This window comes from Leptodactylus fuscus, chromosome 6 (assembly GCF_031893055.1).
Source record: "Leptodactylus fuscus isolate aLepFus1 chromosome 6, aLepFus1.hap2, whole genome shotgun sequence".
Taxonomy (NCBI): domain Eukaryota; kingdom Metazoa; phylum Chordata; class Amphibia; order Anura; family Leptodactylidae; genus Leptodactylus; species Leptodactylus fuscus.
In genome coordinates, this window is record NC_134270.1 from 127,016,584 (window position 1) to 127,160,762 (window position 144,179).

The following is a 144,179-nucleotide window of genomic DNA, read 5'->3' on the forward strand; positions in this document are numbered from 1 at the left end:
TGATTTGGCGATTTTTTGGGGGGGTTTGTCTTCACATTGCTAGATGGTATATTTTCTTTATTTTTCTAGCGATGTAGACATATAAGGGCTTCTTGTTTGTGGGATGAAATGTATTTTGTAATTACATCATTTTTGGGTGCCTACAACTTATTGAATACATTTTATTCCCTCTTTCTTGAGGGTTTAAAAAAATAATAATAATTCTGGCATTGCGTTTTTATCTTTAACATTTTTTTGCCATGCAGTGTACAGTATAAATAACATGTGACCTTTATTCTGCGGGTCAGTACGATTATGGCGATACCTCATGTATTACAAAAGTGTCTGACCTCTGCATAAGCAATGACACCCCTACCACCTCTTGTGTCACCCCCTCTACCTCATAGATTGTAAGCTCTTGCGAGCAGGGCCCTCAGTCTCATTGTGTGAAACGACATTCTTCGTAACGCATCTTTCTGTCTGTATTTGAACCCTACAAATTGTACAGCGCTGCGGAATATGTTGGCGCTATAGAAATAAAATTTATTATTAGTATTATTTATATGGGTTTTTTTATGTGATACTAATTCTGAAGAACAAAAACCCCTTTGGGGATATAAATTTGCAATATTCTAAGAGGCATAACAATGCCTGTCTCTATTACAGCGGATGCCGGGTCTGTATTTGCATTGTGAAGGCTAGACTGGTCTCACCATCTATGAGTGTGCACGCAGGGCCAGCGGCATCTCGCCGCTGGCTTTGCATATGTGAATACAGACCCGGCATCCGCTGTAATAGAGAGGCGGATGCCGGGGACGGTTAGACGCCGACACAGATACCTGCAACATCGCTATGTTCCTGCCCTGCATGAAGCCAGCAGCTGCAGGAGCGATGCTGTTATTCCACGAAAAAAAAAAAAATTCTGCGTCTAACCGTCCCCGACATCCGCCTCTCTATTACAGCGGATGCCGGGTCTGTATTGGCTACCCCTTCCCCTCCAGGCTCGCTCCCGTGCACTTAGCCCCTCCTCCCTCAGAGCAGCAGATACATCACTTGACTTATGACCAGATAAGTCAGGGGATGTGTCAAAAAAAAAAAATGAATAAAGTAAGATAGTGGACAAACAAAGCAGTTTTGCTGAAGCAGTGTATTTAGGAAAAGTCTTACATCCACATTAACAAGCAGTATAGATAGGATCCTTGTGACGGGACAACCCCTTTAATGCTTGCAGTACTGTAGACTGCAAGACACAAGCATATAGTGTCTTGCAGTCTAGTTTCCTGAGGTCCAGGCAGAGGTGTGTGTGGGGGGGGGGGGGGGGTGAGGGGGGCTCAAGACAGCCTGGGGTCACTGGCCAGACCCCAGGCTGCAGATTATAGATAACACCACCCCACCCCCCACCTCGCTGCGAGGGATGCGGCAACATGGCGGAACCCCTTGGATCATGTCTGACCACGACATCCGAGGGGTTAAAACCTCCGGTTGCTCAGCTGCGACGGCAGGTTATGGAGTAGGTCGCTGTCCGCTCAGGTAGTGGCCGGCCACGGGTTTACTACATAACGCCTAAGCCCGCCCAGGAAGCCTTGCCATTGGCTTATACTAACCGGAAGATTGGCAGTACAGTACAATGAGCGCCGCCAACCACCTATCACGTGACACATCCGCCCAGCGCTCTCTGTGGCTGCTGCTATATCCCGGCATCCTTTGCGGCCTGCTCTCTCTTTCCGGGAACCAAGATGTCTAAGAGAGGTAAGGGTCTCGAGTTCCTCACTGGAATCCGCCTCCATCTTCTAAAAAAGCGTTATGTCTGAGCCCTGGACGTGGCCTGTCGCCATCTGCACATGATTCCCCTTTATGTGCTGTGGATATGACAGTGGGTTGAGGTTGCGGCCCCGGTTTTCGGACATTATAGGGCTGTGGTAGTGGAGCAGAGTACGGAGGCCTACAAAGCCATGGCTGCGGTGTCGGGGATGTAAGTTGTACGTGTACCTCGTGTGATGTGACTGTGCTGGGTGTAAGTCAAGGGCTGAGTGCTAGTCAGTGCCATAGTATAATCTCTTGTATTACTGGAGACTCCTCATTTTGTTGTGCTATACTGTATATATGTAAGTGCCCATCTGATGCCAGCCTGCAGGTAGAGCCCCCTTATACCTTATAATGTGCCCACCCCTCTGGTTAGGCATTGTGGCTACAACCTACAGGGGATCTGCTTTTCATCCATATTGCATATGCTGTGACTGGCTTATTCCCTGACATGGCACATGCTGCTGCTAAACACTGCCAGGTTACACCAGACGTGCCCCCAATTTCAACACTGATCGCGCTCCCCTATCTCATTTTATTCTGTGTATGAAAACTGGGGCAGGAGTAATCCCTGCATGTGCTCCCTGCGCTGCCTTGGGCATAAAGGGGACAGAGTGGAGCATGATTAAGTTTTGCTTCTTTCCGAAACATCGCACATAGAACCCCTGTCTACAGTTGTAAACGTCTGGATGTTGGGGGGTCTGGTAACCTCTGTCCGTACTGCTGCTCCATTCGGTGTCTGAGACTGACACTGGGCAGGGTACAGTACTCATTTATCTATTTCAGTCCTTTAGAAATTGAATAGGACAGTAGTATACATGCATGGCACACCATTTAAATAGGGGCAGACCCCCCCCCCCCCTCTTTTTGTGCTATGGCACTGCATTCAGATCGGGGTCCCAGATATGTATCACCTGTATGCTGGATGGATAAATAGCAATTTCTAAATATTCTGCTGGATTTAGTACTGTGTATTGAGTGCGTTATAAGATGGATGTACTAAATGCTTTTTTTTTAATCTTCTAGGACGCGGAGGTTCTTCTGGTGCGAAGTTTCGCATCTCCCTCGGTCTCCCCGTGGGTGCAGTCATCAACTGTGCTGATAACACAGGTAAAATGTCAGGAATATGTTGTCATATTGTCTTCCAAGCACTGGGACTCTTTAAAATGTTCATGTTTACAAGCTGTACCCTCTCCTAAAAGCACTTGTTTTGTCTTTACCGTGGCATAGTGAGTTGTCGTGGAAGAGGAGATGAACACATTATTTTTGGGTGAAGGGGCAGCCACATGTGCTGTACTACTTCAATCAGTAATGTGACATTCCTAGCTGTCAGTGATGGAAAAGCAAAGCCACCAGTGATGGTACAGAAAAATCATGGCTGGTGGGCTTGTCCATTGCCTATAGGCTTAACTGTAGTGTTCTTCTTTAGGGATATGCTCTTGTCTAACTTTGATTATTCTAATATATTTGTCTATATTTACTTTATATAGGTGCCAAGAACCTGTATATCATCTCCGTCAAGGGAATCAAAGGTCGCCTGAACAGACTGCCAGCTGCTGGTGTTGGTGACATGGTGATGGCCACAGTTAAAAAAGGAAAGCCTGAATTAAGAAAAAAGGGTGAGTTGCGTGTGTCAATCTTCGCTGGCGCAAACCAGTAACCTACATTGTAAATTTTCTTGGTATGTACATTGCTCACTTAGAGAGGCAGACAGAAATGATCCTTTCCTTCTGTACAGTCTGTATAAAGCAAGGCTGTGAAGTCTTAGTTGGTAAACAGATACTTGCTCTAACTTCAAAATAAAATACATTTTTAATATAATTATTTTATCATTACATGCATAGTTTTTCATATTTGAAATATTAAATGGGGAAATGTGAGTTGGTTGTTTGGCGCACTGACTCCACAGCCGTGGTATAAAGCAATGCGTTTCTATCTACGTTGGAGTCCTGTTGTGAAAATCTGATTGTTTCTCGTTACAGTGCATCCTGCGGTGGTAATACGACAACGAAAATCGTATCGGAGAAAAGACGGGGTGTTCTTATACTTTGAAGATAATGCGGGGGTGATAGTGAACAATAAGGGGGAAATGAAAGGTAAGTTGGGAGGCTCATCTTTTGCTATATTCGCACGATTAATGCGTCAACAATCGACATGACCACTACCATCTTGGGTGCTGTGGACATGGTGGCAGTCAAGTGATTTAACCGCATTACTACCTTTCCAGCTGTGTTCTTCAGGGCTAAAAATGGACCGATTTGACCCATTTGTTTGAAAATGGGTAGCATAATATAATTTCAGAAAGTCACAATCCATATACTAAGGCATTAGAACTGCATTTCGCTTCACGTGAATACACCCATAGACAACTGTTTGTAGGTGCATGTACTCTGTTCAGTATCACACGTTACATACTAGATAGATTAGTATTTGTCACAATAAGCTACCTTTAGCCATGCATAGCAAGCAGTCCTGAGGTCCAGTGAATTGTGTGGCTCCAGATAATCCAGCTAATTAGAAATATTCTTGAAGGGATTTAGAACAATTTCATTGGTTACCAGTTGGGTAAAAAAATTAGATACTCTTCTGTCCCCAGCTATCTGTTGTCAATTCCTGGTCCCATTTTCATGGCTTGGGGAGGCTTGCAGCACCAGAAGACCATGAGGCTCAGATGTCTCAGTGGTCTCGGCAGTCACTGGTGTTAAATCGGTGACGTATGTGAGGCCTCTGATTGGCTTCAGTGGTGACATGATCCTTACCGCTTCCTGTACTGCGAGCCACGGAAAGGGGACAGAGAGCGCACAAAAAGATACCAGTGGCGTTTGAGTATTCCTTAATGCAAAATGGAGACGTTTGCTCATATTTGCATGCCACAATATATTGGATTGATAGAGACCTGGTCAATTTGTATGAAGACAAGATATCTAGTGTATGCAAAATATGAGCAGATTACTTTTTTTCTTTTTTTCCCATGTTCGATAATGTGATTCTTATTTCTTTGACTTTTGCTAGTTATCACCACATAATCTGACAATTTTGCATCCTAGTTTGCATTGTGCTGCTCCTATTATGTGTAAATGAACACTAGAATGTTCTGCGAAGTTATTAATGATTAGATCCATGGCAGCAGCAGTCGGTCTTTCTGCTGGTAGGTTAAAGATATCTTTATAAGATGTTATGGTAGGAATTGCTTGAGAAACTGTACTACAACAAAATTTACCCTCTATCCTGTGGATTGGAGATGAGGGTCTAAACGATTGGTGCTCCTACTACTGGGACCCCATTTCCCATTAGCCTGTTTGGCTAGAAGGAGAATCAGAGTACAGCAATAGTCCATCTATCTACCTGCAACACAACCCTTTGTGATGTGTTTTTAGAGCAGTGAATTCAGCAGCAGTCCCATAGAAATTTGTGAAGCAGCATTATGCAGTGATGGGCTGCAGCTCCTCTAAAGTGGGACACTTACCCCTCAGACACACAGGATAAGGGTCATGTCTTGTTCATGGTACAAACCCTTTAGGCAACATAAGAAAATGCATCACTGGTTTCTCACCCCTTACCCCTCAGCTGACACAATACCATTATTTCTTCATACATGAATACACAGTGTGACCAGCCTTTGTCTTAGCTCTCTCTTTGTTGGGCCATTTTTCTCATGACAAATTTTTAACAGTTAAGACTATGTAAACTTAAATGGTGGAAATATGATCAAGCACCTCTTCTTAAAGCACTTGTTGTGTCCTCTCAGTGGCATAGTGAGTTGTCGTGGAAGAGGAGATGAATACATTACTTTTGGGTGAAGGGGCAGCCACATGTGCTGTACTACTTCAATCGGTAATGTTACAAGATTTTCCTTGTACAAACCAATGATCTAAATTCTACAAATGTCCTGTAATCATGTTGTAATGTACTACATATTATTTTCTGGCTACTGTTTTTGTTTAATACAGGCACAGTTTGGTCCAGATTTAGCCATGCATTCATGGAAACATGTAAATACACAACTATTTAGTGTTCAGGTTCCTTATGCTGTGTTTGTGGTTTTCCTCTTTCAGGTTCAGCTATCACAGGCCCTGTTGCAAAGGAGTGTGCTGACCTGTGGCCCAGGATCGCCTCCAACGCAGGAAGCATTGCGTGAACATATGCCCTCTTTGTACAATAAAATAAACTACCAAAATCTGGTTGTATTAACTGGTGTTTTTATTTGTCATGGGGGGGGGGGGGGAGAGAATGTGATTGAGATTATAGAAACTGAGAAATAGATGTTCATCTACCTTTGCCTGAAGGATCTAAACTAAAATTACAAGCTGCAGTTACAGAAAAGCTATCAATTACGAGTCCTTTTACATATGGTATGTTAGCAAGCAGTACCTGGGAGCAGAAATTTATTTACATGAGTATCATTACTGCCTTTACATGCAGCAGATCATTGCTAATGTACAAAGATAAATGATTCATTCCTATATTTCTATAAAATTTGCAGTTGTCTGCAGTAAACACATGGTTATGTACTGTTGATACTATACCATCTAAGTTCCATAAGATTCTCACCTGTCAAGTGTTAAATTGTCTGGACATCCTTTAGGCTGGGTCCATACAGTTCGCTTTTGGCAAAATGTGGCATTTTACAGAAAAATGCAGTGTAAGGCCCCACAGGCATGAACGCAAGAGAAAGTTCAGAGTTTTCCTCTGCGGACTTTCTCTTAACATTATATCTACAGGAAAGCCGCCGGCGTTTCCGTAGATATAATTGACATGCTGCATGTCCGCGCTGCAATTTCTTCTGCAAAGTGGGCATAGGATTTGCATGAAGCCCATCCCCTTTGCTTGCACTGTAAAACGCTGCGATTTTTCCCGCAGTGTCTCCGCTGCGGGCAAATTGCAGTGTTTATGTCCTGTGGGGCCCCGGCCTAAATCTGACCCTGTATTACAGATTCTACTCAGAAGTAGAAATCAAATTTATACATGTTTTCAGTTATAAAAAATCTGTACGCCACCATATAAAACTGGGGTCAGAGCAGTGATGCATTATTCCCCCCAACTCTGAGGTCGTATATACTTGTCATGTCAATGAGACATTGGGCTGGTAAGTTTTCAGGCTTTACTTGCCATTTTGCAGCCAGTATAGTACAATAAGCTGATCTATTTCTAGCAAACAAAAATGGAAAATGACCACATTAGATAACCTAATCTTAACAGGCTTATTTGCACTATGAGGGATCAAACACTAGCAACATATCCTGATGTTTGGAAGGTATTGGTTTTCTCAATTTTTGCTGTTGACTATAGTGTTGAGCGAACCGTATATGTCGAATACCTCGCCAGCCTAGGAATGCGTGTAATCGGCTGAACGCCAAGGGGTTAAACACATTGAATCTTCGAAGCGTTTAACCCCTTGGTGTTCGGCCAATTGCACGCATTCCTATGCCGGCGAGGTATTCGACGAATACTATTCGCGTAACACTGTTTAGTTTTTTTTTTTTTTTTTTTCTTTCTCTTTTCCATTACTACCAGTTCTTGTAACTAATGGGATTGTATAGCTCAGGGGTAGGGAATGTACGGCTCTCCAGCTGTTGCAAAACTACAACTCCCAGCATGCATACTTGCTCTGCTGTTCTTAGAACTCCCATGGGAGTTGTAGTTTCACAGCAGCTGGAGAGCCGAAGGTTCCCTACCCCTGGTATAGCTCCTTTTTTATTGATCTTCCCTCAGTATAGATTGTTAGAGATCAATGGGGGGGGGGGGGGTCTCTGGTCACTGCTTATCAGTTGTTTGAAGTGGCCATGGCGTTTCTTGCAATGAGTGCTTCACTATCTTAGGGTGCATTCAGACTACGTAACGCCGGGCGTGTATGAGAGCCGTACACGCCGGCATTACGGCAGACTGCCGAACACTTCCCATTCACTTCAATGGGAGCGCTCGTAACAGCGGCGTTTACGAGCGCTCCCATTGAAGTGAATGGGAAGTGTTCGGCAGTCTGCCGTAATGCCGGCGTGTACGGCTCTCATACACGCCCGGCGTTACGTAGTGTGAATTCACCCTTAGGGGTGCATTCACACTACGGATACGCTGACTGATTCTGAACGTTAAAACATGTTCAGAATCAGCGCGTATAGAGCAGATCCCATTCATTTCAATGGGAGCCGGCATACGAGCGCTCTCCAATGAAATGAATGGTCTGCTTTTTACTCTACGAGCGCTCCCATTGAAGTGAATGGGAAGCGCTCACGTGTACGGCTCGCTGTGTGAAGGGGCCCAGCGCTTGGCTTAGTCCGAGCCGTACACGCAAGCGCTTCCCATTCATTTGAGTGGGAACGCTCGTAGAGTAAAAAGCAGCCCATTCATTTCAATGGGGAGCGCTCGTATGCCGTCTCCCATTGAAATGAATGGGATCTGCTTTATACACCGCTGATTCTGAACGTGTTTTAACGTTCAAAATCAGTCACCGTATCCGTAGTGTGAATGCACCCTAAGGGAGCCTTCACATGGAGTAAACGCGTGTGTATTTTTGCAAAACACACGTGTAAAAATAAGACTCCTATAGACTTCAATGATATTTTTTACACGTGTAAAAATACGCCTGTAAAATGGCATTGCTCGTGTTTACTCCGTGTGAATGCTCCCTTAGGCTAGGTTCACATCTGTGCCTGGTGTCCAAGAGAAAAACTGGTACAAAAAGGATTCCAAACAGTTACACAGCGGATCCCCTAATCTGTCTTTTTAGATGGTTAGGCCTTGTTTTCATCTGCACATGGGTTTCCATTCAGGGGGTCTGCTTTGGGACACCCCAAATAGAAACCTGATCCGCATATGAAAGCGGTTACCTTAGGAAACCCGCGGACCTTGTAGACTATAATGGGGTCTGTGATTTCCATATAGAAAATGCAGAGAGAAAAGCGTTGCTTGCATCTTTGCATGCGGAGAGGGGAACGGAATGACCCAAATGCAGACTTGAACCTGGCTTGAATCAAGAGGTGTCTGTCAGGTTTTTTTTTTTTGAACAGTTTGTGTCTGGTTATGACCTTTTATTATTTTTTTTTTTCCCGTGCCTAATTCTGAGCATGTACAGAGGAAAAAACGGATTGCAACATCAGTTTGTAATCTGCTTTCCATAGACCTCATTGGGTTTTTTGGGGTTTTTTTGAATAGAAAAAAAGTCCTGCAAGTCCAACTTTTCTCTCCATATAAAAGAGCAGATACCAAGTGGAAATGCTCCAAATGCAGACCTGTAGAAGGTTTTTACAACCCATAGAAATCAATGGGTTTTAAATTGTACTGTTTGAAATCAGCTTTTGAGTATTTTGAGACTTTTAAAACCTGATTTTGTGTGGAGAGGCGAAGGCGGATGTGAACCTAGCCTTACTGTGCATGCTATCTGTTCCATAGCAGCCACACAATGTAATTACTGCCTTGTCTTATTAATGTTTATGGGGTGAGGCTGTAATTAAATTGTACAGCTGCTTTAAAACACTGTGTGCAATGCAAGCATGGAACAGCTCGCAGTGACCATATGAGAGTGACTGCCCCTTGTCTCCAAAATTGGTGCCAGACCCCTACTGTTCTCTTGGTTCTGTTAAGAAACGTGACCAATGTCCCAATGGTCAGCCTAGCTTTATAGCAGAGTGGTCAGAAACAAGCCTCTTCTCACTAAAAGGGCCCGTGCACACAGAGTAAACGTGCGCTCATTTTTGCATAATACACGTGTAAAGAATACATGTGTAAAAATCAAACTCCCGTTGACTTCAATGACATTTTGTACCAATTTTTACCAAAGAGATACGTACAAAGGGATTCCCAGCAACGTGCCACTTGCAGGTAGTGGTTTAAAACGTGACTTTTATTTGGATAGGTTACATGAGCGCTGACAAACACAATCAAACATGTATGGAGAGACCTGAAAATGTCTGTCTACTGAAAGGTTCACATTGACCTGTAAGAGGTTGAGAGAATCTACAGAGAAAAATTACAGGAAATCGCCAAACAAGCCCTGTGGTATCCTACCCAAGAGACCATGTATGATGCCATGAGGTGTGTCTCAGTGAATAGACTTAGGCCCACTAAATCTTGCATCTTCAGTTTCATATTTATCATCTTCTGTTTTGTAGACTCTTTTATTAATTTGGATTATTTTTCTTTTCTAGAATCTTATGATAAAGAATAGTGAAAGTAGTCCCTGTATTTTGTAATCCAGGACTGCTGCTACTGGATTGGTAACCATACCCACATGTGGAGAATGCCTCTCCCTCTTATCGCAAATACTGGTGCGCGGTTCTACCAAACCCTATACTAAATGATTCATTTGTTTATATATTCTGTGTATGTTACATTGGCCTGTTGTGACACAAATCTATGTTCTGTGGGTATCTACACTCACCGGCCACTTTATTAGGTACACCATGCTAGTAACGGGTTGGACCCCCTTTTGCCTTCAGAACTGCCTCAATTCTTCGTGGCATAGATTCAACAAGGTGCTGGAAGCATTCCTCAGAGATTTTGGTCCATATTGACATGATGGCATCACACAGTTGCCGCAGATTTGTCGGCTGCACATCCATGATGCGAATCTCCCGTTCCACCACATCCCAAAGATGCTCTATTGGATTGAGATCTGGTGACTGTGGAGGCCATTGGAGTACAGTGAACGCATTGTCATGTTCAAGAAACCAGTCTGAGATGATTCCAGCTTTATGACATGGCGCATTATCCTGCTGAAAGTAGCCATCAGATGTTGTGTACATTGTGGTCATAAAGGGATGGACATGGTCAGCAACAATACTCAGGTAGGCTTTGGCGTTGCAACGATGCTCAATTGGTACCAAGGGGCCCAAAGAGTGCCAAGAAAATATTCCCCACACCATGACACCACCACCACCAGCCTGAACCGTTGATACAAGGCAGGATGGACCCATGCTTTCATGTTGTTGACGCCAAATTCTGACCCTACCATCCGAATGTCGCAGCAGAAATCGAGACTCATCAGACCAGGCAACGTTTTTCCAATCTTCAATTGTCCAATTTCGATGAGCTTGTGCAAATTGTAGCCTCAGTTTCCTGTTCTTAGCTGAAAGGAGTGGCACCCGGTGTGGTCTTCTGCTGCTGTAGCCCATCTGCCTCAAAGTTTGACGTACTGTGCGTTCAGAGATGCTCTTCTGGCTACCTTGCTTGTAACGGGTGGCTATTTGAGTCACTGTTGCCTTTCTATCAGCTCGAACCAGTCTGGCCATTCTCCTCTGACCTCTGGCATCAACCCGCATTTCTGCCCACAGAACTGCCGCTCACTGGATGTTTTTTCTTTTTCGGACCATTCTCTGTAAACCCTAGAGATGGTTGTGTGTGAAAATCCCAGTAGATCAGCAGTTTCTGAAATACTCAGACCAGCCCTTCTGACACCAACAACCATGCCACGTTCAAAGGCACTCAAATCACCTTTCTTCCCCATACTGATGCTTGGTTTGAACTGCAGGAGATTGTCTTGACCATGTCTACATGCCTAAATGCACTGAGTTGCCGCCATGTGATTGGCTGATTAGAAATTAAGTGTTAACGAGCAGTTGGACAGGTGTACCTAATAAAGTGGCCGGTGAGTGTATATGGTGTGTTCACACGTTTCTTGTGACCTACGCAAGTGGCAGCAAGAAAAATTACATTCATGTTAAAGTACCTACATGGTTTTGTGAGATTTTGGCATATTTCCCATAAATTTGCAAAAGTCACAAAAATACATAATAAGGCCATAAATTAATAAATGTGTGCCCCAATAATTTGCCTGGCACCATGTGTGAATATATCTAAGAGTATTCTTTCTGACCCATATTATATTATAGTGTCGTCACTCCTAGGAACGCTCATGATTAGTATAAGGGGGGGGGGGGGGGTTGCATGTACAGGCACAGTACTGCATATATGATCGCAACACCAAGGGTTTGGATGCATCAAACTAGCAATTGCTCAGAGTTCCCAGGAGACTTTGACCTGATCCCTCAGATTGGTTCAGTGCCATCAGAGTATTGATATAGTTGAACTATATGAATATACTGGGGCACATCATGGTTTTACTGGTTGCCTTGGAGCCCTCACCATAATTATCATTGGCGGAGTGTGGTCAGTAGTCACATGATGAAATGGATTTTTGTTGTATTGTTAATATATAAACATTGCCTTTTCTATGGAGTTTACCAATATCATTGCATTGTGCATTTTACACAAAAACGCAAGAATAGTAATGGTCCTGCCCTGTAAGATGTACAGCAGGTGCTTGTGGAGAAGGGATCTAGTCACACCCATGTTAGGGTGTCCTGCGGTGCCACTATTATTTATTATTATTTTTCTTACATATATAGTGCCATCATATTCCGCAGCGCTTTACAGACATTGTCCATCACTGTCCCATATAGGGCTCACAATCTGCATTCCCTTTCAGTATGTTTTTGCTGCCACTATAAATCCCATTTTGCAGCTGTAGCCACATTATACAGAACACTGTACTGTGCATGTGTTTCTATAGAGAAAATGTGCAGAACAGATCTGTAAAGCAACCAATCAGATTGCTGCTTCCATTTAATATCATTCATCAGAACTGAGACCTGCAATCTGATTGGCTATTACAATCTCTCCCTAGATTGTTCATACGCACATCATTGTGATGTCATGCTCCGAGCTTTACCCACTACAGAGAACATGGCTTTCCTACCAGCCAGAGTAATTAACTGGAGCTAATTCCCTACCCGAGAAAATCAATGGAGGAAGGATCAGGAGAAAGGGTTTATATTGGATGGCAATGCTGTGGCCAGTCTAACATGTAGTAACAGGCTGCCCCGCCTGTGGGGGGCTATCCCTACATACAATGCACAGCGTGACCCCCATGCCCAGTCTTATTTCAGGAACCCCTCAGTCCAGGCATTGCTTAAAAAGACTGGACAGGTAAATACTGTGGTTAATAATGGAGCCCATCACCCTGCTACTATCACAGGTGCCAGGGACTGGGTCATTGCAGTAAACATAGGTACACTACATACACTATTGGTAGAGGCTTTTCTCGGGAGAGTTGGCAAATATGATGTAAACATGAAAGGGGCACAGCGATGATAGGAGAAGAGTGGCTCCTTCATTGTGTTGATCACTGAGGGCCCTAACTTTCAGACCTTCAATTATTAAATGATGATACCTGTCTGAAGGAGATGCCACCGATGTTGTGAGGAGACCATATGGTCTGGCATTGTTATCCATATCACTTGAATGGGACTGACCTTCAGAACAAGGTTTGGCCATTGTGCAGTATAAAACAATAAAAAGGACCCCTCGCTCACAGGCAACTACCAGTGTAGCAGAAACAGCAGCTACTATGGGGCCAAACAACTAAGGGGGGGCCATTTCCAACAAGACCTAGACCTATGCATTAACATTTGATGGCTTATGCTAAGGATAGACCAACACTGTATTTCTGGAGAAGCCCTTTATTCTTCGAGATATATTTTCATTGCCACATCTGTTACATTATTTACATAAGGCCTTCTGTCTACACCGAATTTATTGTAGATTTATGTACAAGCTGCTATATGACGTAACATTTGTAACATTCATAGCACTGGCCGTTCTAGGTTTATAAGATTCTGTGCAGCCTGAGCCCAATTTTCCGGCCTAGGTCTGTAAATAAATTCCCCCCATTTTTCCACTTGAATATCTACTTCATGCAATCTAATGCAAAATGCATGCATACCTCAACCAAAATGTGAAAATCCAGCCTAACGGTATGTTCACATAAAATGGTCATGTTATGGGGTTTTTTTGTGACTCCTGCAGAATTGTAGCAAAATGCCGCAGTTTGCTGATGCTTCCTGGCCATAAGCCCAAAACCCTGCCCACCCTGTGGGCAAGCACTACTATCTATAAAATCGTGTGGCTACTGTCTATACTGGATGGACGGAGTTTGCTGCAACATGAGTGCGTATTTTAGCGTATTTTAAAGTTCTGAACTTTTATTTTCCAGCAGTATTCATGTGATTAATACATTTTATAATATACTATATGAACAATAGAGAAGCAAGGGGAAGAATAAAAAAAATGCAGGATTTCACAGAAAGGAGCCAGAATGTGTTAAAGCGGTTGTCCCATCCTAAGGATCCTATCTGTACTGGTAGCTTATGTAAATTAAAGCCTTTTCCTAAATATATTGCTTTTGCAGTGCTGCTTTGTTTTCCGGCTATTTGAAATTACATAGTCCAGTCATATTAATGTGACCACCACCTACTTTTGACTTCAACGTTAAATAACCAATCACAGAAGACGTGTCATCAGCCATCTGGATACACTCATCATTGTGGAAGGTACGATGGATCAACACAAGTATGCATCTATCCTTGCAGACCATGTTCACCTCTACATGTGAATTGTTTTTCTTCTGACTGATGGAATTTACCAGCAGGAAATTGAGATGTGTCATAAAGCTCGCAGTCTACGTTCGTGGTTTGAGGAGCATTATGATGAGTTTATCATACTCCCATGGCCAGCAAATTCTCCGGACTTGAACTCAATCTGTGGGACCACCTCGATCGAGTTGTTCGCCCCAGGGATGCTCAACCGCGTAACCTAGCGTAGCTGGCCATAGCACTGGAGTCGGCATGGCTCAGCATCCCCTCTCTTCCTGCACGTCTCACAGCAGTCCACTCTGTGAAAGGTGGTTATTCTGGATTTTGACAGGTGGTAATATTAATGTTACTGGACTGTGTATTCCTCCCATTGTTTGCACAGCGTTTCCATAACCATGGACCTGTGTGATAGGACAAGTGACATCACTCACTGTTCAGCTAATTGGAGATTGCTTATAAAGCCCTGTCTGTTATCTTTCTTTGTAAACACACAGATAACACGTATTCCATTCTGTACAAACATCTGCATATTATCTGATCTTCATTTACATTAGATTTCTAGTAATCATAAGTACGGTATTGTGATACTTCATAGTGTCCTATTCAGCAATCTTGGGGGGGAAGGGCGGTGGATACAGGAAGTGAGAAGAAGAGACACCAGGCAAAGCTGCTGAAACAAGGAGATGGGAAAACCCCTTTAATAAAGTATATTACAATATGTATTATTACACAAATACTGATGGAAAATCAAAAGTTGTTCTAAATTTTAGAGACGCCTTAAGTATCTTAAAAATGTAGAATTGGAATATTAAAAGGCTTTTTGTACATTATATCAATTACATTATATACTGTTAGGGCATACAAGTAGGGGTAGAGTTCAATGTTTGGGAACCCCTATGTAGTAGCCATAGCAGAGAGTTGCTAACAAAGTGCAGCTTTGTCTACCAATGACCATGACCAATTGTTGTTAATGGTAAAAATGGTCACCGACTTGTGGCTTTTCAACTACAATCTCCAGTATACCATGACAGCTGCAGGTTGGGAGCTGCATGTTGAAGACCACTAATACACTGTATGCATTGTCAAGTTAAAGGTCACTATCTAATGATGCTTATATAACAGGTTCACGGTGGGACCTCTGCAAATGGTTGGATTGCGGATATTGACAACATCTGGGGAACAGAACAAAGATACTTGTACCAGAGGAACTGGAGTGGAGCAGGTGAGACTTACACACCATGGAGTTCATTTAGGAGGAAGCTCTGAATGGGGAGCACAAAGTTGGGTTAAGGTTTTTCAGAGATGGAGACATTTTGGAACGTGAGATCATGATGAGTAGGAAATTCACATGGGATCTCCTGCTCTTGGGCAGCAAATGAATATATGTCGAGGATAATTTACTTTATGGGTTTCTGAAAATAACCATATACATAAGATTGACCTACTACAAGACCACTTTGACAGCTGTGTTTCTTCAGGCACGTTGACATCTAATATGATATTCTTTCCTCTGACGTCTACCATTGACAGACAGGAAAGACGCTATTATATGTGTTGACAACATCTCAAGTTCCACAGGTCTAGGAGGAAGATGTCAGTTTCCTAAAACCTAGCTAATAAAGTTTACCCACACCGTGGCTGATGCAGCTCTATAAACATCGGTTTTACTGCAGGGGTAGGGAGGTTTACTGTTTTAACTCTGGACTACTTGGTACTGAGTTATGACCGTGCCATGGGGAAACAGTATCAAGGCCACTGGTAGGGTAAAAAGATGCTGGAGGGGATGTATTAATTCTGGCACGTTATAGTTACATAATTACATAGTAGATGAGGTTGGATAAAGACATCGGTCCATCAAGTCCAACCTATAACCCTACAATCCCTACAGTGTTGATTCAGGGGAAGGCAAAAAACCCCATGAGGCTCATGCCAATAACCCCAATTCAGGGGAAAAAAATTCCTTCCCGACTCCAATCTGGCAGTCAGTATAAAAAACCTGGATCAACGTGTCCTTAAAATCTAGAGTCCATAATCTGTAATATTTTTATTTTCAAGAAAGGCATCCAGGCCCTCTATGAACTTGTTCAGTGAATCCGCCATCACCACTTCCTGGGGCAGAGAGTTCCAGAGCCTCGTTGTTCTTACTGTGAAGAATCCCCTTCTATGTTTCTGGTGAAACTTTCTCTCCTCCAGACGTAGAGAATGTCCCCTTGTCACTGTCACTGGTCTAAGTGTAGAGGGTGTCCTCTTGTCACTGTCACTGGCCTAGAAGTAAAAAGATCCTTAGAAAGTTCTTTGTATTGTCCCTTCATGTATTTGTACATTGTTATTAGATCTCTCCGTAGACGTCTTTTCTCTAAACTGAATAACCCCAAGTTTGTTAATCTATCGTTGTACTCCAGTCCACCCATTCCCCTAATCATTTTGGTTGCCCATCTTTGCACTTTTTCAAGTTCCCTTATGTCTTTCTTGTATATCGGGGCCCAAACATGCGCACAATATTCTAAGTGTGGCCTTACCAGTGATTTGTATAGAGGCATAACTATGTCCTTGTCATGAGAATCTAGACTTCTTTTGATGCATCCCATAATTTTATTTGCCTTGGCAGCAGCTGCCTGACACTGGTCACTAAAGGTAAGCTTGTTGTCCACCAAAATCCCTAAGTCTTTTTCATTGGCTGTCTTAGCCAGTAATTTACTATTAAGTACATAGTCATACATTATATTACGTCGACCAAAGTGCATTACCTTACATTTGTCAACATTAAACTTCATTTGCCAAGTCTCCGCCCATGCTTCCAGTTTCCTTCTGTGCTGGCCATAAGCCCCTCCTGCTGTAGATATTTTTGTTTTTAACTCCCCATCTTTCTTTTTCTGTCTATTTTTTGTGGCCCAAAGTGTACTTCATAATGATACCATTTACTATTTTATAGCATGTAATGGGAAAATGCCACCAAGGTGAAGCATATTAAACCAGCAAATCAGTTAGGTAGGTGAGGCCTACTGGAATGTAACGCCTTATTCCCCATGAATCATTTTACAATATACAAATGAGCTATCTGGAGCACTTGGGGTGGCTCCATTGCTCCAAACTGCTATGGTCTAATATGAACTCCTTTCCTCCTCCCTCCTTTGAGTGATAGTACCAGGTAGCTATCCGGAAATCCCGCCTGGCCCTGTGTTTTCATGTCCGCGCTGGAGTATTAGGGCAGTGTGGGGCATAGCAGATTGGGGCACAGTAGCCGCCTTCAGTATTCCAGACTACTCATTCACATGTAGTGAAATAAATCAGTATCCCAGCAACAATTTTGTTGGGGAAAAGGTCTTACATTCAGGTGAGTCTGACCTACTTGTGTTACTGGTCTAATATGCTTCACCCTGGTGACAGACTCTGTTTAATACATTTAGAAAAATTTAAATAAGATATATATATATTTTAGTTGCCATATTTTGACACCCAAGTCATTTCTGTGTACAGAGATATGTAAGGCATATTTTTGTGGCAATGTGCTATGGGACATTATACTTAGTGGAGGGACCACTATGGGACATTACACTATGTGGAGGTGCCGGTGTGAGACATTATTCTGTCATAGTGAACATTTGTGTGACTGTGGGGGGTCCCATCAGGGACGGATCCAGGGCCGGGCGAGCCTAACAAAATGGTCCCGGTCAGCTCGGCATAGTCGGGCAAGTGCCGGGGCCCACAGAGCCCCTGGGGGCCCCCCGGCACTTGCCTGTCACGATTTCAGCTCATCGGCGTCCGTCCGCCGATGAGCTGAATCGCGATTAAAGCAGGAGCTGTGAGCTCAGCTCCTGCTTTAAAGCTCTGGCCTGGCTTGTGTGTGTATGCGCGATGACGTCATCACATCACGCTTACACACGCAAGCCGGGCCGCAGCTAAGCAGGAGCTGAGGTCGCAGCTCCTGCATCGCGTATGTGACTGGAGTGAGAGAGAGGAGCGTCGGGGGAACGATGGAAGGTGAGTGATAGAAGGTGAGTGTAAGTGTTTGTTTTGTATTAAATATTAAGGTGGAACATAATGAAGGGGGCCCATGAAACTGGGGGGCAAATGAAGGGGAGGGGAGGAACGGCATGACACTGGGGAAGATGAAGGGGGTGGGGAGAGAATGGCATGAAACTGGGGACAGAGGTGGAGGGGGCCCAAAGAAACTGGGGGGCAAATGAAGGGGAGGGGGAGACCGGCATGACACTGGGGAAGATGAAGGGGGTGGGGAGAGAACGGCATGACACTGGGGACAGAGATGGAGGGGGCCCAAAGAAACTGGGGGGCAAATGAAGGGGAGGGGGGAACAGCATGACACTGGGGCAGAGACGGGGGAGTCAGATTTGCTGCAGCGCGCAGAGCGCGCCGCACATTTTACCCCTCTTTCTACTCTTTGAAAATTGGGAGGTATGGCGTTAGTGACGCCACACTCCTGCATGACGTCACTCGCTTCATCTGCGACGCACAGTGTCTCGACTCCCCCCGCCTCCTTTACTGAGGCTCTGTCGCCCAAGGGCACATAAAAACCTGGAGCCGGTCCTGGGTCAGCATGTCCCTACGGACGCCGATGAGCTGAATACATAGGCATTTAAAGCAGGAGCTGTCACAGCTCAGCTCCTGTTTTAACGCTGAGCTCCGGCATTTGTAGTCGCAATGTGATGACGTCACATCGCGCCTACAATATGTGTATGAGGGATAGAGCTGCGGGGGAACGAGGAAAGGTGAGTGTGTGTGAGAACAGTATGACGCTGGGGCAGATGGAGGGGGAGAGAACAGTATGACACTGGGGCAGATGAAGGGGGGAGAACAGCATGACACTGGAGCAGATGGAGGGGGGGAGAACAGCATGACACTGGGGCAGATGGAGGGGGGGAGAACAGCATGACACTGGGGCAGATGGAGGGGGGGAGAACAGCATGACACTGGGGCAGATAGAGGGGGAGAGAACAGTATGACACTGGGGCAGATGAAGGGGGGAGAACAGCATGACACTGGGGCAGATGGAGGGGGGGAGAACAGCATGACACTGGGGCAGATGGAGGGGGGGAGAACAGCATGACACTGGGGCAGATAGAGGGGGGGAGAACAGCATGACACTGGGGCAGATGGAGGGGGGGAGAATGGCATGACACTGGGGCAGAGACGGGGGGGGACATGAAACTGTGGGCAGATAAAGTTGGAGAATGGCATGAAACTGGGGACAGAGATAGAGGGGGGGGACATGAAACTAGGGGTAGATGAAGGGTGTATATGAAAATGGGGAGAGATGGAGGCGGGACATATAATTTACGGGTGACTGTAGGAGGATTATACTGTGTGGAATCACATGAAAAATGAATGAGAATGGGCGGAGTCAACATAAAAGTGGGTGGGGCCTAATTTGCTGCAGCGCGCTGCGCGTAGGGCCCCGCCAAAGTCAATTGCCCAGGGCCCCGCAAACCCTGGATCCGCCACTGGGTCCCATGGTACCCTTCATCCACCTCTGCACCTGCTGAAGCAAAGTTTTTTTTTATCTGTGGCCACCAACCAATGCAATCATGTGACATAAGCTTGACAGGTTCTCATGTGTGGGCACCACAGGTGAACATGGTTGCTTCTGCAGGTGTATCCACACCCGAAGTGCACCAAACAGCTAATCTGAATAAGGTTCAGAAATTGATTTTCTCTTTAGCAAGATCACACTTTGACACATAAAATGTATGTTCGTTATGTCATTAACTACCCCTACAAGAGTGTGTAAGTGGTTTAGAAGCAATTTTGTTGGTGTAGTCTTTAATAATGCTGGTGCAGCGTAGAAGGGCCATGCACCAAAATTGAAATCTACGCTAGCCAGGAATATAGTTTTACAGTATAAACCACTCCACTTTTGTGGAGTTCTAGCAAATTTGATCCCTGCTCTACTCTTCCCACTCTTTTCAAAAGTGGTGAGCGTTTTATGCTCTCTGTGGCGAAACCGTTTTTTTTTTACTGGACACAAAGTTCTGCATGTCCGACTCTGTGTCCGGTTAAAAAAAACGGTTTCACCGCGGAGAGCATAAAATGCTCACCGGCGCTCACGGCCGGACACTTTTCAAACCCATTCAAATAAATGGGTTTGAAACATGACTGCAGGTTTCCGTCTCCTGCCCAGTTTCGTGCAGGAAAGGGAAAACTGCATAGTGGAGACCCCGGGCACAGATGTGAACAAGCCCTGATTTAGCAGCTAAATACTGGATTCTTGTAAATAAAGACTTGGGGTATCACCGCAGACCCAGTGAGAATTGAAGAGGCAAGCAGTGCATTTTTTTAAAATCTCCTTATCTACTTTCTCTCAGGACACTGCCAGACATTGACCTCTGGTCACAGCAGCTTTCTATCTAGTGTCCAACCTCTGATTGGCTACAATGGGCGATTTGGATATCGACGGAATACTCCTTCCCTCCGCAAGAAGTCATCTTGTTTTGGTGAAATAAGCCCATTCTCCTTTCATTAATGTGCTTGGTGGTTGCCAACATTGTTGATAAATATTGATGAGTAATTAAAGGGTTATTGAAGCTGAATATTTACCTTTTATATATTTGTTCACTTGTGTAGTGAAAGGCTTGTTTCCTGGAACTGACTGCAGTAATACAAATATATTTACTTAGAAATTTGAGACAACCCTGTACAATAATGTTTACTTAGTTATAAGGTAGTGTAACCTGGTCATTCTAAAAAAAAAGTCCAACATGTATTACATGGTCAACCATTTATTGTGAACTTCCCGTAAAGCCAGGGTCCCACGGGCCGGAAACACCGCAATTTGCCCATTTGTGTAGTGGCCCTGTAAGAATTGCCCAGGTTTGCACTCGTGAATTTTGTATGTTGTTTGTGTGTGTGTCTCTGCCTGCAACTTTGTCTGCGTGTTGTTGGCGTCGATGATCCACCTATATTCAGAAAATTGCTGCGATCGATGGTTTGCCTGCTCTGGCATTTTGGCAGCTGTCAAGCTGGCCTGCCGCTAAACTCATTCTTCGCGCTGTGCCCGTGATTGGTCCAGCATCTCAGCAACTCGCTGGGAATCCATATAATGAGCGTGTTGTTGGTGTCGATGATCCGCCAGCTCCAGCGTTTCGGCAGCTGTTAAGCTGGCCTGCCACTGAACTTATCCTCTTGCTGTGACCGTGATTGTTCCGGCATCTCCGCAGCTTGCTGGGACACCATATGATGAGCATGTTGTTGGTGTCGATGATCCCCCATCAGCTCCGCTTGAGGAGAGCTCTGTGACTTCTGGCTACCTTCATAGCTGTCATTGTTTTAGAATTTTGCAACAAATTAGATTCATTTTTTCCTGGCATGTTTAAAAGTAGCAATTTGGATTAAAGGTGTTTTCCCATCCAGTGTGTCAGCCTGGAGCAGATCAGATAATATGCAAATGTATGTATAGAATTCACTGAGGGTTAGCGTGTGTTTACACAGAGAGATAACAGACCTTGCTTTATCAGAAACTGAGATAAGCTGCTGCCTAGAGCTGTTTAATATAGTATGTGTACATAAATTCATAACAGTCATGAAGCCATGTCATTTATCGGGATAAAAAGTAGCCTATGTATTAGTCGAGGTTACAAACTATCTATGTGCCAAATTTCATTCAAATCTGTTCAGCCGTTTTTGCATGATTGACTAATAAACACACAAACATCCAAACTTTCACATTTATGGGATATTTAGCATAGCATTATCATGTCATTTATTCTAGACAGTGAATGCCATAGACAAAATAAAAAGAACGCGATAACATGCTATAAAAAATCATATGCATTTCAAGATGGTACCACACAGCTTTTTTTGTTGCATATTTTGTTGCGTTTTTTTTTAGCCAAAGCCAGGAGTGGATTGAGCAGGAGGTAGAAGTATAAGAACTTTCTACATATTTCTCATTCCTTTTGTATCCATTCTTGGCCTTGGCTCAAAAAAAATGCAACAAAATCTGCAACAAAAAAAGCTGCATGGGGCCGCAGCCTTAAACTTCAAACAGTCCTGTCAAAAATAAGTTGTCATGAATCCCCATTGATGTAAAAAAAATCCTGTTTTGGAATATGGTAAGACAAAATAATAAGTGGTTATATTGTTAAATTGTGCACTTTAGATGCTGCAGTCGCATTTAACAGCAGCATCTAATGTGTTAACAGCTGCTGTCGGTATCAGCATCGATCGCAGCTGCCAGCAGTGGGTGTTGACTGTATTATACAGCCAGTATCCGCTGTGTATGGAGTAGTTTCATCTATTGCGGCCCTATCCATACATCCACATGTGATCAATGACGTACATGTACATCACTGGTCGTCCTCCCCATACATCCACATGTGACCAATGACGTACATGTACATCACTGGTCGTCCCCCCCATACATCCACATGTGACCAATGACGTACACGTACATCACTGGTCGTCCTCCCCATACATCCACATGTGACCAATGACGTACACGTACATCACTGGTCGTCCTCTCCATACATCCACATGTGACCAATGACGTACACGTACATCACTGGTCGTCCTCTCCATACATCCACATGTGACCAATGACGTACACGTACATCACTGGTCGTCCTCTCCATACATCCACATGTGACCAATGACGTACACGTACATCACTGGTCGTCCTCTCCATACATCCACATGTGACCAATGACGTACACGTACATCACTGGTCGTCCTCTCCATACATCCACATGTGACCAATGACGTACACGTACATCACTGGTCGTCCTCTCCATACATCCACATGTGACCAATGACGTACACGTACATCACTGGTCGTCCTCTCCATACATCCACATGTGACCAATGACGTACACGTACATCACTGGTCGTCCTCTCCATACATCCACATGTGACCAATGACGTACACGTACATCACTGGTCGTCCTCTCCATACATCCACATGTGACCAATGACGTACACGTACATCACTGGTCGTCCTCTCCATACATCCACATGTGACCAATGACGTACACGTACATCACTGGTCGTCCTCTCCATACATCCACATGTGACCAATGACGTACACGTACATCACTGGTCGTCCTCTCCATACATCCACATGTGACCAATGATGTACATGTACGTCATTGGTCGTTAAGGGATTTAAAAAATCCAACTCATCTCACAAAAGCATAAAAAAGTATTTTGAAGAAGTAAATACAAAAGAAATGGCTATATCCTTAAAGAGTTTATTTAAATAAATGAAAACTGTCACAAACTGTATTTTTGGGAATTTACAATTATACATGACTTTGTACCCTACTCCAGCTCTGATAATTGTGGGCTCCTTTCCTCCGTATAAGCAATCTAAGCATTGGAGACTGGTGTCTAACACTTACGCAGGATACAAGGTGGTGGTCCTATGATTTATCCACATGACTGCTTCTTGGGGCTCCCTCTGCTTTGGCATAGGCACTGACAAGACATCACCAGCTCTTACACAAATGGTAGGGCAAAGGATAGCTAAACCTCTGCTGACTCTCTATGGATGTTACCTTGGCATTCATCACAAACCTAAACATTGTACCCCCCACATTAAGGGGTTTCTCAGGAAAGCAAGTTACCATACAGATCATTGGGTATCTGACCACTCAGACACCCTCTTATCAGGAGAATGCAGGAGTTAATGGAGCAGTTGTTGGGCAGCTTGCACACTGTTCTATTCATTTCAGCGGAAGCACCAGAGATAGCCTAAGTCCTGTATGTGATCCAACTATCTGCAGCGCTCCCATTGAAATGAATGAAGTGGTGTGTGAGCTGGGCAACCACAGCTCCATTCAGAATAGGGGATGAATGTTGCCCATTCTTGTAATCAGTTGGGGTGTGAGCAGTGGTGAACCTAGACTCTCTGTCTGCCTGAGTTGGCGATCAAAAGACGCGCCCCCCCCCCCCCCTTGTATTGAGTCCGGTGGGAGGAGGGGGTGTTGTTCATCTTTTGATCGTCCGCCTCAGGCAGCGCGGGGGGGGGGGGGGGGGGGGGTTTGGAGGTGCTAGCGGTAACATTACAATAATTACAATGCAGTAATATTTTGTGCTGTAATACTCACAGGAGACATCTTCCCACTTTTCCCATCTCTTCCCTTTGGACCGCCATGACCACTTCTTCCAGTTGTGACTTGACTATGTAAAGTTTCATGGGAAGAATATGCAAATCTGTCTTCCATGATGTAATTAGGAAGACAGTGCCTCAGTATGTGCACACCAATAGAGGGCGCTAGCTGAGGATGTGCAAGTCTGTCTTCCATGATGTAATTAGGAAGACAGAACCTCAGCCATGCACCCCTATAGGGGGCAGTCGATTGGGACTTACTTTCAAAGAGTGGAACATTTTTCAAATATTTTCCCAGAAAGCATTGGCAGAAATAAACTGGACTAACAGGGGGTATAGCTCAGTGGTAGAGCATTCGACTGCAGATCGAGAGGTCCCTGGTTCAAATCCGGGTGTTCCCTTCATGCTATGCTTTTACCTCATATTGCTCAATAATACATCTATAAAACACGAAAAACATCTATGACAATTACTGATCCAAGCAGGAATATGTTTCAAATAATAATGTCACTAATGTACAGTTCTTTCAGGGACTCTGTCTGTCATTCCACTTAAAATATACGGAGAGAAAATTCCCACAAGCAGTACTTTTCTCTCTTCCCAATTTTGTGCAGAAACCCAGCGGACCCCATTATGAGGTCCGTAGGTTTCCACAGGTAACTGATAGGGTGGACCTAAAGAATGGAAACCCGAATGCTAGTATGACCCAAGTATCAGCCTAAGTTCACATTTCCAAGTTGAAGGCTTGTTTTTTCGAAGTTTTTTTTAAACTGGTATAGCAAAATCAACTTTTACTGGTGGGGGTATAGCTCAGTGGTAGAGCATTCGACTGCAGATCGAGAGGTCCCTGGTTCAAATCCGGGTGCCCCCTTTGTGATGTTTTTGTTTCTTACAACTAAAATAGTTATTTGAATGTCATGTGATACTGTTTCCTCCACTCTGGCAGTCTACTGCTTCTCTGGGCCATCAGCCCAGGGAATTTTTTTTCCTTAGAAACTATTTGTCCAGTTCCCATAGGATATAAAAAAAGTTTCCTTGAGAAAAAAAAGACACTTGCTTGGAGGGGGTATAGCTCAGTGGTAGAGCATTCGACTGCAGATCAAGAGGTCTCTGGTTCAAATCCGGGTGCCCCCTTGATGCTGTGCATTCACTTCATATTGCTCAATAATCCTATTAAAATTATAAATGTGAAAGTTTGCATGTTTGTGGGTTTGGATGTTTGGATGTTTGTTCCTCAATCACACTTGAACGGCTGAATGGATTTCCTAGAAATTTCACACACACCTATATATTGGCCAGGAAGGGGTAATAGGCTATTTTAGTGTCTCACTCACCCCAAAACGCCACCGCAACCCTCCAAAGTTGTCGCCTGGTGCACTGTCGGTCAGAGCAGGTAGTTAGACGCCACTCCTATTGGTGCATGGCGGTGTGTGGGCAGGATAGGGAGCCAGCACAGCGGCCCATAGGTTGGCGCCGGATTGTGGGCATGACCAATGTGCGGGGACTCCTCGTTGAACATGGCGGCTGCCCGCATGCTTCCCAACACCACTGACATGCCGGCCGGCCACACATTGTCTCAAGCCGGCGTAGCATGCAGGTAGGGGATAGAGGGGGGGGGGGGGAGGGGGGGGGCAGGGTGGCCTTCACACCAGAGGACAGAAGGCAAGTAGGGGGGAGGGGGGCCAGATTGCACATGTGGAAAGGGGGGGGGAGGGTAACCGAGGTCACGGGTGGGTGGTGCTGGGGGGAAGGGGTAGATGTAGGAGGTGACTGTAACTCTAAAGGAGGAAAGGGGGCCGGGGACGCCGGTGGGGGGTAAGGGGAGAGCCAGGGGCGTGGGTGGAGGGAAAGGGGAGGGCCGGAGGTGCAGCAGCAGGACCGTGGGGGCCCGGACCACGACGTTGTGGGAGGTGACCGCGCTGGCCGCAAGGACAGGGCCGTAGGGGGCCACGGGCCGTGCTGCAGGTGGATCGCTCAAGGGTGAGGGGACAGCGGACGAAGTCACGGGTTATAGCTAGTACATCTATATAACATGAAAAACATCTATGACAATTACTGATCCAAGCAGGAATATGTTTCAAATAATAATGTCACTAGTGTACAGTTCTTTCCTCAGAGAGTTCAGGGGCTCCGTCTGTCATTCCACTTAAAATATACGGAGAGAAAATTCCCACAAGCAGTACTTTTCTCTCTTCCCAATTTTGTGCAGAAACCCAGCGGACCCCATTATGAGGTCCGTAGGTTTCCACAGGTAACTGCTTTTTAAGCAGATAGGGGTGGACCTAAAGAATGGAAACCCGAATGCTAGTATGACCCAAGTATCAGCCTAAGTTCACATTTCCAAGTTGAAGGCTTGTTTTTTCAAAGTTTTTTTCAAACTGGTATGGCAAAATCAATTATTACTCATAGGGGGTATAGCTCAGTGGTAGAGCATTCGACTGCAGATCGAGAGGTCCCTGGTTCAAATCCGGGTGCCCCCTTCATGATGTTTTTGTTTCTTACAACTAAAATAGTAATTTCAATGGCATGTAATACTGTTTCCTCCGCTCTGGCAGTCTATACTGCTTCTCCAAGCATAGCCGCTGCTTGTCAAACAATTCAGCCATCAGCCCAGGGAATTTCCTTTTCCTTAGAAACTATTTGTCCAGTTCCCATAGGATATAAAAGAAAGTTTCCTTGAGAAAAAAAATATTTGTATGGAGGTGGTATAGCTCAGTGGTAGAGCATTCGACTGCAGATCGAGAGGTCCCTGGTTCAAATCCGGGTGCCCCCTTGATGCTATGCTTTTACCTCATATTGGTCAATAATACATCTATAAAACATGAAAAACATCTATGACAATTACTGATCCAAGCAGGAATATGTTTCAAATAATAATGTCACTAGTGTACAGTTCTTTCCTCACAGAGTTCAGGGACTCCGTCTGTCATTCCACTTAAAATATACGGAGAGAAATTCCCACAAGCAGTACTTTTCTCTCTTCCCAATTTTGTGCAGAAACCCAGCGGACCCCATTATGAGGTCCATAGGTTTCCACAGGTAACTGCTTTTTAAGCAGATAGGGTGGACCTAAAGAATGGAAAAGCGAATGCTAGTATGACCCAAGTATCAGCCTAAGTTCACATTTCTAAATTGGCGGCTTGTTTTTTCAAAGTTGTTTTCAAACTGGTATGGCAAAATCAACTTTTACTCAAAGGGGGTATAGCTCAGTGGTAGAGCATTCGACTGCAGATCGAGAGGTCCCTGGTTCAAATCCGGGTGCCCCCTCAAGACACCTGCTTTTCTTGTATGACTGAATGGCACATTTGGAAAAAAAATCATAACAATTGGTTACCCACTTTGAGGATATATCATGCAAGAATATCTGCAAATGGTTGTTAAAGGGGCTCTATCATTGGCAAAGTCATTTTTAGGTAATCACCTCCTCGCAAAGCCTTTAGAAAGGCTATTCCACACCTACCTTGTGTATGTAAATTGCCTTGGTAGTCATTGAATAAGTCCGTTTTTATTCATATGCTAATTAGCTTCTTGGTACACAGGAAGTTGTCAGCCAGCTCTCCTCTCTATGCTGTGTGCTGTGTGTAAGAGCAAGGAGGAGGAGTCAGCAGCAGCACAGAAGACAGTGCACAAAGAGACTTCCTTGGTGCACGGAGCAGCTAATTAGCATATGGATAAAAACGGACTTATTCAAAACCTACTGAGGCAACGTACATACAAAAGGTAGGTGTAGAATAGCCTTTCTAAAGGCTATGCAAAGATGTGATTAGTTAACCCCATCCCGCCGATGGCATTTTTTGATTTTTGTTTTTCGTTTTTGACTCCCCTCCTTCTAAACCCCTTAGCTTTTTTATTTCTCTGCTCCCAGAGCATTTGCGGGACAAATTTTTGTTGATGATGCCGCCATTAATTATTCTGTATAATGTTCTGGGAAGCTGGAAAAAAATTCAGAATGGGGTGAATTTGAAGGAAAAGTGCATTTCTGCGACTTTCTTATGGGCTTCGGTTTTACGGCTTTCACTGTGCAGCCAAAATGACATGTCCCCTGTATTCTGTGTTTCGTTACGATTCCGGGGATACCAAATTTATATGGTTTTATTTACATTTTAACCCCTTAAAAAAAAATCCAAAACTGTGTTAAAATATTTTTTTTCTAAAAGTCGCCATATTCTGACATCCGTAACTTTTTTTATACGTCTGTGTACGGGGATGCATAGGGCGTCTTTTTTTGCGGGGCCGAGTGTACTTTTTAGTTCTACCATTTTAGGGAATTGCTTTTGCTTTGATCATTTTTTATTAAAATTTTTATTAGAATCAAAACAGTGAAAAAACGGCGGTTTGGCACTTTTGACTATTTTTCCGGCTACGGCATTTACCGTACAGGAGAAATATTTTTATAGATTTGTAGAGCGGGCGATTTTAGACACAGGGATACCTAACATGTATGTGTTTCACAGTATTTAACTACTTTTATATTTGTTCTAGGGAAAGGGGGGTGATTTGAATTTTTAATACTTTTTAATAATTTTTATATAAATTTTTATTTTTTGCATTTATTAGACCCCCTAGGGGTCTGTTCACGAATGCAATGCGTTACAATGCTAATGTATTGTAATGCATTGCAAAAAATCTGCATTTCTTTTGCAGGCTGCATAGACCAGCCTGCAAAAGAAAGAGAAAGCAGACCGGCCAGGAGCCTTTACAAGGCTGTCATGGAAACGTGATGTTGGCCCTGGAGCATGCTCCAGGCGCCGGTGATCATTGGCAAATTGGCGCCACCTATGCACCTCCGGAGCCTTTGACCGCGGCGCCGGAGGAGTTAATGTCTCCGATCGGTGCGGGGACTGATCGGAGACATTAGCGCCAGTTGTCTACTGCGTAAAGCAGTAGACACCCGGCGGCTATGGTGGCCGCCCGGCTCCTGGGCGGCCCCCATACTTACACACCCGGCATGCGCCGTAATAGTACAGTGATCCTATGGGGCGGCTGAAGGGCCTGTAATGTCATCAAAGGTCCTCAAAGAACACTATATGGACAATATTGGACTATGAAGTACAGGCAGGAGCAACTCCATTCTGTGTTACATACAGAGACTGCCTGTCTCTGCCATAATGAACACAACTGAATTAGCAAGCCTGATAACTGGGAGAACAGAAGACGAGTTCAGAAATGAAAGCAGCTCCTCTCCTCTATCTGAGAGCAGGAAGCTAGGTCACGTGGTGCAGACACAGGAATAGCTAGATACACAGGCTGGCTCCCTGCACTTAGCCCCTCCTCCCTCCCCCCTGAGAGCAGCAGATACATCACTTGACTCAGGAGCAGCTAGGTCAGGGCTGTGGCCACAAAGAATTGAATAAAGTAAGATAGTGGACAAACAAAGCAGTTTTGCTGAAGCAGTGTATTTAGGAAAAGTCTTACATCCACATTAACAAGCAGTATAGATAGGATCCTTGTGATGGGACAATCCCTTCAATTTCAAAGATTGGAACCTTTTTCAAATGATTCTCAAAAAGTATTGGCAGACTCCAAGAAGACCCATGGGGGTATAGCTCAGTGGTAGAGCATTCGACTGCAGATCGAGAGGTCCCTGGTTCAAACCCGGGTGCCCCCTTAAAGTAATTTTTGTTTCCTTCTTCTAAAATAGTTTATGTGAGATTCCCCAGTTATTTGACTGGCGTGTAATAACGTTTCCCCCACTCCGGCAGTCTCCTGCTTCTCCAAGTGTAAGAGCTGTTTGTCAAAGAATTCAGCCATCAGCTCAGGGGAAATTTTTTTTTTTTCTTTAGAAACTAGTTGTCCAGTTCCCATGGGATTTACAAAAAGTTTCCTTTGGAAAAAAAATGTTCATGTGTGGAGGGGGTATAGCTCAGTGGTAGAGCATTCGACTGCAGATCGAGAGGTCCCTGGTTCAAATCCGGGTGCCCCCTTAGTAGCCTTTTTTTATTTTTTGCTCATAGCAAAATAAGTGTATGAATAAGCATTACTATATTTTCTCATAACTAGCATAGTGGTGACTAAAAATAAGAAATACTTATACTCACCTCTCCTGGGCTTCTGACGATTCCCGGCATCCTCTCCGTGGCTCTTGCAACCTGTGACTGAGGACACTGGAGCATATTATACTGTGTGGGGGGACACTGTAGAGCATATTACACTGTGTGGGAGCCACTGTGAAGAATATACTGTGTTTCTCTGAAAATAAGACAGGGTCTTATAATATTTTTTGAAAGATAGGTTAGGGTTTATTTTCAGAGGATGTCTTATTTTTTTCTATAAACAACAATCCACTCATCAGAGCTCCTTATACCCCAAACAATTTAGATTTGGCAAGTGATGATGGTGGATGGGCTCTCACACATAGATCTGTGTTATTCCAGTCTGAGGCACATTGCCATTGCAGCAGAGTTCCACTGCAGTCAAGTGTAGCAGTTGGCTCCCTCTGGTGACCAAAGGCAGCCACAATATAGTGATGCCAGTGGGACTACCCAATCTATGTGTGAGAAAGCAGCAGTCAACCCTTATTGTTGTGGAGAACTCCCTCACTAGTACCATCTTGTGCAGATAGCTCCCTGAAAGTCAATGTGTGATTTTCTTGGGGATGCAATTCTTTTTGGGGTGTCTGCTTTAATTGAAGAAGGGTCTGCTGTATTCTATTTACTTTTTTACATGTATGGCAGACTGGACACTTTTTTCTTAATGACCTGAAGCTAATGCTTATTTTTGAAGTAGGGCTTATTTTTGGAGTAGGGCTTATATTTCAGGCATATTCCAAAACTGAAAAATTATGCTAGGGCTTATTTTCTGAGATACACGGTAGTACTTTATGGGGACCTTCAAAAAGTTGATCAGCAGGGGCCCTTGGATGTTGGATGTTGCTAATCGATTGTTTCCCACACCTCCCAGTTTTGCTTCCATGCCAAGCGCTGCGCTACTCACTCACCATATTCTTCATAACTGCAGTTTTGGGTACTAAAGCTGTGTCCCTTTCAAGTATCTGAGATACTGCTGCAGCAGACAGCCATCATTAGCAAGATTTCACTGTAGGAAGGGTGTAGGGGGCCCTGAAACAAAAGACTTTAGTTACGCCACTGGTAACATAGTTTATGTGAGATTCCTCATGAGCGCCATGTAACACTCTTTCCTAAGGTTTCAGGTATTTAAAAAATAGCTTTTTTTAAATTTTTTTTTTTTTTTTTTTTTTTTTTTTTTTAAGAAAGTATTTGGCCAGTTCCCATAGGATTCTCAGACAGTTTGGAATGAAAAAAAACACTAGCATGTAGGGGGGTATAGCTCAGTGGTAGAGCATTCGACTGCAGATCGAGAGGTCCCTGGTTCAAATCCGGGTGCCCCCTTAGCGATGCTTTTTTTTAATTTATTTATTTTTTCTTCAAATAACTAAAATTGGAATTTATAAGAAATTCCCCATTTACTGAATGAGTGGCATGTAATACTGTTTCCTCTGCACTGTCAGACTACTATTTCCCCAAGCATAGCAGTTGTTTGTCAAAGTTATCACCTATCACTCCAGGGTTTTTTTTTTGTTTTTTTTTTACAGACTATTTGTCCCGTTCCCATTGGATTAGCAAAAAGTTTCCTTATGAATAAAAAAAAGTGTTGTAGGAAGGGTGTATAGCTCAGTGGTAGAGCATTCAACTGCAGATCCAGAGGTCCCTGGTTCAAATCCGGGTGCCCCCTCATCACCAAGGTTTTTCTCATACAGCTCAATAATACCTTTACAAAACATAATAAACAGCTAGGACAATTACTTACCCAAGTGGGAATACTTGCAAGTGGTGATACATTCTGGTATTGCCTGTACCGGGTGCACCGCAGGGCCGATAGCTCTAGACACCTGGTCTACTCTCTCCTCTCTACTGTTCCTTTAATAGGTGCATCATCACAGTATCCGGGGTGGAAATCTCATGTCACACCAAACACTTCACAGCTTTGAATGATTGTTAAAGGGAGTCTATCATTGAATAAATCAATTTTTAACTGATATCACATAGGAATAGCCCAGCTTCAGTCCCCTGCCTCTTCACTACATCAGCAGGCAACAAACTTATATTTGGGATCAGTGGCATAACTAGGAATGGCAGGGCCCTGCGGCGAACTTTTGACATGCCTCCCCCTCCCCGACAGACATCCCTTCCCCCCCCCCCGGCATGATTATGACCCATAGTGGCCCCTGCACACAGTATTATCCCCCATAGTGGCCCCTGCACATACAGTATTATGTCCCATAGTGGCCCCTGCACATACAGTATTATGTCCCATAGTGGCCCCTGCACACAGTATTATGCCCCATAGTGGCCCCTGCACATACAGTATTATGACCCATAGTGGCCCCTGCACATACAGTATTATGTCCCATAGTGGCCCCTGCACACAGTATTATGCCACATAGTGGCCCCTGCACATACAGTATTATGACCCATAGTGGCCCCTGCACACAGTATTATGCCACATAGTGGCCCCTGCACATACAGTATTATGACCCATAGTGGCCCCTGCACATACAGTATTATGTCCCAAAGTGGCCCCTGCACACAGTATTATGACCCATAGTGGCCCCTGCACACAGTATTATGCCACATAGTGGCCCCTGCACATACAGTATTATGACCCATAGTGGCCCCTGCACACAGTATTATGACCCATAGTGGCCCCTGCACACAGTATTATGCCACATAGTGGCCCCTGCACATACAGTATTATGACCCATAGTGGCCCCTGCACACAGTATTATGCCACATAGTGGCCCCTGCACATACAGTATTATGACCCATAGTAGACATACATGAACAATTATACTCTGGGGTATAATAATCGGAGACCCAAGGAAGGGATACAAACATAAAAAACATTAACTTACCTATCCCTGGCTACGCTGCACTCCCCGCTGATGTTGGCCATCTTCAATGACGTACACACGACCCGGGCCTGTGTCACGACGCTCATGAACGCAGGTCCCGGATGTCACACTAGTAGGCCCGAAGCCTGCCCGGAGCCCTGAGAGGTAAGTAAATAGGACCCGTTATGTAACAGCCTATTAAAAAATTTTTTTAAAAAAAAATGCAGCGCTAGCGGTTGTTGCTGGGCCCCTAATGTCCTGGGCCCTGTGGCAGCCGCTACCGCTGCTACCCCGGTAGTTATGCCACTGTTCGGGATCGGAATCCTGCACATGCGCAGTCAGCTCAGTTTCCTGACACAGCGCTGAGGCAGGGAACTGAAGTAGGGGGTGTCATGAAGAAGACACCGAGGCGGTGCTGGGAGGGCGATGATGAGCCTGTGCTCGGATCATAGAGAGAACGCCCCCTGTGCTCTCTGAGCATAATTTGCATAAAGACAAAATCGAGCATAATTTGAAAACAGCGACGAGGACCTGCAAAGTAAAGGTATGAGATGAATAGCCTTTATAAAGGTTATTCCTATGTGGTAATAAAAATAACATTTTTTATTTATGTGTCGCCAACATATTCTGCAGCACTGTACAATTAGTAGGGTTCCAAGTACAGAGAAAAAGATACATTACGTGTATATATGTGGTATCGGTTGAAAATTGATTTATTGAATGATAGACTGCCTTTGGAGATGTGCTTCACTTTTTCTTTAAAACATTACACTATGTTCATAGATGTAACTGTTAGTAAATCTGGGTCAGTCTATTCTGGAAGGATCAGCTCATCCTTTCTAAGAAGCACACAAGATAAGAGTAAAACTTAGGAAATGCTGTATCTGTACAGTCATGTACACTACCAGGCCACTTGTGTAACAGATGAGGGGGTATAGCTCAGTGGTAGAGCATTCGACTGCAGATCGAGAGGTCCCTGGTTCAAATCCGGGTGCCCCCTTCACGATGTTTTGTCCCCATTTTACATGTTAAAATCCCCAAACAGAAGTTATGCGAATTTCTAAGGATTGGGGAACCAGAGCTGAATTTATAGAACTGCTGCTTTTATGGATTTCAGTAAGTGCCTGATGCTGCAGCCATGTAGGAGGAGGGGCAGCTGCTGTATATAGGAGGCAGGGCTATCCTCCCTCTGTCCTGCCCGATATCCGCAGTCTCATACATATCTGTACCACATTCGGTAGACTGTGCAGCTGTACATAATGTAGACAGGCGCCGGATATAAGATCTGTGCTGGGCAATGGGATGTGCCGAGGTAAATGACAGCACTCCCAGAGCACCGGCTACCTGTAGCCCCACCATTGGCCACTAGGAACATACACATTCCACATATCAGCTGGAAGCTGACAATGCACATATGACGCGGCCCTTTAACTAGTCACATGACTTCTTCCGTGCGTTCCAGGGTTTCTATTTCCGCTTCCGGCTCTAGTTTATGACGTCAGAAAAATAGCCTGAAGTGAAGTGTAGTGCGGAGAGAGATCTGGTGGGGTCTTCATCATGGGAGGCGGAGACTTGGTACAGTATATATACATTGTGTTCTATATACTGCTTAGTGAGTGTAGAGGATACAATGATATACAGTAAATGACACTGGTGGGCAGTGGTATGGGGTACCTGGGGAAGGGGGGATTTCTTAAGTTGGCATATTGTGGTAATCCAGTATTGTGTCATCCAGATCTAGTACCAGTGTAACACCTTGCTTGGCACAGTACAGAGATCTCACAAGGCTTCACAGTCCTAGTCTGGGTACAGTAATACCAGTCTGTCGTCTTGTCATCTGACATCCTATTAATATTATAAATGTGAAAGTTTGGATGTTTGTGTGTTTGGATGTTAGGATGTTTGTTCCTCAATCACGCAAAACCCGCTCGACCGATTTGGCTGAAAGTTTCCACAAACATAGTTAATACACCCGATTAAACAATAGGCTACTTTTCGTCACAACAGCGCACATACGTTTGTGCCAGGACCCCCACAAAACCCAAACTCACACCACCATCTCTGCAATCTCACACACTTTGGACCATAACAAGCCACAAAATTCATATTGCCCTCTTCAGCCTCGCCCCTAACCCCACACAATCACATATACATATACTTTACCACTTTGCCCCTCCCCTTAACGATATTCCAGGAGGCTCTCTTTAACGCTCCGGAGCAGCCATGTTTGCCGACCCCCACCGCTCTGACAATCCGCGACACCGCCCACCCATGTCAATACCCCTAGGAAGTCTAATAAATGCAAAAAAAAAAGTTAACCCCTTAGCGACCCTTGACGTAACTGTACGTCATGGGTCGCATGGGGATGTATAGAGCGAGCTCACACGCTGAGCTCGCTCCATACACGGCAGATGCCGGCTGTACAATACAGCCAGGACCTGCCACTAACAGCAGCGGTCGGTGCCCGAGCCGATCGCTGCTGTTAACCCTTTACACACTGCGGTCAAACGTGACCGCAGTGTGTAAACGGCGCCGGCGGCATGGGCGCCGCCATGTTTCGCCGATCGCTGCCCTCCTGAACGTCATATGAGGGCGGTGATCGGTTGCTATGACAGCCGGAAGCCTATTGAAGGCTTCCAGGCTTGTCTCTGCACTAGATCTATTAGACGATGCCAGAGGCCTCGTCTAATAGAAGTGCTGCGATTTTGCTATTCACTGCAATACTGTAGTATTGCAGTGAATAGTATGAGCGATCAGACCCCCTAGGTTTCAAGGTACCTAAGGGGTCTGATCATAAATGTAACAGAAGAAAAAAAAAAAGTTTTTAAAAGTATTAAAAAAATAAAAAAAATATAAAAGTTCAAATCACCCCCCCTTTCCCTAGATTAGCTATAAAAGTAATTAAAGAACATTAAACATAAACATATTAGGTAGCCCCGCGCTCCAAAATGCCCGAACTATTAGAATATTAAAACATTTATCCCGTACTGCGAACGGCGTAGCGGCAAAAAAAATAAAAGCAGCCAAAAAACGTTTTTTTCAACACTTTGCCTCCTATAAAAAATTGAATAAAAAGTGATCAAACCATCAGATCTTTCCCCAAATGGTATCAATAGAAACGTCATCTTGTCCCACATAAAAAGACACCACAACCAGCTCCATACATGGAAATATGAAAAAGTTACAGGTGTTAGAACATGATGACACAATTTTTTTTTCTATTTTGCGAAGTTTATCATTTTTTTAAAAGTATCAAACTTTGTAAAACCTGATTCTTTCCCCAGAATCTGAAGAAAAGCTGGCATCCTCAAACTCTACGTAATGTGGAGAAAGTGTGGAAGGCTGAACAAAAACATGAGGCGGAACGGAAGAAAATTGAAGAACTTCAGCGGGAGCTGCGGGAGGAAAGGGCTCGAGAGGAAATGCAGAGATATGCTGAGGATACGGGAGCTGTGAAGTGAGAGGCTGTAATGAGTGAGAATGCTGTCGCCTCTGACAAATCATTCTTACCTTTAAGAACTGATGAAAATGTATTGTGAGATTAAAATGGGAAGCATCAGATGTGTCTGGCAGCCACTTACAAACATGCTTGACTCTCTGCTGAGGCATGTCTAACACCCTGTTCATCTGTATGAAAGGGAAATCCATAGTGATAGATTTATGAAGATTGGCGTTATTAATAGTGGAGGATGTACCTCATTTATGAGGAGAGGCATGCCACCTTTTAAATGGCACACACCATCCACCTAGCCATGTGCCCAGGGAAGTGGCAAAGGCAGCCCAGAAGTAAGAACGTTGTAATTTTTTTTTGTGTAAAGCTGACTTCTTATACCTTGTAAACCAGAAAATTGGCGTACAAGGCATTATAAATAGAGATGAGAGAACAGTGAAATATTCGATATTCATTTCGAATAGCCCCTCAATATTCGACTATTCGAACCCCATTATAGTCTATGGGGAAAAATACTTTGTTTCAGGGGAAGCCACACTTCGACTCAGGAGAGTCACCAAGTCCACAGGGTTCAGCACACAGTCAGCACTGCTACATCTGAGATGCAACAGGGTTCAGCACACAGTCAGCTCTGCTGCATCTCAGATGGAGAAAGGTTCAGTGCACAATCAGCACTGCTACATCTGAGATGCAACAGGGTTCAGCACACAGTCAGCTCTGCTGCATCTCACATGGAGCAGGGTTCAGCGCACAGTCAGCACTGCTACATCTGAGATGCAACAGGGTTCAGCACACAGTCAGCTCTGCTGCATCTCAGATGGAGCAGGGTTCAGCGCACAGTCAGCACTGCTACATCTGAGATGCAACAGGGTTCAGCACACAGTCAGCTCTGCTGCATCTCAGATGGAGAAGGGTTCAGTGCACAATCAGCACTGCTACATCTGAGATGCAACAGGGTTCAGCACACAGTCAGCTCTGCTGCATCTCACATGGAGCAGGGTTCAGCGCACAGTCAGCACTGCTACATCTGAGATGCAATAGGGTTCAGCACACAGTCAGCACTGCTACATCTGAGATGCAACACGGTTCAGCACACAGTCAGCTCTGCTGCGTCTCAGGTGTAGCAGAGCTCAGCGCACGGCCAGCTCTGCTACATCTGAGATCAAACCACAATGGAGACTGCTGTGGACCGATCTTAGACTCTGCCTCCTCCAGCAGAATCAGCGTTGATTGGTCGAATGCTGTACACTGGCCAATCAACGCTGGTCAATGCATTCCTATGAGAAAAAGTCAGCTCCCGCATAACGCAAGCTGACAGGGATCCCGACGAGATAGAGCCCCAAGGAGCTAGGTGAGTGACATTCCCACCTAAATAAAGGTAATCCTCCTGCCTGTAGATCTATCCCTGTCTCAGAGTCACATAGTTCACAGTCTCATATGACCCCGATCTGAAATCCACCATTCGTATATAGTGGAGGTCAACTGATTTAGCCAGCCAATTACTTTTTCCGATTTTTTTTTCGATGCCTACGTTGTCGTAGCTCCTGTCCCACCTCCCCTGCACAGTTATTGGTGCAAAAAAAGCGCCAGGGAAGGTGGGAGGGGATACCAATTTTTAGTGCGTTTGCTGTGTGGTATTCGATTGGAATCGAATATCTTGAGCAGCCTGATATTCAATTGAATATCAATTCGATCAAACGCCGTTCGCTCATCTCTAATAATACATTTTTCCCAAAGTGTCTAGCCTCATTACCATATGTTTAGAATTCTAAAAAATATTTTACTTTGGAAATATACATTAGACATTTTGTTAGTTATTAATGTAAACATATGTTAGATATTTATTTGTGGGTAAATATGTTCACAATGACTTTTTTGCTGTCACATTTTGAGGCTGAAAAAACCATGACTCCCATTGAAATGAATGGGAGAGTTGGGACACGAGTTGGGGAATGGTTTATTAGGTGGATCCAGCCTCAGAAATCCACCTGCAAAAAACTGTGTGAACTTAACTCTAAGACCTAGGGTTGTTGACAAGTCATTCATTGTATGCTACTTGTGCCTGCCATTCAAAATTTGTCAGTAAGTGGTGTAGTCCACTTGCGGTCAATACCTTTTTGGTAGAAGATGACCTAGTGCAGCATCTGAATTTACTTTTATTCTTTTCAGAAGTAGTTAACCTCTGTTCTTGATGCTTCCTCAGAAAAAAAGATGAAAAACTGGATTGGATGTACCAAGGGCCTGGTGGGATGGTGAACAGAGATGAATATCTTCTTGGACGGCCAGTGGACAAATTCATCCTTGATAAAATGGAAGATCCAGAATCTGGTCCTTCTACTGAGACTGGACTTCTGCCAGGGTCAATATTCAGTACATCTGGAGCTGCATCATCCTTGGATATTGCAAATAAAATCCGCGAGGATCCGCTCTTCATGATTAGGTAACTGTAGCCATTTTAACATTATGTGCTGTCAGACTTGTACTGTCCTGATAATCTACAGTTAGAATATGTCTGTACGTTTTATAGATACCCAGCACTGTGAGATTCTGTCCTGATAATCTACAGTCAGGAGATCACTGTACAGTATATAGATATCCAGCACTGTGTGATCCTGTCCTGATAATCTAAAGTCAGGAGATCACTGTACAGTATATACCGTATTTTTCGGACTATAAGACGCACCTAGGTTTTAGAGGAGGAAAATAGGGAAAAAAAATTTTGAAGCAAAAAATGGTAAAATATTTAATATATGGGAGTTGTAGTTTTGCAACAGCTGCAAGGCCACATTGACAGGTGATCCTGCAGCTGTACGGGGATGCATAGAGTGTTTTTTTTGCGGGGCCAGCTGTACTTTTTAGTTATACCATTTTGGGGAATATCTATTGCTTAGATCACCTTGTATTGAAAAAAAACCCGGTGGTATATGATATATATATATATATATATATATATATATATATATATATATATATTATTTATTTATTTATTTTCTAGGGACAGGAGGTGATTTAGAACTTTTATTTATATTTTTAAAGCTTTTTTTTTTTTTTTTTTTTCTACTATTTTATTCCCCCCCCCCGGGGGGCTTGAACCTGCGGTCACTTGATTGCAAGTCCCATAGACGGCAATACAACTGTATTGCCGTCTATGGGACATTCTGTCTATTAGTATTATGGCTGGTCATAGAGACCAGCCGCAATACTAATACAGCAGTGACAGGCCTGGGAGCCTCATTAGGCTCCCGGCTGTCACCCGAACAGGTCGGCTCCTGCGATATCGCCGCGCAGGAGCCGGCCTGCAACTTCACAGGTACGGGGCCGGTGGGGACCGGCCCCGGGGGAGAAGGGGCCACCGATACTGACCCGGCATCCGCTGTACTAGAGAGGCGGATGCCGGGGAGGGATAGACGCTGGCACAGGTGCCGGGCCTGAGACATCGCTGCGCTCCACTGTCCTGCATGAAGCCAGCGGCGGGGGGACGGAGGAGCGGAATAGCAGCACCGCTGCCGCTGCTGGCTTCATGCAGGGCAGAGGAGCGCAGCGATGTCTCAGGCCCCGGCGTCTATCACTTGCCGGCTTCCGTCTCTCTAGTACAGCGGATGCCAGGCGCCACATTCGGACTATAAGACGCACCCTTCTTTTCCCCCCAAATTTGGGGGGAAAAAAGTGCGTCTTATAGTCCGAAAAATACGGTAGATACCCAGCACTGTGTGATCCTGCCCTGATAATCTACAGTCAGGAGATCCCTGTACATTATATAGATACCCAGCACTGTGTGATCCTGTCCTGATAATCTACAGTCAGGAGATCACTGTACATTATATAGATACCCAGAACTGTGTGATCCTGTCCTGATAACCTACAGTCAGGAGATCACTGTACATTATATACACTCACCGGCCACTTTATTAGGTACACCATGCTAGTAACGGGTTGGACCCCCTTTTGCCTTCAGAACTGCCTCAATTCTTCGTGGCATAGATTCAACAAGGTGCTGGAAGCATTCCTCAGAGATTTTGGTCCATATTGACATGATGGCATCACACAGTTGCCGCAGATTTGTCGGCTGCACATCCATGATGCGAATCTCCCGTTCCACCACATCCCAAAGATGCTCTATTGGATTGAGATCTGGTGACTGTGGAGGCCATTGGAGTACAGTGAACTCATTGTCATGTTCAAGAAACCAGTCTGAGATGATTCCAGCTTTATGACATGGCGCATTATCCTGCTGAAAGTAGCCATCAGATGTTGGGTACATTGTGGTCATAAAGGGATGGACATGGTCAGCAACAATACTCAGGTAGGCTTTGGCGTTGCAACGATGCTCAATTGGTATCAAGGGGCCCAAAGAGTGCCAAGAAAATATTCCCCACACCATGACACCACCACCACCAGCCTGAACCGTTGATACAAGGCAGGATGGATCCATGCTTTCATGTTGTTGACGCCAAATTCTGACCCTACCATCCGAATGTCGCAGCAGAAATCGAGACTCATCAGACCAGGCAACGTTTTTCCAATCTTCAATTGTTCAATTTCGATGAGATTGTGCAAATTGTAGCCTCAGTTTTCTGTTCTTAGCTGAAAGGAGTGGCACCCGGTGTGGTCTTCTGCTGCTGTAGCCCATCTGCCTCAAAGTTCGACGTACTGTGCGTTCAGAGATGCTCTTCTGGCTACCTTGGTTGTAACGGGTGGCTATTTGAGTCACTGTTGCCTTTCTATCAGCTCGAACCAGTCTGGCCATTCTCCTCTGACCTCTGGCATCAACAACGCATTTCCGCCCACAGAACTGCCGCTCACTGGATGTTTTTTCTTTTTCGGACCATTCTCTGTAAACCCTAGAGATGGTTGTGCGTGAAAATCCCAGTAGATCAGCAGTTTCTGAAATACTCAGACCAGCCCTTCTGGCACCAACAACCATGCCACGTTCAAAGGCACTCAAATCACCTTTCTTCCCCATACTGATGCTCGGTTTGAACTGCAGGAGATTGTCTTGACCATGTCTACATGCCTAAATGCACTGAGTTGCCGCCATGTGATTGGCTGATTAGAAATTAAGTGTTAACGAGCAGTTGGACAGGTGTACCTAATAAAGTGGCCGGTGAGTGTATATAGATACCCAGCACTGTATGATCCTGTCCTGATGATCTACAGTCAGGAGATCACTGTACATTATATAGATCCCCAGCACTGTGTGATCCTGTCCTGATAATCCACAGTCAGGAGATCACTGTACATTATATAGATACCCAGCACTGTGTGATCCTGTCCTGATAATGTACAGTCAGGAGATCACTGTGCAGTTTATTAAAAACCAGCACTATGTGATTCTATATAGGTCACCCTTTGAAGTTTAATTTGGAGGTCTTTAATGTTTTTGGATGTTCATGACACTACTATTCCTTTGTTTAAACTTCAGAAAAAGAGAAGATGAGAAAAGGAGAGAAGTTCTAAAGAATCCAGTGAAAATGAAGAAGATCAGAGAACTCGTATGTGAAATATTGTACACAATAAAATAAATGCTTTGCCTGAATAACGACATGTGGCCTTCTAAAGCAGGGCTGTGGAGTTGGTCGGCCAAACCCAACTCAGACTCAGACGCACTTCCTCTTACCTGGCTCCCATTAGTCTTTCTTTCCGCTTCCCATAGTTCCTTGCAAAGTGGAGTGCTAAAGGCTTAACAAGTCTCCACACACCTATATGGTGGTCTCTCCCTAAGGAGTGACAATATCCCCCGAACCCTGTCTAAGCCTCTCACCTCTACCAGGTTATAGTCCTCTCTACATCGGGCTGATGAGATCCAACCAGATCGAAACAGCTGTCCTCGATTGAGAGACTATAACCTGGTAATAATCCCAGCGTCATTGCTAAACAAAGGCCTCTTGGAAGGTCGGGCATGAGGCTAAAGGGAGCAGCCATTATTGGGTTATTTCACTGGAATCCTGTCTTAAGACAGGCTTGCACATTCCAGTGAGCGCCCTCTATTGGTTTGCAACAATGAGGCAGCAACTGTCTTCCTAATTACATCATGGAAGGCGGATTTGCATATTCTTCCCATAGTTCCTTGCAAAGTGGAGTGCTAAAGGCTTAACAAGTCTCCACACACCTATATGGTGGTCTCTCCCTAAGGAGTGACAATATCCCCCGATCCATATCTGCAGACAGACTGTCTGAGGAAGGTCTGCAGAATAGTCCCATGGATTGCTTGTATTAAAATTAAAAAGAAGATAAAGCACATTCATTCTGTAGTGGGGCAGCGGTGGGGTTTATTTATTTAGTATAGGGAGCAGATAAAGGAGAGTATGAACCGGGTCAGATTATAAAGGATTTATATTATTTATAGTCTGTAGCCATGGAGTTCTGAAGTTCTATAGGGGAGCTGCTTACCGAAAATGGTATGACATTTTTAACCAAGGCCATCTGCAAAGTTGCTTGCTCCTTATTTTATATGCACTGTACTAAATCTTTTAGTTTTGCATGTTAATAATAGTTCTTTTTAAGTTTTTGACAGCAAAATCATTAGAGCTGCTATATTTATTTATTTGCTTCAATCAGATCATTTTTATCGAAAATGCCTTTCTCATACATTTCCACTTTTCGAACATGGAAAACTGATGGTCAGATAGCAAAGGTACCCAAAAAATGCAAAAACACAATAAAACAATCCCAAACTCTCCCTCCTGCAGCAGATGACGTTACAAATAGAATGATGGTGCGCAAAAAAATTAAGCAAGGTGGAATTGCAAATAAGGGAAGAAAAAACTAAAAGGAGGGAAGGATAATGGACATGAGGTGTCACAGCACCTAGAATGCTAATCTATTCAGTATTTAACAACCTTACAATGCCTATAGGGAACCTCCTGTCCAACAAGAGGACATCAGAAGGATGACCAGAGGGTTTGGCTATGCCCCCATTCTGCCTCATATTTATGGGTAACTTAGATATTACTTTCAAGTCAGATGATATTGTTCATCTTAGTATTCAGTTCTGTGAGGCAGCACAGTGGCTCAGTGGTTAGCACTGGGAGTATTCAGTTCTGCAATGAATGGCGGTTTGTAGGCAAGCTATTTCTAGAGCTAATTCTCTATCTGGCTGACCATAGCCCTCTGTGTTATAAATGCCTATTGAAAGAATAAGTATGTGCCCAAAGTAGATAACAAATAGCCCAGGGATGTGTTTCAATCTAATAAATATGATTTGGTCAGAATAAATGGCCTAAAGTCAACTGGCATTTTAATTGCTTTTCTGAATATTATCATATTAATTCATATTTATATAGCTCCAAAGTAGCTTGGATAAAAAGAGCAAGAAGAAGAAGAAGGAAAAAAAGAAGAGAAAGAAGGAGAGACGATCAAGCTCCAGCAGCAGCAGTGATGGAGAAAGTGACCCAGATGATAGAACAGCAAGCAGGTTGGATTAACTGTATATACTGTGGTGTATAATACATGGTATAGTCTACACCACTGAAAAATATTTTGTTCCCTCTCTCTCTTTTAAGGGCTTACAGACACCGGCAACATTCCCCATCCCCTCCACTTCATAAGAAGGCACCAGGCTATGGACTACAGGTGTTTACGCTGCACTTAAATGTTTCACTTTACTACAGCTCATAAAAGGAAAAATACAATAATTGAACATCCTATTATTTACTGACTAGAATATTGGACATTCAGAATCCTCAGAGACGCATGTGCACTTACTGACTTTTCTATGGTGGCTCCTGGCCTGGTGACATTGCTGTGGTTAATGCACTTTTTATACAGTATCACAACCTGCCTGCATCAGGCGCCACCACAATTAGCACCTTTACATAAAATGTCACACTCTGTTATTAGCGGTTTTACATAAACGGGTTCACATATGCGTGTTGTTACAGAAACACTAGAGGAAACTCATTCTGTTTTACTTTGGGATTATTTCTAGCATCCAGTACGTCAGGTGTGATGCAGGATTTCTCCCTGCCTGGACTTGTGCACAAATGTGTCTTCTGTTGTGTCTGGTTCAGACATTGAAAACTAGATATCTTTCGTAACCCAAAAGTTTAGAATGATGCACAGAGGAAACATTTCAATGACTATTTTTTATCCTGCTACATAGGCTGGTTACATAGACTTTGTTGGATAAAGAAACAAATTTTAGTATGTTCATGATTGTGATCCATTTTCTAGATCCGAGATTCGAGTAAGAATAACAAAAGGGATGTAGCAGCAGAACAGGACCGACACAGAGGTCGCTCAAGAAGTCCTCATCATGATCGAGTGCCGTGAGTATCTTATTCTTCTGTTTTGCAGAGGGTTATTTTATAATCAAGGTGTCTGCCAGACACTTCTCATTGCCAAATGCTGACAGTGCGCGGGACTCGTGTACTGAACTTTCAATTTTGCATTTCCATATTTTAGGGACAAATCTAAGAGTGATCGGAAATATAAAAGGAGTCCTTCCCCAAAGAAAGAAGAGAGATACAGAAGACAGAAAGTATCTGGGTATACAAAGTGAGTACACAATAAGTGCTTGTGGGTAAGGTGGGAGGTAATCCTACTACTCTTCTTTTTTTTTTTTTTTTTTTTTTTTTTTTTTTTTTTTTTTGCTTTGTTTGCTTGGTCTATATACATCTTATAATTATAAGTCATGTTGCATTGTGATGCCCTGAAGTGAAGACAGCCAATAGCAGCCTGAAATCAGGAATAACTGGTAACAAAAACGAGCATCAGTGGGCACCAAACAGTGCAACTTAAAGGGTTAAATGTGGATAAGTAGTGATCCTGTGCATCAAAATTAGTTAATATCAAGATGCGTTTACTCAGCAAGTCATTAAAGGGGGCATTCACATGGAGTAAAGTGGCGCTGATTCTGCCACTATAACTTGCGGCAGAATCGGCGCAGATAAAAAAAAGACTCCCATTGACTTCAATGGGTTCCGTTTTCATTGCGGAACCCATTCAAATCAGTGGGAGGATTTTTAACCCATTGAATTCCATGTGTTCTGCGCGGAAAACAGAACCCATTGAAATCATGTTTTTATCAGCGCTGATTGTGCTGCGAGTTATTGTGGCAGAATCAGCGCCACTTTACTCTGTGTGAATGCCCCCAAAGTGAGTTAATGGGAACCTTTCAGGTCAATTTGGGATTCTAAACCACCCACAGATAGGTCCTTATAGACCAGGGCTTAAGTGTCCCAAATCGCCCTGTTTTAAATGCATCTGCCTTACAAAAAATAATAAACCTTTATACTTGCCTAGAGATGATTCTCCTGGCGCAGTTCTTCAGTCAAGCAGAGGACTACTGTCGGGTCACTGCTGTTTTAAAACGCCAAAGGAAAAAAAAAAAAAAAAACTTCTTCCAAAAAGGCCTGTTAGCAATGTGACAAGGTTACTAGGACCCACAGACATAGTGGAAACACTGTGGGTTTGTGCACATCAATTCCACAGTGTACTGCAGTACTAGTCATATGACCTGGGCTATTATTATATAAATATAAGTATTTAATTATTCTATCTAACAAAAACACTAGCTAAGAAATTAGAGGCTCTTTGGGCTGGGTTCAAATGGTGCGTTTTTGCTAGAACACATTTTTCAAACACATTTTTCACAACCAAATATAAGTCTGAATTTGGCTGTGGAAAAATAGTGTGAGTTGGTGGTTTAGCCTACCGATTCATCATCCCATGTGGACGAGTAGACTCCAACATGGAGCACCATTGCTCCAGCTTGAGAATTGCTCCGTGGAGGAGCTGAAACGTTACACTTTCCATGGCTAAATAAAGGCGTGAGAATTTTCCTTTACATTTTGGAGTGCTGCTTCCTTCATACTTTTATTTCGGAGCCCTTTGGCTTAAATTTTACTGAATCTCATCTTCACACTGCATAAACTAGCACTTTATCGTATGGAACTTCTGTGCCTCATCTATTGAAAGATATAGTCTTAGGCCTAACAACTATGCCTGCTGTGATACGGTGTCTCCATGATTGCACAACCAAGGCTTAACCGCCTGAAAGTGAGGTCATGGGACAAGAGTAATGCAGCTGATCTTCGGTCTAGAAAGTTCAAATCTGTAGATAGACAGACATATACGGTAGTACTAAAATGTCAGCTTTGTGATATGCTGTAAGACTTTTTTACATACAGCAATAGAAATTCAGTATTTGTCTTCTCTGTATCTCAGGAAGCTCTCCGCTGAGGAACTAGAGAAGCGCAGGTTGGAGATGATGGAGGATGCCAAGCAGAGAGAGCGAGAAAGGGAAGGTAATGTGCGCAGATACAAACAAGAAGAGGAGAATGAAGAAAAGAAGGAGCATCACAAAAAAGACAGTAAATTCTTACAGTAAGTACATGGCTGATGCTGAAACCTCATCTCCCTTGTGTGTTCGCTGCTAACCTGACAACTTTTTTTTGACTTGCTTTCCACAGTCAGATGAAGCTGGATAGTGCAGCCTCCTCTTCACTGGAGGACAGAGTGAAGCGCAATATTCATGGCATTCAGCGGACCTCCTCTGCCCTGGAGAAGAACTTCATGAAAAGATAATTTTATGACATTATTCCATACTTTTTTTTTTTTTTTTACATAATCTTTCCTTGGTTCTTTACATGGACAATATTCTGCTCTACCATCCAGTGTCACAGTAAGGGGGCATTCACACAGAGGAAGTTGGCGCTGATTCTGGCCTGGACTCCACATCAGAATCAGCACTGTACCATTGAAATCAATGGGAAAAAAAGCCTCCCATTGATTTCAATGGGTTCCGCGCGGAAAACGGAGCCCATTGAAGTCAATGGGAGGCTTTTTATTCAGTGCTGATTCGGATGCGGAGTCTGCGCCACATTCGGCGCCAACTTCCTTGGTCTGAATGCCCCCTAACTGTTTTATTTGTATACAGAGTCCTTGAGTATATTTTACATAACATATTTTCTATTGGAATTATTCACCTTCTATCACCCCTGCCCAAGTATAACTAGACCTCAACAATTCAGTCTTTATCTATCAGTATAATCTGTGTAGACTGGTCAGAAATATTAAAAATTTTACATTTTTATACTATTAAAGGTGTGGATAGATAGGTGGGAGTTTAACTGGTGTCAGCACCACCCATTAAAACAGTGGGGGACCCCTGACTCATGATTTTTCCTATGGATGGTGTAGGGGCCAGACCTGGTTTCTACAGATCGTTTCCTGTTCATTTTAATAGAAGCCAAGATACAGTAACCTGTTTGTGTTGCTGCCAAGAACAGCTGATCATTGAGGGTTTTTTTTTTTTTTTTGGGGGGGGGGGATCATCAGTAATTTTAGCCTGGAAAATTCCTTTAAGTTGTGTTGCAGTGCTTTTCACACTTAGACCTCGTACTTCACAGATGGCAGTCATAATTTCTGGACCAAACCTTGAGCTGGGGCTCCCAGCATGTTAGACATCTGTGAAGGCAGAAATCTGTCTCCTCATGGCTCTGTCCCTTACTGTAATTGTTTTTCAGTACAGGACAGTAGCGCTGTGGGAAGGCAGGGATTCCTGGCATCACACATTACTGTGCTGCTGGGAGTCCAGGTCCTGGTCCAGAGGACGTGTCCAACATCCGATCTGTATCTCATGGATTGAAACGACCCATTTGAAGCAGGTTTGCTAGGCTCTCTGGTAAGTTAGAACACATTAGTACCATCTGTAAAAGTGGTGGTAAACCTCAAAAGTTAACCTTTTCATAACTCATAAACAGCTGTATATACTGTGGCTTTGTAAGCACAATCTAGTTACAGCCTTCAGTGAAATATAGTCAATAACTATTGGCTATTACTGTATTTTCTGAATTAGGCTGGGACTCTGTGCCAATGGTACATGGTTTAGGGCCAAGTTGGTCGTTCAAATGATGTTTTCCAGTCATTGCCGCATGTAAATTGCATCTGACCAGCCATTACTCTAACACTTCTTTGCCTTCTGCTTGCATCCTTTGTGTGTGACAATAGATCATTGTTGTCTGCAGCACTTCACATGTAAGCAGAGGCTTTTCTGCCAACAATATGCAAACTGTAACAATTGTTAGTCTCCATACAGATTGCTTCAGTTTATGCAAGGGCCTTTTAATTGCTAGAAAGTGAAAAAAAAAAAAAAAATCTAAATATTCCTCCATTCCAGTGCTGCTGGTTCAGTCCCTGGGACTTCTGGTTCTTCTTGAATCAACGTGATGATATCATGACCAGCAGTCACATGTACGAGGTCAGTGATTGGCTAAGTGGTTACATTCACTAGCAGGTTTTTTGTTTGTTTTTTCATATTTCCTTCATCTGCTACTTGACCGGCTTAAGAAAAAAAAAAGAAAGTTGGAAAATCCCTTTTAACTTTGTTCTTGTTACGTTATCAAAGTTCTCCTAATGGGTTTTATTTATTTTTTTCTCAAAAAATGTTGCATAGGTTAATTTACAGTCCTAAGGGCAAAAGGGTAAATAGTGAGAAGAGGAGATGGGCAATAACAGTCCTTTAAACTCTCAGGGACTTTTCCATACAATGCATGTAATGTCTGCATATGCTATGAGGACGTTCATCAGAAGATAAGGAGCGCATATAGCATATGAGTAACAGTTGTCAGACCAGTGTCTTTGTATGTGCATCTTCAGTGTATCTAAACATGTATATAGATGCGGATTCCCCATGACCTCCTGTAGAGGGCTCTAAAGAAATGATTATTATATATCTGCTCTGCTCATAAAGGGGTTGTCTAGTATCTGAAGTTTTTGGATACTGATGACCTATCCACAGGATAGGCCACCAGTATCAGATTGGTTGTGGTCCGACAACCGAACCTAAAACCAATAAGCCCATGCAACCAGCTTCTGGTTCATAGAGTGTAGCAGTGGTGCCTGGAACTGCAGCTCTGCTCCCTTTCACTTGAATAGAAGCAGGGCTCTTTCCAGCTGTATACTTAGTAGATGGCTTCTGTCAGCTACATCTGGTTTTGGCTTTTGCGTGTTGGACACAACCCATCCTGTGGATAGATCCTCAGTATCAAAAAACTTCAGATCCTGGACAACCCCTTTAAGCCATAGCTCAAGCTAGTTATGTGCAGCTGTCGTTCCTAGCACTGTCACCCTTTTAGGTCTGTATATAGAGTGTGATGTTCTGTGGAAAACAGTGTGCACATTAGAGTGTATGCTCATCATGGTTTTGTTTTTTTAATATCTGTTTAATGGATGCAAAATAGGGATGCCATCTGTTTACATATAGAAAAGCAAAAAGAAGCAGTTTGTCTTTTTTTCCCTCCTTTTTTGAACTATGATTTCTATGTAAACCAATGGCCATCTATTTGCATTTGGTTTTTTTTTGCTTCAGTTAAATGGCTCTGATAAAAAAAAAAAAAAATGTTAAAAAACCCCATGATGTAAATGAACCCCAAATCTGTCTTGTATTTGTATGATATCATTAGATGGATCTATATGAGAGCCCAATCCTCCTCATCCTATTCTGTTTCTATATGGGACAGACTATGTATATTTAGCTCTGATCTTCAGAGCTACCTGTTGCATTTATTTTTGTATTAAACAGTTTCATGTGTTCTATCGAAGATCTTCACTCTGACTTATTTTTTAGGACCTTTCTGTTGTGTCATGCTGATAGATGTGTGTTGTGTGTGATATAAATGGTAACAGGATGCATTATCCACTTTGTCAGGTCAGGTTTACTGCCATGATTCAATAGGAAAAAAACACACAGCAAGCAATATAATGCATGAACATGGAGCCGATTGGCTGCTGAACTTTTAGAAGTGTGTACAAGAGACCTACCCCTCTTAAAGGGATTCTACCATTAAAACTTTTTTTGTGTGTGTGTGGATAAGATGTCGGAATAGCCTTTAGAAAGGCTTTTCATCTCTTACCTTTAGACGTGGTCTCCGCTGCACCGTTCCTTAGAAATACCGGTTTTTACCGGTATGCAAATGAGTTATCTCGCAGCGATGGGGCGGACCCCAGTACTCAAACAGCGATGGGGGCGTCCCCACCGTTGCCAGAGAAATGTCTCCAAGCGCCGCCTCCTTCTTCGTCCGCAGCGTCATCTTCAATGTCTTCTTCCGGCGCAGGCTCGTAACTTCTAGGCCTTGGGCAGAGCAGACTGCGCAGGCGCACAGGTCACGGGAAAATGGCCGCTTGCACAGTATTGTTAGCGGCCATTTTCCCGTGGCCTGTATGCCTGCGCAGTCTGCTCTGCTCTGCTAGAAGTTACGAGCCTGCGCCAGAAAAAGACATTGAAGATGACTCTGCGGACGAAGAAGGAGGCGGCACTTGGAGACATTTCTCTGGTAGCGGTGGGGACGCCCCCATCGCTGTTTGAGCGCTGGGGTCCGCTCCCATCGCTGCGAGAGAACTCATTTGCATACTGGTAAAAAACGGTATTTCTAAGGAACGGCGCAGCGGAGACCACGTCTAAAGGTAAGCGACAAATAGCCTTTCTAAAGGCTATTCCGACGTCTTATCCACAAAAAAATAGGTTTTAATGGCAGAATCCCTTTAAGCACGTGGGTGCTCAAGTAACTCATTCTAAACAGGCTGCTGGCCGTCTGTCCCACTGGGAGGTGTAGTGAGCTTTGTTTAAGGACAAGATATCCCATCCTTGGAAAGTTGGGTACTTGCTGACTGGTAGTATCCTGCTTCAGAAAATAAATTTGGGAGGCTGGGTATATGTTAGTCCACAAATCTCTCTATTGATTGTGCTACGTGTTTTGTATTCATACTGGATGTCAGACTTATCAGATAAAAATGTACAACCCATAATCTAAAAAAAAAAAAAAAAGCCAGAAGATATTGCCCAAGTTTATGTGGTTGCATAACATCATTGTGTTACAGAATTCATATTTAGTATATGTATGTATGTATAAATCCATTATTAAAATAATAATTTGGGCCACCACAGTGACGCAGTGGTTAGCATTGAAGCCTTGCAGCGCTGAACTTCGAATCCTGCCAGGAACATCATCTGCAAGGAGTTTGTATGTCCTCCCCGTGTTTGCGTGGATTTCCTCCCATATGCCAAAGACTTACTGATAGGGAAAAATGTACTTTGTGAACCCTATGTGGGGTTCACAATCTATATAAAAAAATAAATAAAAATAAATTATAATATATACATACACATGCTTACTGTACTTGCACAATTTCTTACCAGTAGGACTAAATTATATAAAAGTAAAGATTGGTAGAGCTACTATGTTATACATATACATCCGATAAAAGACACTTTAACAGAATACATCCTATTAATATTATAAAGGTGAAAGTTTGTGAGTTTGGCTGTTTGTGGGTTTGTGTGTTTGGATGTTTGTTCCTCAATCACAACCAAACGGCTGAATGGATTTGGGGGAAATTTCACACACACACACACACACACACACACACACACACACACATATTTCCCAGGAAAAGGTAGTAGGCTACTTTAAATGTGGGTCACTCACCCCAAATCGCCACCGTGACCCTCCAAACAATCCTCCGGTGCGACTGTAGCAGCTGGCATTCCTCCAGCACTGGTCTGTGCACGATGCTCCTGTTGGTGCATGGCAGGCTGTGGGCGGGCTCTGGAGCCAGGGCTGCGGCACCATAGGTTGGGGGCTGAAGGTGGGCGTGCTGATTCAGCAGGGAAACACTTAGGAAGATGGCGGCAGCCCACATGGTCCCGGCGCCGCAGCTATCCCAGGCCACCTACACAGCTTGCGGACGGCTAAGGAGGAGGCTGCTGCACCCGACACACCACAGGTCAGTGCAGCGGGTACAGGGGGTTGGGGAGGGGGTGTCGTGTCCCTAAGTCGGTGTCCCCAGGGATCAACCACATTCCCCAGCTTCATGTCCCCCCCCCCCACATCGGCCCCAGTGTAGTTGGACTCACCTTGCAATGCTCCCCCGCCGCTCTCTCCGCTCGCTGCACATAGGTGTCGGGCGGTTGGCTGCGTATGGCAGCTACACTGCAATACAGGCGCCGGTATTCGGCAATCCACTGTTTAATACCGGCGCCTCTATTGCAGTCTACCTGCCTGGGCTGCAATACAAGCGCACGCCTGACAGGCCAGGGAGGCAGCGCGATGCTCCGGTTGTCATAGCAACCTGACGCCGGCCCTCGCTCTGCCTCATATACGCCACACGCAGCCAGCCGCCCGACACGTATGTGCAGTGAGCGGAGAGAGCGGTGGGGGAGCGTGGCAAGGTGAGTCCAACTACACTGGGGCCGATGTAGTGGGGGGGACATGAAGCTGGGAGATTGTGTGTTTCTGCCGCTGATCAGGTCCAGATGAAGGGGTATTATTAGCAGGATGTCTCTAGCTGTGGACTCTGCGGCTGTATTACACTAGATTCACACTAGCATATTGATCTCTGTTGTTTGGGTCCGCAGGGGGACCTGGACTACAGAGACCGGACTGCTAAAACAGTGTTTTAGCAGAGTCTGTCTGCTTAAAAATCGGTTACATGTGGACTCCATAGACTTTTCTTTTTACTTTTGCAGGACTTTACTCTCCAATTTTAGGCAGATGTGAACCTAGCCTGAGATATCTTAGATTCAACTCGGGGAAAATGTATTATTTATCATTGAAGAGTCCAGATACTTGTTTCTATTTTGGCTGGTAGTAGTAATTTCTTCCCATAGATCATTGCCAGAAAAATAAGTCTACATTACACCTCTGTGTCTCTTCAATGAGAAACCATACCCCTTAATTTTTTTTATACAGGTTCTCCCATGTACAGCAATACCACTTGCTGCCCCCACCTTTGTTGCCTCAAATCTACTGCACGGCAGATGTGCAGCTGAAAATAGCTATTTTTGTTACAGTTATGCCATTTTGTTGTGCTTAGCTTGTGCCAATAAAGACATACACCAAACAAGTTGTAAAGTGTCACATTCATACATGGTGACCTTTCTTATCCCTCTCTTAAAACACACTCCGCAGCTTTGTTGGCTCTGTCTTTACACTTGCTTTGCTGGGAAAATCTGCCTTGGTACAGTGTTGGCCAAAAGTATTGGCACCCCAATATCTGTCAGATAATACTCATTTTCTTCCAGAAAATGATTGCAATCACAAATTCTTTGGTATTATCTTCAGTTAATTTGTCTTCAATGGAAAACCACAAAAAGAATTGTCAAAAAGCCAAATTGGATATAATTCCACTGCAAACATAAAAAGGGGGTGGACAAAAGTATTGGCACAGTTTGAAAAATCATGTGATGCTTCTCTAATTTGTGTAATTAACAGCACCTGTTACTTACCTGAGGCACCTAACAGGTGGTGGCAATAACTAAATCACACTTGCAGCCAGTTGAAATGGATTAAAGTTGACTCAACCTCTGTCCTGTGTCCTTGTGTGTACCACATTGAGCATGGAGAAAAGAAAGAAGACCAAAGAACTTTCTGAGGACTTGAGAAGCAAAATTGTGAGGAAGCATGAGCAATCTCAAGGCTACAAGTCCATCTCCAAAGACCTGAATGTTCCTGTGTCTACCGTGCGCAGTGTCATCAAGAAGTTTAAAGCCCATGGCACTGTGGCTAACCTCCCTAGATGTGGACGGAAAAGAAAAATTGACGAGAGATTTCAATGCAAGATTGTGCGGATGGTGGATAAAGAACCTCGACTAACATCCAAACAAGTTCAAGCTGCCCTGCAGTCCAAGGATACAACAGTGTCAACCCGTACTATCCGTCGGCGTCTGAATGAGAAGGGACTGTATGGTAGGAGGCCCAGGAAGACCCCACTTCTTACCCAGAGACATAAAAAAGCCAGGCTGGAGTTTGCCAAAACTTACCTGAGAAAGCCAACAACGTTTTAGAAGAATGTTCTCTGGTCAGATGAGACAAAAGTAGAGCTTTTTGGGAAAAGGCATCAACATAGAGTTTACAGGAAAAAAAAGAGGCCTTCAAAGAAAAGAACACGGTCCCTACAGTCAGACATGGCGGAGGTTCCCTGATGTTTTGGGGTTGCTTTGCTGCCTCTGGCACTGGACTTCTTGACCGTGTGCATGGCATTATGAAGTCTGAAGTCTACCAACAAATTGTGCAGCATAATGTAGGGCCCAGTGTGAGAAAGCTGGGTCTCCCTCAGAGGTCATGGGTCTTCCAGCAGGACAATGACCCAAAACACACTTCAAAAAGCACTAGAAAATGGTGGTGAGAGAAAGCACTGGAGACTTGTAAAGTGGCAGCAATGAGTCCAGCCCTGAATCCCATAGAACACCTGTGGAGAGATCTCTTGATGGCAGTTTGGAGAAGGCCCCCTTCACATCTCAGGGACCTGGAGCAGTTTGCCAAAGAAGAGTGGTCTAAAATTCCAGCAGAGCCTTGTAAGAAACTCATTGATGGTTACCGGAAGCGGTTGTGCGCAGTTATTGTGTCTAAAGCTTGTGCTACCAAGTATTAGGCTGAGGGTGCCAATACTTTTGTCTGGCCCATTTTTGGAGTTTTGTGTAAAATGATCAATGATTTGACTTTTTTTTTTTCATTCTCTTTTGTGTTTTTTCATTGCAAGCAAAATAAATGAAGATATTAATACCAAAGAGTTTGTGCTTGCCATCATTTTCTGGAAGAAAACGAGTATTATCTGACAGAATTGCAGGGGGTGCCAATACTTTTGGCCAACACTGTATAATGTATTTGACTTGCTTTGAGAAATATTAGGATCCCATGTATCTGTACTGGTGCCTCATACTGGGATGGGGATGCCGCTACCCTCGTCAGTATAGGCACATCCATCTTTTATGTACACTTGACATACATTACGTCATTGCTGCTTCTTTGTTCTTGCTGTTTTCACCTACAATGTCACTTTCAGCAGCGCTTCTATAATCAAATAGTGGGATGGCATAAAGATTATCCAGGAAGTGGTGGAAACCCTCATCCACTAGGGGGCTCGCCATATTACACCCTAGTTTCTAGATCATGTTTTAAGATCATGTAAAATTGCATAATTAAGAATAATAAGTCTTATGAAGGAGAGTATCCTAATGTGGTCAATTCTGGTGTCCTCCCCTTCAAATATCCAAAATTTGTGAGTATACCCTGATGTACTCTTGTGCACCTTATACATCTCCACTACATACCTTGCTTTATTAGTCTGCAGATACTGGTGGAATTGAAGTCTCCCTGTAAAATGTACCAGGGAAATGTTCTTCTTGTTATGCTTGGACAACCTTGAAACCACTGAAACGGTCAATTCTTTAATTACAAGTTGGAACCTGGGTCTTTTGGGTTAAGCATTGTGTATCCACCATTACAATGGAAGAAGCAAAGTATTGTCTTAAAATGGGCCTAAACATGGTCATGTGGTACATTGGGGTTTAGGAGAACCTGTCCTGCTCCAGTAGGCCCTGATTGATGATTTATTCAGAAGACTCCAATTCAATAACAGGACCCAGAATTTGCTCATTTCCTCTGCATTTACAGGGATTTCTGCATCAGACTGTCGAGTTTTGGGTGAATGCATTATAAAGGGTTAATACAATGGTGCGGCTTTATTCTTCCGCTTCATTGTTCTAAGTTTTAACCTAGTTATTAAATTCTCAGTTTAGCTTTGTAAAAGGAGTTGTCCCGACACTGCTGAGCACGAGGCAAATGATCATAAGATATGTAGACAACACATGCCTGTTATTAACTATATTTAGGAGCTAAGGGATCACTTGGAGCCTTGGCATTATTAGTCTGTGGTAAGAGTTGAGTATACTGTATAGACACTTGATTCTACTAAAGTCTTTGTCCATCTACATCAGGGACCCAGAGGGGGATGTAAGCTCTGTCAACTGCTTGTGCACTTGGTATCTTCGGGCGTCAGGGTGCGTGACAATAAAACTCATTGGTGAACCAGAATATAATTAACTCTTTCTTGCTGAGCCCTAACTATAAATCAAAATTGTGATTATTTGGAAATTTTACTTTGATTACGATTCATTATTCTCTGAAGATCCCAGAGTACAGTAACAGTTCCAGTTCAGACATTTTTGGGACAAACGAAATTGCAGGTAAAAGCTCACAAATACTGTAATCGTGCACCTAAAATAACCAGTGTGCACAAAATCGTGTCAGTAATCCGCATTGACGGACATTTTCTGTTACTTCTTGGGCCTCCCTTTTCATCACTGGATGAGGACGTTGACATTTAGAACAGTATCATCTTTATCTGATGATTCTGTGTTGAAGTAAATCATTCCATATGATACTTTTATATTTGGCAGTAAATGACATTTGGGATGATTTTATCACACAGGTTGTGCTTAGACTTGTATAAAATGGACAAATTTACTGTAAAGAAAATGAAATGTGTTTGTAAGTACACAATACTTAATAATAAAACAAAATACTGTATAGACACCACAATTTATGTACCTGTGTCAGTAATTTCTCTATGCTTTTTGAGAATATTACCGGACACAAATGATACAAAGGATAGTTTGTCAGACCAGGTATAAGAATCTAGTTGTTATATTGTTATCTTAGTTTAGCCACGAGATGGAGTCTGTGCACTCACATCCCTTTCTCTAGGTACACAGAAGAATATACTACTACAGTTCAGCCACTAGAGGTCCCTACAATAGTTAAAGTTGTTTCGCTCTTCTATGAATGTGCAGGAGCATATGTGTAATACACTTCCTATACTTATTTCCCTGCCGTACCTACCAGATGTCCCTATTTTGGACAGTTCCTACTCTTGACCAAAGTCTTTCTGTCCCTCTTTGCTCCTTAAATGTCCCTCTTTTTGTATTATTAAACATAACTATATTCTTCAGAAACTATCTATCTAGTCCCTAATGGTATATTAGACCCCAACGTATATTATATGTCATAATTTGGTGCATTTTGGACCTCAAAATCTATATAGTCAGATATCGTTTGTGCTAACTAGGTCTTTCCTAGTTGTGTCCCTGTTTGGTACTTTAATCTCAGTATAACTTCAACTACACTTTCACTATAGTTAGAAATGTGAGGTTCTTAGCGCACAGTTTGGTCAATTGTGCGAGCCCATCTGCCACGTCACGGCGACCTCATTCAGATGGGTCCCTACCCTAAGACTTTACTTATATAAGACATGCTGTACTCCCGTTATAGATAAGACCCCAGAGATCACGTTCTTAGAGACTGCACTGTAATAGTGAGACTATAAGAAGGTGATCTCCCCTCCCATATATAAAGTGTTAGTGCAGGGACCCATCGTAATAAGACCACTAAGTGGTCGATGGGCTCATAAATGTAGAACAAAAATTGTGTTATATCATCATTATGGCTAAAACATCATTACGTTAAAGTGAGGCCTAGCGAGGCTCTTCCAGTGCTGGCATTTGAGAAGCTACTGCCGCTATTGATGTCAATAGTAGCGCTGGCTTAGAGGAGCCTCCACCGCTTGTGATTTCAGTAGTGGCTGCAGCTTGAAAATAATTTGCATTTACAACTAAAGCAGAGTGTTTTACTGAAATGAATAGCAATGGCGGATTTAGGAGCCAATAGTGGCAGCCTCACTATATGATAAGGTGATGTCACAGTACTGGGATCCCATAGTGAGCAGCAGAGCCTTTGCTGCTATTGTTGATATTTTTTTCTTACTTTTCCCATTTGAATGTATCGATAAAATAGTGTTCTGGCGTTACATTCAGATGGGCCAATCGCTAAAGAGCAGAGGGCCTTGGCACTAAGTTCAGATGGGCCAAAACACTGTTTTCTCCATCACCAAATTCAAATGGGTAAATCCTTATCATAGTGCATATAATAGGGCTGCAGCTCCTCAATGATTGGTCTATTTCACTTTAACATGTATAAATGTACATATAGCCAAATACATAGCGGCCCCCCTCTGCTGACAGCAGTGGCCACTCTGCTATTAGTCACAATACTTGGATAAGCCTAGCGGGATCCCTGCTAATAGCGACTCCTGTATTAGTGACAGTATCCCTGAGAAGCTGCTGACACTACTGACCTCAATAGCACCAGATGCAAAATCATTGGTTTATCTTATGGCGATATATTCAGCTATATCACTGAGACATCACTTTGTCACAGCACAGGAATAAGGGTTCAGTAGTGGTAGGAGATAAGTAAGATCCCTGTGATTTAGCGCTTTATTCAAATAGCCCTGTCACTGAGACATCACTTTGTCAAGGTACAGGCGCCGCCGATATCTCTGAGAAGCCACTGACGATTTTTATAGTAGCTGTGGCTCCTAAATGATAGGGATTTTGCGCTAAATTGAAATGGGCCAACCACAGAGAGGTCGCTACTTCTACTGATATCAGTAGGTGTAGCAGTGCGAATCATGTAAGAGCCAATGGCCGTAATTCATTTTATAACATTATTTTACATAGCAAATAGTGATTCTGCTTTTAGTCCCACTTTGTTACAGTACAGGGATAAACATAGCGGGATCACTGCTAATAGTAACATCATCTCCACTATTAGTTACGAAATTCCTGAGTTGTCACCACTATTGAACCCAATAGTAGCATCAGCTACTAAAAGTAACAAAGTCCTCTGCTTTTGTCCTATACTGAAATCGCCCTATTACCGACACATTGCTTTATCCATAGTACACCTATTACATAGCACTCAGAAGTATACATAAATATCGGAACATGAAAGACAAATATACGGTAAATAGAAAAGATTTAGTATTAATATACTTTGTTAGCCAAAAAAGCTAAAATCAGTTGTACTCCACGTGCGACATCATAGGAGGTATGTAACATATTAATCCAAAGAGAATAGCCAAAAATCACTATATATAAGAACATGGGCAATTAAATAATGAAATAAGTAACACCGGTATATAATACCAACAATCCTCTACAATAAAGTATGTGTAGTGCACAGTGCTGCAACGTATCGGAGACATTCCTCATAATCAATGTTCTCCTCCTGAGATGACGCTAGTACCAATGCAAATAGCTGCAACACCTCCAGTATCGGTTACTATATCCTTAAGAAGCCACTGGCTATGGAAATCATCATCAGAGGTTCTTTAAGGCCACTCCTGCCAATGACTCCAGCAGCAGTAGCTACTCAGTGATATGGTTATATCAGCATCAACGCATACGGCTGTGGCGCTAAATTTAGTGATGCTTGAAAACTCTCCAGCGTCGCCTCATCTTCTTCTGGCACGCCTCTCCGCCATGTCCTCTGGGATGTCTTCTTCCATCGCTGGAGTCTTCGGGATCTAAATCCCAGGCATGGTCCCTCACTCGACATAAAACCGACGGCAGGGGCACCTCCCGGATCTTTATCTTTATTATCGCTCGGCCTTCCTGTTCCGCCTTGTTGACTGGCGATACAGATCCTTGGATAAGCAGCCTATCTTCCCTCCCTACCCTGGATCCCTCTCACTACCGACAGATCCCTCTACTCCCGCCCCCCCCCCCCCTCTCTGCGCACTTCCTATCAGTTTGGGATCGTGCCTGCAGGAAGAACTCCTAAGCTAGGATCCCGGGTCCCATTAGCCCCCTCTTCCAGGACCCTATGTACCCACCAGGCATATCCACTGGTCGGTTTCTCTGTTGGTCGGATGGTGATGATGTTCGCCTGGGTAAACTTACCGGGTCGTCGTTCCCTTTCCTCAGTCAACTGCAGACGTCCTTTCCCCACTTTCCTGGCTGGAATATAACCTGCTTACCTCCTTTCTCTGTAACTTTTCCTTCTTGCCATTGCTCTCATCTACCCCTTCGGCCCTGGAGGGTATCTTTCTCCAAGATGAGCCCCTGACACAGTCCCTTTCCCTTCAGTACGGCATCTTATTATTGGTTGCCACCCCGGGTCTCCCCTCCTACACCACTTCCTGGAAAAGGGACCTTGACTTGAGACTATTTCTTGCTGATTGGGCCCGTTCTTTCCTGTTCACGCATAAACTACCACTGCCTTAGGCTTAGTTCACACGTAAATAACGTGTGGCTTATTTTGGCACCTGAAAAAAATGCTTCCTAATTAGGAAGCGTGTTTTTGACCTTGGCACGCTTTTTGTGGAGCGTTTTTTTTTTTTTTGTAAAAACCGTTTCCAGGCAGTTTTCCCATCCTTTAAAAGAACGGGCTGCAAAAAACGCGTCACCGCGATGCTTTTTTTTTTTGCAAAAAAAAAAAAAGCGCAGTAAAAAATGAAGCAATTCACTTCTATTGCTTTCTTCAGGCAGAAAACACCTGAAGAAAGGTCTTGTCACTTCTTTTTCTCTGCTAACAGAAAAAAAGCTAGCAGTCTCCATAGACTGACATTGTATGGAGGAGGATTATGATGTGGATTCCGCTGTCAAAATCCTCCTCCATGTCCCCGTGGACCATTGGTTCATGGAAAGAAAATGGACACATGCATTATTTTGGTCCATTTTGTCCAATTCACGTGCAGTTAATTTTTATGGATGTGAAATATAGATCACAAAAAAGAATAGAACTTCTAACACGGACCTTTGAAGATGCATAGGTAAGAGTGCTGCACCTCCCATGAGGCGACCTGAAGCAACCGCTTCAGGCGGCGCTGTGCCAGGGCCCCAGGGAGGGTGACATTTTTGCTTACCTAAGCCAGTCCAGGACAAGCTCCAGCAGCCTCCCCTTACGCTCAGGCAGAGAGCAAGTCCTCTCTGTGCCTGCGAACGCCGCTAAGCCCCGCCCCCTCCGCTCTGTCTCCTTTCTGTCGTTCGCCTCGGGCGGCGAAAGGGGCAGGTTCATCCCTGTCCCCGTGTGAGCTAGCCCTTATAACGCTCAGAGAAAAAATTTTAAGATTTTTAACCTCCTGGTACCGATATTCAGACCTCCTTCATAGGATCTTCCCCTCAGTGCCTGATACCTGTTGGGGCTGTGGTTCTGCTGTGGGCTCCCTCCTCCACATCTGGAGGGAGTGTGGGGAGATCTGGGCCTTTTGGTCTTCCGGGTTCTCTCTTTATACTAAAGTCAGCGGATGTAACATGGTCCCTTCTCCTCGACTGGCTCTCCTTTCTCTCATTCCGGGTCGGATATCTCAGGTGAAGGGCGGCCTCTTTCCGGCGTTCTTTTTTTTCCCCTTCTCTTTCGTTTTCTTTTTCTTTCACCTCTGTTTTACTTTTTCTTTACCTGTTTTGGACTTGCATGTCCATTTGCACAAGTATTAACATGTTGTATGCACCTTCGCTTGTATTCTGTGTTGTGCACCTACCTTGTTCTTTTATATAAATTTAATATAAATTGCTTTCACCTAAATCCCAGGCATGTGCAGTCAGTTTTGCCATCCGGCTTCGGGCAGCGCTGACTGCGCATGTCTGTGGCCATTTTCTTGTGGCCGCTTACACGAGCATACTGTGCATGCATGTGTTTCTATAGTTATGGTATCCCTGAGAGGACACTCTTCAAAGCGTTTGCGGCTATTGAATCTAAGTCCCTACATAGCATTTTTTTTTTCTGAAGTTAAAATTAACATGCTGCAGTTTTTTAAAAAAAATTTAAATTTAGTTGGAAGTTATGTTAAAGAATAGCAAATTGCCAATTTGCCACTATTTTACATTGAAAAACTGCCATAAATACAGTAATTCATTCACTTTCTGTGTTGTAGACTCCATGCACATGAACTGTCTTTTGTCAGTTCATTTCTATGGCCCCATATACACGTCCCTGTATTATCACTGGTCTGTGCATGGCGCTGTGCTTGGGACAAAATTCAGGACAAGTCATATTCCTGTCTAACAGCCTGGGCTGAGTGCAGCAAAGCACAGACAGCACACAGATATCCATGTGCTGTCTAACTTTTTCCCATGGATCTGTTCCTGCACACGTGTTTGTGTATGTTAACTTCTATTAGACCAAACAATGAAGAGCTGAGCCATTACTGCAATCTATAGCAGACAATCAATGGCTCATTTGAATTTAGCGCCAAACTCAGGGTGTCACGTAGACACCCTACACATACTATATAGATACCTATTTCATAAACTAGTTACAGATGATAGTTACATCTATATATACCTACATATACAGATGAATACATATAGTGGACACACATATATAGTAGACACATATACATACATATAGTAGACACACATATATACACACATAGTACACAAGTGGACATATGATACATGGTACCTTGACACCAGCTCTCAGGCCTTGTACTTTGTCCTCTGTAGACACAATCATATAAGTTACATACGACACAGTCCATGGCAGAATTAATAGTGGCCATACATATGTTCTATATATATATATATATATATATATATATATATATATATATATATATATATATATATATAGGGAGGGTGAGCATTCCTAGTAACTTACTCATTGACAATAAGTATACTGACTACATACATGGCAGCCATGCTTTTGCCATCTGTCTACCCTATAGGGCACTACAGACCTATAAACCAAGGTCTATGACTTTACTTTCTAATGTAACAGACTAGAAGACAGAACAGACGCCACTGATGGTAGAAATATAAGATGAGACAGTGGGGCTCTCACTTGTATAACTATGTAGAATAGCAGAGCCGGCTGCGCTCTTCTCCCTGCCCCACAACAACCCGGACCTGACTGAGGAGAGAGAACTGATGACAGCTGATCCCATTGGCCATAGGATGACATAGTTATATAAGTGATGGGACAGAGTAATGGACAGAGCAGCTGATGTGAGCAGAGAGCAGTAGTATGAGGATCTTACCCAGAGCCGATCACACAGACGTCCGTCTCCCATCACTGACCACTAACTGACTGCACACAACTGCTTCTTTCAAATTGAAATCCAGCAATCCTATTGGCTGCAGGTGGCTGCAGTTACCATGGTGACATATACAGCGGAGGATTTAACCCCTTATGTGCCAATACTGTATGAGCATGATGGGCTTTTTCTATTTCTATAGACATTGCTGTATAACACATTGATCATTGCAGGATGAGGAACATATCAGATAGGGACTGCAGGGAGAAATGACAGCAATTCTGCCATGTATTCCCTGTGCTTTATAACTAACACATTCATTTTATTCATAATTCATTATAAAAGTTTCACTGCTTTGACAATATAATAGCACATGTCATGGACGAGATGCCACAATGTCCTCACACAGCCAGCACCATGCCTCCTTCTCACTGAGGCTGACACATCACTCCTCTCTACAGTCCTCATAGAGCCACCGCCCAGACACTCTGCCCCCTACTGGTCACCTGGAGTTCCACTGATGAAGAAATGATACACAGATTCCTCTTTACTGTAGATATAGGCAGGGGCGTAACTTGAGGGGGTGCAGAGGGTGCAGTTGCATCGGGGCCCAGGAGCCTTAGGGGGCCCATAAGCATTGCCAGTATTGAGATTGCAGCTTCCATCTGGCCCATAACCTAAGGAGACCCACAGATTACACTAACCACACTCCTTAGCACCCGTAACCATCACTATCAAGTATTCACTGTAGAGCCCACACGGTGGCTCAGTGGTTAGCACTGCAGCCTTGCAGCACTGGAGTCCTGGTGTTCAAATCCCACCAAGGGCAAAAAAACATCTGCAAGGAGTTTGTATGTTCTCCCCATGTGTTTGCATGGATTTCCATCCCATATTCCAAAAAAGACATACTAATAGGGAAAATATGTACATTGTGAGCTCTATGTAGGTGCTAGGGCTCACAATCTACATAAAAAAAATAAAACAAATAAAAAATTCACTGTAAGGATGAGGTAGGGGGCCCAGGACAAAAGATTGCACTGGGGCCCACAAGACTTTAGTTACACCACTGGATATAGGTATAATACTGCAGGATCTCGATGGCATGTCTCACAGTAGTGTAGAAGAGCAGCTTGTACAGGCTTTGGTCTTCTTTCTCACTCACCAGGTGTTCTTGAAGGTTATGTTGGTTTGCTGAACCATCTGATGTCATAATGTAGATGTCCCTTCTCCTAGCTAAATGGCTCTCTCAGTGCTCCTGGCCTGGTTGTTTCCACCTCCAAACAGCTCGCCAGCAGCAATCTGACCTCCTTTTACCTCAAGCCATCATCTCCATCCCACCCCCTATGTACAGCCCTTAAAGGGATTCTACCATTAAACTACCTTTTTTACTAATGAACACGTCGGAATAGCCTTAAGAAAGGCTATTTGTCTCCTCTCTTTAGACGTGGTCTCCGCCGCGCTGTTCCGTAGAAATACCAGTTTTAACCGGTATGCAAATGAGCTCTCCGCAGCAATGAGGGCGGGCCCCAGCGCTGAAACACCGATGAGCGCATCCCCATTGCTGCCCAGAGCTCTTTCCTGCGCCGCCTCCTTCTTCTGCAGCAACTCCGCCTCTTCTGGCTTCTCTTGCTCTTGTATTTCTATACAGGAGCATAGAGAGGCCACCCCAAAATGGCCACCGGCCAGCTCCTGTATTGAACTACAAGAGCAGCTACCCCATAATGGCCGCCGGCCGGCTCCTGTATTGAACTGCAAGAGCGGCTACCCAAAAATGGCCGCCGGCCATTTTTGGGTAGCCGCTCTTGCAGTTCAATAAAGGAGCCGGCCGGTGGCCATTTTGGAGTGGCCTCTCTATGCTCCTGTACAGAAATACAAGAGCAAGAGAAGCCAGAAGAGGCAGAGTTGCTGCAGAAGAAGGAGGCGGCACAGGAAAGAGCTCTGGGCAGCAATGGGGATGCACTCATCGGCCTTTCAGCACTGGGGCCCGCCCTCATTGCTGCGGAGAGCTCATGTGCATACCGGTTAAAACTGGTATTTCTACGGAACGGCGCGGCGGAGACCACGTCTAAAGAGAGGAGACAAATAGCCTTTCTTAAGGCTATTCCGACGTGTTCATTAAAAAAAAAGGCAGTTTAATGGTAGAATCCCTTTAAATACTGAGTTGTATCCCACCCTGGGCAGCCGAGGTAACACCTGACAACAGGTCGAAGCACAGAAAAGAAACAAGCAACTTCTCCTGGGGAGCAACTTGGTTCTGCCTGTAAGGAATTATTGTGAAATCCAGTTTTCCAAAAGTACCAGAACACGCAATGAGCCGCAACAATTAAAATGACATGAGCATTCAAATAACACAACATTCAACGTAGTGCAAGTACATCATAACACATGAAAAAACATAACCTGTTAGCTATAATGGGGTCTGTCGTTTTCAAACTGAAAGTGGATTAGATAAAAGTCCTTCATACATAATGACTGTATATTTACTACAACGCATAGTTGTACACTTGGTTGTCAGATTTCTGCCTGTCTCACAGAGACCACTCATGAGATTTAACTCAAGCAGTCTCATATCCAGTTCTTCACACACGACTCACTTCAGGCTTCGATCTCTGTCAGTCAGGCCCAGGCCCAAAGGGCTCCATCTCCTGGACACAATGAATCACGTCCTCACGTCCTGCCAGTGTTTCTTGTTACTGTTCTTCTTTGTATTCTTTTGCTGTTTGGAACAAGACCCTGTCCTACCTTGTGTATCGTAACAGTTATCATGTCTCTTAAAGTGACAGCCACCAATACACTTGTGTGCCAGTATATAAGCAATTGTGTTAGTAAAGTTCAGCTGCTACAATTTTATTTGGTCTGTGACTGTCTTCTTTCTTAAGGGAACCTTAAAGGGGCAGATATCATCCCTGACATATATCTAAGCAAAACAAATATCCTGATTCACAAAGCTTGGGGCAACGCTGAGTAAAACTTACAGAACTGTATAATGAGCAATATCCTAATATAACTCTATTACTGTAATTGCTTGCCCTAGAGGAGGAAGCAATTCTAGTGAAAGAGCAGAGCAATGACATGGAAATTCAATTCTGGCTTCCCTATGAGTCCCTTAGCAGAATACAGGGGATGTTTATGGTGGCCTGCGTGCATCCTGTGAATGGGCTCCTTGTAAAAGCAGCAATTCTTATAATAAGATTACGATATGTTAAGGAACTTCTCATAATGATATTAATGAAGATGCAATTTAAAATGACGCCGCACTAAAGCTTCGCCTTAACATGTAGGTGGATACGTATAGGTAGTTCTAATATACTATGGGACCTGCAGCCTCATTTATCTCTATACAGCACCACCGCTACCAATCATGAGGTTAAGCTCATGAAAATTTACGTAACAGTTCAGATTTGATGCTGCCTGGAAGTATGTGTACAGTACATCAATATTTAAGTAACCAGATCTAACTACAAGCCCAAGAAAGCTGGGAGGAGATTCACATGACAGCAGCTCTCTGCACTGGTACTGGGGCTTCCATGCTTCATTCCCAAACCTTATCCACAGGGTCAGGAGCTGCCAGTCCTAATTCTCAGTCATTAGACCCTCGCATCAATTTCATTTTTAAGCTGGATTCAGTAAAGATTGCTGACAACTCTTATATACTGTTTGACGTTCCGTGAAGAAGGGACTTCAGGCGATGTGTATGGGTGAGTGCAAATGCTGTTTCCTAGGATTTCCTAGGTTGTCCATTGGTGTGTATTCAAATGTAGCAGAGCTGAATTTGTTGTTTAACTGTAGGTTAACAGTTGGTTTACTTACAGCCCTATGGAAAACCACAGATAACGCATCATGATGTCTAAGCACAACAAGTTCTGACAAATGACAAACTCAGCTCTACTACATCTTTACCATAACTGAGGTCTGCTGAATAAAAAGTTGCGTTCTACAAGAGTATAAGTGTCGTCGTCGTCCCCCCCCCCCCCCCCCTTCACAGAATAGAACTTTTCTGGGCTGATTATAATGTATTAGGGTGTGTATTGTATCATTATTAATGGACACATATTTTATATTGGCCGCCAGCTGTTGCAGTATTGAACAACTCTTATATAACAGGATGTAGTAGAGCTGGTTGTGGTTTAGTTTCTGCTTAATATCGCTTATGAGAAGTTTTACGTTTCTAACACTGTATTCAAAATGTACAAAAACATAGGTACATACGTAGAGAAAGGGAAGTGGAAAAAGAACTGATAGATATGTGCATAGATATATTGATATACATTAGATAAAAGATAGATAGATAGAAAGAAATAGGGATAGATAGATAGATAGATAGATAGATAGATATTATGTCTAATTTATATCTCTATAATTCCTACAGAATTAGACAGACATAGATACCAGGCAGTGGATTGGACATTGATAGATATGTAGATAAGTAATAGATTTTAGATATACATTAGATAGCCAGATAGATAGAGTACTATTATACATGAAAACTGTACAAACTATTAATGGCAAAGGTATAGATATGTAAAATAAAACGTAAGTTTTATTTTACATATCTATACCTTTGCCATTAATAGTTTGTACAGTTTTCTGATAGACCACGGTTTTTCTACTATTATACATGAGATAGGTGTGAACTTGGATTAACATTAGATATACAATAGATAGATTTCTAGATAGATAGATAGATATGTTTAATTTATATGTCTATAAAAATTAGACATACAGAATTAGACATCAGATTAACATTTATAGAGAAAGGGCAATGGATAGAGGACAGATAGATATGTAGAAAGATATAGTAATAGTTGTTAGAGATACATTAGATAACTATTAGATATTCATTATATAGATAGGAACATAGATTAATATTAGCTATACCTATAGAGAGATATGATCATAATATACATTAGACAGACAGATAGATAGAATCCAGAATAGATCAGTAGCACAGTGATCCAGGGTACATATATGTCATCTTATTCAGCGAATAGAGAAACATTGTGCAGTGAATAAAGGGGCAGTTTTTACACGGGATCCTTTTGGAGTGCTGTAACATTGTTTCCTAGATAGATATACATATATAGATACAAAGATTCTGAATGTTGCACATAAAAATCAAACATTGTGTTTTTTGTTTTTGCACTTTATTATTGCCAATAATTTAGTGCTGAATAGTGATCATTCTACCAATACACAATAACTAACAAGTGATCTTTGTTACTATACATATGGCTGTACAAATATAAGTGGAAGTACACAGAATGTACAGACGTATATCAAGTGTATACAATGTATTTAGTGCCCTGCACAGAACAGAAAGGTCAGTACAGTGAAGCTAATAGGCCACAGGCATGCACGGCATCACAAACAAGGATATATTTAGTGTGCCATACATAAACCAGCATATAATATGATGACAACAACCATTCCTTCTGCTAATGGTTACTTACATTCAACCAACAACGCTGGAATGAAACTCCAAGACCCCAGTGCAAAATCTGTAATGGAGCACCCATCTACCTTGTGCCATTTAGTATAGTGATATATTTCAGGTGGCAGAAGGACCTTTGGGGCCCCCTTCGGGTCCAGGGCCTGGTAGTGACTGCTACTGCTGCACTCCTTATCTTTAATAGTACACATACTGTGGCCACCTATCTTACCTTACACAGATAACTAAAAACAGCCAAATAATTATTCATTTTGTATAGGTTAATATTAATATATCAACATAGAATAAGTTTCCACACAACTACTTCAAGTCCGGAGAGGTCCTGTGCACCCTGAGGTCTGCGTGTATCTAAGACTTTGTATATAGTGAGCTAAAAATACTTTGTTTTTGTTGTTTAATATTAATATATGTCTGTGCTGAGAAAGTTCTTAATCGGTTCATACTTGTGAATTAGAGAGAACTGCACCCAGCTGGGAATTATATAGCAGTGTTTCTTGGATGACATTGACCACAGAGGTCCATGTGGATGTTATTTCTGACAATAATCTGTTCTACAGCCACCTAATATGCAATGTATAATAATTATTAGTCCACCCTATCCATACGCAGATGTTAAAGTTAGGCTAGATATGACAGTTCTTCTCTTCAGGTTCTGGATCTACCACCATTGTAGACAGTCAGTAGCATTGTCCATATGCATAGGATTATTGCATCTTCAATGGCCAATCCAATGAGCCCCTATACATAATGAAATGGTATAAATGTACACAACTTTCTAGCCAACCCGTCTATACAGTAACTTGGATAAAATCTATAGGTATATTCTTTGGCCATAATTAAATCAGTCCATATAGTCAATCAGATGCTTCTTAAAGGGGTTATCCAGGGAGTCTATCATCACGTTCTTTGTCAGAGGCTTTGTATGTGATGAGACCCCTGGTTCCAAAGTTGTTCCCAGATCCTGTTATTATAACCAGAATTTGGCCTCCAAGTCACTCTGCTGCCTCCCTCCTCTCTTGTGTTCACCAATATCATGGCGCTGGCTGAAGACATGATTATAATAGTGAAGCCAATGCAAGTGATACAGGTAACTAGCAGTGAACACAGGAGAGGAGGGGGAAGTGGAGTTTGATCACATGACCAGTGATTAGAATCAGAACAGAACCCCTGGGTTTGTCCCATGCAAAACTCTGGAGGAAATAAGTGACTATTGACTCGTTGGAGAACCACTTTAAAGGGGAGGTTTCACAGATAGTCACCTAGGACAACCCCTTTAATTTGACATCACCTGTCAGCTAATTAGACAGTTCGAGATCCCCTGGTTGGAGTTGCTGTTGGGTGCTGATATCCCATGTAGTGCCCACTACAGAGGAAAGGCAGTATTGCTTAGTCCATTTGCATGAATTCCAATCCATGTAATACATAAACGGACTTGGTCTGCCAGGGCGAGAGAGTTCTCTGTGCTCTAATAAAACATACTGAACAAGCGTTCTCGAGATGAGACAACCTTGCCCACTGGTGTTTGCAGACTGTATATGGAGAAGTTGATAGAAAATAGATTTGACTATACAGTAAAATTATTTCTATTTGATCATTTTTATTATGTTTTGGTTTATCCACTTAGATACAGCAATGCAATAACCAGTGACCATGGTTCATAAAAGTAAATCTTTTTGGATCGGAAATTTCAAGGACCATGCCATCAACATAAATGTTGGAGGACTGAAGAAAAAAATCAGCTCAATCACACTGTCACAGTTCCCAGACACCAGGCTTGGGCGTTTACTATTTTGTGACTCTGAGGAATCCATCCTACAGATCTGTGATGATTACGACTTGGTATCTAAGGAGTTTTACTTTGACCGAAATCCAGGTCTTTTTCCATACGTCTTGTACTTTTATGAGACCGGGAAACTGCACATGATGGACGACCTATGTGCCTTCTCCTTCTCCCAGGAAATAGAATACTGGGGAATCAGTGAGTTTTTTCTAGACTCTTGCTGCAGTTATCGGTACCATGAACGTAAGTTAGAAAGTAGAAGACGTAACTGGGATGAAGAGAGTGAGGTGAGCAGTGTGGACACATCTGTAGATGAGATCTCGGACTTCAACCATGACCTCATGCGCTTCGACACATTACAATGTGGCAACTTGCGCAAAAGACTTTGGCTAACTATGGAAAATCCCGGATATTCAATTCCCAGCAAGATTTTTAGTTTTATCTCTATCTGCGTAGTTCTCCTCTCAATATCGACCATGTGTATCAACAGCATGCCAGAGTATCAAAACCTAGATGAGGATGATGTCCCCATTGATGATCCAATCCTTCACAACCTGGAATATTTCTGCATATCCTGGTTTACATTTGAAGTATCTTCAAGACTGCTTCTTGCTCCTAATCTCAAGAAGTTTTTTAAACATCCATTAAACTTGATAGACATTGTGTCTGTTCTTCCATTCTACTTCACCCTCTTGGTGGATCTGACCATTGGCAGTGATCATGAGTTGGAAAATGTAGGAAAGGTTGTCCAAGTGTTTCGACTAATGAGGATTTTTCGAGTCCTAAAACTGGCGAGGCATTCAACTGGTCTTCGATCACTGGGAGCTACACTTAAGGTAAAATAAGCAGTTGTTAATTTTCTGTCCTTCTACTGTACATCTACCTAGCCTGTACTATATGCCACTGTACTGCTAGGTAGGCGGTCCTCTGCTGAAACACATAGCATAGGACTTCCTACTTGACAATAGAGAACTGAATTAGCATATTGTGTGCTGAAACTAAGAGAAATAATTGCCTGGGAATGGTGGGGGCAACAGAAAATTTTAAATTGCACCAGAGTGGACTCTCAGTTACCAAAGAACGCCAAGACATCAGAGTAAGGTAACAAGTCGCTAATTTTTATACAAAAATGGTCATGCTCAAAATTTAGCAACTTTTTAAAGACAATTTTCTAGTGCAGGGTTCTTCATGAATATTTCCCTTTGTATTTCAATTCAGCAAGAGAAAGGTGCAAGTCCATAATTCTTCACAAAGAGCCTTAGCCTCATGCCCTATGGCTATATTTTATGAAACGATACGTGGGCTCAGGTCATAAGTAGATTGATGATGATATTGCCATTTCTTTTTCAGGTAACTGTTTGCTACTTGTCTCATCAGCCAAAAATTTAGTGTAGATATACTTTATATAACATAGAAGATATTGAGTACTTTGGTGTGTCCTCAATATGTACAGGTTACTATCACTTAATTACCAACTGGCAAACAGGACATCATCTAGATCGCCAATATTCTTGACCATGCTCGCTCAGTTTTGGGACGTTTATTATAAAACGGTAATTTTTTTACTATTTTCTTGATATTGGCTGCAACATTGGAATGCAATAAATACTTTGGCTAAGGAGGATCTAATAGTGGATGCCTGGTTGTAAAAGAGAACAAGCAGCCTTAGATTAGAAGGAAATGTATCTTATAATATGGACTAAAAAGGCCAAGATGAACCTTTCCGCTTTATCTACAAACCGCCTATTACAGATGCACAATAAACAATCCAGCTCGGAGTTAAACTTATGAAATAAAGATAAGCAAAGCTTTTATGGTGCTTTCAACCTAGCCAACACTTACTTCAAGAAGTGTGGCCTAATTTGTTGTTGGAGACAAGCCATTTCAGACAAGCAACAGCAGACATTTTACTACCACTAGAATGTTCCAATACACGGAGCATTCAGTCATTGTTTAACTAGGTTATGTTAAAGGTTCTGTCACTCCATATGAAAAAAGTTTTACAATGCGCATGTTAAATTAAAGGGGTATTCTGGTCACAATAAGTTCACAGGATAGAGGATAATTTGATGATTACTAGGGCTCTAACCACTGGGACGCCCACTGATCAAGAGATTAGGGATGTTTTGCACACTAATATCAGGGGTGTAAGTACCGGAGCAGCAGCGGTAGCGGCTGCCACAGGACCCGGGACATTAGTGAGCCCGGCAACAGCTGCTACCGCTGCAGGTTTTCTTTGTAATAAGCCGTTACCTTGTGGAGTAACTCCAGCAGATAATGGGACCTATTTACTGCAGCACTGGATGCTGCCTGAAGATGGATGCGGCAGCACCTGGTATTATGTAGAGGAGCTGCCTCCTCCACAGTCCATCTTTTAACAGGAGTGAAACCAGCAATTGCCGGCTTCACTACTGTACCCAAGCAGGGGCTGCCTGCCATCTGTGCCCCTGCACTTGCATGATGTCAGCAGGCAGGAGAAACTTCTATCTCCTGCCTGCTGTCCCCAAGCCCTGATACCTTGTACTAGCGTCTATCCTAGTAGGTTACAGGACCTGAGTGTCATGACGTCATCAAAGGTCCTTTAAGCTACTAAGATATAATCAGAGTATTGTGCGGGCGGAGCTATCCGGATTGTACAGGTCAGTGTACAATGGGGGAAATGGGTTGCAGGCTGCCTGTGAGCAAGAGGGAGAATGCGGGGTGCAACTATTATACAAATAATCTTGGCAACAACATTGAAATAGATGGTGGATTTTACAGGATAAAGGGTTGATATTATACCAGATTAAATATTGTAATGTAGGGATCTTTGTATTGGCCCTTCCTCAAACACTCATACAGCAACTTCCCCCTTGGCCAAGAGGCCACATGACATAGGAGGACACGTGTAGCTTGGCATGTGTATCTGGATGGTAAGTCAAGATGATACATATCCTATTAATATTATAAATGTGAAAGTTTGTGGGTTTGTGAGTTTGGATGTTCGGATGTTTGTTCCTCAATCACGCAAAACCCGCTCGACCGATTTGGCTGAAATTTTCCACAAACATAGTTAATACACCCGATTGCGCAATAGGCTACTTTTCGTCACAATAGCGCACATACGTTTGTGCCAGGAACCCCACAAAACCCAAACTCACACCACCATCTCTGCAATCTCACACACTTTGGACCATAGCAAGCCACAAAATTCATATTGCCCTCTACAGCCTCGCCCCTAACCCCACACAATCACATATACATATACTTTACCACTTTGCCCCTCACCTTAACCATACTCCAGGAGGCGCTCTATAACGCTCCGGAGCAGCCATGTTTGCCGACCCCCACCGCTCTGACAATCCGCGACACCGCCCACCCATGTCAATACCCCTAGGCGGTCTAATAAATGCAAAAAAAAAGTTTAAAAAAAAATAATATATATATATAAAAACAAATAAAAAGGATTAAAAATTCAAATCACCCCCCTTTCCCTAGAACACATATAAAAGTAGTTAAAAACTGTGAAACACATACATGTTAGGTATCCCCACGTCCGAAATCGCCCGCTCTACAAAGCTATACAAATATTTTTCCTGTTCGGTAAATGCCGTAGCGGGAAAAATGGTCAAAAGTGCCAAACCGCCGTTTTTTCACTGTTTTGATTCTGATAAAAATTTGAATAAAAAGTGATCAAAGCAATAACATTTCCCGAAAATGGTAGAACTACAAAGTACACCCGGTCCCGCAAAAAAAGACACCCTATGCATCCCCGTACACGCACGTATAAAAAAGTTACGGCTGTCAGAATATGGCGACTTTTCAAAAAAAAATTTTTTAACATAGTTTTGGATTTTTTTAAGGGGTCAAAATGTAAATAAAACCATATAACTTTGGTATCCCCGGAATCGTAACGAAACACAGAATACAGGGGACATGTCATTTTGGTTGCACAGTCAACGCCGTAAAACCAAAGCCCGTAAGAAAGTCGCAGAAATGCATTTTTTCTTCAAATCCACCCCATTCAGAATTTTTTCCCTGCTTCCCAGTACATTATATAGAATAAACAATGGTGGCATCATGAAGAAAAATTTGTCCCAAAAAAATTAAGACCTCATATGGCTCTGGGAGCGGAGAAATAAAAAAGTTATGGGGTTTAGAAGGAGGGGAGTCAAAAACGAAAAACCAAAATCAAAAAATGCCATCGGCGGGAAAGGGTTAACTTCAAATACTTCTGTCCCAAAGACACTATGTAAAGTTTCTCACAACACCGTATAGCAGCTCAAATACAAAGTAAGGGTGCATTCGCACTGAGTAAACGCTAGCTTATTCTGAACGTAAAACACGTTCAGAATAAGCGGCGTCTAAAGCAGCTCCATTCATTTCTATGGGAGCGGGGATACGAGCGCTCCCCATAGAAATGAATGGGCTGCTTCTTTCACTCCGTGCAGTCCCATTGAAGTGAATGGGGAGTGCCGGCGTGTACGCTCCGGCATGAGCAGAGCTTGCCGTATACGCCGGCACTCCCCATTCACTTCAATGGGACTGCACGGAGTGAAAGAAGCAGCCCATTCATTTCTATGGGGAGTGCTCGTATCCCCGCTCCCATAGAAATGAATGGAGCTGCTTTAGACGCCGCTTATTCTGAACGTGTTTTACGTTCAGAATAAGCTAGCGTTTACTCAGTGTGAATGCATCCTAACTGCAACACAAAAGTCTCACGTATTCTCTGAATTACAGCAAAAACAAGATACAAAGTTACATTTCATATCCCATACCTTATACACAGTACGAAAACCTTACCCGCGCCTGTATATACCCACTGCTACAATCACCGCAGACGAAGTCGCGGGTACCAGCTAGTAAATATATATACTATGAGCCTTGAAATAAGGACTAATAGAAAATGAATTCACCCGATTCCTTTTAGAAAGGTTCCAGTGCAGGTATTTTGTATGTCTATCATGTTGACAAGGTACGATTACAGACAGTCGTAAGACCGATGTAGGATACAAAATGATACATTGTATTGGATGATCTTCTATCCATGTTCTATAATTGTGTTATGTTCTTCTTTCAGCATAGCTACAGAGAAGTGGGCATCCTACTCCTTTATCTGGCTGTTGGTGTGTCTGTCTTTTCGGGAATGGCATACACTGCAGAAAAGGATGAAGACACAGGGTTTGATACAATCCCTTCTTGTTGGTGGTGGGGGACAGTAAGCATGACTACTGTAGGCTATGGAGATGTCGTTCCTGCCACTGTAGCCGGAAAACTAGCTGCGTCTGGCTGTATCTTGGGTGGGATATTAGTTGTGGCACTACCGATAACCATCATATTCAACAAGTTTTCACACTTCTACCGAAGACAGAAAGCTCTGGAGAATGCAGTGAGAAACAGTGACAGGAAGCCAAGCCAAGAACGCAGTGTGGATGGCGAGAGAGAATCGGAGAATTTTACAGAACTTTAATAGGAAATGACTACAGGGCCTTTTACATGGGGCGGCAATGGCTTAGAGGATCTTTGCCTATCATTGTCCAGTGTCGGGCTGTGTTCCACTGTAGCACGTTGTTTTCCTTCTTATATCCTTTCCATTATGGCTGATGCAGTCAATTTAATGATGCAGCCAAATGCAGGTATCCAGTGGTGTAACTAAAGTCTTGTGGGCCCAGGTGCAATCTTTTGTCCAGGACCCCTACCTCATTCCTACAGCGAATTCTTGATAGCGATGGTTATGGGTGCTAAGGAGTTTAAATCCACCTTAGTGTGGTTAGGGTCATCTGTGGGCCTCCTTGGCCTATGGGCAGATGGAAGTTGTAATCTCAATACTGATATCCATGGTTATGGGCCCCCTAAGGCTCCTGGGCCCGGGGCGACTGCACCCTCTTCACCCCTTCAAGTTATGCCCCTGCAGGTGTCAGTTCTTGCAACAAAAGCATTAGGGTGATGCCACACACAGCGGCACCATAGTGGCCTGGCAAGTGTGTGGCTGGAGGCGATACGTGTCACAGCACCCTTGTCCATTGTTGCTTGAATTGGAAACTACTGACTGCAATAGACCACATCACTGACCTGACTGCAGACGCTGCACCATGTGGCCTCGCCCTAATGGAAACAGCATGAGAGGAGAAGAAACAAGCAATCACGTGAGGATTGCCAGCCAAACACACTTGGTTATTTTACCATATAAATGCAAATCTTATTGCTGATATCTGAAATTTTAAAATGTAATTTTTTTGTGACTATGCATGTACATACATAACCGTATGTGATAACCAAAAGGATCATGTTTGTCCTGCAAGTGCCTCTCGATAGGCTTAAATACACACTTAAAGGGTATGATCCTAGCACAATGCAACATTTGTTATTTTCCTTGACGCAACAGTATTTTATTTCCACATTTCCAGATAAAATAAAAAAATGATCCCCTCAGATAGTCTTGTGTATTAAAAAAAAAATGAAGACAACACTCTGCAGTAATCTTCATGACTTTGCCTATAAACCAATATATGGGCTGTTCCACCACCATAATGTTATTTAGAGCCTGCGGCTGGGATAGCTATATATGGTGTCACAGAGTCTGCAGATGAAACACTTAGTTACACATATTGAAGACAATCCATGGATGCTTGTGATAACATCTCCATTCTCATTCTAGTTATAGTCTACCGCCATAGGTCTTGTGTTACTGTTTAATCTGAACTGACTGACCGAGCTTACTCAGGTACCTGGTAAGTATGGAACACTTGATCACGTGTGGTATAGAATACTTGCTATGTTGGTACTTATTCTCCAGGTGAAGCCCATAGCAGTTGTGATACAGTGCCGATACGCCACCGGTGTTTTCTATTAGGCCTGGGTCGCACGCTGAGTGACTGTGGTGGGTTTAGTCACTGCAATATAGCTCTGCAAACCCAATGCAACCTACAGTAGCGGCACTGTGAATGAGATTTACACACATCTCATCCACGAGCTGTGGCTAAAACTATTTCCAAGCAATCAATGATGTTAATTTTGGTACCTGAGAGCGGTGTCAGGCAGGAGCAGACAAGGGGTGTGACTCTGAGCTCTGACACTGGCTGAATCTGATTAGAGCTCTGAATCACACCCCCTGCCTGACACTGCCCTACTGACATTACAGAGCTCAGAGTAAGTTCACATGGGTTTTTTGGTCAGGATTTTGAGGCTGAATTTGCCTAAAAATCCTGACCAAAAAGATGTCTCCCATTGAAATCAATGGGAGATGGTCAGGTCTTTTTTCCAGGAGCCATTTGTTCCGGTTCCCAGAAAAAAGAGCGGACATGCTCATTCTTCAGGCCGATTCGCCTCGCGAATCTGCCAAAAGACACTCTCTCCTCCCGACTAGGCCCATTCATTGGGCCTAATCCGGAGCAGAGTACGTGACTAGATGCCGGTATAGTGCACTGGCATTCAGTTGTAGCTACCAATTTTTTGGTCCGGAACCTGAGGCGGCTTCCGTGCAAAAAACCCCATGTGAACCCAGCATTAAATAGGACCTTTCATGTCCTCATCAATGTGCATTATTATATACCGCTAGAAAGCCACACATCGATGAGGACATAAAAGGTCCTCTTTAAGACGGGGCCTCACATCGCGTAAATGCCACGGCTTGCAGAAAAAAATGAGGTGTTTAACAGTTACTGTATAGTAGATGACATTCTAGTGAATCCCATTCCCATAGTGCAATAAAATACACGTAGCAGACATGATGTGGTGCCCAAAACCAATACAGTTGCCGCCGCCGTGTTTTTCCCGCAGCGATTTTTTCTGGAGGATGGTACATGGGGCCTTAGCCTTCAATAGGTCACCATGCACCAAAATTAACTCAGGAATGTTGGAGGTAGAGAGAAAATTACATTTTTCAACTAAATTATATGCTAGAATCAGTGGAGCGGCGACTACTAACAGATGCTAAGAACTGGTGAAGGTGGTGAAAGGTCCTCTTTAATAGAAGAGACAGCTGGTACGATAGTCTTGAGGTTTGTGCTGCGTCACGGCCACTATGAGTGTCCTGAACCTTTAGATGCAAGAGTCAGGGGTAATGGATGTCTATTTCTGTCCTGGGATCAGCTGAGCACCTGCTAAAGTATGAAGTCCTATGTCAGAAGAACATGACAACATGGCCATTATCCTTGGACACCTAGACTGAAGAACATGGCTTTTCACATAACTATCTTATAGATCTCTAACTGAGCCTTTTATTACAAGAGATCTGATAGGCTACCAAGCCATGAATCTTTGTAATTTTGATATGATGTGGATAAGACTCTTTCCATTCACTGACATCAAGGAAACAGATCCACAAAGTATCTTAGAAAGTTGCAGAAACTTTATTTACAGAAACCAGTAACCCCTTTGAGGCTGTTTGCACGCTTCATTATTTGCTGTGTTTTTGGAGGGTGTTGTTATCAATGATTTTTATGTCTGTATGTTATAGGTTGGTTTAGGGTTTTTTTTTTTGTTTTTTTACAAAATTTCGTGGCATATTTTGCTTTTTTGGTATTTATTTATTTTACTAAACATGGCATGCTCTAGGTCTGTTGATCTTTTCAGGGGTTTACCTAAAGACTTCTTTAGGCTAAGGCCCAATGTAGTGAAACACAGCTAAAAAAATAATGTGGTTTTGCAGATTGAGGTTTTTTTTTGCAGATTGTTTTTTCGCTGCAGATTTTCTTCCCTTATTTATAAGGAAACTGTCATCATTTCAACAGGTATAACTGACATACTGCGATTTTCAAAAAAATTTTTTTAGCCTGAGCTAGAGGCCCAACGTTGTGACAGACACGCTGCGGCAAAAAAAAAAGTTGTGTTTTACAGAACCTCCAAAGTGGATGGGGTTATGGTTAATCCCATCCACACATTGCAGGAAAAAAAAAATTCTGCCCGGAAAAAGCTGTGTTTTCAAAAATGCTCGCATCTTTAAAAATCGCAGCGTGTCTATATTATACCTACGGAAACGCTGGCGAACTCTCTGTGAAAAACACTGCTGAAAAGACCATGGTGGAAACGCATTAAGTTTTTTGCAGCAATTTGCTGCACGGGGCCTTAAAGTGAAGAATCGCAATATAAAAAAAAGCCTGAAAAACAGTGCACATAAAAAAACACCCAAAAAATGCCAGAAAATACTGGAGTTTTTTTTTTTTTTGCAAAGTGTGTCTCAGATGGACCAAACATGAAGCTATGCACATTACCAGCCACTCTCTATGTATATACATCCTGTATATACATGTATATAATAAGTCACAACAAAATATAAACTATTTGAATACAAAAATATTACAAAAACACATTTATAAAAAAAATATATAATAAGTCCAATCATCATGTAAAGGGCTTTAGACGTTCTGCTGCCTGCGCTTCTTGGACTCTATGGCATCTAGGATTGGCTGTCGTTTTGTTTGATACTTCTGATGAATTTCTTCAATTTCCCTCTCCATCAATGGATCCAGTGAACTCAGTCTCATCTGCAGATCGGTCACACTCCAATCTTTTAACTTGAAGAGACAGAGACACAAAACAATTACTTAAAAAGATAACGATAAGTCATATGCCATATCATAAACCATTAGGTTATTTCTTGAGGGTACATGTCCTGTGCTGGGAATTGCATCTGATCAAGACAATCGCCTTCAGTGTTATATCTCCCCACCATAAAATCGGTAAGATATATCTTTAGGACAGACACCAGTATATATCTATATACTAGGATTACAGGCTTTGTTATGGCTTCCACATCTCTTACTAGGCACTGGTGCCCTTTAAACGTGATCCTGGCAATTTCCTGAAATTCATCTCTTACTGCAACTCCTGCCTGACCTTGGTAAAAATCCATATGTGCATTATGTTTAAAATAAACCTGATTGATTTAAAGCAGAGAAAAAAAATATCACAATTGTGGCGTGTATTTTACTAAAGTGCAAAACGGAGCCTCTGAACTGTATTGATCCTGTGTGTTAGCCCTGCCGTATCTCATTACCGCATGAGCGCCTCTGCTCAGTGTAATAATGCTCTGCAGCATTAGATGTGTCAGGTGTCCAGATAAGAAAAAGACATTATTATGTTCTCATCTATCGCCAAAATTGTCTGTTTCCAGGAATCCTGGAACTTGAGTGGCATTAGCGGCAAATACTATTGTCTTGTTTTGCTGGGTTTGATATATTTTATTATAATCTGAATGCACAATTCCCCTTATATTATGAATGGGATAAATAATAAGAATCGGTTCTTATTTTAAAGACGTTTTCCATCCACAAATTAATTTTCCATGCAGGTGACCTGATCAGTATATGATCTGTAGGGGTCCTACAACCATACCCCAAACAGATCAGCTGTTGCGAGAGCTTACAGGCATCAGAAGCTGGTGCGGTGGATAGGGAATGGAGGCAGACTTCTCCTGTTCAAATAATAGGAGCAGTGCTACAATTCCCTGGTACCACCTCTACGCAGTGAATGGGGTTTCAGAGCCACTCCTATTACTTGAGTTGAACAAGGCTGCATGTGCTCCCCTTGTACTGCACCAGCTGATCTGTGTGGGGCCCAGTCGTTGGACTCCCACAGATCATATACTGATGACCTATCCTGTGGAGTTTTTTGCAGGCAGATTTTGAGGCGGATTCTGGAAACTCTTTCTCATTTCAATGGGGGTAAGTTTATCCTCTAGCTGCTACAGACAAAGAAGCGTCTTGACCTATCGTCAGGCGGATTCCGCTTGGCAAAGCCCATTAAAATGAATGGGAGGCAGAAAAAACATTTTGTCTAAGGGCTCGATCACATCTGCGCCCCGGGTCTCCGTTCTTCAGGTTTCCGTTTCCTGCACAAAACTGGGCAGGAGACGGAAACCTGCAGGACTCTTTCAAACCCATTCATTTGAATGGGTTTGAAAAATGCCCAGCCGTGAGCACTGGTGAGTGTTTTATGCTCTCCGCGGCGAAACCATTTATTTATTTTTTTTAAAAGGACATAGAGTCGGACATGCATGGACTTTGTGTCCAGTTTAAAAAAAAACAATTTTGCCGCGGAGAGCATAAAACGCTCACCGGCGCTCATGGCCGGACTCGGCATGACAGTTTTCCGTCTTCTGCATGGAAAGACGGAACCTGAAAGCGGAGACCCGAATGCAGGTGTGAACCCAGCGTCATATTGTCAGAATCCGTCTGATGATAAATCACGAAGATTTTTTTTTTTTTTTTGCATGACTCCCAATGAAATGAGTGTTTCTGCTTCAAGAAATATTCCTTGAGGCTTTCTGAACCCATAGCTTCACTCCAAGTACCTTTACACCCTTATGGCAGAAATTGTGAAAACAAGTATAGGTTTAGTGTAACTTGCAGACTTGTGTATATACTAAGCAATATTTCTACAATTGGTGAGAATATCACACATACAGTATCTGGGTTCCTTCATTAGTACTTACAAAGCTGTAGTCTCCATTAAGGGGTATCTTAAATTCTGAGGAATCTGAAGAGTTTTCTGGGGTCTTTTTATCTGATGCCCCCAACTGGTTCTCATTCTTTTCAAAGTACTCGAGAAATGAAGGTTTGGCAAGTTGTTGTGCAGGCTGGTTACTCTCTGTAAAGTGAAATGGTATCTTCTATGAAATATGATCTTACATAGGCACATACACAGTCATAATCTTGACTTTTCCCATGAGGTGATCCTTTATTTTGGATAACAAAAACAGCACATCACTGTTTTCTATCAAAATACTGGAACACCAATGGAAATCCGAAGAAACACATTATAAGTTAATGGGCTTCTTTATTTTTCTAACTTATACAGCGTCATCATATTCCCCAGAGCGTTTATAGAGACACTGTCAACACTATCCGAAATACCAAATTCTCTATTGGTAGATCTATTGGAATCTTTTAATAAGTAGCAGTTGTAAATGGTGACAAAAAAAACAACAACATAAAAGTAAATCTAGAATAAAATATTTAACAATTTTCCAAAAAGCAAATAAAATAATATATATATATATGTATACATATATATATATATATATATATATATATATATATATATATATATATGTGTGTGTGTGTGTGTGTGTGTGTGTGTGTCTAATTTGATTTCTGCAGGTCAGAGTCTTCCATGCCTGAGGATTAAATGTTTCCCTACAAGTTGATGAGACACGTCTGTTTTGATATGACCTTGACTGAGCGATGAAGGTTACTATTGACAGGTCCCTACTGTGAGATACGGTAAAAGCTTTCCTTCCTATGGGAGTATATACTTTCTGACTCAAGCATTGGTGAACCTGCCTGGAACAAATGAAAGACTGCAGTGGGATACAATTACGTAGTGCTGAGGGCACAACCTCAAAAGTCTAAGCAGAAGGACAAACATAAAAAAAACAACTAATGAATCAATACAATGTCAAAGATGGAAAAGACTGACCGTGAACCCATCACAAACTTTTTCTACCTATATGCAAAGTGTAAATTATACAAAATCAGAGCCTATATCAATTGTAGAAAGAAGTCACATCAGATATGTAAGTATGGGGTCAATGAACTGGGGCCACTGTTAAAAAATGGGTCCAGGTCTCTGTTTCTACCAAACAGGTGGCCATGCATTATATTAGGATCAGCATCGCCAGCTATAGTCTTGTAAATGATCAGTGTAATACTATTGAAATTCTCTCTTACAGTTTTCCACATTGTTCCCATATAATACAGTCATAAACTGCATATATCATATTTGTGTAAGGTGCCGCAATAACATCACCAGACAGAGGAACAGAATAGCAGCATCGCTCCTGCCGCTGCTGGCTTCATGCAGGGCAGTTGCATAGCGATGTTGCAGGCACCTGTGCCGGCGTCTAACCCTCCCCGGCATCCGCCTCTCTATTACAGCGGCTGCCGGGTCTGTATTCGCATTGTGAAGGCTAGACTGGTCTCACCATCTATGAGCGTGCATATGTAACCCCGCCCACCAATGACGCAACAAAGCAGGAGGACAGAAGATTTTACAGCAACGAAGACTGGTGAGTATGCGACGTGGGACAACCCCTTTAACTTTTAAATGTCTCCGAATCTAAATCCGGTCATATTTGTAGGAATACTCTGAACTATATTGTGCAACTATGTCTTTAATAGAAATTTTATATGGCAGCTGAACGATTTCATTGATGTGTGGGCACCGCTGGCACAGTTTTCTTTGCCGCCCGACCCATCTACCATTCATTTTACAGCTTCTTTAGACCATTTTAGGGAAAATAAAACCTTTTTGTCAGCAGGCCTTCTCTGGCAGTACTGTGAATGTTACTACAGAGAGTAGATTTATCTCATAAAATACACCATATACCATAATAAATGATATTTCTACAGACTAAGAATTTTGTGTATTAGTCTCAAATTTGTTTCACGGAAACCTAATAATAATAAAGTATGTAAAGGATGGTGAAAATAAAAAAATAGTATCAGCCCCATGGGTGTCATTCCCTACTCTTTTTGAGAAGATTTGTCAAACTGGTACCTCTGCGAAGGGCGTGGTATGGGATATTTACTGTAACTTGTCTTCTCCAGAAGGGCCCCCCTCCCCTCATCCACAAATACACGGTCAAGTGGACAGCAGCACTGGACAGGTAGATCTTCCCAGCACAATGGCAGATCATTTGGTCCCATGCAGCCAAATCGTCCACATGTATCCCTTTCTGCAGAGGACACAATCTTCCACATTTCTTTGGAGCTGCCCCTTGAGCTGTACTTTTTGGATAGAAGTTAAGCGGCTGACTGACTAGCTCTTTCTCCAGGGTGTCCCACTGGGCCATATCGTTTATTTACCTTATCTAACTCCCCGACACCTTGGCAAAAAGACCTCTAAACTCTTCTTATATCTTTGCACTACTGCTAAAACACTTGTGGCTCTCCATTGGAAAAGCATGCACCCTCCTACTGGTCCTGCCCTTGTGGCCTGTGTCAAAGATGTGCGCAGCCTGGAGTATCTCACTGCCATGCTCTGCAACACAACGGAAGCCTTTCAGTCGATCTGGTCCCCGTGGGATACATACTGCACTCCTCATGCTCTCTGATCTCCCCTTCCTCCCTTCTTGTTGTTTCCCAACCTTGTGTGAGTTGTGTTTTATGTTCTGTGTCCTATTTGTCCTTGTTCAGACCATTTTTTTCTTGGTTAATAATTTCATGAAATTTTTATCCCCACCCATTTCATTCATGTACATACTATACATCCACTGACAAATATGTTAGGGTGTCTACTACTACCATGCCTGTTGACAAACAAGCCTAATGTGCCTATGCCACAGTCTACATCTCCATACCATACAACAGGTGTCAATTCAAGCAAGAAGATCCAGTAAAACTGAAAGCTTACGTTTCATGGTCCCAGACTCTGCCTCCTCCTCCTCATCTTCGTTTATTAACATGGTGCCAAGCTGTGTTTCCAAGTGTTCATTGTCCACCATTGTGCCATCAGCTCCTTCACTCATGGTGCTGAACTCCTGCATTGTGTTCATGTCTTTATTTCCGGCCTGAACCATTGTGCCAGCATCAACATCGTCCTCATCCTGAAAGAATATAAAAAAACAAAAGGTAATTTCAGAACCAGCAAACATTGTATTCTGTAAAGGAAATACTAATGAAATTTACTGTGTGAACTGGTCACACATCTTTCTAAGGAGCTCATTTTTGTAATGTTTGTGCAATTTTTGACAAAAAAAATGCAACTTCTATTTTTAGTGTTAGTAGGGTCATAAGTAACATCAGAAGTTTTTTCAATCTGCATACACTCATGGCAGCTGACGGGTGTTTCAGACTGTGCTGAGATTTCCTGCTGCGAGTGAGATGGGATCGCATCTCACATGGCTGCTGCCAAAGAACAAAAAGTAGCAAAAAGCTGACATAGCTACACCAATTTACAAGTTTTAGCAGAGTTAAAGGGAAAGGGGGTTCATCATTCCCTCCATGCCATTTTTGCCCCAAATGTGCGCTAAAAACCCCAATTTGCAGGGATCGGGATGTACCAAGGTGGAAATACCTTGGCATGAAAGTTTTATGTTGTGAGTTAGAATAGAAATCTATGGCCTCTTCATAAGTCTCCCATTCCCATACCAGTGGGTACATTTATTATGACTAGCTTATGATATGTTAGTCTTAATAAATTTGCCTCATTGTGCAAGAACGTTGTACATATATCTACTGTAAATGCTTATATGGTGATCAGTGTTGTGTTCACCACATGGAACAATCTCTGGAAACTTATGTAAAAATCCAACCGCATTTTCTTCCTCTTCCGGGTCCGCTTCGCGCTGCTGTAATTCAGTACGTTTGATCTTTGCGTCCATTGCTTCATTTATTAAATGTTTCAAAATGGATGCTCCTTTGGTTTTTTTGACAAATGGGTGCTGGGTAAAATAAAAAAAATAATATATTACTAAATATAAAATCCTCAACGAAACACTAAAGCTGCTTTCACATGAATGACCTACCAATGCTCCCACCAATAAATCCCATGTGTTAAGACCAGACAGTCTAAAGAGACATCTCACTTATTAAAGTGCTTTGTGCTGTAAGGTAAATTTGTTGCACCTTTAGATACTTTTGTGTAACTTTACATCGCCTATTTATTGGCTTACTTTGGGCCAATAACTTGAGCCAACATTTTTAGCCTACTGAATCTCCCCAGTGTATTGATTTTGAGCAGAACACCTAGAGTTGCGGCCCAGGGTGCTAATCCTAGGTGTGACCACTCAGTAAATACAGATTACCAGTACAGCCAACGTGTTAACACATCTGATCATTCATAATAGATGGCAATACTTTGGCCACACGTAAGGCTTGATTTTATTTATTTTGCATTTAATATGTGTTGTATTTGGCAGAGGCCAAATCTCAGGGCAATAAATAATTCAGTGAAATATTTGCAGCACATACTATTCCCACCACATCATGTCCTAGTTTTCTGAAGTCACGACTTCCAAGTTTGCACACTGCCTGACCATTTTTTTTTTTTTTATTTGCAAAAAAAATATGAAAGGAATCCTCATAGTTGTGGAGGGAAATCCTTGTTCTGAGAGATCCCCAGGACTGAACTGTCAGATTTAAGATGCAGAAGCAATTACAAGGAAACACAATTCTAGCTGCAGCCTCAGGCATCGGACGCCACTAAAGAGTCTAAGGCTCCATGTTGTGAAAAAGCTGCTTTTTTTGTTGCAGATTTTGCTGCTTTTTTTTTTAGCCAAACCAAAGAGTGACTATCAAATAAATGGGAAATGTATAGGAAGCTCTTATACTACTCCCTTCTGGTTGTGGCAAAATCTGTAACTTTTCCTGCAACGTGAAGCCTTAGCCTAAAGGAACAGACTTGAGGAGTCCTCCGGGAAATCCGTATACTAGCAGCTTACAGTAGCTGGATCCGGCTAGAACAGGATGATACTGGTGACCTATCTTATAGGTCATCACTACAAAAACTTGATTTGGGGCTGGAAGACACCTTTAACAAGAAATCATCAATACTGTAGATATCAATAAATAATCTATATCCATATTGGAAGATTTGGAAATGAATAGGAGTGTACCTGTAGCAGTTCAGTGGCACTCGCTCTCTGTTCTGGATTCTTGACTAGACACTGGTTAATAAAATCTATGAACTGTTTTGACCAAAGTTCTGGTTTTCGAAGCGTTGGCGGTGGGTTTGATGGAATCATAAAAATAGCCTAAGGAAAAAAATGAAATAAAATATAATCTATTTATTTTGCATATAGGGGTATGCCAAAACCAGGTGTGGGGTGAAAATACACAACAGGTGCAGATCTTTCCACTCCTGGTTTTGACTCACAATCACTGATGCAAGTTACTGACCAAACACTGACTGTGTGAATAAGCCCTAAGTGTCAAAGTTTGGATAAATTATACAGTCAGTGCTGCATCCACTGCCTTGTCCGAAACGCTACAAACATGAAGGCTGCAGTCTGAGCAATGTTAAAATAGCATTGTAATAGTTTATCAGATCTGTCAACTTTTGGTAACTTCAAAACTTCATATTAATACAAACCGCTTTACATCAAGGCTCCACGTGGTGTTTTACAGAATCTGCAAAGTAGCGAATGCTGTCCATACACTGCCGAAAAATATACGCAGTGGACATGCTGCGATTTCCAAAACCGTTGCGGTTTTGAAAACGCAGAATGTCAATTATACCTATGGAAATGTTTTCCTATAAGTATGATTGAGGCAGAAAGTCCACTGAGGAAACCTTTGCAGACTTTCTGTGATAAGCGCTGTGGGAAAACCCACGATGCATGGCCACTGCGGTCTTTCCTGCTGCACTTTTTTCTGCGGGCCTTAGCCTAATACCAAGAATAATACTCATGGTAGTGCAGGGTTGAGGCTCTAAATTTGTTTCTAAAAGCCATTAAAAATATTCAGCGCCTGGATGCAAGAACTGTGCAACATAAATGCATTTCCTTCCATACACCCCACCATCTTCCCCTCTTCTATCTAATATTCCAACCTGATTTAATCTGATATCTGATCTAATTCTAATCAATGAAGATTCCTGGGCAGAGGCCCAAGATAAGGAAGACGGTCAGTAAGGGTACAGCAAGGCCTGTAAGTGGATCCATTAACAAAAGATCAATGACTGTCAGTCACCCTGCAGGATGGATAGTTCTATGATCAGATTATATCACAAGATGGAAATTGCTTTAATATCGGAAGTAACTGAGGTGTAAACATAATCTGTTCATATTCCACTTCATGGTAGCGGTTACTGAGGGCACTTCAGGTGTTTCCACAAAGGAAAATACAATATCTGCATGCAATGAAGACCTGTCATCTTTCCTGACAAGTCTGTTTTAGTAACTGTATTCCCAATCAAGATAATTTTGGACCATGCATTGTGTTGTTCCTCTATTGTTCCTGCTGAAAAGTATGAATACACGGAGTAGTTGCTACCATTCTTACAGTCAATATGGTGTTTCATTACCCCATATGACTGAAGAGTATCAGACTGTGCAGAGACAAGGAAAAGTAGTAACGCCCAGTTGGCAATTCATACATTTTGATTAAGAAAAACAGAGCAATGTTATAATATAGAATTGTTGCACCAGAATTCTTATATAATATTGCCCTAGTAGACAAATGACATTAAAGGGGCTCTATCAGCAAAATCATGCTGATAGAGCCCCAAATATGCATGCATAGCCTTTAAATAGGCTATTCAGGCACCGTAAAAGTTATATTAAAACTACCCCCCCCCCCGTTTAAAATAAAACCCTAAAAAAGAATGTGATCTGTCTTCATCTTCATCCCCGCCTCTTCTTCTTGCGATGTCCTCCGGTCCCGTCTTCCTCCGGCGATCGCGAGCGGACACTGATATAAAAAAAATGGCCTGGGCGCATGCGCAGTAGCATGCGGCTGCTACTACGGCTACTGCGCAGGCGCCCAGGCCATTTTTTTTATATCAGTGTCCGCTCGCGAGCGCGGAGGAGGACGGGATCGGAGGACATCGGAGGAAGAAGAGGCGTGCATGAAGAAGAAGACACACCCTGAATGCCCGCCCAGCGTGCACGATCCATAAGTAGATCACATTCTTTTTTAGGGTTTTATTTTAAAACTGGGGGGCAGTTTAATATAACTTTTACGGTGCCTGGATAGCCTTTTTAAAGGCTATTCACGCATATGTGGGGCTCTATCAGCATGATTTTGCTGATAGAGCCCCTTTAAGGATCATAGGAAAAGGCTATTTTGGACATATATTTTAGTTCTCTAAGACTATGTATAACCTATTAGTTCCATCAGAGCATAGTAAGATATAAGACTAATGGTGGGCATGTTCAGCACTAAACATGTATGTATGGGCCCCTTAACACAGATTAAATATGTACGACCTAGGTCTAAACACCATAACCATCATGTCCATTAAAGGCCAACAAGATGAAGGCAATGGACGTGATTCAGAATGGCAGACAAATGAGATTAAATTGTACTGCACTACCATGAAGTTTTACCTTATGACCCACTTTTCTCATCTCATCAGTGTATTCCATCATAAAGATTATCCGAGCACCCCGTGGATATTATCTAAATATAGGCACACATGCCCGATGAAGCTTCATATACAGTATGCTGGGTTTCAACCTCTGCTTATATTATGAATGCATTTTATGATTTATTTGTAGCATTTTTTGTGACTACATACTGTATATTAAAGGGAATTATTTAGCTAATGGAAAGAATTTCTGGTTCAGCCACATGGAAGTGTATTGCAGCGGTTAGTAATAGATAAGGAAGAACTGATCATCTGAGCGTTGTTCAAATACCCAGAGCAATAAGGGATCCATAGACAAATCTCACATTTTACTACAATTTTAGGCTAAGGCCCCACTGGGCGGAAAAGCAGCGCTAAAGTGCTGTGGCAAGAACCGCGGCATGAACGCATTGCGGTTCTTCCCGCAGCACTTTCAACAGAAAGTTCACGGAGTTTTCCTCCGTTGACTTTTTTAAATTTTTTTTTTTATAAATGTAGATTGTGAGCCTCACATAGAGCTCACCATGTACATTTCCCCCCCCCCCATCAGTATGTCTTTTGGAATATGGGATGGAGATCCATGCAAACATGGGGAGAACCTACGAAGTTTTTTGCCCTTGGTGGGATTGGAACACCAGGACCCCAGCGGTGCAAGGCTGCAGTGCTAACCACTGAGCCACCGTGTGGCCCCTTCCTCCGCAGACTGTTACAATTATATCGATAGGAAAGCTGCCGGCATTTCCATAGATATAATTGACATGCTTTCCGGGGACTCGTTCTCTGCTCCCAGCCCTCAGGAACCACAGCTATCAGGAGATGCTGGCTGCTCTTCCCCTCCATCCACCCTCCTGCCTCTGGAGGGCTCAGACACCACATGGCTGTCCCTGCCGTCCTCACCTGCAGCTCCTCCAGCGTCCCCAATCACTGGACCCATACAGGACTTTTCCCAGCATTTCTCCAGGACAGTGGTCGCTTCCCTGCTAGCCTTCCCCCCTGTTGGCTTCCTCCGGCCTTATCACAGATGGCCCTGGGGGTTCTCCGCAGCGCTCCCTGATTCGGGTGTCCGTCCCCTCCTTTCCTGCACCCCAGCTGTCACCTTCTGCCCTTTCAGACTCTGGGACCCCTCAGATAACCACTCCTGGCATGGGTCCTTTCACCGCTGACTGTGCTCACCCAATGTGTGGTGTTGCTGCAGGCGCCATCACGCTGGTGTCTGCTGCCTCTCTTATGGATACCCTTGCTGAACTCCGCCACCTTAGTGTCCACTTGGCGGCGGTTCCTACTAAGTCTGACATGGAGGAATAGGTGTCCCGGTTGGAGCAATCTTATAAGTCTGAACTCACTGCTGTCCGCTCCTCTGTCCAGCAATTGGAAGTCAGAGTAGACGGCCTGGAAGTGGCCTCAGCCTCTCACGGTGCTCAGCTGTCCTCTCATGAAGCTACAGTTGCCTCTCACACGCAACAGCTGCGGTACCTGGCGGACCTCTTGGATGACATCGAGAACCGCAACTGACGAAATAATATTAGGGTGAGAGGTCTCCCTAAATCTATTGAACCCCAGCAACTGGATGCTACTTTGGGTCTCATTTTCAACTCTCTGTTAGGTGCTCCCCTGGACTCACCTATTGAACTTGACCGTGCGCACCGCTCACTGGGCCAGCGCCCCCTGACACCTCAACACCCAGGGACATTATTTGTAGGGTCCATAGATACCAACTTAAAGAGGCTATTATGCGCAAAGCGCAGGAGTCCCCTCAGGTCATGTTCCAGGACACTGAGATCCAATTGCTCCCAGACCTGTCTCGCCTCACCCTGGCTAAACGAAGGGCCCTGAAACTGCTTCTGGACGTCCTGCTTCAACACCAAGTGCCGTACTCCTGGGGCTTCCCTTTTCACCTTCAGGTTCATCACGGAGACCGCATTGTCTCCCTGTCTCACCCTGATGAGCTCCCGGACTTTGCTGCTGCCCTGGTACTTCCATCTGTTCCTGCTCTCTCCTGGCTTCCGTTCCCCGGTGATCTCTCAGCTGCTCCTGCTCGACCCCTGAGACGTCCAAAGAGGCGTCGCCGAGATCGTGCTTCTCCTGCTGTGGACCACCTGAACGCAGCCTCGGCTGCTGACACTTGATTGCCAGGACTCAACTTGTATTGGGTCCCTCGTTGCACTGTAGTTGTGTACCTCTTGTGCTCTTGCAATTTTCTGTTGTTTTTGCTGGTCAGCGTTTCATGCGGTTTCTGCTGTTTCTCTTTTTTGTTGTGTTGCCTGGGGGCCTGGGGCTGGGTAACAGCTCTTCCATTGGAAAAGTCCATTTCCCACCGTGGTCTCCACGCTACTTGATAGTGTGGAATTTGGCATTTTGTTTGCCCTCTCCCTGCCTTTTCCGTGTGGAGATAGTCCCTCCACCCCACTTGGTTGGCTTGTTCTTTGTTTTTGTGACTCCCTCTCCTTATCCTCAGTTCGTTCCCCCTTTCTTTGCCTTTCCTTGGTCCTTGTCTTCTTTTTGTTGGTTCTGGACTCTTCCCTATTGTGCGTCCCTCCTGTGTCTTTCCTCCCCCTAGCTTCTCTATGTCTTCTTTCAACTTTTGCACTCTTAATGCCAGGGGGCTTAATGTTCCCCAAAAACGTAATCAGATTCTTTAACAGCTGCACAAAAAAAAAAAAAAAACATTCTCACATCCTTATTTTGCAGGAGACCCATTTTAAGAAGGATCGTGTGCCGGACATCCGTAGCCGTTACTACCCTCTTTGGTTCCACAGCGTCAACCCGGTTGCCAAGTCCAAGGGAGTTTCAGTTGCCCTCCATCGCTCCTTGCAGTATGAGGTACTAGATACCCTTATTGACCCTGAGGGTAGGTTCCTTTTCATTAATCTGTGCACTGCGGGCACGGTCCTCACCGTCGCTGGTTGTTAACTCTCTAACCAGGGCCAACTGGCGTTTTGCCGGTCCTTAGTCGGCAGGCTGGCAGACTTTTGTGAGGGTGTGGTCGTTCTGGGTGGTGATTTCAATTTTGTTTTCGACCCTCTGGTTGACTCCTCTCCCTCTTGTCCCCCTCATGCCCCCTCGCAACTGCGCCATCTAATGTCTGCCCTTCATAACGCTCAGCTGGTGGACATCTGGCGTATTCTCCACCCTCAGGGTAGGGATTATACCTACCATTCCCCTGCCCATAATTCATATAGTCGTATTGACTTTTTCTTGACTAGCCATCATTCCCTTTCATGGTCCCCTGATGTCCGCATCGACTCGGCTCTTTGGTCGGACCACGCACCTGTTTACCTCTCCCTGGAGATTTCTGGCATGACACGCCGGCCCTTCACATGGAGACTGAATGAGAGCCTGCTAAAGGATGCTACCTGCAAGGCAGCCATCGATGCGGCCATCGGGGACTTCCTTCTCGATCATGCCCACGATCCTACCCCCCTTTCCATACAGTGGGAAGCCTTAAAGGGATTCTACCATTAAACTACCTTTTTTTCTAATGAGCACGTTGGAATAGCCTTAAGAAAGGCTATTCGTCTCCTACCTTTAGACGTGGTCTCCGCCGCGCCGTTCCGTAGAAATACCGGTTTTAACCGGTATGCAAATGAGCTCTCTGCAGCAATGAGGGTGGGCCCCAGTGCTGAAAGGCCGATGAGCGCATCCCCATTGCTGACCGAGAGCTCTTTCCTGCGCCGCCTCCTTCTTCTGCAGCAACTCCGCCTCTTCTGGCTTCTCTTGCTCTTGTAGTTCTATACAAGAGCATAGAAAGGCAACCCCAAAATGGCCGCCGGCCGGCTCCTGTATTGAACTGCAAGAGCAGTTACCCAAAAATGGCCGCCGGCAGAGACTAAACTTAACTATCGTACTCTTACTAGACGCAAGTATAGAGGAGGCGCGGGTCTTCCAGACGTTCTCTTGTACTATCGCTCCTCGGTTCTGCTCCGCTTGTTTGACTGGTGCTATCGGTGTGGCGATAAGCAGGGGGTCTCTATCGAGGCCGACCTGATTTCACCTTTGCTCCCATCCTTGCCCTGGATCCCGCCGCATTTCCACCCTAAATCTCCTGGCCGTTACATTCTCTCGTCACATTTCCTGAAGGTCTGGGATGTGGTGTGCTCTAGTGGACGTCTGGCCCGAGTTCCGGGCCCCCTGACTCGCCTCTTTGCTCTAAGGGTAGATTTCTTTCCGCAGGTTGCTGGGGACTCTCCGCTCCTCCCTTTTGCTCAATTATGCATTTCCCATCCTGATATACTCTTGTCTTGGTTTGAGCATGGCCAGCTTTCCTCCTTTCTAAGGAAGTTTGCCCTTCAGCCCCGGCTCTCTTCACCTCTTTTGGCTTTGGAGTTAGCCCTCGCGTGCCCAGACCCCCCCCAGCACGCGTTGTCTGTGCTGTATGACTCCCTCCTCAATGATGCCACCCTGGAGCTTCCCTCCTATGTGACTGCTTGGAACACTGACCTCTTGTTGAGTTTGCTGCCTGCCGACTGGGATAAATCTTTTCTCCTGTCACAAAAGCTAGCTTTGCCCTGCAGTGCGCATGAGAGGAGCTTCAAGATCCTAACCCGTTGGTATAGGTGCCCTGCCCTCCTTCACAGGATCTTCCCTGCTGTATCTGATTGGTGTTGGCGCTGTGGTACTGAAAGGGGCACTATGCTCCACATTTGGTGGGACTGTGATGTCCTTCGGCCATTCTGGAATGCAGTTTTCTCCTTATATTCCAGGGTGTGCGGGCGCTCTGTCGCCGCCTCACCTCAGTTAGCTCTTCTATCGGTCATTCCTGGTAAGTTGTCAGAGATCAATAAGGACCTCCTGGGGCATTTTCTCATGGCCGACAGGCCCGTAATTCCGAGACATTGGCGCAGCTCTACTCCACCTTCTGTGCTCGAATTTCTTCAGGACCTTCTCCTTATCTGGAGGGTGGAAGCCCTGGTTGTGGAGGACTCTCCCGACCCTTCCAGGTTTGAGCGTTTCTGGCGGTCTTGGGTGCTGTACCAGGAGTCTTCTGACTTCTCCTCATGTTTCTCCTAAGCTAGCGCTTGGATGCCCCTCGTCTTCTCCTTCTCTTTGTTTTTCTCCCTCACCCTCCTCCTGGTCTCCCCTTTTTACTTCTTGTCAGATTGTCTATGTTTGTCTTCGTAGTCTGATTTCCTCGTACGTCCTCCGTGCTGCGACTTATTGCGCAAAGTGGGTATGGGATTCGCATGAATACCATTCACTTTGCAAGTACTGTAAAACGCCAAATCGTGGCGTTTCCAGCCAATGGGGCTCCGGCCTGAATGTTCCTGCAGTGCTTCTCACAGAAAGTCCATAGAGTGTTCCTCTGAGGACTTTCTGCTTCCATTATACCTATATGGAAACCGCCAGTACTTCTATAGACATAATTGACATGATGTAATTTGCAAAAAGTCTTTAAGGCCGAGGCCCCACAGGTTGGAAACGCTGCTATTTGCCTGCAGCGGAAATGCCATGGGAAAAATCAGTGTTTTAAAGTAATTTCAAAGTGGATGGGATTCATATGAATCCCATGCCCATCATTTGGTAAAAACCACAACGCGGACATGCTGCGATTTCCAAAACCGGCGTGGTTTCGGAAATTGCAGCATGTCAATTATATCTACGAAAACTCCAGTGGCTTCCCTGTAGATATAATGGTAACAGAAAGTCAGTGGAGGAAAACTCAGTGAACTTTATGTTCAAAGCGCTGCGGGAAGAACCGCGATGCGTTCTTGCCGCAGTTTTTCCCTCAGTGCTTTAGAGCTGTGGATCATCCCGTGGGGCCTTAGCCTCCAAAAACTGAAGAAGCAGAATACAAGTGAAAAAGTTATTTCTTCCAAAAAGAGTGAAGATGCGCCATAAACTTACATTAAAGTCTATAACATATCTAAAATTCTCTATGCAACACAATTTATGCCAGAAAAAGAAGCCTATATAATATAACATTTCTAGTTTTTCACTTAGATATTCAGTTGTTGAATATTAAATGCAAGTTTCCAGTTTCCATAAAAGCTGATGAAACTCATTCTATGTATACACACATTGTATTTGTAAACCTGTAGAATCCCCCTATAGCATTTCATTGGTAAATTGTCTCCCTCTTGTGGATCTCATGGAAGTTAATTCAATGATTGAGAGAGTAAAAGAGGAAATTCACATTTACGTATCTAACAACCTAAGGGGGGGCTGCACAATACCCACAGGTAAATCAATGAAGCCCTTCCTAACAAGAGCAAACATTTCTGGTGTGGAATATTTTCTTGGCACATCCTGAGTTCTTTTATAGGTATATTATACCTGTGTATGTAACCAAAAATTGCAGCAATTCAGAAGGCCAAAGATGGTCCTACAGGCAGTATTTCTAATACAGAGAACATATATATATATATATATATATATATATATATATATATATATATATATATATATATATATTTACCTATTTATGATTCTATCAAAGACTGAAATATATTTACAAGTGCTTTCCTTTATATTCCTGGTATGTTCACAATATACAGGCTGCCCTAAACAGCACTTACAGGGAATGTAAACGATCTGTAACAAACAGATATTTTGGTATTATCCAAACTTGTACTGCACAAGGACTACTTTGTACTATCCTGAGATATGGAAAGAAGATTTTGGACTGACATGATAAGCTACACTGCTAGTGTTATACTAACAAAAAGAAGTAAAGATTATTATCCTATAATGATATATAAAGATACCAGTTTTCAAGAGGATTCAAATAGATCGTGAAATAGCTTTACAATTATTTAACTTCACTGTACTGTATTAGCTTTAGGCAATTTTTGATAAACTACATCTTTCGGCTAACGCCCCACGTAGCTTGTGTAAAAGACCACGGTGAAAACGCTTCACAATTTTTCCATAGATATAATTGATGTGGTGTAATTTACAAAAACGAAATGGTTTTTTGAAATCGCGACTTTTCCTCTACGGATATTTTTCTGCAATGTGTGGATGAAATTATCCAGAATCGCAGCCACTTCTCAGGTACTGTAATCGCAGTATTTTCTCAACGTGTGGCCCCAGCCTTACATTTAATCATAATCATCTTTTACAGTCCTTACCCTCATTGGATGTATATCAGCATATGGCGGCTTCCCTTCAGCCATCTCAATTGCAGTGATACCAAGGGACCAAATATCTGCAACACAGTTATATCCAATCTCTTGAATCACTTCTGGGGCCATCCAAAATGGAGTACCAATAACAGTGTTCCGCTTTGCCATGGTATCCTGATGAGAAATAATACTATAGTTAAACATTACGGACCTCCCCCATATTGTAAAGTACTTAACGTTACCATAAACTGATATCCATTGGCCTGCTGGATCCCTCCCTTCCCACCACTTTGGAAATCTCCATTTAGTAATCTGATTTCTATCAGAACAACCATTCCTGCTAGAAATAATTCAGGTAATATACATATTATTCCCAAATATATCAAAGCAATGGCAATGGTAGAGCTCCGATTTATCTAATCCTTTACAACGTAGACCGCTACAGGGGAAACACCTGGCCTGACAAGGCCTCCACTGGCAAAACCAGCTGTCTAACTGGGTTCTGAGATCTCCTGTCTGAACAGGGTTATAAGATGAGACAACCTGTTTAGGTCCAACATCTGCTTAACAAATGGTATTCTGGATGGGAGTCCGATACAAATGTAGAGGATCAACATTGTATCACTAACTGAGGTTTTACTGCTTGTAACAAATATGTACAAGTTATATAAGATTAAAAGATAGATCCTTACCGTGAGCTGACCTGCCACCCCAAAATCTGCAAGTTTGGCAACGCCTTCAGAGCTTAGTAATATATTTCCAGCCTTAATATCTCGGTGTATTTTCCTCATGAAATGAAGATACTCCAGTCCTTTCAGCGTTGACTGCAGAATAGTCGCTATTTCATCTTCTTTTAACTGGAGGGAGAGAGAATAAAATGGAGTTTGTCATAAACCTGTAACATATATGTTATCTAACTGCAGGAAGTTGGGAAGAAACCCGTGCAGACACGTAGAGAAGATACAAACTCCAAGCAAATGTTATTTATCCTATTACTCATATGACGCCAAGATGTTCCATAGTGCCCAGATCTCACACACCAATCCCTGTCACAAGCTGTTCTCAATATAAATGACTTCAATGGCTGGAACACATCATGTTTCTTTCCACGGGATTTTCCATTGTGTCTTTGCAGTATTTTCCTCTACTTTCTGCCCCTATTATACCTATATGGAAAATTACACCCTTTGCAGGTACTGTAAAATGCAACATTTTCGCAACATGGGGGCCTACACACAACATCTCTTGTTCCGTCCACACACAGTTCTGTTCCTCTCTTGTATCTTCTAATCCCAAAATACAAACTTTACTTCTTCCTTCTTTATCAGTTTCAAGCCTTCACTGTCTTAGGCTGAGGCCCCAAGTTGCAGAGAAGCAGGTGTTTCTGTTGCAGATTTTGCTGTGTTTTTTTTTTAAGCCAAAGCTAGGAGTGGATTCAGCAAAAGACAGGAGTATAGGCTGCATTGTCTCAGGAGGGACGGCAATTTGGATTGTGAGATGATAGCACTCAACTTTCAATAAGATTATATGGGTATGTTACTTACTAACCCTTTTGTTACACTTCTTTTAAAGCAAGTTTAAAACTGGCCAATCCCTTTAAGATAGGCTAAGAATATTGGAAAGTTGGGGGTTTAACTTGCTTGTGTATAGTATCTGGTACTACAGCTTTGTCCTCTTCACTTGAATATGACGGAGCTGCTGTGAGCTGCAGGACCATGTATGTCCACAACCAAATGTAAGGTGCTGTACCCATTCAGAAGACTTACTTGGGTGGCAGGAGTTGGTAGATATTGATAGCCCATAAATATTACACTCAGAAACCCTCTTTAAGATCAAAGTTATTTATCATACATATCAAACATAAAACGGTATATCTCTGGTACCACTCATCTGCCCAGGGTAAAACATGAAATGAAACTCACAAGCTATAAAACCAACCTATAATCTGAGAACTTCCTCTTGGTCTATAAATAGAGAACAATATGATCAGCGACCAAGGACAATACATAGGGAAGCTTTGTACATGTTATGACCTATAGTAAATCATATGAAGCATTTCCCTTTCTGTATTAATGTGTGCTTATTATCGGAATAAGTGGTAACACAAGACTTATGGGTTCACCCCTGGTGTCTGTATATTCTCTGGAGTCCTATAGGTTTTTCTCATTCCTGCTGTAGTTCACAGAGGTTGTTTGGCCATCTTGTGGGTGTCAGACTGACAAAAATATCATTGTGAACTCCACAAGGGGAAAAAACCAACAGATGTCCACATCCTTGAAGGATCCATACTAGTAAACCTGATGTCCCACTTGGTTGTCCAAATGAAGCCAGTTATACTGAAATGAAGGTTCTAGCTAGTAGAATTATAACCCAATATTTTACGAGAATCTTTTGCTACCTCCACCACCACTTTGCATCTTTCAAGGTGCTGCTTTACTTATTCTAGTGCAGTTGGATTTTTTCCTCTAGTCCCCACTGTCCCTGAGCAGTTAGTGCAGTTAGTTTTGGTACCTGATATGATAACTAGTCTCTATAACATCAGGAGGAACATCCTGGCTGTCTGCGCCAGCCTAGGACTGACAACTGAACAGAAGGAATGATACTAATAATAAAGCTGAAGATGAACATCACCGATCACCAAGAACATTCCTTTCAGTGAGTGGTATACAATTTCATGGTTTTTGTCATTTTTCCTGTATCACTTATACTAAGATAGCATGTTTCTGACCATTCTATGACTTGAATATGGCATTTCCATCAATGTTTCTCTCAGCAGGCTCTGTCTCTAATAGTTTTCGGAGAGCTAATGGGTGAAGACCAGCTGGTATGATGCCCCCAAACACATAGAACATATAGAAAGAAAAAAATTGCAACACTCGCTAGAAGCTGAAGGGCCATCTGTGTGCGTCTATGTATCCTCCACAGACCTGTATGGGCAGCAAATAACCTGATCCCTTACTTAGGTGACAGGCTGTCTTGTCTCTCGATAAGGTAGATTGAGGGGTAAGATCATTCAGGGTCTGAAAACTGGAGCACGATCTGATCAGCTGTTTTCACCAGAGAGCTGCAGGTCTCAGTGTCACCGCTATAGTGTACTGAGCTCTGTACACTGCATACCACTGTCCATATACTGAGACAATGTCTTCAAGAACTGTAGCTCTGATGCCATTCACTTGAATAGAAACAGAGAGCTGAATCTGACCATATTCTTTGTATCTGGCTTCCAGCAGCCTAAACAACTAGTTGACTTTGGATCTGGGTGCCGGACCCTGATCGATCTGATACTGATGACCTATGCTATGGATAGGTCAACTGTATCCAACTTTTCTAGGTTGCAGATGACCTCTTTAAACATTATTTTCTTTCTTTTTTAACTAATTCTTTTGCTAGTCACTGTCTAATAGATTCCAGATGTCCTTTTGCATGGTTCTCCATTCTTCCCTTTTTCCCTTGTCTGCACATACTGTCCTTGTAAGACCTGTTACTATGAAATAAACGGATTACTGTGAAACTATTCAGAAGGCATCACACATGCAGTGTATTTATTTTCTTTCTCTGTCTTCCAAAATGGTACTTAAAAGGGATTCTACCATTAAAAACTTTTTTCTCTCTCTAACACGTCGGAAGGCTATTCGTCTACTACCTTTAGATGTCTTCTCCACCCTGCCGTTCAGCTAAAATGCCGTTTTCCGCCAGCATGCAAATGAGTTCTCTCACAGCACTGGGGGCGGGCCCCAGCAATCAAAAAGCACTGGGCGCATCCCCAATGCTGCGAGAGACCTCTCCAGTGCCGCCTCCATCTTCTTCAGGAACGGGGTCTTGACGCGTCTTCTTCTGGGGGTTGGCTTCAAAATTCTAGTATTGTAAGCGGCCATTTTCTTGTGGCTGGCGGGCATGCGCAGTCGGCTTTGCCCTAGGCTCGAGGCCTAGAAGTTTGAAGCCACCGCCGGAAGAAGACACGTCAAGACCCCGTTCCTAAAGAAGATGGAGGCAGTGCTGGAGAAAGAACTCATTTGCATACCAGCGAAAAACGGGATTTTACCCGAACGGGGGGGCGGAGAAGACATCTAAAGGTAGCAGACGAATAGCCTTTCTTAAAGCTATTCCGACGTGTTAGGGAGAAAAAAAAAAAGGTTTTAATGGTAAAATCACTTTAAGTATAGGAAAGTCATAGTCAATAAGGTGAGATCTCTAGTTAGGATCATAATTTAATTCTACCACAACGTTCTCAAAACAGATTTAACAGTCAATTATAGAGTGAAAAGTTTAGGAAGCATAAGAGTAAAAAATCCTGGCAAGTAGAGAAAGAGGCATTTTTCTTTAATAAGCAATATTACAGAGATTCCTATATTTGTTTGCACTATTGATCTATTCTCTATACCTGTAGAGGATATATAAATAAAATGCAACAGAATGCAATAGTATTTCATATTTATAAGTACGTGTTAAACTTACAGTTTGTTTGCGTAGTCGGATGATGTCGGATACTGAGCCCCCTCCGCAATATTCCATAACAATCCACAGGTCACTGTTCTTAAAATAGCTGCCATAATACTTCACAACATGGAGGCTAAAATAAAAGAGCGTTGAATATATAAGCAGACTGTACTTGACTCGGATGAAGAGCTCTCACTAATGAAATCAGAAAGGCTTCTGAGTGAGGACAAGCAAAAATACACCGATCTGTAGATAGCGGGATGGCTCGTGAGAGGTAAGCAACTACATACATGAAAAATAAATGGCTTCTACAAAGTTGTACTAAGTAGGTCCCATCAGTGAAGGAGGAAAAAGAAAAGGTCAGTAAGAAGGAAAAAGAAAGAAAAAAAAGACAAGAGAACATGTCAATGGCTATTCTAAGTAAACAAGATGTATATTAAAGGGTTATCCCCCATCTTGGACATTTAGTGCATATCTACAGGGTTATTCCCATCTAGGATATGGAGTATTCCCATTATTACGTATTTCCATCTTAGACATTTATGGCATATCTACAGAATATGTGATAAATGCCTAAAAAAAAGTGAGTTCTTCACATGAAGAAATTTTTGTCCATAACTCTGAAAGATGTCCATGATGAGAGTTTTGCATAAGCTTGGCCATAATTTCATCGATGTCACTGGGAAAGACAGCTGATGTTGATTGTTTTGAACTGGTGTTCACAGGAGGCGTGTACTCCTGATACATGGAGATCCTAGAGGTGGCATATTCTCTTCTTATTCTGTATGTACTGGAGATGGGGATACTCCTTGATTTCTGATTTTTTGGAAAATTACTTTTACAATCTGTATATTGCTAAAATACAAAAATAAACACATGCCCATGTTACTCCTGTGCAGAGGATTCCACCCCTCCCTCCCCCACACCTTTCTTTATTATTAACGCTTGTGTTTATTCACAATATAAGTGTTTCACAATAAAGAACAAACACCTCCTCTTTGATAAAGGGGAAAAGGAGGGTAAGGGGAGGGGGCAGGTGAGGCAATTGAAACAAGAATTCAGCTAGTCTATCAGGGAGGTGGCTCGGCTGCATCCTCCTTTTTACCATCAATAACAACAGAGACATCAGAGATGTAGATATTAACAATTTCACCTAACAACTAAATACACAGAAGAGCCCACAATGTGTATCACAACCATTCTTTGATATCTGGGCTATACTTAAAGGGGTTGTCCCATAACAAGGATCCCATCTATACTGCTAGTTTATGTGGATATAAGACTTTCCTAAATACATTGCTTTATCAAAGCTGCTTTGTTTGGGTGCTATCTTAATTTATTCACTTCATTGTTGACACTGGCCCTTGGGATTATCTGCTCATTTGTCAAGTGAAGTAGCTGCCTGCTCTCAGGGGGGGAGGGAGGGGCTGACAAGCAACGGAGCTCCTCATATAGAGGAGGGGGACGTGAGAGCTCCGGGATTACTGTGCTGTCTATCTTCAGCTTTTCCGGTTATCAGACAGTTTAATTGAATTTGGCTGATAAGGTCTGAGATAAGGAGTCCGTTACCTCTGTATGTAATGCAAGCTGACTCAAATCCAGCTATGCTACTTCAGTTTCCACATCAGCGTCATACTGTGGATCATAGCAGATAGCAGAGCAAGTGAAACCCCGCCCATCAATGTGCGAGAAATCCAGGAAGTGAAGAGAGCACAGAGCCTTCAGGCTGCAGAACAAGAGTTATGGTAATACCCCTTTAAGATATGTCTTTAGCAATATGGCAAACCAATCTGCAGGTTCACTTAGTGGCCATGTGCCCAGTACAACAAAATAAACAATGACCATTGTGGGTCTATGGAACCATGTACACTGGACTAAGGTGACTCAGTATCAAGCCAAATGTCAGAGCCTTATAGCTTCTTTTAGACACCTGTTTCACAAATAAATCTATACAACCTGCTTCTATGAATATACATTTATTACACAGTTTCTACATCTCTGTCTCACTAAAATTCGTTATTTGAGAACTATTGTCAACAGATTGGAAACCGTTGGGATTTCTAATCCCAAACTATGTCATGTCATTGTAGTTATTAGAGAAGACTCTAATAGGTATTGGTACATCTACATTCTAGAGAAGCAGATGAGCATTAAAAATTTAGGAACAGAGTTTGTCCCAGAAAAACCAGGCCACGTGTTAGCCGACGTAAAAGTAATCCAATTCATCCACTTCAGATACAGGACCTCCATTTCTCGGTACAGTAACATTCTGCATGAGATGTTTATAGAAAGTATTCACAGGAAACTCATTTACATGAACTGAAGAGGAAATCACTTGGCTGTATAAAAAGGTCAAGACTCAATAATTTAGAAAGCTTTAAATATTGAAAGGGCCGGTTCCCTTGTGTCCCAACAGCATATACTCCATAGACTCCTCAGCACTCTTCAGAAATATGTGGAAACACTTGAAACAGAGGGTGATGGAAAAACAAAGCAAAAATTCCCTCCGAGGAAACCCAATCTAGTTCACTTGTTTTTATGGGATGAACATCTTTCCGGATAAATTGACAGATTTTAAGTTTCAGGATTTCACACCAAATCACGAATAACACTTGCAATTTTTGCTCATTTTTTTTGCCAATAAATTGTGGCTAACACAATGGGATAGAGAGGTTATGGCGACTTATCTCAGTTTGCCATGATTTTATATTAGTTGTAGAGCAAAATCAAAGTCAAATACAAAGTTGCCTTACATTGTAACATCACCATATACTGTATGAGAGGGCCCATACAGCTAAGTTACCTATACCGGTCGGTTTTGTCAATACTGGCAGAAAATCTAATGTAAATGACATCTTCCTGCTGTCCCCCCTCCTACTGAAAGAATGGGATCTTGTGACCAACATCTGTCAACAGTGGCTGTGTAAAGGAGGAGAAGAGGCAAGCCACTGTTTCACGAAGGGTAGGGATCCCACAGGTTAGGTCTCCAATTCTCCTTTAAATATGGAACAGCATTTAAGAAACGGGGGCAATATATTAAAAAAAATTTTAGGTTGTGAAATAACGAAACTCCAGGTACCCTCAGAAGAATCTTAATCCTGTTATTGGTTGGCATAACATTATAAAACCCTCTGTCGTGGTCTAATGACATTAGTCTTAGATTTATTACTCTATTATGTAATTAGACCTTTAGCTTAGACTTTAACAATGTTTTTACTGTGTTGAGTATACCTGTCACATTGTTGCATGATGGAGATCTCCTTTATGATTTCCTGCAGGTCAGACTCCACAGGAATCTGTTTAATGGCCACAATCTGGCTTGTTTCTTTGTGGCTTGCTTTAAATACACTGCCATATGACCTAAGGAAGACCAAGCACACATAATGAAGGCATTATATAATAAAACAAAAAAAATAGATTTCCTTTTCGACAAGTAAAGTCTAATTAATGTTATAAAATAAGCAATTCTAAATGGTTGAATGGGTTAAATACAACACCACCAAATTGATCCCAGAAAATTATGAGCAGGTGTCTCAGGGTTACATGCCATGCAACTATGTATGTGCATGCTAATAGAAATGCTATATTCCTATATAAATAGCTGGATATAAATATAACATAAACCAGGGTGTTCTGCTTATACATTGCGGGTGAACAGCTAAAAGTCAGGTAATGTGTGATACGGTATATGTCTAATAGCATAGATATATGTCCAGTTCTCTCAAGCGTGACAACCTTGTGACATAACTTCTGGATCCAAGGGAGTGTGAAAACGAAGAAATTGGATATCAATCTTCACAGAAAGCCTGAGTTGGGGCCCAATGCACACATGTAGTGGTTTTTACAGTCTGCTAAAACAGATCTATATTTCAAATAAAACATATCTGTAATAAGGGGCCAGCTCTGTCCTGGGGAGCCCCTGGACCCAGTGCAGGTGATGGGTGACAGACGGATACTGTCTGTGGGGAGCTCCATGCTGGAGAATAACTCCCATCCCATGTATAAGACTGTGATAGCACTGGGCCATACTGTCAGTGACCGACTGCTTCACCCCAAGTGTGACAAGGAGCGCTATCGGAGATCCTTCCTCCCAACTGCGGTCAGGCTGTATAATTCACATCAGGCTAAGTGGAGATCACTCCGCACAGAGAACTAAATGATCCTGAGTCTTTCTTTTCTTCTTAGTTGCTATGGCTCCTAGTATCTTTTCTATCTGCTATGAGCTGGTGTGTGTTCTTTCTTGAATATATTACTGTATTATCCATGCTGCTGTAGCACATTGAATTTCCCCATGGTGGGTACATTAAAAGAAAGGATTAACTTATCTTATAAAGATCTGCAAGAAGACTTGTAAGATCCTATACAATTGTTTGCGGCAAGTCTGTGCCAGAAATACAGACTGGAATATGACCTGCTTCATATTTTGTGGATAGGTTTACTAGAGCCCTGACATTGATCTGTAAAACATGGACATGTGTACAGTCATGGCCAAAAGTTTTGAGAATGACACAAATCTTATATTTTCACATGATCTGCTGCCCTCTGGTTTTTATGCGTGTTTGTCAGATGTTTTTATCACATACAGAAATATAATTGCAATCATATTATCAGTAACAAAAGCTTATATTGACAGTTAGAATGAGCTAATGCAGCAAGTCAATATTTGCAGTGTTTCCCCTTCTTCTTCAGGACCTCTGCAATTCTCCCTGGCATGCTCTCAATCAACTTCTGGACCAAATCCTGACTGATAGCAGTCCATTCTTGCACAATCAACGCTTGCATTTTGTCAGAATTTGTAGGTTTTTGTTTGTCCACCCGTCTCTTGATGATTGACCACAAGTTCTCAATGGGATTAAGATCTGGGGAGTTTCCAGGCCATGGACCCAAAATCTCTATGTTTTGTTCCCTGAGCCGTTTAGTTATCACCTTTGCTTTATGGCAAGGTGCTCCATCATGCTGGAAAAGGCATTGTTGATGGCCAAACTGCTCTTGAACGGTTGGGAGAAGTTGATCTTGGAGGACATTCTGGTACCATTCTTTATTCATGGCTGTGTTTTTAAGCAAGACTGTGAGAGAGCCGATTCCCTTGGCTGAGAAGCAACCCCACACATGAATGGTTTCAGGATGCTTTACAGTTGGCATGAGACAAGACTGGTGGTAGTGCTCACCTCGTCTTCTCCGAATAAGCTGTTTTCCAGATGTCCCAAACCATCGAAAAGGGGATTCATCAGAGAAAATGACTTTACCCCAGTCCTCAGCAGTCCACTCCCTGTACCTTTTGCAGAATATCAGTCTGTCCCGGATGTTTTTTCTGGAGAGAAGTGGCTTCTTTGCTGCCCTCCTTGAGACCAGGCCTTGCTCCAAGAGTTTCCGCCTCACTGTGCATGCAGATACACTCACGCCTGCCTGCTGCCATTCCTGTGCAAGCTCTGCACTGCTGGTAGCCCGATCCCGCAGCTGAAACACTTTTAAGAGACGATCCTGGCACTTGCTGGTCTTTCATGGGCGCCCTGGAGCCTTTTTGCCAACAATGGAACCTCTCTCCTTGAAGTTCTTGATGACGTGATAGATTGTTGACTGAGGTGCAATCTTTCTAGCTGCGATACTCTTCCCTGTTAAGCCATTTTTGTGCAGTGCAATGATGACAGCACGTGTTTCTTTAGAGATAACCATGGTTAACAGAAGAGAAACAATGATGCCAAGCACCAGCCTCCTTTTAAAGTGTCCAGTGGTGTCATTCTTACTTAATCATGACAGATTGATCTCTAGCCCTGTCCTCATCAACACCCACACCTGTGTTAATGGAGCAATCACTAAAACAATGTTAGCTGGTCCTTTTAAGGCAGGGATGCAATGATGTTGAAATGTGTTTTGGGGGATAAAGTTCATTTTCTAGGCAAATATTGACTTTGCAAGTAATTGCTGTTAAGCTGAACACTCTTTATAACATTCTGGAGTATATGCAAATTGCCATTAGGAAAACTGAAACAGTAGACTTTGTAAAAATTTATATTTGTATCATTCTCAAAACTTTTGGCCATGAGTGTACAGGGTCATATGAATGAATGGATCTACTGTATATACTATCTATAATTATAGATCGGTAATTGTAGATAATATACAGAAAACAAAGGACATGTCCATGGGACCTTAGGCTTTACTTATTAGCATCATTGTATTGCTTTTCATTAGTGAATGGACATAACAGAGAATTATTCTATTGTTCATGAAAATAGGTCTTCACTTACCCTTCTCCAAGCTTTTCTAGGACATCAAATACTTCCTCCGGTTGTTTATTTAAGCTCTCTTCACTAAGTTTTTTTAACTGTCTATGAGAAACAGCACAAAACAGGTTTATGTAAAAAGACGTTAAATATAAAACAGAACAGAATACAACAGAACATCAATGACACATTTATAATTGTACTTATTGTAACAACTCAGACAATAGATCTACGTGCTCCAATAAGGCTCATGAGTCCTCTTTAGTCTGGAAAGCCAACAACTAAAAGCGACCAGTTCTGGCAAATACACCGCTTTACCCATCTTGTAATGGTCATGGGTCAGGCGGTTTTCAGACAAGTGTGATAAAATTGCATTTTTGAGCCCATTTAATGGTTAGAAATCCCAGCCCAACCTAGGAGCTAATGAATCACACTAACAACAGAGACGTTAATTGCCAAATCTCCAAAAATCTCCAGGGGGCTACAAAAGGAACAACCTACTTCTGACCCATTCTGATTTTTTTTTTTTTTTAAGGTATCCAGCCCATTGGATGGAATATTAAAGAGGACCTTTCATGTCCTATAAGGTATGAGTGTAATATATCATAGCAAAGCTGATGCTGCGCTGAATTCAGTATCTTTCACCATTGCAGAGAAATCAGTGCTATAACGCCCCCTGATAGTATACTTCTATAGCCTTGTATTGTGAAGGGGGAATTCTACAGTCCATAGAAATGATGCTTAGCTGTGACGTCGACCACTGTGACAGTACAGTGATATCAGTTGCCGAAAATAACAGCACCTATATCTCTGCATATCTCTTGGTATTGTGATATATCACATTGCCTGCGAGGACATGAGCGGTTATTTTTAATGAGGATCTTTCATGTCCTCATTGATGTGCATGATTATATGCCACTAGAAAGTCAACAGTGCGCTGAATTCATTGCACTGCCGGCTTTTCCTGTATGTGTTGTGATGGTGGAGATATTGGTGCTGTTATTTTCGGCACTAATATCTTCCCACTGTCAGAAAGATGGTTCTTACAGCCTAGCGTCATTGCTAGGCTGTGAGGAACTTCCCCCTGACAGTACAAGGCTATGGAAGAGTACTATTGGAGGGGAAGTTCTATACCGCTCAGCGAGGACGCTAAGCTGTAAGGCTCATATTTCTGACAGCGAGGAGATATCGGGGTTGTAACGAACGGCACTGATATATACACCACTGGGACACTGTTGGCTTTCTAGTGGTATATAATACCGCACATTGATGAGGACATGAAAAGTCCTCTTTAAATGATACCCTTACAAAGTATAATTTGTCCCACACAAAATAAGTGCTAATAAGTCTCTGCAAGCAGAAAACTAAGAATATTATGGCCTTTGGAAAAAGTAAAACATGAAAATTAATAAACAAAAAATGGCTTGTCAGGATGAGCAATAAATGAAGGATTTTTATAGGCCTTTGGGTTGGGGTCTATTTTTATTTTTTTTTGTCAATGCTTTGTTCTGATATGAGGACGGATCAAAGTTGCTCACCATTTGGGTGTACATTATATGTACTATATATGTAAAACTATGTGTATCAATGAAGAGAACAGAAGCTTACAGAGGGGAAAAAAGCATTGCCTTGCAGAAACCATAAAGGTGTAAAACACACTGCAAAAACTTTGAAGATTCTGATCTTTCTACAACTGATAAAGGCCAAGTTCTTCAAAGTGGTGCAGCTTGAGTTTACACTTCTGCAGTCTCGGCATGGCAGTGTTCCAGAAAACAGGTTCTTTTTGCTACTGTGTTCACTAAAGCGTAGATAAATAATACATAGTAAGAAGTCAGTGTAACCAGCAGGGAGTTTTAATAGTATTTTAGCGTCCGTTTCTTGACAGGTCTATTTTAGGAAATGTTTGTAATAAATTGACTACTGGGTAATATCAATAGTCCCTACACAGTCTGACACTGCCCAGTCATGGCTGCCATCAGACTGTACGTAGCACTTTCACAAGGGGAATTATGACACTGAATGGGCAATTTATTCCGATATTTCTAGGAGGAATAACAGAGGAATAGAATAATGTAGTATATATAAGACAATATGCCCCAGAACTGATTTAACGAAGAACACAACAATAAACTATAATAAGCTAGTCAGGACTAGTGACAGGTCCTCTTTAATAGCGCCTTCCGGTTTCTAACGATTAAAAGCAGAAGTGAAAGACTTGACCAATTTATTACGCAATCCCATGTTATGCAAATGTAAGAACATCCAGAAAGACCATGTCATGCCAATATGGAAGCTATACAGTGAGGCCATTGTATAAGAGAAAGGAGGGGGATAAATGGCTGATCTACGATTATGACAACACATCCTGTATGAAGACTCCTACACACAAGCCCTTATACTGAAGGTCAGGCCGCAGATGGATGTAATATACACATACAATATAACACACAAGTACAATACTAGGTGCACTCACAGTATATCATAATAACGATGAGAATAATCTCGCCATCATATGGTTTTTCTAAACCAGACAGATCCCTTACATTAGTTTATTACAGAAATGTATTATGTACAACTCCCTAACGCAGTTTTCTTTGTAACAATGCAGCGTTATTATTACATTATTATGAGGCCACTATTCCAGGGAACTGATAATAATGCCATCCAAGTGAATGGAAATATGGTAGAGCAGTGTTCACACTAAGTAACTATTGTTACCATATAAACCATAACAAGTCACTGTAATGATAATAACCCAATGCAAATGAGACTAGATAATAGCAGGAAAATATCCAGCCTATAAACATAAACATTCAGCGGAATTAGACCAATAAAAGGATGTCAGATCAGTAACATGTCCACGTATAGGGCAGTTTATAAAGCGCCATAAGACTCCATCAGGACACGACACCTTCTTTAGCATTACTCTATAGCATTTTCACAACATGGCACCCAGCAGTTTACATTGTGGAACAAAATCTAATATTGAAGCATAAAATGACACCAAGTGACTCGAAAGACAGAATATAAATATGGCATCTTCAGTATTGTAGATGTGTTATTGAGTTATTACCTTCAATGCACATACATTTATACACACGTATATTTATATATATGTATGTACATGCCAATTATATAGATATAATACAATTGCTCAGGCAATCCAGGTAACTAGAATATGGACTATAACAATACACACTACTGTATATAGAGCATGAGATAAGAGCTGTCTAGTAGGTTGTATGGACAGTCCTTGTACCTCCTGGGGTGGTTCCTCAGCTGCACAGTCTCCATGTTGTCGGCTCAGTAGAGGTCTGCGCTGTGTCCTGTAGTCGGGGGGGCGGGGGGATGCAGCTGCAGGGGGTCGCCAGCACTACATGTAGCTGATGCACAGGCTTGTGGTATCGCACACACAGCTCTGTGTACACACTTAAACATACACTCTATACTAGTGAACGGAAGTAGGAACAGGAAGCGAGGTCAGTCAGGCAGGCAGACACTAGTTACAGTAGTAGCAGCTCTGATGTCACCTCAGATAAGTTATCATGTAGCCTGCAGGTGTGTAATAGCTTCTCATACATCTGCACTACAACTCCCAGCATAGCCAGACAGGTATGTCAGCTCACTCTCACAACCAGCATAGCACTAGGTGTTACCCTGGCCACAAACTAACATAAGCCTTGTATAGTATGGTAGCATAAGGAGAACATTTACTTTAGGTTTTCCCATGAACACAACCATATTTACATTAAAAATTCAACATTTTAAAAATTTTAAAGATTTTCCGTAACCATCTTAATAAGTTCACACAACAGATATTGTATTATATATTGTATATTGGGGACCCGCCATAACAAATCTGGTTGGAGGCAGAAGGATCTCCTACTCCCATTCCCTTCTATGGGTTTCAGCCAGTGAAAAATGAAGCATCTGCCTCCCATTGAAATTAATGGCTGGCTGAATTTTAGTGGCAGATTCTGCAAATAAATCCCACCATGTGAACCTGCCCTTAGTGGTGACAGTCTGGAAATCATGACCGGGTTTTTGATAAGTGCCAGACATCAGAAAATCAGCACAGTCATGGTCGTATCCATTGGCCACTGATCAAGACACAATTTTTCACCACTAAGATGGTTAGAAAATATCTATAATTTATTTTGAACTATTTTGTTTAACTTTTTATTGTCTACAAATTGAAATATGTAATGGTGTTGGGACACACACATGTATAGATGTAGCAAAAGTTAAAATGACTCATAACATGTTAACAATACTGTGGCAGATTTTTAACTGACTTCAATGGCAGCAAGTCAAGTTAAACAGTGTATATACAGTATGTATACAAACTATCTATGTGCCACTTGCATCCAAATCTGTTCAGCCGTTTTTACATGAAAGAGTAACAAACACACAAACTTTCACATTTATAGTATTAGTAGGATGAAAAATTATCAATTATTTTAGGTTGAAGCAAGAGTCAAAAAAAAAAATCACTGACTCAGACTTCAAAATAAAATGACAACTCTGACTCCGCAATGCTGCCCATGACTCAGTTATAAGAAAAGATTCAGCATGACTTGTGATTTATTCATTTATATCTGCTCTAAACGCTGTTGAATAGTCATAGGGGCGTCCTAGCAATGGCTGACCATTATGTCTGCATGTACAGTTGTACGAGGCAGGCTGTCACATTCAGTGTGGATATACACATCTTTTGCATCTAGAGATATGATCATGACGGAAGGCACACTAGAGAAGACATTTTGGCTTATAACGATACACTTTATGGAACCTTTCTAATAAGATAAAGTACTAGAGATGTATCTATAGGTGATGCAGTGGTGGCAATTGATATCAGGCTCTGGAGCCAGAAGAGGCCCCAAAGATCCCCCTGCCACGTAAATATACCACTATTATAAATGCCACAAGGTCCTCGCTATCTCTAATTCTGGTGGTGTTTGAGAGGTTCAGACATCTTAGCAATTTCATCCTACTAATATTATAAACTAGCTTTTACCCATGACTTCATTTGCGGAACCCCGACCCCCTGCGGGACCCACCTGGAGCGGTGCGCAGGCTTGTTCCTTTGCCTTGTGTCCACAGCGGGCCCTTCCTACACCTGTGGGTCCATGGACCCTCGGGGCCCACCCTGCGGCCTGCTGGAACTGTTTACCTCCTCTCCCTCCTGGCACCCGCCACCCCCCCTTTCTCCCTACCCGCTTCCCCATGTGTTCACTCCTTCCTCCTACCCCGTGCCCTTTTGCCCCCCAGGAACGTGCCCCCTACCCCCCCCCCACCCTGCGGCCAGCTGGAACTCTTTACCAGGTCTTCCTCCTGGCGCCCACCACCCCCCTTTGTCCCTACCCGCTTCCCCATGTAGTCACTCCTTCCTCTTACCCCATGTCCCCTTCCCCCGTATTACCTACCCTGTGCCCCCTTTTCCCCCCAAAAGACCCTGCTGACCGTGTGTCCCCTTACCAACCTGTGGCCCCGTCCTCACCACACCCTGGGCTTCCCATGCACCGATGTTCCGACTTGTAGTGTCCAGAGACAGCAGACGCTGCGGGACAGCTGGCCGAACCGGCGTTCCACAGCGTGGTGCAGGCGACTCTCTGTCTGGCCGCGGCAGAGTACTGTGGTCCCGTGGTGAGGCCACACAGGTGGGGCAGCGTATGGACTTGTCGCTGTCCCAGAGTAGAGGCCCATGTGCAGGGCGCTCTGGACCTCTCAGAGATGCCATGTTGGTGTGAATGGCAGCCGGACGATAACTTTGCCCACATAGAGAAGCTGCACCCAATCAGGTGAGCTGCTGAAAGGGCTGGGATGACATCATCCCAGGTCCTACAGCGTGCCAGGTCCTGCAGTGAATTGAACTGGGAGAAGCACTGAGCACAGGAGTGAATTGCGGTGGGGTACGGGAATTCCATGTAGCCTATCATTCAATCCGGGACCCAAGGTATGTATGTGGGCATTTTCAGACAAATCCGTTCGCCCGTGTAGGTGTGATTGAGGAACAAACATTCAAACATAATATTAGTAGGATGTGAAAGTTTGTGTGTTTGGATGTTTGTTCCTCAATCACGCAAAAACGGCTGCAAAGATTTTGCTGAAAATTCGCACATACATACATTGGAACCTGGAATCAAACATAGGCTACGCAGTAAGCCGGTAAATGCCCGGACCTCACCACCGCTAACACCGGATTCATGTTCACACAAGGCTAAAGGACCCAAGATGACGTAATCACAGGTTCTTCGCATGAGAAAATGGCGTCGACTCGAAGGTCCGTAGACTACCAAGCATACAGCCCTGGTGTGCCGGCACGAGAAATGTTTTGTGTGTGCTGCGTGTGTGAGTACGCCGGGGGACAAAAGTGTTCGGCCTCTGCTGGGGGTGGGAGGGGGGAATTTGCGCGGATGTCGGCAACATACACGTTGAGCCTGCTGCACCGCACTGGCTACTGTCCGCTGCAGTAAGTGGAGTGAAAGAGCAAGTCTGCACTACAGAGAACATGCTTTTACGCACGGGAGGAGGGGGCCGCACTAGATGGGGGTTTGGGGGAGGCAGAGGCGTTCGGTACAGAGGGAATGCGGGAGTGTGGTTTGGAGGGGGGGGGACGCGGTAGATGAGGGCACGCGTGCAGTATGCCTACGGGAGGGGGGTTGGCTGGGGCCTCCGGTCGGCGCCAACATGCGGACGAAGTCGCGGGCAAATGCTAGTAGTTAATATTGTCAAAACTGAGAGCTTGAATATTTCCGTGCCAGATAGTGACTGTGCTTCATGGAAAGATCAAAGCGTTACCTATCTACCTATCTTGACATATAAACCCCAACACAATTGCACTTGTTGCCTTTTCTTCTTAATTATACACCAGTGAAAAAGACAACACTGCCCAATCTACTAAAATATTAGAGCAGAAGCCTCTCCTGGTTTGTGCGTATGAACGTCTGCTAGAATTTCTGGATTTTGCAGAGCATTTAACAGATTTGTATGACAATAAGGATGCTAGGAGGGGTAGGTACAACAGATGTGGAACTCTACCATAAAGAAGCATTGTTATCTAGCCTACTGGTATAGTCACAGAATACAGGTGAAAAACGTTGGGTAAAAGTGAAGTATTCCCAGTCTCCAATGATTGCTCCATTAGTAAATACCTCCAGCAGGTCATCACTGGGTTCATGGTGTCTTTCCTCATTTTGCCCACATTACATGAATGGGATGGTGGGGTTTGCTCCCATGGGAAATCGAATACCCTGCCCCAATAACACTTCCTTTTCTTAACCTGTCATCCCAGCCAGGAAGCGAGGGAGAGGAGAGGCATTATTCATAAACAAAATCTCTGTGGCAAGGTGTTGAATCTTGACCATGTGATGAAGATTGTGGTCAGCACTGTAAACTGCATCAAATCACAGGCGTTGATCCACAAAACTTTCAAGGATTTTCTGACAGAAATAGAATCAATATAAAGACCTTACCTGGAGCAGCAGTGTTATAGACAGAGAGCCCAGTGCTGGGTAAATATCCTGAAGTGCCAACATCGGCACAGGTGCTGGAGGTTACTCACCGCTGCTCTAGGGGAAATCTAGTACTAATATCTAGTAACTCTTAGGCCCGGTTCACATCTGCTTTCAGGACATTGCATTCCCCTATCTACATGAAATATGCATAGAGAAAAGATCTGCAAGCAGCACTTTTCTCTCTGCATTTTTCATGTGGAAACCACACAGACCCCATTATAGTCTATGGAGTCCGTGGGTTTCCGTAGGTAACTGCTTTTTTATGCTGATAGGATTCTGTTCAAGTATAAGAACTTCTTATATATTTCATATTCCTTTTGTAAACCGAAATATATAGAATTACCAAGCGTGGCCGTGCTAATTAAAAATTAGGTATATATGAGAATTCACATATAAGTCCTTGTGGACTCCAGAAATAGGTCAACTTGTCTCACGCCTTTTTGGTACAAGGTATGTATGCCGAAAAACGTGGGGCTGCGTCTATGGCTTACGACTCAACGGTCGAAAGAAATCACAGGACAGTGATTGAGGGATATACCCCCCAAAAAAACACCAAAAGCGCGCTCCCTCCCTATATAGACTTTTGACAAGTCTATATATCAGCATGTGTATACAAACACGCTGTGCAAACATTCTAGAACTCCTAGAGATCTGATGAAGGGGTGGTACATGTGAGGTACCAGAGAACCCCGAAACGCGTCATCTTAAATAATTTCTTTTTATTTTGATACATCAGCGTACCAGAACTTATCTTTACTGAAGGGAGCGCGCTTTTGGTGTTTTTTGGGGGTATATCCCTCAATCACTGTCCTGTGATATTCCTTTTGTAGCTATTCTTGGCTTCAACTCAAAAAACCACAGCAAAATCTGCAAAAAAAAAAAAAAAAAAAAAAGCTGCGTTTCCACAATGTGGGGCCTCAGCCTAAGACTATATTAAATAACAGCCCAGTTAAGAGCAGTCCAGAGGTGAGAAACCTTCCACCTTTAATAGCATAAAACTAAACGTTTGTGAGAACATTTTGTGAAGCTGCAGCCTAGTGGCTCTGCATATGAAAGAACATCCGTCATAAAGGAACTAAATGTTATACAGCAACTATTTAAGCACTTTAATAGGCTAAAAAAAAATATCTCCTCAGGTATCAGATTCTGAAGCTGTCACTACAGCTGACACACGAGCCATTCCTGACTAAACTTGTATCATGAAGTTTCTGCATTCCACAGCCGATGACTCCACTTCATCCTAATGCAGAGCGTATACAAGGAGGTCCGAAGGCCTTTTCTCATATTCATCATTATGTTGCCTCTAATGGACAACCATTTATTAAATTGAAACAGAGTATGTCATACTGTGGGAGCCTTTGTGGTACACAGTCTAGTTAACCTACTTGACAAAACCTAGAGAACCGTAAAACATTTATGTCTATAGCAGCTGCAATGCTGGGATCTCCTGGATTGCTATTAGGCGGTACAGGCACTTCTTGTAGCGAGAAACTGGACTGGATTTGAAGAAAAAAAAAAAAAAAAAGAACAAAAAAACACCACCCCCCATCCATCCATCCTTAATAGTTTCTTGTCCTTTATTCATACCTGGTTTTGACATAAACTGCATTAAAAATAAAGCCTGACCATGAGTCCTTACCCTCACTGAATTTCACAAGTTTCTTATTCCTCCTCACCATCTCTCACATAGATGCTTCCATAAATCCCACTAACCAGGGTAGTGCAAGTGAGGAGAAACCCAGGACTCATGACCCCCAAGGGTCACTATTCCTGGGGTTCACAAGTCCCTTCTCATTCATGACCGGTTCGATAACATGGCTGTTTTTATATCTCTCCCTCACATATGCTGTTAAAGAGGACCTTTCATGGTCCAGGGCACAGGCAGTTCTATGTACTGCTGGAAAGCTGACAGTGCGCTGAATTCAGCACACTGTCGGCTTTCCCGATCTGTGTCCCGGGTAAAGTGCTATCGGTCCCGGTACCGTAGCTCTTTACAGTCAGAAGGGCGTTCCTGACAGTCAGTCAGGTACGTCCTTCTTCAAAGCAGCGCCTATTGCGCTGTACAGTGTGAGCGGGGAGGAACGTCCCCTCCCCTCCTGAGAATACTCATCTAAAGACAAGCACTGTGAGCAGAGGGAGGGGGCGTTCCTCCCCACTCACACTGTACAGCACGATAGGCGCTGCTGTGGAGAAGGACGTTCCTGACAGACTGTCAGGAACGCTCTTCAGACTGTAAAGAGCTACGGTACCGGGACCGATAGCACTTTACCCGGGACACAGATCGGGAAAGCCGACATTGCACTGAATTCAGCGCACTGTTGGCTTTCCAGCAGTATATGGAACTGCCTGTGCCCCGGACCATGAAGTGTCCTCTTTAATAGTGAGGAGGTGGGATGTCAGCATTTAACCAGTACATTCGATTGATTTTTGGCTTGAAGGCTGTACACCACCCTGAATGTCCAGTCTGTTGCATTCAAGACTATGTTGAGGCAGTTACCCATATTATGTGTTTTTCCTATAATCCACCAAGGCAGACCCTATGATTCTCTGGTTAATGGTTCTGGACATTATGGGAGGCTTTCCTTTTCCCAACGTTCCCATCCTTCTTGTTTTACTTTACATGGGACATTCTTTTTAGAGTCTTGTGATCACCAGTTATTTTATAGCAAATCTTCATATGTTTACATCAAAGAGAACTGTAAGCTAATCTTTCTTGGTCTCCCATCTTTATTATACATCTATTAATAGTTTATGTCGTGGCATGTCTAGAGTTTAGAGGGTTCCTAGAAAACATATTGAGTCCTAAAAACGACAAACTTTTATTTCATCCTTTAAAAAACAAGGTCAACCATTTCGACCGCCAGGACAGAGAAGATGGAATGGTACAAAAAGAAACAAGCGACGATCGTTTCGTGCGTCTAGCAGCTCTGTGCTGTGGCACTTAAAGACATTTCACCTCCCGGGGTACATGCAGTGTAATACACCGCTAGAAAGCAGACAGTGCACTGAATTCAGCACACTATCGGCTTTCATGTTCTGTTCTACGCTGTACTGTGAGAGCGGTGAGGAACACCCCCCTCCCCTCCTGATAGTACTCATCCATAGACGCACTGGGGGGCGGTCCTCACCACTCAGCGTCATTGCTAGGCGGTAAGCAACGCCCCCTCTCACAATACAGCGCAATAGATGCTACTGTGAGGAAGGACGTTCCTGACTGACTGTCAGAAACGCCCTTCTGACAGGGAAGAACTACGGTACCAGCACTGATAGCTCTTAAGCGGGGGGCACAGAACAGGAAAGCCAATAGTATGCTGAATTCATTGCACTGTCGGCTTTCTAGCGGTGTATTACACCCAGTGTGCCCCAGGAGGCGAAAAGTCCTCTCTGAGAAGATCAGCTGAGCGCATTGATCATTGTAGATTGTATTATTTGTTCTGAAGTTTTTTGTTCCAATAAAACACAAACCTGTTTGCTTTTGCAAATTTTTGTTTAATGCAGAAAAAAAGATGAATTAAGAAAACAACATAAATAAGTGATAACTAAATATTATATATAATTACCGTTCATTTCTGGGAATGTAATTTTACTTTACCTTACATACTATTATATCCACACGAAACAAAATATGACTGTCCTTTCTATATATACAATCTCCTTCCATTGTGCACGCTATACAAAGTGTACATAAGTGGCAAGTCCATCCATAGCTCTGATAATGAGGAGCATTCACATGGAAGGCTGGCCATTTTTATGTGAAGTCTCCTTAGCTTGGTGAGCTTGTAGAACAGCGACTGCTTCATTAACCTGTAAGAAAATGTAATTGAGCACATAAAAATTAACATTTATTTAACAAGAAAGGAAGATAAAGATAGTGTTTATTAACAATTTAATTCAGCTTTATTGGCATTTACCAATTCAATAATCCATGGACCTGTGGCTCTCCAGCTGCTACAGAAGCACAACTCTCAGCATGATCCAACATGGCGGTATATGCAGTTCTGCAGCAACTAGAAAGTCACAGGCTGGGGAGGACTGCCCTAAATTATCGCATTGTTAGGGCTTCAAGTTTAACAATAACAGTGTCTAGGAACACTGCATGTCACTGCACTACATGTGCTCTCAGGACAACCTGCATCTCTCAGATGGTTATTCACTGCATACAGGCTACAGTAAGTGGACGTCAGCAAGAAACTTGAAATCAGCCAAGGATTTACTGTCTATGTATATATTAAAGAGGTTCCTAAACTTCACTTTAACCCTATCACTGCCCAAGAAGTGCACAACTTTAAACCATTCCCAAACTAGAATACTATTAACAAAAATAGCCCTACCAAACAATATGAACTTTATGAACAAAGACTACAATATTAGGGTCAGCTTAGATCTTGAGATCACAAAAACCTGAAATTTTAACCTTTAAAATTACAGCAGCTGGTGCGAGACCAAACAGACACTGGTAGTGGACAATGGAGCAGCGGGGTGAGGCAAGTATGCATTTATTATTATTATAATTTTATTTTTTTTTTTTTTTTTAATTTTTACCCCTTCACCAGTCTCCGCAAATGTAGTTCCAATTGCTGGACAACATCTTTAAGGTGACGAGGAAGGGTTTAAAGGAAGGAGAAAATAACGGTGGCTTGAATGTTCACTGCATTCTGAATGATTTATTTCACTTAGTTCTGATGAACGGGCACATATGTGAATGTACTATAGAATTAGGGAAATGTGACATTTTTGAACTCTATACAACTTTTATTAGGTGTTAAATGGCTCAAGCTTGCCAGATATTTAGTCACAAACACAAATTTGTATGTCCTATTTAGAAAATGTAACAATTTAATGCAAAGATGAGCTTAAATCTCTCTCTGTTTGCTTTAGGGAATATCCATACTCCACCCTACGCCCCAACACAGTTACAATTAATAAAGGTGCAATTGTTTTAGAATCAATATACCTTTGAGTGAAGGGACTCTGGAGATTCCAGCATGTGTAACAATTCAGAGTTGTCTATTTCTAACAGCATGCCAGTTATTTTTCCTGCATTTGGTTGGTGTATATTGCATATTAGAGGATAAAGCCGTTCACCTGTAAAGAATAGCACAGTTAATACTGAAATGCATTCAGAAAACCTCCTGCTGTCTCTGCTAGTCATGACAAACCAGTAGCTATATGGAGAGTGTCTTGTTCCAAAGCATAGATTGTAAAAGAAAAAAAAAATTAAAGCACAAACTGTCCTACAGCTAAAGAAAGCAGAGGATATTATGATGGATATAGAGCAGGGATAGGCAACCTTCAGCAATCCAGTACAAGTTTCAGAATGTCTACTTGCTCTGCTCTTCTTGAAACTCCCACAGAAGTGAATGGAAGGAAGTTGTAGTTTCATAGCAGCTGGAGAGCCTAAGGTTGCTAATCCCTGATGTAAAGAATATTGCCAGTGTTGTCATTATGTTCTTATATATCCTCACTGCTAAAAGCTTTATAAAATTGGGAGCCACAATACATTTCTAATAAGTTACCAAGCATTTGCTTTTGTTCTTGTGGCGGGGCAGCTGCCAACATGGATGCAGTAAGAGGCTCCTGTCCTTGCATTACTACCGCTGGCTCCATGATCTGTGAAGAGATTAAAAAATATGGCATCTTCTATTAAAAAAAAAAAAAAAAAAAAAAAAAAAAGTATTTTCAGATATCAGCCCATCAAAAGCAATTTATGGCTGGAACCCCCCTGTAGCTAATATGTAGTGGAAACACGTGGCCAAAAAACCCATCATGTATTAAAGTACCATCAAAGTGGATGGGATTCTGGCTAATCCCATCCACACATTGCAGAGAGAAAAAAAAATTAGCAGCGAAAATGTGTTTCCACAGCGGATTGCTACGTGTGGCATTAGCTTTAAAATCCCTCTTCTTGCTACAGCTGTATGCAAAAGAGAAGCCCACTAATCCAAATTAGTAGGCAAGTGTGCGGGAGCACCATCTAATAGATCGCAACTGTATAATCTTCTACACACTTTTGTAATGCTTATTAACAAATGGATGACACATGGATGATATAGGTGTGCTGTCCATGGCCTCCACAGACACATACATTTCATGTGTCCTGAGATCTGCCCCCAGGCTCACGACCCCCTACACAGTACAAGGATCCATGATAAAATGTATTTGTGTAGATAGTGCCATAAGAAAATGATGGACTATTGTGCTAGCCGTTAAAAACATGGACGCATGGGGGCAAAGATGTAGAGATTTGTTCTAAACCATGACAGAGTTCATCATGTTTACGTTCATCTTAGATTAGCGATATAACGCAGTGCCTAGCCTAAACTAAAAGACAGTTGCAGAGTCAACCCCAGGATACAGTACCATTTTATCCATTTACTAAACATGAAAATATTCTATCTAGAGGTGTATATCAGCTAGAAGACCTAACATGTAAAGACTGTAAGCAGTATAAGAAATACAATGCATCACCTGCTGCTGTTGGTATTGCACATTGTTCACAGTTTGGTGTGCATTGCGTGCAGAGTAGGAGTACTTGTACTGTGGCGTCGTGCGCATTACCGATGGGTTCACTTGAGCCCGAGCACCAGCCGTCTGAGTGCCTATATTTGCTGATCAAAAAACAAAGCCATTGTTTTTTTGTTTTTTTTATTAAGCATAAACAGCATCTGTAAAAGCAGATGACAAGATCTAATAATTTCACATTGTGCGGTCAGATAACTGCAGAAGGCACAGATACAACGTGTGATACTGTCACCACAGGTTTCCTATATGAATTATGGACAAACCGATGTCCCAGTTGAATAGATGACCTATCCAAACTAGGAACCATTTGTAATTTAGAAAACGTACCAACTCTTTGAGGACCAACTCTAGGCACTTGTGTTGAAGCCTGCTTCATTGTACTTATGTTAGAAGGAGCACGTCTTGCAGGAACTGCTCGCATTATAGGTGGAGGCTGATGGTAGTCTGCAGTGTCAGAGGATAGACACATTAAATCTAAGACTCAGGCAATCCAGATGAGACAGAGCCTAAAAATCAGTAGATAATAGTACAATATGGGACTTGCCCTTTTCTAATTTTTATATTGATTCTGCAACTATTCCTGATACAGATTATTCATTGCAGAATGTAAATAATATGGTTGCATGTAAAGCTCACCCCTATAGCATCAGGAGACCTCATTAACCAGGGCCTATAGTGCTGCCCTATGAACATGCAACAGAGATATTTATGTAGAGGGGCAATATAAACTATATATTTTAAAGATCAGCAGATAGAAAAGCTTCTTTTCACATCTTCCATCCTCTTATACATACAAGCTTTGCTGTATTTTTAGTGTCCATATACAAAAATCTCAGTTATGCAACCAAAATGGTCAACAACCATGGATATGCAAGCGGCGTCAAGAATTTAGTTTTGCTATCATTTGCAATTGTCATTTTCAACACAATATAAATACGATCGCTCATTTTTCCATAGATACAGTTGATAGGCTTGATCTTTGTTCTCAACCACACATCTGTGAGCCAGGGATACAAAAGTGGTCCAAAGTGCTATCCAAGCAAGGGCCTGAAGTTTGTAGCCTACCTGATCAGATATTTATAGCCTAGCCTATGTAATTTAAAATAGTGGTATATATTATGTAGTAGAGGGACCTTTGGGGTCCAGGTCCCAATAGCAACATATACTGCAGCACCCCTTGTCCAGCACCTAGATGCTGCTCAAATCATCTGTTCTGCCAGCCTCTAGGCAGCAGAAGCTGGTGCACTGGATGGGAAGCATGCACAGGCATCTACTGTTCAAGTTACTTCATATCAAATTTTCATTTGGGGAATGTATGTCTACCGAAAACTTATCTTTCCATATAATGTTAGGAACCATAGGAAAAAAAAATTAAAAATGCACTATTTATATATACAATTGTTGAGGTTCACTGTAAAGCTGCATTGAAGTCATTTACTGCGCTTTAAAAAATAAAATAAAATAAAATAAAAAATAAAATAAACTGGGCACGTTGCATGGGTGCTGGAGGGAAGATAAGACAACCAAGCAAAGTTTGTTTAATCAATCTGTTCACTTACGTGGCGGCCTAGCCGGCTGCGATGCCCAGTGAGGTGTTGGACGTACAGGTGCTACAGGGCTTGGATTATAAAAGGCTCTGTTTGGTGGCTTCAAGTGAAACAAAACCAATATAAGCATTTCTATGACAACACAAGTAGCAAGTTACCTTACAGTAAGTAGCCTATTGTATATAGCCGCATACAGTTAGACATTCTATGCCATGACAACATTTGTCTAAGGGCTAGTTCACACGGGGGCAAAGAGTCGGATTTTGACAGCGGATTTTGCTTCAAAATCAGCCCCTCTACAATGGAGCCCTATGTGAACAGCTAGCTTTTTTTCTGCTAGGAGAAAAAGCAGCGACATGACCTTTCTTCAGGCATTTTCCAATCCAAACATATACCTTTAATCCATTAATCCTCTCAGCTGTTTTTGAATGAGCCCACTTTTAATGATATGCTAATTCTCCACCTCGGAGCACCGGAAGTTCAGTGAGCACTATGTGCTGTGTGTACACAGGGGGAGGTGAGAGCAGGGAAGGCTGATGAGTCACCAGCAGCAGCCTTCCCTGCTCTCACCTCCCCCTGTACACACAGACAGTGCTCACTGAACTTCCGATGCTCCGTGCTGGTTAATTAGCATATCAATAAAAGTGTGCTCATTCAAAAATGGCTGGGAGGATTAACAAATAAAAGGTAGGTGTGGAATAGCCTTTCTAAAGGCCATGCAAACATATGCTTTGTTAAAAATGAGTTTTCCCAATGATAGAATCTCTTTAATGATTTAGAGAATCTTTACTGCTTATAACAGACCATGCTGTCAGCCATTTACCCTGTTTCCCCGAAAATAAGACATGTTCTTATAATTAATTAGCTAACGAAATATATGCCCTTTCTTATTTTTGGGGGATGTTTTATGCAGCGGCTGGAGCGGGGAACAATCGGCAAACAAAGCGGGGAACAATTAGCGGAGTGCCGGCATGACTGCCAGTTGTATGTGATCCAGAATGTGAAGGGGGGGTGTGTGTCTTATTTTCGGGGAAACAGGGTAGGAGTTAAAGTAGGCGTCAGAGCCTGACTGTGGAAAAATAGGAGTTGGTGGTGTAGCCCGCTGACTGCACATCCCTGCTACACACATTAAAGATAAAAGGACTTCTGATGTAGAAAGGTCTAAACTTGGAAGCCATTTTCTATGTTAAAGAATTTTTTTTACTGAAATGAATTGATTATTAAAATTTGATTACAGGGGTTATGTGGGAAAATAAAGTTTTGCAGGGCATTCAAGTCACTGGATAAGCTAGCTTACTAATATAGGTCAGTCCTCTGCAATCAGCATTCTTAGGTTTGTAGAGTGCAAAAAGAGTTCTTGAAGTCTTGTTCCTCTACCTCCCCTGCTGCGGCTCCAACTCTCATGACAGACTCTGTTCTACCCCTCTTGCCCATGGTTTTACAACTGACCACTGGGAAGCTGCCCCTATCCATTTTCTCCAGGGATTAGAAGGGAAACCCCTGGGCGGACATCAGGCGTTCGTGTGAACACCGCATTACTAGCGTTTTGATCTTCTGGAACTTACAACCGTTCCAGAGAGAATCCACCCTCAGGAACAGGACACCAGCAGAATAAAAAAAGGTTGAGCTTCTTCTGTCCCAGAGTACTTTCCACAGCAGAGGACACACTCTGGTTAATCCACTTTTTTGTGCTACACCCTGTGACAGACATTATATCTTGGCCTGAATGGGCCACTTTATAACGGTCTATCCAGGAAGGTTTGCCTTCTGAAGTGGACTACGGTCGAATTTTTCACCTGCTGAATAACAGCCATAATACTTTGTATCAGAGAAGGGGACTCCTCCAATATAGTACAATACCAGCAGAGGAGAAAAGTGTGTTTTGTATTTTTTTTTACACTGTCAATATCTTGTAGGGCCTATCCATGACAGGTGATAGTGGATTGTTATTATGGTTTTCCCTGGCTTGCAGCTAGTGTACTTTATTCTCCTTCATGGTCAGGTCCTCCAGAATAGCTGGTGAGGAGAGACATAGGGAGGCAAGCTGGGAACTCTGCTCAAAAAGTGACTTACACTGGTGCCTCTACCTGTGTCTTTTTGTTTTTATGGGCAAGCAGAGTCCAAGAGGCCCCTTCCCTGTAAGAGATCACTCATTCCCCTGCCACAGTCTAGTAGTTATTCCAGCGAGGAATACGGATATCATGCACACACACTGTAGTTTTACCAGATCCACTGCATAATCCACTATCCTCACTGATAACCAGAACACCAACAGCACTTGCAGCTTGGAAAATGTGTCAGACGCCTGACGTGCCATGACATAAAGTCATGACATGACTTTAGCATTTTAACCGGGAAGTGATATCCAACCAGATCTATTCCTCTACATTATTCCCGAAACTCCAGGGCAGGTGAGCTTAATCCTAAACTTAATCCTCCTGCAACAACACCCAACCATAGGTCTCCTCTCCAAGAACAGGAAACTACTGGGTGAAGGTTGACCCTAACCTATCTGCATGGCTGGGTTGGTATGCCGAGTTTTGGTGACAGACTCCGTTTAAGTGGTACCCCTTAAAGACAACCTGTCACCAAACACAAAATGCATTTTATTATCGCTGATCAATTTAGTATTTTTTTTTTTAATCCATTTATCCAGTAGCTCCAATACTGTGCTCAACTTTATCATGTGCACAGTGAAATATCATTTAGCATTTTCTAAGAGGTGACTGGTCCACCATAAGATTTGTCCCTAGCTCCTTATCTTAACTGAGGGGTTTTCAAGTAAACAAAGACCAGCAGGAAGAACTGGAGCAGCAGCAGGAGTTACAACAGGTGAGTATAACTTGTCTGCTTTAGTCACCTTCACATTTGCCCCATTACAAGATGGGAAACTTCTGTTAGCAAACTGAAAGCTTTATCCGTTGCCATATACTGGAATACAGCATATAACAGAAGCAATAGATTTTACTGGGTGGCAGCTGGATTTATCATGACCATTCTATTTCTGTAGAAGATGATGTGGTAAACAGCTTACCTGTGGCATAGCAGGCAAAAAGTAGTTTGTTGGCTGCTGGAATGATCCCAGCAAAGGACCTGGCATGGTTCTCATAGTTGCTAACCTCTGCATGTACTGGTTGGTTAGAATTGCCTTCCTTTCTTCCTTTCGTTGTGCAAGTGCTACATACAGAGGCTTTGTACTAACTATACGTCCATTCATCTCTGTGACTGCTTTAGTTGCTTCTTCTGGTGAAGAGAAACATACAAACCCAAACCCTTTGCTGTGTCCTCCTTCTGTCATGACCTAAGATTGGAAGGCAAGAATCAACATGGGAACATAAGCACAAATCTTTCAGCAGGGTGTCAAAAAAAAACAAAAAAAAAAAAACATCACAATGCAGATTATACTGAATGCAGCCATTCGCACATACATGGAGAGGAAAAAAATTGTGGCATGTACTATTTTTTCTCTACTCTTCTTGCCCATGCAAGTCTATGGACCATCAAAATTAAGGAAAACAAAATAAATAAACACAGACATGGAAACATGGAAATCATCCGTGTCTGGTCTGTGTTTCATGTGTTTTTCATAGATTCACAGCCTGCAAAACTGACCCTCAGAATGTGATAATAAATGATCACCTTTGCACTGGTAATGGTACCATATGGAGAAAACTCCTTCCTTAGCCTTTCATCATCAATTCCATCATCCAGGTTTTTTACATACAAATTAACTCCCTGCAAGAGAAGACAAATTTAGATTACAAAACTAAAACGACACTGACAACCCCCCTCCCCCCCCCAAAAAAAACCCCCACACAAAACAAAAAACTGACATACCAACTCAAAAACCAGCCTAACCCAATTATATCTATCATATATAACAGAACAGATAGCATTAGGACTTTATAAATGTCCCTAAATCTCTAGAGATTAAAACAACCAAACAGTACTGAGCATTGCTTTCCAGTTAAGGCTCCATGCACATGACCGCGTGGCGAGTGTGGTAGCAGTGTTTTTATGGCTAACCCGCAGACCCATTCTTTTTATGGCCGAATACACACCACTGTGTATAATCACGGTCTTGGAGGCAAAAATCAGAATCGGTCCTATTCCTGCCATACAGATATCACCCACTTGTCATCTGTGCTGTTTTCTCACAAACCCATATATGCACACACTTGTGCAAGCAGTCAGATTCCTCTTAAGGCTAGTTCACACAGGGCAAAATGGCAGGGAGTTTGAGGTGGAATCCGCCTCAAAATCTGCCTCCTCACAATAGAGTCCTATGTAAACCACTAGCATTTTTTTTTTTCCTGCTAGCGGAAAAAAGTAGCGACATGACCTTTCTTCAGGCGGTTGGTTGGTTTTGCCACCTGCAAAAACCAACGGGAGTCAATGGGAGGCGGAAAAACCGCTAGCGGTTACCTACATATTTAAGCTTTGTTAGATTCATGGGAAAACTGCTTTAAAGTGGGCACTGGGCTGCTATGATAACACAGGTAGACAGTTAGGCTGGTCTAACACGGCTGTAATGCAAGTCCGCAATTGAGGGTTTTCAATTACAGACACATTATATTCAATGTGGCCTCTTACACCACCGGATATTTTATCCGTGGTGTGCCGGCCCGCAACCGTGGTCCGCAATTTATAGGACATGTCCGTAATGGCTGTGAATTGCGGCACTGCACTGACTCGCCAATAGAACTCTATGGGCGAGTGCGGCAGGAGACAGACAGACATCTACGGAGTGTATGTTGCCGATCAGCAACTAGTGTTGCTGATCAGCAACTTTCGGACTGTACATTCAATACGGTTGTGTAAGACCAGCCTTAAAGGGGTTGTCTAGGGGAAAAAAAAAAAAAAAGCCGCTTTTTCTTTCTGGAGGACTAGGTAGGTAAAAAATAAAAATGCACTCCCTGTATCCCACAGTCCTCCTGGTTTGTTGGAGAGGTCTCTCTGCCGTGGGCATGCGGCCTGGGACACAAGTGTGTTTCCCTCCCCCCCTCCATCTTCTCTAGCCTCCAGAGGAAAAAAAAGTTGTTTTTTTTCCTTAGGACTAGCTTTTTCTAAATGGGAACCATGTAATACATAACCTTTTACATTTAGACTGAATTTAGGCATCAGGCAAGCTTCACAGGGACCCTGATCAAACTCAGAAACACCTGTAATTTGAGGTTACAGAATAAGATAGTCCAGAATTATAGGAATGTTGTGTAGAAGAGAGTACACCGTGCTCCAGCTTAATCTTGACAACTGTCTTTACCTGATATCTACTGATTCGTTCTTGTTTGATCTGTTCAAACCTGCGCTTCAGTTCACACTGACGTTCAATCCTTTTCTGCGCTCTTCCAACGTAAACCATGCGTCCATTTATTTCCTTGCCATTCATTTCAGCAACTGCCTGGAGTGGATAATGTAATGTTTTTTTCGTACGGATAACAAAAGCTGTGTATTGCTAACACAACAGTCTTGCTGCTCCTAACCTTCTCTATAATGTCTATGGGTCTTAAAGGTCTGGCTTAACAAGCCTCACCACCCATGGCACCCAATGTAGTGGGGGAGGTTCCTGCTGCAGCAAGCTGGTCAGAGTTTGGTCTGTGCTAAGGTTTGTAGGGAAGGTTCCTGCTGTAGTAAGTTGTGCAGATAGTTGTCGGAGCTAAGGTTTTTGTAAGGAAAAACAAACAAACGCCTTTGGGTTAAAGTAAGTCAAAGTTTACCTCCAATGCCGCCCCTGCTACCTCTTGTGTCACCCCCTCTACCTCATAGATTGAAAGCTCTTGTAAGCAGGACCATCAGTCCCAATGTGTGAAATGACTTTTTTTGTAATCTCTGTATTTGAACCCTACAAATTGTACAGTGCTGCAGAATATGTTGGCGCTATATAAATAAAAATTTATTATTATAATTTTACTTCTGAAAAGAAAAACCTTTACATGTCTGGTTTTTGAAAGAATAGCATTTAAAAGGGTTTTGTCCTTAAAATTTCTAACATAGGTCAAAATGGTCTAAAAAAAACAAAGCCACTGCAACTTTTCCTGTACCGCAGATTTCCAAATCTCTTGTGCTTTTCGGTATCATGGTCTCCAATTATGCCATTTTGCCAAATAAGTGACCGATGAAGCAGTCATCTCCATGTCAAAATGTCATTAGTGGAGAGCAGGATACAGAGATTGGCAGAGGACCAATGCGGCACAGGAGTGGTGGGGATTTGGTAAAGCGAGTAACATTGCGCAATTCCACTGTTTTGGAGCATTACGTCAAAGATTACAAGGGCCTGGAAACCCCTCTACCCACCAATCCCAAAGCCCACTCATAGAATTAGACAAATACTTACTTTCTCTGCCTCTTCATGATTTCCAAAATTAACAAAGCCAAATCCACGTGAGCGTCCACTCTCATCTATCATTACTTTTACACTTAAAGTGTGTCCTAAAAAATAAAGAGTTTTTATTTATATATTGTCATCATCTATGGTGCTGTACAATGTGGTGAAAAGTGAGAAAAATGAAATTGTGGTGCAGATATGGTTATCAAAGCATGACCATAACAGAGAGACAACTGCCTATACAAGCTCACAATCAAAAGGGATGTAGGAATAATGAAAAGCGCAGTTTATGACAGATTATAGGCTTCTCTGAAGGGGTGAGTTGTTAAGTTACATTGGAAGGCTTTAAGATGGGGAGGCGAGAGGTCCTGGAGGAGAATATTGTTACAGTGGATAATAAAACACTTTATAAAGGTGTACTAATATTCTAAACGGCATGGAATGAACCCATATGACATGTGCCTTTTCCATCCTGAATTAGTGCATGTCCCACTGTTGGTACATATATATCTTGAGAACAGGGTCCCATTTGCATCTGAAAATAAATATGAGAGGGTTGTCCATGGGCAAGTCTCTGCATTCAAAAATAGAAGCTGCAGGACTACATTGACAGGTCCCTTTTTTTTTTTTTGCAGGGCCAGGTGTACTTTTTAGTTATACCATTTTGGAGAAGGTCTATGGGAGCAGTCCTGCAACAAGAAAGGTATGGGCCTGTGGCCCCAGGGGCCATTTTCACACTTTAGGAAGGGCCTTGAAGTAGTAATGCCCACGATCAGACTGGATTCCGATCGCAGGCATTAGCTCCGGGGCTCCACTGTAATCCGGTAGATACGGAGATCGCTCTGCAGCAGTGTGGCCGCCACATTCTTTACAGACCCGGCATTCGCTGTAATAATACGGCAGATGCCAAGAGAGGTTCGCTAGGACACCCTGTCCTCGCAACCCAGAGCTGGAACATCGTCCCACTTCTGCTGCTGCAGGAAGCCAGCGGCAGGAGTGAGGCGATGCTGCGACCCCGCTCCTCCATCTCCCTGGCCGAAAACACCCCACATCTGGACAATAAGACGCACCATCATATTCCTCCCAAATTTGATTTGGGGAGGGGGGAGAGTGTATTTATAGTCAAAAAAATACGGTATACTGTGGGGGCATCTGGAGGTGACATTATATGGCAGATTATCAGCAGTCTTGGGAGCTCAGACTTGCCCCTAAGTACTACTTATCTATATTGTATGCATTGTTACATGAGGCCACTGTTACTCCTAGCACCCACAAGGGTTTGTTATGTACATTCATAGAATGGCATCACTGCTATATACTAGACAGAACTATGCATTGGATGGGTCAACAGTAAGAAAATGCTTTTGGGTTTGCAAAACCCCTTTAAAAGATATATGCATACAGTAATCTTGCTCATCCATCTGGAAAGGAGTGTGATATTTAATGATCTACATACCAAAGGCAGAAAAGATTTCCTTGAGCCGTTTGTCATCCATATCTTCCCCAAAATTCTTAATATATACATTAGTAAACTCCATTACTTTTGCCCCATATTCCAATTCTCTCTCCCTCCGTGATTTAAAATTGCCAACAAATCTGTGAATCATTAAGAAAAAAATCTAAGCATCAAATTAATATAGAGCTCGATTCATTTTAACAGTTACAGAACATTAAATACCACTTTTTAAATACCATTACAACTTTAAAATCTGTAATAAGTATTTACAAATCATAGAAACATGATTCGTGTCGTATGAAAGAGGAGGTTGCAGTTCTACTTGTACAATTTACAGAGATATCACTGGTTGAAAATACAGCTAGGATTGAGATATTCATACTATATTTATATTTCATACGACACCAGAATCATGTTTTTAAGTTTTATAATGTTAGATGACAAGCTGCCCCTTGTTGGAGTGGACCACCACCTCTCCAACTGGATCCAAGACTACCTCACAAACTGACCTCAGTATGAGAGCGCCCTGGGCTGTGTGTTAGATATTGTGATCTGTAGTACGGGGCACCACAAGGTACAGTTCTTACCCCTTTCCTCTTCACACTGTACACTGCCGATTTTAGGTGTAACTCATGTTGCTGCTACTTGCATAAGTATTCAGATGACTCTTCAATAGTAGGCCTCATCACAGACGAAGACGACAGGGAGTACAGAGAATTGAACCGGGATTTTGTGAATTAATCGATGGATTAATGGATTAGGATTAATGTTGGGAAGACCAAGGAGATGGTGGCGGACTTTCAAAAGCAGAGATATGCTCCAAAACCAGTGGCCATCCAGGGGACAGGCATTGAGTACCTGGGTGTGCTCCTCAATAATAAGCTGGACTGGGCGAATCACCTGGATGCGCTACCATGTTTCCCCGAAAATAAGACAGTGTCTTATATTAAATTGTCACTCTAAATATAGGACCTGTCTTATTTTCGGGGGACGTCTTATTACAACCGGCAGTCATGCCGGCACTTCCTTAGTGGAGCGTCAGCATGACTGCCGGTTGTAGGTAGTGTAGTGTAGGGGAGAAGGTATCACTTACCTTTCCCTTCTTCCTAGCAGCGCTGGTGCTGCTGTTCGTCCTGGAAGTGGTGGGCGTGGCTTATCTGGGTTTTGGGGGCGGGGCTTTGTGAGCTCCACTTCACTGACACAGCAGCCATGCTCTGTGCTCCGTGTGCACAGGAAAGCCGGCTGCTGCCTCTTCTGTATGGCAGCTGCTGTCTCTGGGATGAGCTGGGAGAGCTCATCCTACAACAGCAGAGGCAGCAGCCGGCTTTGCTGTGCACACGGAGCACAGAGCACGGCTGCTGTGTCAGTGAAGTGGAGCTCGCTAAGCCCCGCCCCCGAAAGCTCCGCTAAGCCCCGCCCCCGAAACCCCGCACACCACTGCCCGGCATGCCTTATTTTCGGGGGATGCCTTATATTAGGCAATTTAAAAGAAACCCCCCGCATGCCTTACTTTCAGGGGGTGTCCTATTTTCGGGGAAACACGGTATACAGAAAACACCACAGCAGGCTCTACTTGCTCAGGAGGCTGAGGGCCTTTGGAGTCCAGGGGCCACTTGTTAGGGCCTTTTTCAACTCTGTAGTGGCATCAGCCATCTTCTTAGGTGTGGCCTGCTGGGGGAGCAGTATATCAACCAGGGACAGAAATAGATTTGACAAGCTGATTAAAAGGGCCAATTCAGTTCTGGGGAGCCCCCTGAACCTAGTACAGGCGGTTGGTGACAGAAGGATACTGTCCGTGGTGAGCTCCATGCTGGGGAATAACTCTCACCCCATGTATGAGACCGTGACAGCACTGGGCAGTACTGTCAGTGACTGACTGCTTCACTCCAAATGTGAGAAGGAGCGCTATCAGACATCTTTCCTCCCCGATGCGTTTAGGCCAGGGGTCCTCAAACTGCGGCCTGCCAAGCACTTCTGCCTGGCCCCGCCGACAACATCGGCAGGCGTGCATTTATAATGAAGCTCCTGGGGAGCTCGGGCCAGGCAATGGAGCGCACTTCACTTTATCTATCGGAGGGCACTGCTCCCGATGTCTGTGCGACCTGCTCTGCCTCCGACCCACTGTTTAAAAAGTTTGAGGACCCCTGGTTTAGGCTGTACAACCAACACAGAGCTAAGCGAAGATCACTCCATACAGAGAAATGAAAAATCCTTAACTTGTGATATCCCTCCTACTATTTTCTTTACCTACTGTCCCTGTAATGTCTCTACCGTGGAACTTTTGTATTATATATGGTGCTGTAACACACTGAATTTCCCCATAGTGGGACTATTAAAAGATTATCTTATCTTATAACTGTTTGACACAACCCTCCTGGTACCCTCATTTTCTTGCCATTACACACACAAGCCAGCACACAGTAAAAAGCAGAGACAGCTCTCAACGGAGACGCAAGTAAAAGAATAAATAAATGCAGGATTTCACATAAATGAGCCAAATATTGTTAATAAAGTATATATTCAAAATTTATCAATGACACAAATACTGCCAGAAAACCAAAATTATAGTTAGACTTTAACTGTTAGTAAGGTCAATAACCTTAGAATTGTGGAAGAAGAATTTCCTAGACTTAAGTGTGAATGTATAGTTTTATACAGACTGTCTTAAAGGTACTCACACTTTGCGGTCATTGAGAAGCATGCCATTCATAGTATGAATTGCCCTATTGGCAGCTTCTTGTGTCTCAAAGTGAACAAAACCATATCCTCTTGATCCATTTTCATCGCAAACCACCTAGTAGACAAATAAGCCAATTTTCAACATAATACATCAAACATGTGAATTCCAGGATTAGGCCATGTATCTTGTTTCACAAATTGCAATTTATCTTGTATTCCATTTTCTATTTCAAACGGTATAATCTTTCTGTATACTACATGTGTACTTGCTGACATGCTGCTACATATTAGGGGAACTTACTAAAACTGGAGATTCTTTTGCCAGCCTTAATAAATTTCTCCACTGGTGGGTTAAGAGTCAGAATTAAGAAGCTCCGACCCCTTCATTCTGAAGCATTTTGAGAGGTCCAATGTGCCAGAATTGAAGCCTATGCCAGTTAAGGACTCACCCTAGCTTTCTACTGTTCGTCATAGTAACCTGTTAGGCCAAGGCGTCCCTTCAAATGCGGCAAAAGTGGGGGCTAAAGGACAAAGTGACACTTTTGCCATAAAGTTGTGCGCACCAAAATATGCCTCCTTTAAACTAGAGTTTCATAATTTCCCTCTGTGGTGGATAATTGATCAAAGCAGGAGCAAAGGATAAGATGATCAGGTTACTTCTTTTATTTTCCATCTGACTGCTGGCAACAAGCAACTGTACCAATTGATTTGCATGCAATGAAATGATAAGTCTTGACCATTTGGCCTCATATACATAGCAGTATAACAGGTTTGCACAACCCTAAAGTTTGAAACTGTAATACAGTTGTAAAAGATGTATATGTGGCATTCTGTAGCACTTCTCTCCCCCCACAAAATCATGGTATACTTTATTTGATGTTATTCTACTAGGCTATTCCCCAATAGAAGTGTTATTTCTGGAGAATAACCCCATAACGCATTAAACCATGGAACATGATACAACATGAAGCAGCACAACTTGCCTATTTGGAACTTATCTTTTGATGTCCTAGTGACTGATCCAGCTGCTACAACAAGACCCAGCACTGTTCTACATGCTGTAATGGTAGTTGTGATCGGTTCACAACAAGGTGAGCAGCCATTTTTACGGTTTACCTCAACATCCATCTACTGTACCAAATGTTATAACATGAGGTTTGGTGCTCGGTGCCGTTCTTCTGTTGTTTTAGTACTCCTCTAGTGACCACTACTCTAACAAGCACTGACACAAGAAAATTAAAACTTAATGTTTAATAAATACTCCTAAAACGACAAATGGACAAGACCATCCAATGACCAAAGCACAAAACACACACAAAAAGTGATTGGTATACCCTGCATGTTAGAGGGACCACAAGTAGAGAGCAGCAGGGGACCCAGGCAGTGCTGGAATCACATCACTGGTGATGGTGGGGGGGGGGGGGGGGGGGGGCATATTTCATTTTTAACCACTTTCGGACAACCGGTTAGGTTTTTATGTCCTGAAGATGGTTACTTTGTTCTGTAAGGATGTACTGGTATGTCGAAGCAGATTTCAGCGACTGCATGAAAAATGTGCAGTTGCTGAAACGGGAAGCTGGCTGTAACTTCAGATCCCCTATTACGGCTCCCCTCTGACCCCGCAGCCACGCGATCTGCTGGGATCAGAGGTTGTTAGAGCTGCTGTATCCTACAGGACCCGGATCAGAACTATAGTAATGTGCAGGAAGCTGTATTCCTCCTGCAACTGGGGCTTAATGTATGTGTCACTGAAAGAAAATAACAACGCAAATGATAATTATATAGACATATAAAACATATAGCTCTGCCCTTTACCTTGCCAAACAAGACTATTTCACCGCCCTCATCTCTTCTCTCTCAAGCAACCCTAAAAGGCTTTTTGAAACCTTTCACTCCTTACTCACACCCAAGGTGCAGACGCCATTCACAGACCTTAGTGCTGATGACCTGGCCATGTATTTCCATGATAAAATTGATAAGATCCATCAGGAAATTACTGCCCAAGCCCCAGGTGGCATTGACTCCCACACCTACGATAGTACTGATCCCCTCACCAGCCGCACTTATGACTGTCCATTCTCATCTTTTGAACCTGTCACAGAAGAGGAAGTTTCCCAGCTACTTTCTTCATCTCGCCCCACAACCTGCAGTAGTGACCCCTTCCCCTCACACCTTCTCCAATCTCTGTCCCCTGCTGTCACTACTTACCTTACTAAAATATTTAACCTCTCTCTCTCTTCTGGAATCTTCCCATCCTCCTTCAAGCATGCTGTTATAATCCCGCTACTGAAAAAACCCTCCCTGGACCCATCCTGTGCTGCTAACTATCGACCCGTCTCTAACCTCCCCTTCATCTCTAAACTTTTGGAACGCCTGGTTTATTCTCGGTTAATCCGTTATCTCTCTGCTAACTCTCTGCTTGACCCCTTACAATCTGGTTTCCGCGCTCTGCACTCTACTGAAACAGCTCTCACAAAAGTCTCTAATGATCTACTAAAGGCTAAATCCAATGGTGACTTCTCTCTTCTTATTCTTCTGGACCTCTCTGCAGCTTTTGACACTGTTGACCATCAACTTCTCCTCACTATGCTCCGCTCAGTTGGCCTCAATGACACTGCGCTCTCCTGGTTCTCCTCTTATCTCTCAGGCCGCACTTTCAGTGTATCATTTGCGGGCTCTGTTTCCTCCCCTCTTTCCCTTGCTGTTGGGGTTCCTCAGGGCTCGGTCCTCGGCCCCCTGCTCTTTTCTCTCTACACAGCCCCCATTGGACAAACCATCGCCAGATTTGGCTTCAGGTACCATCTTTATGCTGATGACACCCAATTATACACATCTTCCCGTGACATCACCCCTGCACTCATTCAGAACACCAGTGACTGTCTCTCTGCTGTCTCTAATATCATGTCCTCGCTCTATCTGAAACTAAATCTCTCTAAGACTGAACTACTACTGTTTCCACCATCTAACAGATCTGTCCCTGATATATCCATTGCAGTCTCAGGCCTTACTATAACTCCTAGGCAGCATGCCCGCTGCCTTGGGGTCATATTTGACGCAGACCTTTCCTTCACCCCTCATATTGAATCACTCGCACGTTCATGTCACCTCCACCTCAAAAACATCTCCAGAATACGCCCTTTCCTTACCAGAGATACACTAAAGACACTTATTGTCTCTCTGATTCATTCTCGCCTTGACTACTGTAATTCCTTACTAATCGGTCTTCCCCTCACTAAACTCTCTCCTCTACAATCTATTCTGAATGCAGCGGCCAGGCTCATCTATCAGGCTAGACGCTACAGCGATGCCTCCGGTCTGTGCCAGTCGCTACATTGGCTGCCTATTCATTATAGAATAAAATATAAAGTTATTACTCTCATCCACAAGGCTCTCCATAATGCCGCACCTCCCTACATTTCTTCCCTCATCTCTGTCTACCGCCCAACCCGTGCTCTCCGCTCACTCAATGACCTAACATTTACATCCTCTATTATCAGAACCTCCCATGCTCGTATACAAGACTTCTCCCGAGCTGCACCACTTCTCTGGAATGCTCTACCCCGGACAATCAGATTAACTCCCAACTTCTACAGTTTCAAACGCAAACTAAAGACGCATCTTTTCAGACAAGCCTATCACAATTCCTAATGCACAAAATTGTCTGAACACTGTATAAGCAATGCCGCCCCTGCTACCTCTTGTGTCACCCTCTCTACCTCATAGATTGTAAGCTCTTTTGAGCAGGGCCCTCAGTCCCATTGTGTGAAATGACGTTCTTTGTTATGTATGTCTGTATCTGAACCCTATAAATTGTACAGCGCTGCGGAATATGTTGGCGCTATATAAATAAAATGTATTATTATTATTATTATTATTATTATATAGACCTCGAAACATAAATACGGTACAAAAAAAAAAAAAAAAAAAAGTGTCTGGTCCTGAACCAGAAATTGCACAGTACTGAAGTGGTTAAAGGGGTATTCCCATCTCAAGTGACTTATCTATACTGCTAGCTTATATAAATTCAAGAGTTTTCCTAGATGCATTGCTTTAGCAATGCTGCTTTGTTTGCCTGTTATGTTTGCCTCCACTTTTTATAAAGCCTTTCCATGGAGCATGGCCTATATCTGATAAACAGGACTGTTACTCTCTGGGGGCGCTGATTTCTCTCTGGTCAGGGAAATCAGTTCAGCTAATTGCAGTTTGCTGATAAAGGCTCTGGCTGTCTTATCTCTCTATGTAAAGACAAAGATAACATTGAGTCTGTTCTCGAGTAATGTAATATAATATACATCTTCTGTGCATATCATTCGATCTGCATTTATATTAGATTTATAGTAAATAATAAATAATCTCTCATGGTAAAGGCAAAGTCTATATGGTGATACTTCATAGTGTCCTGCTCATGAAAAGTCAAAACCGGCTTCCCCCAGCTTGCTGAAGAATTCAGGAAGTGAGAAAAAAAACAAAAAAAAAAAACGACAGCAGGCAAAGGTGTCGAGACAGGGAGATGGGAAAACCCCTTTAAACTATTCTGCCCCTTTTCTGAAAAATCCCAACAGACAATCATTGCTTAATTATATTGTACATGGATATATCATTAGTACATAGTGTTTACGCATGTATCATCAATATATTACATTGGTATGTATTTATAAAACTAATGTGTGGAGGGGGATGGGGTCAGATGTGAGACTATTAGCTTCCCGGAGCACAAAACTAGATGTCAGGTATACTGCTTTACAACTTCTTGGGCAGTCAGACATGAGAAGGGAGTGGTGACCGAACAGCAACCTCAGCCATATGTAGGATATCCATCACACCAATTAAACCAAGATGGGAAACTGATATAGTATTGGACCCTTTGAGTATAAAATCGTTAATTTTAATGGTGCTTTGTGTGTGCTCTATGAACGGATTATGTTTTTAAAGTGTGTTTGCATGTGATGTGTGCATATGGGAGTGAGATTTCTTCTGAGCCTGGCAAGTCAGGAGTGGTGGCGGCATTTATTTGCAGTGCGCTGACTGTGTTGGGGTGCAATTTACAATAAATTTGCAGTCTCAGTGAAGAGTGAGTACAAAATTGAGTGAGTGGAGTGAATTGAACCCTTATGTATGTGACATAACCCTCTTAGACAACAAACAAGCTTACCTTACATGATAAAATGTTCCCAAATGCAGAGAAGGTATCATACAGAGCTTTGTTGTCAATAGAATCATCAAGATTTTTGATGAAAACATTCCCTATACCTGATCTCCGTAGCCCAGGGTCTCTCTGAGACCACATAATACGAATTGGCCTGCCTTTAATGACCTCAAAATTCATTGTGTCCAAAGCTCGCTCAGCTAGAAAAAAAAATAAAAAAAATTTAAGTTACAAATATTAGCTTCATGTAAAAAAAAAACAAACAAAAAAAACCCCCAAACATATCTTATGGAAGCAAAGAAAATTATATATATATATATTATTAAGTATGACTGCCTAGATCTAAGGGCTCATTCACACTACGTATACGCCAGCTTATTCTGAACGTAAAACACATTCAGAATCAGTGGTGTATAAAGCAGTTCCATTCATTTCTATGGGAGCCGGCATACGAGCGCTCCCCATAGAAATGAATGGGCTGCTTTATTCACTACGAGCACTCCCATTGAAGTGAATGGGATGTGCTGGCGTGTGTATGGCAGGCTCTGCTCATGCCGAGCCGTACACGCAGCGCTTCCCATTCACTTCAATGGGACTGCTCGCAGTGAAAGAAGCAGCCCATTCATTTCTATGGAGAGCGCCGGCTCCCATAGAAATGAATAGGGACTGCTTTATACGCCGCTTATTCTGAACTTGTTTTACGTTCAGGATAAGCTGGCGTATACGTAGTGTGAATGAGCCCTAAAAGTTAAAAAAAAACAAAATATATATATATATATACACACACACACACACACACACACACTCACCATCTGCTGGCTGCTGGAAATTGATGTAGGCATAGCCAAGAGACCGACGGGTGGAAACGTCCCGGCATACTCTGATGGACATTATTGGGCCAGCAGGCAAAAACTTTTCGTACAGCATTGCTTCTGTAACATCTACATGTAGATCCCCGACATACAGCGAGGCCAGTGGGTATCCAGTCCCTGATGCATTCATGGTTTGCTAAAAAGAATTTAAGGGTAGAAATATTCAAAAGTGCAGTTTATTTCAATTGGGCAAATGTGTCATGTTACCTCTGTGGTTGATTATTTCTATTGGAGTAACATATTTGCAATATTGGATGTTGTTTCCATTTAGCACATTACTAGGGTTATGATCATTGCACACCTACAGTTACCATTGAGCCAGAGTCTTTTCTTTTATTTATTACATGCATTATTTTAGGAAACATAATACATTTTTATTTAATCATATTTTCAAGTTGCATCTCCCAAAACATATTTTAAATTTGACATTATGAGGTGCAGTCGTCAGAACAGCTAGCAGGCAAGTCATCTGAAAAAGGTCCTATATAGCCTGGTCTGGCCTTATCCACATTGTATCTCTGTCTTGCATAGTCATCAAAAAAAAAAAAAGAAGCTCTACCACAGTTTTGACAGGTACAAAAATAGACACATGAATAGCCATATAGACTCTCATGGGTATTAGGTTTGTTATGAGCAGAACTGTCATATACCCAAACTACCCTTTTATTGTGATTTTTTTTTTTTGCCTCCACAGTTAAAGGGGTTGTCCCATGAAAAGCATCCTATCTATACTGCTAGTTTGTGTGGATTTAGGACTTTTCCTAAATACATTGCTTTATCAAAACTGCTTTGTTTGGCCGCCATCTTAATTTATTCACTTCATTGTTTACACTGTGTTTCTATGGCCATGGGGCTTATCTGCTCAGTTCCCAAGTGATGTAGGGGGGAAAGGAGGGACTGAGTGCTCGGCAGCAGCTCTGAGCTGTGTATGTCTGACAAGCAACGGAGCACCTCAGATAGGGGAGGGAGGAGGTGAGAGCTCCGGGATTACTGTGCTATCTTCAGCTTTTCCACTTATCAGCCGGTTTAACTGAATTTGGCTGATAAGGGCTGAGATAAGGAGTCTATTACCTCTGTATGTAATGCAAGCTGACTCAAATCCAGCTCTGCTACATCAGTTTCCACATCAGCTTCATACTGTGGTAATGCATTTACAACCAATTCCTCATTACTGACTGCAAACATAAAAACCCCGCCCACCAATGTGCCAAGAAAACCAGGAAGTGAAGAAAGCACAGAGCCTGCAGAACAAGAGTTATGGGAATACCCCTTTAAACATTTATAACCAATCAATTCTATATAATGGATAATAAATGAAGGATTGCTGATATGTCTTGGGATGAAAAGTATGGTGGTCCCCTCTTTTAGCCTGATCGAACACTGCACAAGACTATATCCAAGTCAAGGGAGTGGTGGTTACACATATGCAATACTACACAATTCACGTGGGCAACTTGGGGACCTCCCCACTCCTATGAGTGCTGGGGAGTCCCTGCAATCTTTCCCTAGTGATCACATGAGTATCACCTGTGGATCGGTGATGATGTTTATAGGTAATTCTCTATAAGGATAAGTCGCTACATTGTGGAAGTGCAGGTTTTGGTTTGGTTTTCTTTTACCCTATCCTTCCCCATGGCAAGTTAATGGGGTATAAACAAGAATCCGTAGCTTGCTGGTTGTGGTCAAATGACAACAACCTCTGGTACCACCAGTGTGACAGCCATTTTTGATGTATAAATGCGTTGTATGCATATTTATATGAGATGGGTGTGCTGTCTGGTATACATACCATGTTTGCTCCATTTGGACATATTATGGGAGTCTGTGATAATTATTTCGCCTGCTTCAATTACACCACAGCCACTTACGTTTCTGCAACATATGGGCTGTTTAACATGAGGAAGTGATCAAACAAGGGTTCTGAATGTGTTTCAGCAACGTACTGCGCATGCGCGAAATTGCGGTCCCAGCCATAGTGCGGGCACCGCACTTTCGCGCATGCGCAGTACGTTCGGCAATCTTCGCCGAACAGAGAGCATACTGCGCAGGCGTCCGACAGACGCTGAAGAGGCAAGGGGAGGATACAGAAGACTAGAGAGGCGGCGCTGCGGTCGGTTTTCGAGCTGCAATGGGGACGCCCCCATTGCTGCGAGAGAACTAATTAGCATACCGGTACAAACCGGTATTTTGAACGAACGGCGCGGCGGAGAGCACTTCCACAGGTAAGAGACGAATAGCCTTTTTAAAGGCTATTCCGACGTGGTAACTAGAAAAAAAAAGTGTTTTAGTGGTAGAATCCCTTTAAGTCAGCAATTTTGTTCACATTGCAACAATGGAGAAGCATGCCACCATGCCACAACCCTAACTTTCTCCATGGCAAGTCAATGGGGTATAAACATGGATCTTTAGCTTGCTTTTTGAAGCCAAATACCAACCCCCCAATGGAACATGTGTGCATAATTGCTTGCAACGTTTTTTTTTTTTTTTTTTTAGGACACCATTAGGGCTTAGGCCACATGTTGCGGCAAAACCGTTTTTGTTATAACTTTTACAGTTTTTTGAGCCAAAGCTAGAAGTGTATTTAGAAAAGAACCCCACTGTGTGGCTTCGGCCTTGACTACTTCACACGACAGCCTACGTGTAGATGGGCTGTGACTGAACATGGATTATATATGTGCACCGCCTGTACCTCCACAGTGCCAATGACTGCTTTTAGGGTGCACAACAGATAGGAATAGGGCCTGTCCTGCGTTTTGTCCCAGGCTCACTTGACGGAGCTGCCGAAAAACCATGTGATGTAATTTGCACCAGGAAGAAGTGATGGTATCTTTAGCTGATCTGTGGCGGTCACAGGTGTCACACCCTTACCGATCACATATTGATTACCTATCCTACACATAATCATCTGACATTAAGGGCTGTGGTCAAGCAATGGTTAGACTATGGTACAGTATATTTGGAGGGCATGTCCATTAGGTCTGCCACAAATACCCAATCTGTAGCACAGGCCCTCCTCACTAGAGCACATCACTCTGGAGATAGCGGCCCCATTGCACCCCGCAGTGATGGCAGCCATACTCTAGAACCAACATTCAACTGCTATCTTCATGGAGCGTTTTGCAAATAGTTTTGGTTTTTGTTATATTGCACCCCGCTATAAGTCATTGTTCCGACCTAGGAATCCAATCCCGACCCCAATGCAATATATACCGTATCCTCTGCGCCCTGCTACACCAGCCTGCAGCTAATGGCGGGAAGGCTCATTACCGTGGAGCGTCAGTCACACACAGGCAGCGGCAGCACAGCACGGCCCGGAGCGCAGGAGCGGGACTCAGGCCTGGGGCGGGGCCTGACAAGTATGCGGCCTCTCGTGAAGGCGACGCCCGGGCTGGAGGTGTGTGGTGTCGGGTCTCGCACCCTGGTATAAGGTGGGAGACCTGCGCTCAGCACCTGACTTCATACAAATGTCTCAGACCAGAGGGGCATGCTGGGTAGTCACAGCTGCTGGGCCAAGCACATGGATAAAAATGACTGGGGTGGAGTTGTGACCCCCTAGTAACGTGTCCGAATGACTATAGGTACAAATACGCTCTGGTGTGTGTGTGTGTGTGTGTGTGTATATGTACATGTATACACCTTCACTGTCTACATGTATTCATCTCATAGCTCAGAACTTAGAAAGTGCCTTGTAAGACTGCTTTCACACACTGTGTTGTGAAAAACATTATCAATTGCATGCATTTTTAATGTAAAAAAAAAATCTGCATGTGAACACAGCCCAGGACTCTGAGAGTGTGATGTGCGCATTTATTTCTGGTATGAACACACCCGCTATTAATGGCCTTAGGCCGGGAGCTTTGGACACTGGTGCTGAGTTTAATGGAACTGTTACCAGAAGTCTCCCCAGTATTTATTAAGGCGCCTCCAAAAGTCTATAGGTAATGGACTTATAACAGACAACAACTGATAGCTATTGGTTACAGTCCGTTTTTTTCTGCGCATGCTTAGGGAGCGTTCACACTACCGTCAGTGTCCGACAGGTAGTGTCCGCTCCTAGTGTCTGTTCAAAATCTGGCACGGACACTAGGAGTGGACACTAGCTGTGTCCGTGACACCTGTCATTCACATGAATGGGCATCGGGTGCGTTCTTTTGCACTCCGTGCCCGTCCTTCCCTGTCCGCAAGAGAAGATGTCCGACTTCTCAAGCGGACATCTTCTCTTGCGGACAGGGAAGGACGGGCACGGAGTGCAAAAGAACGCACCCAATGCCCATTCAAGTGAATGACAGGTGTCACGGACACAGCTAGTGTCCGCTCCTAGTGTCCGTGCCAGATTTTATGCGGGCACTACATGTCGGACACCGACGGTAGTGTGAACGCCCCCTTAGAATGCAGAAACAATACAAAAAAAAAAGGACACTAACTGATGCTGAGACTAAGGCAGGGTTCACACTACCGTTGAATTCCATTATGAAGGTGTCCGTAAAAACAAAAAAAGGACACCTACCATAACAGATATTAATGGACACTAAGTCCTAGTTCACACGGGGACATGCAGGAGGATTTTAACAGCGGAATCCACGTCATAATCCTCCTCCATACAATGTTAGGGCTCGTTCACGTGTGTGTGTGGGGGGGGGGGGCGGATTTTGACCATATTTTGACTCGGGGAGCCAAGTCAAAATATGGTCAAAACCCGCCTGCCGCGATGTCGCAGTTGCGGCTTCCCCCACCCCGGAGTCGGCTCAAATTAATGGTCCGACAGTGGAGGTTGCGGCTTCCGCCTGAAGAAAGGGCAGCTCACTTCTTTTTTTCCCGCTATCGGCAGTTGCCGATAGCGGAAAAAAGAACGCTAGTGGTCTCCATAGACCACCATTGTAAAGGGCCAGATTATGACGTGGATTCCTCTGTCAAAATCCGCCCCCTTTGGCCCCGTGTGAACTAGCCCTTAGTCTATGTAGACTGCTAGCTTTATTTTTTTTTTCTGCTAGTAGAGAAAAAGAGGCGACATGACCTTTCTTCAGGCGTTTTCCGCCTGAAGAAAGCAATAGAAGTGAATGGGAAGTGCGC

General features: G+C 43.0%; 6 protein-coding genes and 11 non-coding genes across 18 annotated transcripts; 15 read left to right on the top strand and 2 right to left on the bottom strand.

Moving 5' to 3' along the window:
• Positions 1–1,631: 1,631 nt before the first annotated feature.
• Positions 1,632–5,969, top strand: RPL23 (ribosomal protein L23). Its single transcript, XM_075277197.1, has 5 exons — positions 1,632–1,728; positions 2,809–2,892; positions 3,273–3,401; positions 3,765–3,878; positions 5,838–5,969. The coding sequence occupies exons 1-5, from the start codon at positions 1,716–1,718 to the stop codon at positions 5,918–5,920; spliced, it is 423 nt and encodes a 140-aa protein (XP_075133298.1). The 5' UTR covers positions 1,632–1,715; the 3' UTR covers positions 5,921–5,969.
• LOC142211059 (small nucleolar RNA SNORA21) lies at positions 5,498–5,630 on the top strand. Its single transcript, XR_012717154.1, has one exon. It is a non-coding gene; the product is annotated as a small nucleolar RNA SNORA21 (small nucleolar RNA).
• Positions 5,970–11,709: 5,740 nt separating the features above from the next.
• Positions 11,710–20,625, top strand: SPMAP1 (sperm microtubule associated protein 1). The gene is made up of 4 exons (XM_075278076.1): positions 11,710–11,770; positions 12,512–12,702; positions 15,270–15,369; positions 20,468–20,625. The coding sequence occupies exons 1-4, from the start codon at positions 11,710–11,712 to the stop codon at positions 20,623–20,625; spliced, it is 510 nt and encodes a 169-aa protein (XP_075134177.1).
• Positions 20,626–24,536: 3,911 nt separating this feature from the next.
• Positions 24,537–24,608, top strand: TRNAC-GCA (transfer RNA cysteine (anticodon GCA)). The gene has a single exon. It is a non-coding gene; the product is annotated as a tRNA-Cys (tRNA).
• Positions 24,609–25,006: 398 nt separating this feature from the next.
• TRNAC-GCA (transfer RNA cysteine (anticodon GCA)) lies at positions 25,007–25,078 on the top strand. Its single transcript has one exon. It is a non-coding gene; the product is annotated as a tRNA-Cys (tRNA).
• A 191-nt stretch (positions 25,079–25,269) lies between these two features.
• On the top strand, positions 25,270–25,341 carry TRNAC-GCA (transfer RNA cysteine (anticodon GCA)). The gene has a single exon. It is a non-coding gene; the product is annotated as a tRNA-Cys (tRNA).
• A 1,274-nt stretch (positions 25,342–26,615) lies between these two features.
• On the top strand, positions 26,616–26,687 carry TRNAC-GCA (transfer RNA cysteine (anticodon GCA)). Its single transcript has one exon. It is a non-coding gene; the product is annotated as a tRNA-Cys (tRNA).
• A 221-nt stretch (positions 26,688–26,908) lies between these two features.
• On the top strand, positions 26,909–26,980 carry TRNAC-GCA (transfer RNA cysteine (anticodon GCA)). The gene has a single exon. It is a non-coding gene; the product is annotated as a tRNA-Cys (tRNA).
• Positions 26,981–27,402: 422 nt separating this feature from the next.
• TRNAC-GCA (transfer RNA cysteine (anticodon GCA)) lies at positions 27,403–27,474 on the top strand. Its single transcript has one exon. It is a non-coding gene; the product is annotated as a tRNA-Cys (tRNA).
• Positions 27,475–29,743: 2,269 nt separating this feature from the next.
• TRNAC-GCA (transfer RNA cysteine (anticodon GCA)) lies at positions 29,744–29,815 on the top strand. Its single transcript has one exon. It is a non-coding gene; the product is annotated as a tRNA-Cys (tRNA).
• A 244-nt stretch (positions 29,816–30,059) lies between these two features.
• Positions 30,060–30,131, top strand: TRNAC-GCA (transfer RNA cysteine (anticodon GCA)). Its single transcript has one exon. It is a non-coding gene; the product is annotated as a tRNA-Cys (tRNA).
• Positions 30,132–31,484: 1,353 nt separating this feature from the next.
• On the top strand, positions 31,485–31,556 carry TRNAC-GCA (transfer RNA cysteine (anticodon GCA)). Its single transcript has one exon. It is a non-coding gene; the product is annotated as a tRNA-Cys (tRNA).
• Positions 31,557–33,986: 2,430 nt separating this feature from the next.
• Positions 33,987–34,058, top strand: TRNAC-GCA (transfer RNA cysteine (anticodon GCA)). Its single transcript has one exon. It is a non-coding gene; the product is annotated as a tRNA-Cys (tRNA).
• A 498-nt stretch (positions 34,059–34,556) lies between these two features.
• Positions 34,557–47,719, top strand: CWC25 (CWC25 spliceosome associated protein). The gene is made up of 10 exons (XM_075278700.1): positions 34,557–34,633; positions 36,343–36,515; positions 38,713–38,949; positions 41,932–42,001; positions 43,793–43,923; positions 44,012–44,081; positions 44,682–44,776; positions 44,913–45,005; positions 46,677–46,835; positions 46,922–47,719. The coding sequence occupies exons 1-10, from the start codon at positions 34,616–34,618 to the stop codon at positions 47,034–47,036; spliced, it is 1,161 nt and encodes a 386-aa protein (XP_075134801.1). The 5' UTR covers positions 34,557–34,615; the 3' UTR covers positions 47,037–47,719.
• An 18,901-nt stretch (positions 47,720–66,620) lies between these two features.
• On the top strand, positions 66,621–75,801 carry LOC142209673 (delayed-rectifier potassium channel regulatory subunit KCNS1-like). Its single transcript, XM_075278701.1, has 3 exons — positions 66,621–66,802; positions 70,178–71,169; positions 75,393–75,801. Exons 2-3 carry the CDS (start codon positions 70,204–70,206, stop codon positions 75,780–75,782), a joined length of 1,356 nt encoding a protein of 451 aa, XP_075134802.1. The 5' UTR covers positions 66,621–66,802; positions 70,178–70,203; the 3' UTR covers positions 75,783–75,801.
• Positions 75,802–79,444: 3,643 nt separating this feature from the next.
• Positions 79,445–110,393, bottom strand: LOC142209343 (serine/threonine-protein kinase 4). The gene is made up of 11 exons (XM_075278310.1): positions 110,305–110,393; positions 107,070–107,150; positions 104,053–104,181; positions 100,840–100,954; positions 97,077–97,241; positions 96,391–96,558; positions 86,871–87,008; positions 85,569–85,697; positions 84,668–84,860; positions 81,747–81,901; positions 79,445–79,827 (listed from the first exon to the last, which is right to left on the bottom strand). Exons 1-11 carry the CDS (start codon positions 110,337–110,339, stop codon positions 79,669–79,671), a joined length of 1,467 nt encoding a protein of 488 aa, XP_075134411.1. The 5' UTR covers positions 110,340–110,393; the 3' UTR covers positions 79,445–79,668.
• Positions 110,394–118,288: 7,895 nt separating this feature from the next.
• On the bottom strand, positions 118,289–139,239 carry PABPC1L (poly(A) binding protein cytoplasmic 1 like). 2 transcript variants are annotated; one of them, XM_075278703.1, is made up of 14 exons: positions 139,047–139,239; positions 138,244–138,437; positions 133,091–133,206; positions 130,413–130,552; positions 128,966–129,060; positions 127,895–128,032; positions 126,271–126,366; positions 125,666–125,932; positions 122,644–122,731; positions 121,412–121,528; positions 121,031–121,170; positions 120,079–120,172; positions 119,517–119,647; positions 118,289–118,366 (listed from the first exon to the last, which is right to left on the bottom strand). In XM_075278703.1, the coding sequence occupies exons 1-14, from the start codon at positions 139,237–139,239 to the stop codon at positions 118,289–118,291; spliced, it is 1,887 nt and encodes a 628-aa protein (XP_075134804.1). The 2 variants fall into 2 exon arrangements, with proteins under 2 accessions (XP_075134804.1, XP_075134803.1); XM_075278702.1 differs by having other exon boundaries at positions 128,966–129,074; positions 130,412–130,552.
• Positions 139,240–144,179: the final 4,940 nt, after the last annotated feature.

Coding starts and splice junctions, on each gene's coding strand:
- RPL23 (XM_075277197.1), top strand. Junction 2,893..3,272: donor CAACTGTGCTGATAACACAG/GTAAAATGTCAG, acceptor TACTTTATATAG/GTGCCAAGAACCTGTATATC. Junction 3,879..5,837: donor CAATAAGGGGGAAATGAAAG/GTAAGTTGGGAG, acceptor TTCCTCTTTCAG/GTTCAGCTATCACAGGCCCT.
- SPMAP1 (XM_075278076.1), top strand. CDS start 11,710: ATGCATCAAACTAGCAATTGCTCAGAGTTCCCAGGAGACTTTGACCTG. Junction 12,703..15,269: donor TGCTTAAAAAGACTGGACAG/GTAAATACTGTG, acceptor CTTATATAACAG/GTTCACGGTGGGACCTCTGC. Junction 15,370..20,467: donor GAGGAACTGGAGTGGAGCAG/GTGAGACTTACA, acceptor ACTTTCTCTCAG/GACACTGCCAGACATTGACC.
- CWC25 (XM_075278700.1), top strand. Junction 36,516..38,712: donor GAGGATACGGGAGCTGTGAA/GTGAGAGGCTGT, acceptor ATGCTTCCTCAG/AAAAAAAGATGAAAAACTGG. Junction 43,924..44,011: donor GATGATAGAACAGCAAGCAG/GTTGGATTAACT, acceptor CTCTCTTTTAAG/GGCTTACAGACACCGGCAAC.
- LOC142209673 (XM_075278701.1), top strand. CDS start 70,204: ATGGTTCATAAAAGTAAATCTTTTTGGATCGGAAATTTCAAGGACCAT. Junction 71,170..75,392: donor CACTGGGAGCTACACTTAAG/GTAAAATAAGCA, acceptor TTCTTCTTTCAG/CATAGCTACAGAGAAGTGGG.
- LOC142209343 (XM_075278310.1), bottom strand. CDS start 110,339: ATGGAGACTGTGCAGCTGAGGAACCACCCCAGGAG. Junction 97,242..100,839: donor TCCGACTACGCAAACAAACT/GTAAGTTTAACA, acceptor CTCTCCCTCCAG/TTAAAAGAAGATGAAATAGC. Junction 79,828..81,746: donor TTAATGGAGACTACAGCTTT/GTAAGTACTAAT, acceptor TGTCTCTTCAAG/TTAAAAGATTGGAGTGTGAC.
- PABPC1L (XM_075278702.1), bottom strand. CDS start 139,239: ATGAATGCATCAGGGACTGGATACCCACTGGCCTCGCTGTATGTCGGG. Junction 138,438..139,046: donor TTTCCAGCAGCCAGCAGATG/GTGAGTGTGTGT, acceptor TTTTTTTTCTAG/CTGAGCGAGCTTTGGACACA. Junction 129,075..130,411: donor GAAATCTTTTCTGCCTTTGG/TATGTAGATCAT, acceptor ATAAATAAAAAC/TCTTTATTTTTTAGGACACA.